Here is a 144179-nt window from a genome sequence, read left to right as displayed (position 1 = left end):
GACAGGAACCTCATGAAGTTCAGCAAACGGAAGTACAAAGTCCTGCACCTGGGTAGTATCAGCCCCACGCACAAGCATATGCTGGGGGCCACCCAGCTGGAAATCAGCTTGGCAGAAAAAAGGACCTCGGGGTCCTGGTGGGCAACAAGTTGAACACCAGCCAGCAGTGCGTCCTTGGGGCCAAGAAAGCTAATGGTATTCTGAACTGCATTAGGAGGAGTGTTGTCAGCAGGTCAAGGGAGGTGATCCTTCCCCTCTACATGGTACCTTGTGAAGCCACACCTGGACTGCTGGCTCCAATTCTGGGCTCCCCAGTACAAGAGAGACATGGAGCCAGTACTGGAGCCAGTCCAGTGAATGGCCACAAAGATGGTTAAGGGTCTGGAATATCTCTTCAGCAAGGAAAGGCTGAGAGAGGTGGGACTGGTCAGCCTGGAGAAGTCTCAGGGGGATCTTACCAATGTGTACAAGTACCTGAAGGGAGGATGCAAAAAGGACAGAGCCAGGCTCTTCTCACTGGTGCCCAGTGACAGGACAAGAGGCACAAGGAAAACAAACTGAAACACAAGAGATTTCATGTGAACTTCAGGAAGTGCTTTTTTACTGTGAGGGTGACCAAACACTGGCATAGGTTACCCAGAAAGGTTGTGGAAACCCCATCATTGAAGGTATTCAAAAGCTGTCTGGACATAGTCCTGGGCAACCAGCTCTAGGTGACCCTGCCTGAGCAGGGAGTTGGACCAGATAAACTTCAAGGTCCCTTCAAACCTCAACCCTTTTGAGATTCTGTGATTCTGTAGCTCATGCTAGGCTGGAATGTTCTCTGCTGTGATAATGTAGTCTGGGAGCACGCCTGAACCCTGAAGATATCAATAAAAAGTACTCCTGCTCTCTGCATGTCTGTATTAATATTTTTGAGATGCTTCTTACAGACCAAACCCCTTTGACAGACTTGTAACTTGAGATAGTTCTCACTATATGCCTTTTTAAAAAAGTATTTTCCTGTAAAATTGGAATACCATTGAATTTTGCAGTTAAAAATCAGATTGTGTACAGCTGAAGTTGGTAGTACAGCTACCCAGGAACTTGATTTTTGTCTGTTTTCTAATGCAGTGAATACATTGCATTGCAGATGTATCTTTGGTTATTCATAAAACACATTATTATGGGTGAGTTGGGTGGTATTATTCAATGTAGCATACTTGCTTTAAGTATTGATTTCTTCTTCTTATGTTTACACTGGGTGTAAATCTCAAACTGTTTCTTAAGAACCAAAAGCCTTCAAGAAGCTGAAAGGATTTGCTGCTTTAAATTTCCACAGACATCAGTGAAAGTCTCTTGCACCTTCCAGAGTATAACCCTTAGCAGGTCTTCATGTTCCTTTCTGCTAATCCCTCTAACAAAGGCATTGAATCCTAAAATATGCATGCAAAAATCCATTGCAAAACAGGTTTTGAACAACTCTTTCACACAAAATGTTAACAGATGTGAGTGATTGAATAACAATTTTCACCCAGCAGAAGAAGTATCAGAGCTGCAACTGAACTTGTGACCTCTGAAAAAGTCTCCACAGTTTAGCTATCACCAAATGATTAGCCAAACATTTCCCCCTTTCCTTCCATAACATCTGATGGAATAATTGTGGTAGCAGCAGCTGTGACAATTACAGAAAATGAAGGCCACACCACATCACTGCTAATTCCATGCAGTGCCTGTGCTCTCAGCCAAAGGTTTCCCTTCATTTTGGAAGCTAAGAATCACCCAATAGCTAATGAATAATTACAGCGTTACTAGTATCCCCTAAATGGTGAAATAATTTAAACTGAAATCCCTGTTATCATTGTTTCATTTAAGGCTTTTGACCAAATGTCATCTGAAAGGGCTAGGCAAAATGCCATGTTACTAAAGGTAGTGTTTGAATGTAGTAGTATGTCATTGTGTATACAGAGAAGTTCATTCAGATTGTCAATTAAATATGTTTTGAATAATGCTCTCAGAGCACTTAGAGTCAAGCTGGTTTTTTGTGGGTTGTTTTTTTTTTCCCTTTGCCATTCTACCAAATGAATTTTATATTTTGGAAATGAGTCAGATTTCTATTTATCTGGAAATAATGTGGCAGAGGCCAATATACTTGAATTAATGCACGAGATTTCCACTTACTGACTCTGACCTCTAAAGCCCATTTCAGTTCCTTTTGGTGCACCTGCCCAATCAGATTTTTTTCAGTCACTGAAATGTTTTTTTGTCCAAACATCAGCCTGGCTGGGTTTGGGCTGGCCCTGCAGGTATCTCTGTGGGCTTCTGGAAAGGCTCAGGCCACTTGTTTTTTCACAGCAGCACAGGTTAATGCAAACCATGTGCCTCTGGCTCATATAGCCTGTTGTAACAACTTTTCAACTGTGCTCTTTATCTCTGAGATTTCTGCCGAGAAATACACGCTCCTTGTCTTTAGTGGTGAATAGAACAAGTTTTAGGTCACAACAGAGGAAACAGAGAACATATACCAAACGCATGTATGAAAGCATCCCTCTGTGGTGCGAGCACAAAGGAAAAAACAAGAAGGCACTAAAAAATGTGAACAAAGGCAGAACAGTAAGGAACAACTTCAGTACTGTTGTCCTTGTTAAGAACTCGATCAGTGCCGCTACTTACCTGCAGCCAGACTCCCTTGCCTTCAAGTAGAGTCAATGTTGCAGTTTAAATTGCCACTCACCATGTTTTGTACTATATGTTGGCAATTTATATGTGAAGTTATATTTTTACTCTACACTTGGGTTAAGTAAATTAGAATATTAAATCAAATTTAATTCTAAAGTACTCTTCAGATAACAGCAAGCTTTACTAAGAGTAACACCCATTTACAAACACAACAATCTAAAAATAATCCTTATTAAGTTTACATGTACTTAAAACAGCTGTAGGCCCTCAGTCTGTAGGAGAGATTTGTCTCTGCAAAGAGGAAATCAATGCATTTGTCTCACATAATACCTTCCTAGTGGCCATGCCCACACTCCACTGAAACCAACAGCCTGAGGGCTACTGAGTGTGGTGGTCTCTGGACTGAGCCTCTAGCTACCGAAGTCTGATTAATCTGTTGGAAGAACATCTGAGCCCCCTGAAAGCTGCTTTGATAAAATCTTTTTCAAAATCAAACCATCATATATACCACTTTCTAGTTTACATTTGACTTCTGCACATCTCATCACCATGACAACATAGTGATGTGACCCATCATAGATTCTTATAAAAATTCATAGCAAAGTATTTTATCAGCTTGTTAATTCTGACCTAAACCTTTCTGAACAAAGAGAACAGCAAGGCTTCTGTTTGCTAAACTGAAGTGCAAATGCGCAGGGTTTCCAAGGTTCACGGTAACCAGAAGTCTTAACAACACTTTCAGGAAAAAAATGATTATCAGTTTGAACTACTTTCGTGTTCAGAGAGAGGAGTGATGAGATGGTTTTACTATTTCTTTTTTTTTTCTTTCATTCTAAATTCATTGGGTTTAGTACTTAAGCTTTCTTCTATCAAAAATATAAAAAAGTACTACATGACAACATGTTGGAAAATGTCCATCAGTTTAAAAGACAAACATGCAATTAGATGATTAATGGATTTTAAATGTGATTCAATTAGAATTGCGCAAGTTTTAAAGACTCTGAGATAGATTATTATTTTCTACCCTAAAAGCCCTATGTGTATTGTGGTATAAGAATAATATTCTGTTTACTTATCTGCAGATTTATATAATAGAGGGCACATTCCAAACAAGGAGATCAACTTCACAGATAGATTTACCTACCTCCTTGTCCCCAAAATGTATATGCTCTTAAAATCCTTCATCACTGCAACTTTCAAAGTACTTCACATTCCTAGGTTTTGGTGCTCCCTCTAACAAGCTTCTCAGGTTCCTGCTTGCAGCCTTGAAGCCCCACAAAATCCTTTTCTCAGGCAGGTCACTTCCTTCCTTGCTTCTGCTCTGGATCCTGCTGGAGTTGGTACAGAGTGCCCATCACACTGTCACATCTGGTGAACAAAAGCAATGGCACAGCTGCGATCCTGTTCTATTTATAATACCTCAGCCACTGATTAGAAGTCTCACCTGAGACAGGAAGACCAGAGTTATTCTCTTTGTTGTTTGCCTGGTGTTAGACCTACATGTCCAATGGATAACACAGCTGCGTGATACTCTGGGGTAAAGCTCCTCAAGCCTTCTGGTTTGAACTGTACAATTTTGCACTAGATAAGGAACAATAAGTATGACTCATCAGCTCTTCTAGATACCTCCCTTCTTATTTGCTGTATTTTATTGAACTAGGCCTTAGATATTTAATTATCCCTGTGAATTTAATAAGGAATTACATGTCCTAGAGAGAAACATGACTGAAAATTAGGTGTTGCAATGTCCTGTTGCTCAGGAATACTTGTAAAGTGCCCACCTGTGCTGACTTGGATTCTTACACAGAGCTGCTCTTAAAAGTATGATACTGCTTCTTTCCTAAAGGCTCATGAAAGCCACATGAATCTGAATGTTGGATCAGACGTGAAAGCCTCAAGAATTTCAGGAGGGGTTTGGCCTAAAACATTCCTCCAACATCCTTGAATCATCAGCCCTTGCAAAGATGAGTTACAGAAAACCTCAGCTAGAGGGCAGGGAAAAACCTCAAAATTTAGTCTGGTAAAATTTACACAGATTTACAGAAAAAAATAGGTTGGAGGTCATCTAGTCCAATCTCCTGCACAAAGCCTAGCTATTTGTCATGTAATTGCAACACCAGCACCAGGAAAAAGATCCTAAGGCATACCTATCCTTCACAGTGAAGTCTGGAGGTCCCTCAGTTGCTGCTGTACTCACATGGACCAGCCATCCGATTTACCTGTGTTGGCCTAGTCCTAAAGCACTGAAATGATGCTTGGATTCTGTGTCATTCTGGCATCAGCAATAGCACTTTAGGGCCCCACCTGGGTAGTCTGCATGAATCCTACTTGCCATGTTACTCTACTACTTTTTATAACCAAGCCCACAGGCCCTAAAAAGAGCTCTGCCTGGACTCACCCGCAAATCACCTTGAAGTTGGTATTAAAGTATTAAAATGGAATACAATATTGAGTAAAAATGGATTTATGTTAAAGATTGGTGAGGAAATAGTTGGGCTATCCGACTGGCTCCAGCTGTTGTTTAGTAAAGAGAATGAAAAATAAATAGCCTCCAGCTATTCGTTGTTCTTCCTATTTTTCTCTCATTTTTGTTTTGTGTTGTATCCTCAAAAATATTGTAATACATCCTAGTGCTGAGATTTCAACACATGTGAATTTACATAGCATGGTAGCTAATAAGCAGGAATTTTGAGATTTTACCCAAAGCATTCCCATTTCTGGCTGCTAAAATGCACGTCCCAATACTGAGCAGAACAGGACAGCCCATAACAAGCTGTAGCCACAAAAAGGCCAAAATCCTAAATCACACCTTATATTCAGGCAAATCCCCATATCTAATATTTGTCTTGAGAGTGCAGCGTTTTCCTATTAGAAACACTTGACTGGGGATTTACATGGACCTGAGGCTTCTTAAATCTGTACCTGAAGTGCTGGATTCAAATCCCACCTTGGTTCACAGGAATCTTTCTGCAGAGGTTAACCCCAGGTGCACAGGAGTGGACCACCATCACAGGAGTGGACGCCAGGGAATATAGGATGAGAAGAACGGATACAGCTTTCCTGTGCCTGTCTTACTTGCTGCTATGCTTTCCTGTGGGTAGAGGGAGGTATATCAGAAACTACATTAAAAGTCATGATTCCCTTAAAATAGTATTTCTAAAAGAGACAGGGTATCTGGTACAAACAGAGGAGAAAAGTGGGTAGAAATGAGTAATGTCACAGTCTGGCTACCCACAACCAGGATTGCTGCCTGATATTAAGCAGCAGTGCAGAGCCTGAATCTGTAGGTGCTGAATGCACTGTACCTCTCTTCAAAAGCCTATGAAAAGGGGAAGGCTCAACAGAGATGCTGTGGCTGTCTGCAGCTGCCTGGTCAGAGGATCTGAGAAGACAGAAGACATGAGAAATTCCTGTCAGGTATTAGTAAAACCATTTTTGTCATGAGGGTAGTCCTACAGTAGAGTAGGTCCCAAGGATGTTGGGGAACCTCCATCCCTGGAGACCTGATTGGACACAGCTGTGAGAAAGGTGATCTGACTAGACCTGCTCTAGCAGATGGTCAGAGTAGATGGAACCTCAGGAGACCCCACCTAAATTATTCTGTGATTTTCTGAATTTGTGATTGAAGATGCAGAATCTGGCAGGGATGAGCCTTCAGTCTTTGTTCACTCATTGTTATGATCCCTCTCTGAGTATGTTGAACACGCAAGTAATTTTCAATGTCCACACGTATAAACAGACAATCTAGACAAGGTCATACTTTATTTCTTTTAAATATGGTAAGTGGAATTAACCAGGAAAAACCTGTATTTATGAACTTTTGTACAGTGCTCCTGCAGAGAACCTTAGGATGTCAATCCAGACTTTTTTTTTTTTTTTTTTGAGGGGGAAAAGAAAATAAATCCCTTTGCCAGACCCAGACCTGGAGCCTGATACATATCTCATTAATCACAATACGTTGGGTTTCTCCTTAATTTCAGTGGCTTTTTGTCTTAGGACTTTCTGGAGGTAATTTCAACACACGTACTCAAAATGGTGATGGGAGATGGTTACATTATGAAAAAATTCCTGGTTATACTCCAGTATCCATTCCCATTTACATGCAGTGGTATAGGATTTCGCCTCTTTTGCATGTTACTTGTAGGTTGTTGTTAGGAGCCTACAGAAAATAAACTATACTCAACATGATAAAGCTGTCAGACTTTTGAGGTCTGCTTATTGTCCATATAGGCATGCTGCAAAAAACTGATATGGAAGTAGGCATCAATACAGAGAAGGCTTGTACTCATTTCTCCCACAGCCTGTACCATGAAGGACTCTCTGCCTCTGAAAGTGGCTGTGGTTACTTGTGCTTCACTGAGGTCTCTCTTCATGGTTATGAGCCGCAGCCAAGATGATGCAGATGAAACACAAAGCTTCATGCTCTCATCTGTTCCCATTCTAAATTAATAAAACCTTAGTTATAGGAGCAGGGGAGCTGTAACTATTTTTGAACAAATTAAAATACTCCATCATGTGCTTTGTGCTTTTTTCTAAGCAATTGGCTTTTTTTGCCTCCTCATTAATGCTTTTCTCTGAGGATGCTAATGACTCATTCAGTAATGATGCTATTGCTTTTAGTTAATCAGTGTGTTAGCAGCCACTGCTGGTGTCAAAATGAAACCAACCTCCTTGTCTCCTGTCGAGTATAAATCATACAATGAATGTTAAGCAGTGAAAGCATTCACAACAGAAGGTGTGTTGTAAGGTAGCTTTTACCCAGATACCTTCCTGTTGCAACCATCGTACCAAATCCATCATGTACTATTAATGTATGTTCTCCATAAATAATAAATTCTGCTGCATTTTCTTCTCATCTGCAGAGGGGAACAGTTACACAATTAGAAAGGAGTCTAACCCTCTATGAAATGAAAATATAAAGTTCTCAGTTGAATAATGTATCTAAAGATTATATGGGGCAAGCAAGGAAATAAGCTACAGGAGAAACTTTGGAGGAATTACCCACTTACATATCAGTATTGCCAAACTTTAATGACTGGAACTAGGTATCCCAATCTTGATATTCTTGGGGTTTTACTACAATATAGGTATAAATTTTTGCAATAATCTTATCTTTTATAAAAAGGAGAAGAGTATTGGTTTCAGATTGCAAGAGGCCCAGATAATCCTCCTCTCAATTTTGAAGTTTTCTTACTTCAGGCTGTGGTGAGTACAACTGACAGGTGCTGGCACCTTGTCTTACTGTCAAGGCAGACGGTGGATGTGAAACAAAACCACATATCAGTGTAGAGCTGACTAACTTTTACCATTTGGTTTGCTTGTTATTAGTTCTATAGGTAGATTGGCAAGAAATCATTGATAGCAGGGTGCAAAAGGAGTCTCACATTAAACACTGAAAGTACAGAGACACTCAGTGTCAAGGCAAAAACGAATATAAGTGGTAGCCATAGCACCGCTCTGGTGTTCCCCAAGCTCTGTGCTACATACACCCTTCAAGGGAAAGGAGTAGTTTGAGGAGAAGGAAGAGGGATGTGTGGGAGTTTCAGGGAAGGAACCATTGCATTTGCAACCACAGATCTGATATGTGCCTAGAAGGAAGGACTGCAAGTTGCTGTTGCTCTGGAAGGAGGGTATACACACAACAATTTGAGAAACACATTCAGCATCTCTTTGTAAAGCGTGCACAAGAATTTCAGAGAAGTGCATTTCCAGTCTACTCACAAAGCACACCAGGTATAAATGCTGACTGCTTTCCATTTCTTGTGTTTTCCAACTCATTTAAAATTGAACCTTAAAGTAAGAAAAGCAAATCTAGCCTGAAAAGTAAATCCTGCATTTTATAACAGGTTGGATTAATTTCAGACTCTGTATATGTTGCCCCCATCAATTTGCCATTCTGAGTACTGCTCATTACCAGTTACTTATTTCAGATTGTATTTTTGGTTTTACCCTCTGCTGCTATATTTTGGACACTGTGCTAGACTTCTCATACATGTCTTCTCCCATTGAAATCTCCTTATTTTGACCCCAAGCTGAGACAGCAAGACAGGTTGCCCATGACTAAGGTTATTGAGCTGGAGGATACAGAAACCTTTTAACATGTTTTTAATTTCAAACACTATCTCTTATCAGAGTCAGTAGAAAGACTCCTATGAACTTCATTAGTTATCAGATTGTGTCTTTACTGAGCACCTGTAGAGGAATGAAGCTGGGTTAATTATCATTGATAATATACAGCTGTGGGCTGGCTTTGGGGGTGGTGGGTTGGCCGATGTAGACAAGGTGCAGCTGTGGCTGGTTCTGTGAAGAGCTTGGGCAGCCAAGGAAGAGGGAGCAGCCAAGGAAGAGAGGAGGAAGGAGCAGAGAGAGGGAGAGGGGAGAGCGGAGAGCGGGCTCTGGATGAGGAGAGAGTAGGAGAAGGCAGTGGAGGGACTGGCATGAAGCGTATGTTGGTATGAGATGGTAAAAGACCTTGTTGCAGCTGGCTAGTTTGGAGAGTGCTGTGACAAGCACCTACCTTGAAAATGATGAAGACAGAAGCTCTCTATTTAGCTAACATAAGTATAAAAGAAATGTAGTGGAAATAGGTCAGGATCGACACTGCTGAATGTTTCTCCTGCAAGAAATGAAAAAAGTAGTTTAGCCTCTCAGTTTTGGAAGAATATCAGCACATAAATTAGAATTCCTCTGTCTTCATTATTTTTGGTTGGCCTGGAGTAGAAGGTGCAATGAAAGATTATAGGAAGATCCCCTTGAATTTCCTAAGACAATTAGCTGAAGTTACAATTTTTACTCAGTTTAACTCATAGTCCTTACACAGTATTTGATCAAACATGCAAAGCATCCCTTTGACAACACCCTTGTAGAACAGGGGTGTATGAGACAAGATCACAGCTTCAGAGAAAGAGTAAACACTGTAAGCTATCTCTTCTGAGTTTTGATCTAGTGCCTTAATGCAAGATGATCCACCTCCTCCAATCTGTAGCACAAAAGCTTTCACAGTGAAGCTACTGTCTTCCTATTAGACTTGATGCCATTTAGATGCACACCACTGGCAAAGCATGAAATAGTCTTACCACCCAGATATTGAAGGAGATCCTTAGCATTTTCTGCATGTAAGGTTAATGCAATAAAAATTCCCGACTTACGTGATGCTTTCAACTGAAGGCACTAGAGAATTAAAGCCCTTTGGGGAAGAAGGCAAGCAAAAAGTGAGAACCTGATCTCACTGATCTCAAGGTACTGAGTAAACAAATATATATATATATGTATAGGGGGTTTACTGTAAGAAAGGGTAAATCACTTTTTATCACTCAATTCTGTCTGAACTTCCATAGAAAAATCTCTTTTCATAACTAGCCTTTGGTCTTATTGAATCTTTGAAAACTAAAAAAACCCTAACACTGTGTATCTTGTTGACAGAGCAGCCTCTTAAACAAGCAGAGCCTTTTGAACGGCCTTTAAAAATACATATATATGCTCCCTGCAAAAAAGCAAGTCTTACACATTATTGGGTCCCTTTAGAACAGTTAAAAATATTTATTTAGAAAGAAGAGCTGTTATGAGGATCGTGTGGGGGACATTCCTCATCAATTCCTTTTTCTTTATTCAGATACAGTATTTATAGAGGCACTTGGGTCACTAAAGCTTTGCTTCCCTAGCATGTTACATGTTTTCACACTCACAGCTCCAATGTCATCTGCCTTTGCTGGACCTTATGAATAAATAGGTGGAATTCTGCCCCTCTGTACCTGTGTGCATGAAGTGATGGGGTTTTCCAGCACAAACAGGGATGACACCATCAGAACATTTGCTGTCAACTCCCAAGCAGCGAAAAAAGCCTCACAGCTTTTCCTCACCACCAGATTGTGGTGCAGTCAGTCAGTCAATCAATCTCTTTCTCTCATTTGAGGTGAAAGCTGTGAGTATTAGGACAATAACATAAAAGATTGATTCCCATCTTTGGCTTATGGTGATATGATTCCTGATGAATTCAAACTAGAAAATTTACAGCTAATTAACTTACTAGGTAGCTGCTTGTTGACATAATTTGCTCTGATTGTGATCTAAATTATTCAAGGATAAAAATAAAGCAGTTTCCTACTTACATTTTCTTAAAACTGATCTGGTAGCAGTGCTTTTTTGTCCTACTCCTCCTTACCAAAAGCCAAAGGCTTCTACTGAAAAAATGTTGCATCACAAAGAACGTTGCATGGCAAAATGATCTCCCCAGGCAGGTTTAAGAGGGGTTGACCTTGCTCAGATGAGGGAAATGCACAGAAATCATTGTTAAAGAATGAGTTTCGTGTAAACAAACTTGTTAAACTCTTCAGCTTGTTCTCAAACCACATAGATAGTAACCATTAATTAGTCCAAGGACACTTGCCATGTTTGTAATTGCCCATTAGCCAAAGGCAAGGGCTGTGGGAAACATGCTGGTAAGGTTCAAGACTCATGGGACATGTGGCAGAATCAAAGCAAAGGAAGGGATCACAGGGAGGTATTGGAATCCAGAGGCTCAGGAGGCCAAAACCAGGCTTTTTGGAAGGGTTTCAGAAAGGGCACAGAGTGAGAGTGGACCAGGTGTACAAATGCAGGGATTTAGGTCTACAGGTGAACAGTTAGGAGCTACCTGTCCTCCCCTACTCGTGGAAACAAACAGCTTTAATTAAGCCAGAACAAATATCCTCTCAGATGAAAACAACCTAAACAATTTGATGATTCGTTCAACTAAAACAAAACATGTTGTGCATAATTAAACTCCTAAAAAATTCATTTTCTACTTTTGCTTCCTTTCTATACCAAACCCTATTATTTTTAATGAAACATCAAACTATTCTAGTCCAACAGCATTAACATGAAGCACACTGATATTTTCAAACCAAGGATTTGTTTCCATGTTCCTTTTTTTACTGTGGAGGCATTTTACAGATCTGTATTGCGAGTGGAGAGAGTATGAGCAGAACCAATCCATTTATATATCAGTCTTCTGAGGTTCATCTGGGGTTGTTTCTGAAGGTGCTACTATGCTATAGCACTGAGTGCTATATAGATGTGTATATATGCCATCCAAACAGATTTGGAAAGGAACTAGACAAGATTCATTAATCATTAGTATATAGGACCCTATGAACACAGCTTTCAACCGCAAATTCATAACGTGTAGATGATGAACGCTGAGAGGATATAGCAAGGAAAAGAGCATGATTTGTTTTATTGTTTCTTAAAGTCTGGTTCTAAGTTTCTGTTTCTGTGATGAGCCAGCAGCAGTCCTGGACAAGACAACACAGGTAAATACCCTCACAAGTCCAGTACTAATATATTTAAAAATATATAAAAAATGTAAACATGTATTTATCTATTCATACTGTCCTTCTGCACAACACTGTGGAATATACAGATTTTAAGGATCTTGTATTTATATATTAAATTATTGACACTTATCAAATTATTAAATGCTGTTGTTATTATTATTATGATTACTACATTATTTAAATACAACTATGAAATATTTAAATAGGATTTCAGTTCTACTAAGTTTATGATTTGTTTCCCCCTGTTAGAAGCCTACATTAAAACCTCAGACTTTGGTCCATCTGTTAGTGGGGAAAAAAGCCACCCTTCCAGAGATTGCTTTCGCTGTTTTGGCACCATCTTGTGGCATGCTATATTACCACAAGATCTTCAAAATCCAGAAATTTCTCTTGCCTTCCAAAATCTTTAATCTGCCTCCCACAGCTTTTCTGTTGACCAGGAACTGAAGTGTTTGCAGAAGTGGGAAATGCAGCTGTAGCGGAAAAGGCTCTTGACAAAGCCATATTGCATTTGTCAGAGCAAAAGGTAAAAGGTCTTAGTTCACATAGGGGATATCACAGGAAAGAGGTGCTAGGCTGAACTTGGATAATATAGGCTGAGTGCAGCACCATGGCTGTGCTGCTCTGCAGGATTAGGCAATGACCGACCCTAAGCATACAGTGACTGACCCTAAGTGTAGCAGATGACGGGGACATGAGCAGACACTGCCTCTGCATTTGCTGCCGCACACTTTTGCCTGTCCTGTACTACCATGGTGACACGGAGTTTCAGCCTGCCCCTCAGGGTTAGATCTGTGAGGAACAGCAGTGGGTGGGCAGCCAGCACCAAACCTGGCTCTTTTTAAGCCTCCCTGAGGTGGGCTGTCACACCAGATCCCCTGGTGCCATCTCACCGGGCTTGTCTTAGGTTGGGGAGACTGGTAGGCACTGCCTATCCCTCTGCGTGTGTCACTTATAGACGTGTTTCTGCCTGATAACAGCCCGTTGGGCCTGAGAAATTATTTAGGCTACGAAGACTAAACATTGTTCAGGTAGCTGCAGACTGACCCACAGCATCTCCAGTGCACTGCAAGGTCTGCTGTACTCACATTGCTGTCCTGACCCCCAGCCACCACAGGGAAGGTCTCTGCACAGCAAGAAAACACCAGAGTGCATCTTACCTTCCTGTCTCTTTCATTTTAAACCACACTTACAAAAAGCTATCTTCTGCTTTTTATTTTTCTTTTTTTTTAATTTCATTGTGATTTTATGTCCTAATCAAAGTACTTGTGAATCCCTCCCAGTGCTATTGCAGAATTTTAGGAGCTGGAAAAATTATGATAGTCTTTCCCTAGCTGACAAGTAATGAAGGAACATCACTGATCTTTATTGCTAAATAAAACCAAGAAAACCAACTGATTAGTATAAAATCTTGCATGTGGTACACTTTATCTTTAATGTAGAATTTGCATCTGTGTCACAATTTCAGTGCTGTTCAATACATGTGTCTGAATTTCTTCCTTTGTAATTGGGTTGTCTGAACAAACTCCAGGTTTGCATTTGTTACTTTCATGTTTGGTTTTTTTTTTTTTTTAATTATTTAATTAATTCTCTCTAGAGTATGATTTACTCTAATACACAAAATTACAATTCTGCATATTACTGAATACCTTGCAACACTTCTGCTTTGCTAGAATCAATTCCTCGGCTACAGCACTACTTGGTGTAAAAGGTGAATGCTCAAGCCTGAATGAGTGATCTTTGGAACGTATAAAATGAAAACATGACTAAATAACCATATATAGTCTGCTGGGAGTTTATATGAGTGGTACAGCACTTGGAAAGAGCATGCATTCTGAAATGGAGCCTGTACCCAGTTGCATTATTTTAAAATACTCGTTAGTGAGGCAAAATCCAGTTCACCTGGAAGCCAGGAATTTTTATTGAAGTAGCAGCATCATAATTATGATGAAGGTTGTAATACTAGTACAAGTAACTACATTTATATTCCCCCTTCTCAGGAAGTTACAAATCAGTCTTCTACAATTGCTATTCATTGATTTGGTTTCAAGGATTTTAGCCAAAAGTGTGAACAGCTGCGGACTATTTTACAGCATTCCCAGCAGCACAAGCAAAGGTCTTGAGAGGTGCTGTGTAGACATCTCAAGGAAAAGTAAATGTCATAATCTGCAGATTTCTGTATCTTTGAAGATCTGCGGCTTCAGAGCACCTAGTGCAGCGGTATTGTTGTGCCTAAAAGCCCTGCTGAGGGGAATTAAAGCTCTGTTTTATAAGTTACTGAGAACAGATACATTAAGCAAGATAGTTTCTGTCCCAGAGAACTTTAGGCCTCTTATGTGATGAAGCACAATAGAAAAACAAACACACTAAACACGCAGGGAATTTGGCCAATGTAAAATGATCACATTTAGTATGAGCATCAGCTGAAGCTGAAAGATAGTTTAATATCTCACTTGAAAACTGAGGGGAATAGCAAAGCTGAGTGTAATTTTTTCTGTGTGACTACTGGGACTTCTAAAGCATCAGTACGTTATCTGTCTTCCTTCATACACTCCTGAACCTCCACGCAAAGTTTGCGTGACACCACTCAAACCTTTTTCCCCTTCACTGCCTGCTGATAAAAGCAGCTGCTGGTTTGAAAGCAGTAACTTCGGCAAGACTCTGCTGCACTCAGCAAATGAGCTCTTCTTCTGAATATTCAGAAGAAAAATGGAAATGTCTTTGTTATGAAAGGGAGAGGAGGAAAGGAGGAAAAGGAGTGCTAACATGACAGAAGAGAAAATTTCTCTGCATCAGTTTCTGGTAACAAATTCCCATCAATACCTGTTTCTGAACAACTGGTAACAGTGAGATGAGAAGGCAATTTGCAAACACTGGGAAAATCAAGTCCTACCTCTTCATGCAATCAGAAGAGAAGTTTATCAGGTCACTGTGGTCTTGCATATTTGCATGTGGGAAAAACACAGGCTCTAGCGGCCTGAAGGATTTGATGTTTGCTGTTACTGACACAACTGTCGCTTCTGATTCTCGGTTACGGCTGCATAAACTCAATCTGTTAATCTGAAGTGTTGATGAGATTAGCTGTAGTATATTAAGTTAAGCACACTACTGCAAGCTTAGAATCTGTATGTATAAACCTATGGTAATTGGATTTACACACACTTCTAAGTGAAAGCCTGGGTTCCCCACATCTCAGCAGGGTGCTGCTTTCAGCACCCTTGGGACCTAGCAGGGCTGGAGGAACATCTCAGCTTTCAATTTATTCCACAAAAACCTTCTTGTAACCACAAAAGTAAAGGCTGTATTCCTGCTGTCACCTATTTGTCTGGATTGTTGTGTCCTCAGAGCATCAGGCTCCTGAAAGAAGAGCTCAGGGCACCACTGTTGCAGGGGATGCTGGGCATGGGCACCCTGTCCTAGCCTCCGCGTCACACCCTTTCCAGACCTGCATGAGGCCTGTTGGACTGGCAAGGGTCATGATGGTGACACGGAGTGGCATCCCAATATTCAGTGCATGGAGTGCAAGCAGTACTGCAGCAGCTGTCTGTGGCTGCCTGGGGACCAGGATGGAGCCATCAGTGTTCAGCCCAGGGACTGACACACCTCATGGGGCAGTGGAGAGGGGGAAGGAGAAAGAGAAGGGAAAGGGAAGGGGAAAGGGAAGGGCAAGGGGAAAGGGAAGGGCAAGGGGAAAGGGATGGGGAAGAGCCCTCATCCCACCTTTCACTTGAAGGAGTAACTGCATAAGTTTGCCTTCTCTTTCTCTAGGGCTCAGCTGGCAAATACTTGCTCAGAAAAAATGCTGTCTTAAGAAACAGTGACAGTGCAACCTAACAAGTTACCCCTGCTACGTCTTATGTTCAGGTGGAGTAATCCTCCCCTGCATAGCTTCTTCCGCAACATATGTTTACAATGAGAAATCAAGAAGGACTATTATTATCCATAAAAGTGTATTTTCATGTTGAAAGAAAACTACATGTCCATGTGCCTGGTTTGGTGGCAGCAGGAGCTGTCACACCACGTCCCTATGCTTGATACCAGGCAGGGATTACAGCGACGTGTTAAGTCACAGCATACCTGTGCTTATAGTCATACCTGATCACTTGTCTGTCCTAGTCACTGGACTCCTGGTAATATCACATGAGTACAGTTTACAAGACAAACAGCTTGATATACAGCTGAGTAAATGACAAGAGTCCATTTTTTCCTCATTTACAGCTGTGATGTTGCTTCACTACTTTGTAAACAAGGAGGTGGCAGAAGTTTAAAAACACCTTGGCACAAGACGTGGAAGGACAAGCGCAGAAAACTCGCTGCGAGGTGGAAGAGCTTAATGAGGGGCACCACGTATCAGCCACTGTATAAGCTATGGAGTTGCACCACTCTAACGCACACACCTGGCTGAACAATACAAGCTCTGCTATAAACAAGTTCTTAGTTCTCTTGTGGACTAATATCTCCTGACAGTTTCAAATTGAGGAGCTTGACTAATTTACTATAGGGATGAATTTAATTGTTCGGCTGTAGGGAGATTGTCAATAGTCTTCCCATGCCTTTGTTAATGTTTTGGGGTTTTTTTGTCCTCCCTGTGTCACCTGGCTACAGGATGAACTCCAGAGTAAAAGAGCCATCATGCTGCTCTTCTTGCTGAGGGAGGCTCCTTGTCATGTCATAGCCCACGTCCAGGGAAGGTGGCACATGTCATGGGGTGATAACATCAGAAACATGACCCACTCTGAGAAACAAGGGGTGTGTGGAATAGCTCTTAAAAACCTATATATATCTGAAGGATGAATATGATCCTGTCCCTTGAATGCTTATGTTTCTATCTGAAACTTCCTTTTCTATCCTCTTTTCTCTGGGGAAAACAAAACCCACCTCCACCTTAACAATCATTCTATATTCTGACCCGGGATTCCTGAATTGTGGCAGATTTGGTATGAGGCACATGAAGTATTATTTCAGATCTTACAGCTGCTGACCAAACAACTGAGACTTTTCTGTAACACACAGAAACCAGGGCACTGATGACAGTGACAAAAGTGACGGCACAGCAACACAAGTTTGGGAACCACTGCAGAAGACAACATGGACAGTGTCAGGCTCAAGGGAAAGGATGCTTTTAGTAGTTTAGTTCATGATTTTTCCTATTATTTCCCTATGGCCGTCACATGGTTTTACTTGTTGCTGTGTGTAAGTGCATACTTCACAGCCTCCGTACCCCAGCCAGGAGGTAGGAAAGCCTTATTTGCCACATTTTACTGATGGACAATAAAACCACAGTGAATCTCAGAGCTTTGTCTAAGGTCACTTGGGAAGACTGTGTCAGAGAAGAAGAATGAATCTAGGTTCTTGCAGTCCCTTCTTGTACCTCAGCCATGAGCCCATCATTCTTTGGTAGTTTTGTCAGCATTTTATATTATAATTTCTTAAATACTCCTACTCTGTGATGTTTCATCCTAATGCTTTCTTAATGCTGTCCTACTTTTCCGTCTTTTAGCTTGTCTAATTTCAGAGAGAAAGACAATTTATGGCAAGGAAACCTATAAATCACTTTATATAACTCGTAACAGTACTGAAAAATCTGTTTGGGATTTATGTCACTGCAAATGAAATATGCCATTTCAAGCTGCCTTTTATGATTTATTAAGTAAGTTCAAAATGTTCTTTAAAACAAGCTTTGTCAGCTTGTCATCTACTGGAGCGTAAGAAATAATTTGCTGACAGATCACAGAAGTTGGATTTTTATGGTGTCCCATCCATTTCAAAGGGTTTTCTTTTCTCTGCCAGGGTTGACATAGGATACCACTTCAAGAAGCATCACATGCTCCTAAAGACCATCTCTGTTTTTAATTCATGCAACTATCCATCCTGTACTTTCCTGAAGATAGCTGAAAACCATATGCTCCAAACACTTAATCTGAAAAAAATAGGTATATACACAAACATAAGTTAAATGTTAAGGGGTGATGTGATGCACATTTGAAAAGTTTAAAAAGTTACATTTGTGTCACGCAACCTGCTTTGGGCATTTGCTTACCTGCAGCTGGCTATTGAAAAACATGGTGGCAGGGGTGCACGAGCCAATGCCAGAAGGCAGCCAAATCCTAAATCCATATTTTACTGAAGTGTGGAGGAGCCCATGCAGGAGGCTGGCAAGAGCTGCTGCAGCCCACCAACACTCCTTGAGGGCCAGTGATGCCCTCACTCAACACCCTCAGCATCCCCTACCCCTAAGCTGCTCACACCAGGCAGAGGAGGCAGAGGCCAAGGGCGCATTGCCATGTTGCCATGAACACCATGGCTTGTCCCTCGGGTGGGCTAGGGCCAGGCGATTCACCAAGACTCTGGCACCCCTGGGATGCCACCGTGTTGCTGCAGGAGGACCAGCAGGCAGGGTGGTGGCTGGAGAGATAGGGCAGAGAAAGCAGGGGAGGGGAGGGGAAGGGCAGTGTGTGGGGCACACAAAAAGTGGGAAACCACTGAGGCAGCTGGTGGCTTCTGGGAAGCAGCTATGGGGCATCACCATGAGCAGAGTGGAGCTGAGCCATGGGCTGCTGTGTTTGGGTCTGGCATGTACCTGCTGTGAGGCCTGTGCCCTCTCCACACATCTCTGCCACATGATCAGCCAGGCCCCGCGGTCAAGACAGTTCCTCAGCGGGAACCCCTGTACAGTATCGGTCCAGTAGCCAAAGGATGTTCCCCAGTTCCTCAGCATGACTGCTCTGTAATAACTGAAGCTTCCTTCATGCAGTAGAAGCCAGGAAACCCTTTGTAGAACCACAGAATAATTTAGGTTGGAAAAGACCGTTGAGATCATCTAGGTCAACCATCAACCCAGGACTGCACAGTCCACCACTAAACCATGTCCCTAAGCACCACATCTACGCGTCTTTCAAACACCTCCAGGAACGGTGATTCCACCGCCTCCCTGGGCAGCCTGTTCCAACGCTTGACCACCCTTTCCGTGAAGAAATGTTCCTAATATCCAATCTAAACCTCCTGGTGCAACTAGAGGCCGTTTCCTCTTGTCCTGGCGCTAGTTATCTGGGAGATGAGACCCACCCCCACCTGCCTACAACCTCCTTACAGGCAGCTGTAGAGAGCAATAAGGTCCCCCCTGAGCCTCCTCCTCTCCAGGCTGAAGAACCCCAGCGCCCTCAGCCGCTCCTCAGAAGACTTGTGCTCCAGACCCTTCGGCAGCTTCGTTGTTCTTCTGCGGACACACTCGGGCACCTCTGCGTCCTCTTGCAGTGAGGACCCCAAAACTGAACACAGGATTTGAGGTGCGGCCTCACCAGTGCTGAATACAGGGGGACAATCGCTTGCCTTGTCCTGCTGGCCACACTATTTCAGATACAAGCCAGGATGCTGTTGGCATCTGTCCTCAAACTTCTGTAATGCAAAATGAATTCTGAAGACAGGAAAAAAAACAAAATGAAAGCATGACTCAGAATTCAGAAGGCACAGAGAAAAAAACAAGAACAGAGCTTCAGAAAAAGTACATCCTCATCTACTCAGTACTTTGCTTATTTGCTTTTTGATCTTCTGCCCCCTAATTTGTCCCTGTCAAGACAAGGCAGTTTTCATCTTTCTTCTCTCAGCGGTGTGTTTCTCCAGTCATTGACTTGCCATTAAAACTCTGGTTTACCTGAAAGAAACAAGGCGGCATTCTCAGCAGGAGAGACTTGCACGAGCCTCTCAACTGCTGACCATTCACCTCTACCAATGCTCACAGTCATCTAACACACCTGCGCTTCCCATCCTTCTGCGAGGGAAAGATTCTGCAAGAGTCTAGGAAGGAGCAGGCAGGGTAGGGAAGACAGAAACCTCCCCTTGCTAGCCACCCCCTTGAACGCCTGGGAGGCTGTCTTGTGGAGGAAAGAAACACCCAAAGCACCACGAGGGAAGCATAGAGCAGAGGCGCCATTTGCCCTCAGAAACTACTGTACACGGGCTAGCTACACTCAGCCGAGAGAGATGTTTCATCAGTCCCTGGGGGTCTTTGGCAACAGTGCTGCAGGACAAACTTCGACCCAGAGGCAGGAGGATTCCCCAGAAGTCAGTCCAGGCTGTGGGCTGAGGCGAGCGCCCAGGCAGCAGGGACATTTCCTCACCAAGCACCACCGAGTCTGCCACGAAAACTGCGAGGACAAAAACCAGACAGTGTCTCAGGCACAACCCAAGTGGGAAAAAAGGAATGCAAAACCCAGTCTTGGAGAATTCAGGACCAAATAGAAACCTGAACCGCCAAGAAGCCCGTCTACAATACTAGCTGGTTGACACTGCTGAGAGAGAGTAGAGGCTTCGCAGGCTGCCTCCTTCAGTGCCTGCTTTGCGAGTGTCCTCAGCCATCCTCTTCTACCAGCCACCTTCCAAGCCAAACTCTGGTGCTCAGGGTTTCCTTCTCACCAGGTTTTCTGAGGTTTTGCTCGGCCTTCTGACACCAGGCCATTACAGAGCTCTGTTAGCTAGATGCCAACAGAGGTGAATGGTGCCAGGGAACAAGGAGCTTGGTTCACAGCGGGGTGTTGCACGACCACAGCTCTTTGGCCAGCTCCATGCATGCTCCGTTGCTCGGGAGTGCCTCAGAGCTTACATCGCAATCCCCCTGCAGAGCACTACCAGTTCTGGCCATGTCCAGACCTCATGTCTTCCCGGTCACAGCAGCCAAGGATAGAAGGACAAAGTGCGGCCACTGAGTTCTCTTTTGGACCCTCTATACTTCCTTCCCTTCCTCATGACCTCTTTAGTTGGCAGAAGCACCCATCAGGTCTCCCAGGTTCCTCTGCCTTCCTCAGAGAGGACAGTTGCTCCCTGCTTTAATGAATCAAATGTCATGCCTGTGGTGGTTTGACCCTGGCTGAAAGCCAGGCGCCCACCAAAACCACTCTGTCACTCCCCTCCTGTTACCGAAATCACGGAATGAAGAACTTATCAACACCAATGTGATGTAGATAAGCAGACACTTCTTTATTAACGGCCGGGTGCGTGAGCGAGTCCTCTCACGATCAACGCACGCCAGGTCTCAAAATCAGACACCATATATAGAACTTATTCATACATATTCATTAAGTATTCATGCATAACCATGATATTTCCCATAAATCATTAACATATTCTCCTCCTATATCCGATTCTGCGCAGTAGAGCTTAGAAAGGTCCAGAAATGGGTCTGGGGTACGATTTGGGTAGGTGGTATATGAGTCGGTGGTCGCGATCTCCCCCTGCCGGAATTACCTTTTACTAAAGTTCACGGTTTCTTGGCAGGTAACTACAAGCTGTTCCAGTCGACTCTCCCCAGTTTCCATTAATCTCATATTCTGACATTTCAATACACGTCTACATACAGAAGACTGGTCAAATACAAGGAAACCTTTCAAACCCTAAAGTTATTACCTAAGTTTTGACAATGGTTCCAGCCCCTTCTTCTAGCCTTGGTACAGGATGTACAGAAGATCTCATAGCAGCTTTTACTGTGCAACTATAAGTTTCATTAAAAATATTTCTTATCCTTCTATTTTTCTATTCTATAAAATAATTTTATAAAATCAATTAATCAATCAAATAAAGTCAATCAATCTTAACTTATTAACAAATCGATAACACTCCTCAACTGCACAGAGGAGAGAAAATGTAACGAAAGGCTCATGGGTTGAGATAAGGACAGGGAGATCACACAGCAGTTACCGTCACGGGCAAAACAGACTTGACTTGAGGAAATTAGTTTAATGGATTACCGGTCAAATCAGAAAAACACTTCCCTCCCACCCCTCCCTTCTTCCTGGGCTTCACTTAATTCCTAATTTCTCTGTCTCTTTCCCCAAGCAGCACAGGTGGGTGGGGAAGGGGGTTGTGGTCGGTTGGTTCATCACACGTCATCGTTTCTGCTGCTCCTTCCTCTTCGCACTCTTCCCCTGCTCCAGTGTGGGGTCCTTCCCATGGGATATATCTCTCCATGAACTTCTCCAGCATGAGTCCTTCCCATGGGCTGCACTTCTTCACACACTGCTCCAGCGTGGGTCCCTTCTATGGGGCGCAGTCCTTCAGGAAGAGACTGCTCTGGCATGGGGTCCTCCATGGGCTGCAGGCCGCTATCTGCTCCACCATTAACCTCCATGTGCTGAGGGCGACAGCATGCCTCACCATGGCCTTCACCACAGACTGCAAGGGGAATCTCTGCTCCGGTGCCTGGAGCACCTCCTCCCTTTCTGTTTTCACATACCTCGGTGTCTGCAAAGCTGTTGCTCTCACAGATTCTCACTCCTCTCTTCTGCTGGCACAGATATTTTTTTTTCCCTTCTTAATATTTTATCCCAGATGTGCTACCACAATCATTAACGGAATTGGCCTTTGCTGGCAGCAGGTCTGTTTCAGAGCCGGCTGGCTTTGGCCCTGCTGGACGTGGGGGAACACTCTGGTATCTTCTCACAGAAGCTACTCCTGTACCAATTTCATCTACTGAAACCTTGCCAGGCAAACCAAATACATGCAATGATGGCAAAGTTTCCCTGGTCTTCACTATGATTTGACAGAGGACAGAAAGGTACATGTCTGAGTAACCATTCTGTTTTAAGATTTTCTTACACGAGCCAAAATGTTGGGAAGGTGCATAGAGCAGGGTCTCTTCTAAGGGCTATACCAATATTTTGGGATAAAACAGTAGCAGTTCCTCCTGTGCATGACAGCTTGAATACACTTCATACAATCTCTAATGTAAATAATGTCCAGATGAGAATATGTGTATAAAAACCTGTTTCACAGCTTGCAGTACTACAGATTCTGCTTGCACACTGGCTGGGAATATTATCAAGCCAACATCTTCTTGAGTGTTGTTTTCATGCACCAAGAGAAAAAGAGAATATAATTATAGCACCCTGCTATTTTTATTTTGGCTAGAGTACTCATTTTGAAAAGAAGAAATTGATGGCCCAAACTGCCTCTGAAAGAGGTGAGAGCACCATCAGCAAGCACAATAAAACTCTTTGCAGGCTGGGAGGTTGGGCTGTTGCCACAGCTGATGTGAAAGCCCATCTCTCAGAAAGCTATGGAAAATAAAATTACATGGTGACATTCCTTTGCAGGTGGCAAATATCCTTATCACACTTACCTGTTAGGGTGACTGAGGAAAAAAAAAAACCCACCTAAATTTCTATCCAAGCTATGGGGCAAATATGGTTCATTGCATTTTCCAGCATTCTCAAGGGTTTTTTTAGATTTCCTCTAAAAATAACAATGAGATATTATAGTGAATGTGCTTATTATTTTCTTGATTATTGTAATTTCTCTTGTTCTCTTTTAAAGACAAAAAGTCCCATGTCTTCATTGAATGGTTACTTCTATTTGCAATAAGCATGCTCAGCTCTTGGCTGCCTCACATGCTTTCAGGGATGAGTAGCTCACAACAGGGGGAGGCTGAATCTGGTAGAAGTCATGGCCAGTGGCCACTGAGGTTATGCAGATGAGAGCTGTGATGACATCAGTGGAAGTGGGAGCATGGAAAAGTGACAGAAATGGGATAATGCCAGCATGGAGACTGTGGAAGATAAAGAAACTACATTGCACCAGTTCACAACAGGGCAACTCATCATGGGCTGGTCTGAAATCTCTGAGTTTCCTCTCTGGGTGAGAGAGGAGAAACTTCAGAGGTGCAGCAGCCAAATGCAGTGGAGCTCAGGAAGGCAGGCATGGAAAGGTGCTCTCTGTGTTCCCCCTCTGCATCGCCCTCCCCCCATGGGCTTGTTCAGTTGTGCTCTGCACCTGGGGTGGAGCTTCCCATAAACACTGAGGCACAGGAATTTTTCTCTGAAATATGGCAATGCAGTGTGGGGAAAAATGAAAATCCTCTGGTCTTGATTTGTCTGTGTCATGGTTTAACCCTGGCCAGCAACCAAGTACCACGCATCCACTCGCTCACTCCCCCTCACCCAGAGGGATGGGGAGGAGGATCAGAAAGAAATGTAAAACTCAAGGGTTGAGATAAGAACAATTTAATAGGTAAAGCAAAAGCCACGCACACAAGCAAAGCAAAGCAAGGAATTCATTCACTACTCCCATGGGCAGGCAGGTGTTCAGCCATCCTCAGGGAAGCAGGGCTCCATCATGTGTAACGGTTACTCGGGAAGACAAGCACCATAATGCCAAATGTCCCCCCCTTCCTTCTTCTTCCCCCAGTTTATACAGTCAGCATGATGTCATATGGTATGGAACATCCCTTTGACTTAGCTTGGGTCACCTGTCCTGGCCATGTCCCCTCCCAATTTCCCGTGCCCCTCCAGCTTTCTTGCTGGTAGGGCCCAAGAAACTGAAAAGTCCTTAATTTAGTATAAATATCACCCAGCAACAACTAAAAACATAAGCACATTATCACCATTTTTCTCATGTCATAGCCAAAACACAGCACTGTACTAACTACTAAGAAGAAAATTAACTATATCCCAGCTAAAACCAGGACAGTCTGTCTTTTCCTTCAGAAAATGCTAAGTGAAAAAAAAAAAGATGATAGAAAAATCCCCAAGGAAATCTCGAAAAGAATTTGAAGTAGTTGAAGAGCGCAGACGTGACAGAGTTTTTATCAGTCAAGGGTTATCCATCCTTTTAAAGCAAATGCCTTTGTCTACAGTAAAATGAAGCGGGGGGGGGGGGGGGGGGGTAGGCGGGAAAGAATTGACCTAAATTATAAATAGCAACATGAGATAGGATGCATTCTGTAAGTTTTGTCCTTCAATGATACTCAGCTGCCCCCAGCATTGTACATAATGGAAACACGTATTTCTTAAATACTGCTGAAGTATCATTTTGGTCATATGAAAGACTGTGAATTAACAGTCTAAGAAAACAGTAAAACAATTACTGCCTTGCAAGAGGCTCAAGGGCAAGAAAGCAGTAACTGCTGCTGCTGCATTTCTGCATTTGTTTTTTTCCTGTGGGTGGAAAGAAAAATAAATTCCTCCTTACAGTAACTTCATCCTGTTTCAGGTGTCATAATGAGCATCAAGTTGAAGCTGTGAGCTGGAATAATTTGAGCTCCTCTTTCAAAGGGAGAGGTAACCATCATCTCTGGATTTTGTCAGATCAATCTAGAAACACTTTTGTTCAGACTGTGCAAGGTTATAAATGATGGAAGTTGCCACTGACTGTGACCTTTCTTTACAGCTGTTCATTCTTTTCATGCGAAAAAAGGAGCTTCATGGAAAATATGAAAAACTCTTAGCCACATTTTTTCTAATTGGGAGGAAAAGGACTTTCCATAAATGTTGCTTTAAGGATTGACATTTGTTGCCTTGGTTTTGAACTTAACACAGAAGGTGTTTTTGGAAGTTAATTTTGTCCAGTGTTTGGAGCGATTGTGCCCCGCAGTAGTGTCTTAGCTCACCCCCCTCCTTTGGCCTATTTCTCCAAACTGCAAATTTTGCAAAGCTCAAAACCAGCTGTTAAAATGTGTAAAACTGAGTCTAAATATTAAAATCTGACTTTTTATTATGAAAAAAGGGGGGAGTTAAGTGAAATTACTACAGTGGTTGTTCTCTTGCATCTGTAGCATGGGAGCTTTACCCATCCTAATGCTATCTTGAAATGTGGAGACTGGCACACAGCTGACAACATAACGAAATAAAATTATTTGAGGTTCCTTCTTTAACTAGATACAGCACATACAGTGCTTCTGTCATGTTAAATTTGAGGCCCTCAGGACTCCAGACCATAATGTCAATGTCTAGGTGCTGTTCAGACTTCCTCATTTGTTCTTTTAATTATAGAGCTGGAAGGCTCAGAAAGCCTTTATTGTGCATGTTGATTCGCACACTGTCAGAATTCAGATTGACCTGCAACATGTGAGACCTCAGCACCCTCCTGCCTGCACCAAGAGCGAGGGGCCTCTGGGACAAGCAGGGGACAAGCCAACAGCCAGGAAGTAGCAGGAGAGGTGAAATCCTCCATCCTGTCCTCAAGAGGGCCAGGACACTTCCAGGCGTCACAGGCCTTAATCTGAGACCACAGGTAGGAAACACTGTAAGGACTCTGTTTTCAGCTGCTCTAAGCATTTGCACTCAACATCTCTGAAAAAGGCATTTCTGTAGAAAAATGTGCTTGTCCAGCCAAGTTCTCATTAGGAAAGTAGGTACAAAGCCATCAAAGAGGAGATGACATGGCTGCTGTGTGACCTGCAGTTCCACAGCGTGGGTGCATCCAGACCTAGAGACTCATTACCAGCATGGGCTTGGTCCTTTGCAACTCAACCAGCAACACCAGTCTGTGCCAGGGCTTAGTTAGATGACAACTGCACCTTAAATCTTTCTTTTTAACATCACAGAGTTTTCCCCATCACTGATCTAGTTCTAAAGCTACTAAGTAGCCCAAATGCAGCCATTCAACACTTCATTTCGTGCTGATAGCCCTACACTAGCATGTTCAACACAAGCTGCATCAGCTGCCTGCAGCGTGGAGGCTGGGCGACGCTCACAATGCTGATCCTCCACCAGGCCCTGGTGCCTGCCTAGACTCTCCCATGCGGGGTCCCAGTTGGGATCTGCTCCCATAGGGGAAAAGGTTTTTTAATCTTCATGAGGTATTTCTGCAATTAGGGAGCAGGGGACTCAGTGGGGGCACGAACAAGTAGAAAAGGTGGGAAGGGAGAAGTGGAAGACAGTATTGCTGCTGAACTCTTTTGTGATGTATTTTAATGTGGCTTTTGCTCCCAAAGCAATGCTAATTCTGCAGTGGTAGAGGGGATACATTCTCTCTCTTTCCCCTTTTTATCCACAGTGAGAGCACTAAGGCAGATGACAATCTGCGTCTACTGCCATGCGTGGAGTCAATCTGCACTCCTTTAATCATTTCATCTAGCCTTTTAAAGAAAGCAAGTAAAAAAAAGAGGGAATTTAGTCCTGTAAGGGTCCTTAAAGGTTGGTTCACTGGGGCTTGATAATACAAATAAAGCAACAGAAAAGATACTGACGTGATAAGCTATGGCCAGGTCTCCTTTCCGCTAAATTATGTCTTAGCAGAAATAGCGTCAAGGAAGGAAGGAGCCTACAGGGATTTTCTTAAGAGAATTCAACCTCTCAACCCTTCTGAGAACATCAACAGTTTCCGTTCCCATCTGTTTATCTCATTCTCACCCCTTAAGGTCCTCCTCCATTTGCCAAACACCACCATAAGTGGTACTATCATTCAAAGATAGTACACATGCATCCTGCTTTTGCAGCACTTACAGGAAAATTGATATGCTAATAAGAAAACCCAACAAATCATCATTATTTTTTTTTTCTCAGCTATACTATTTTTCTCTTTCTGCATACCTTCATTTATAGGTTGTAAGTTCTTCAGGGACTGGCTCATTCAGGAGCGCATTTTGTGCTCTTTACTTAGATGGTATTTAATAAATAATGGCATGCCTATGTTATAGCTGCAGTGGGAATCAACTGAATTTCTCAACTCCATTGCAATCATACAGTTATTGCTGTGCTGTCATTTCACGTTGAACATGCTAATTGTATTTTATACAACTTTTGGTAGAACTTTACTATTTTGAATATACCTGCCACTGCTTTCAAGAGCAGCATTGGGAAAATGTGCTTAAAAAAAAAAAAAAAGGCAGAGATGTCACAACAGTTACATTCTTCACATTAGTGTGGAATAGGCCTCTGCAAGTCTTGCATCTCAGTACAAGTATTATACAGAAGGACTATCAAACTGTTCTGTCAGCTCATTTGTCACTGTTTGTAGCCATCTATATGTAATGATGTGAATCATGGAACTCACTGACATTTGTATGTCCTCTCCTTGCTTGTTTTGCTGTATTTAACATGTCCTAGAGATCACTGGGTATTACATCCCATCTGCACTAGACTGGATGGTATTCATACAATCCAGCATCCAGCACCTAGTGTGGCCAGCCAGTCTCCCTTGCCTTGATAAGCAGTAAATGGAAAGTGGCAGGCTCTTTCCCAGAGGCCAGTTGAGAGCAAGAACCAAACCACAGAGGCTTGCAACCAACATTACTCGCCTTCCTGGCTGCCTCCAATAGAATACCAACCAACTAACCAATTCATTCTCATTTGTCTGTCTTGCCCCTTATGTCCAGTACTGGAGAGGATGAACGGATGCTGTAATGGCTAATCCGAGAGTGAGGTCACCTGCAGCCTTGTTTTATCACGTATTTTCCGGGGAATGCAATGCAAGCCCTAACCTATCCTGCCACAGATAGAACAAAGTACTCCCCAGTCCCCCTCCACATTACAGAGACATGCATGAAGGAGGTGGAGGGGGGACCACAAAAATATAAAGCACATGAATCTTGGTTCAAACGTATGATGAAGAAAGTGCCTCTGAGAGACAGTAACTGTGAGAATGGCTCTTTGTTGACGTGCAGGCTGATTTGCCTTGGCTCAGCCTGCAGTGAAAGAGGATCACCTTGCATTTGTGGGCTTACAGCACAGCAGCTGTGTTTAAGTCCACAGGCAGGGCTTACTGCAATTTAATATTTTTACAGATGCAAGCCTAACAAAAACCAGTAGCTTTACTACCGTGACAGGATTCTTTCGTTTTTAAATTTCTTTCTTGAAACCTAATGTCACCCAAGTGCAATTTGCTATCACATCAGTATTTCTGCTTTCACTTTCCAAACATAAATCTCATCCCCTTAAGCCTTCACCACAATAAACAATTCTGACACAAAGCTTTACGTTCCTGTACATAGCTCTTCTCGTGAGCAAAAGTCATTAAAGGAGTAGCACCTTAAATCTGGAACATCAAACTTCCAATTTATTTAAGAACAATGATATGAAATGATCAGAGACCTGCACAATGTGGATGAAATTATATACCTAGGAAGTATTAAATAAGGTTGAGTTTTTTCCCTGTGCCTGCATGGCCTCCCTCAGTCTCTCCTTCTTCATGCAGCTCAGCTTTAAAAATGTCCCATGCAGCACTGATGGGGGGAGTAATTAGATGCGGAGACATTTCAGCCTTTTAATTATAATTAAAAGTTAAACTATAAGGCAGCCTGGGCCCACCCAGTGCTCTAACAGAGTTAGGGGAGAACTACAGATCCTCTGCCTTTGCTGATAGGAACCCACCATGCTCCTCTTAGCAGAACAGACAGGATTCCCTCACATTGCAGGAGAAAAACATTAGAAGTGCCCTCTTACCTTTAAAACAACTCACTCCTATTAAATCTGACATCAGATGCACACCAGTGAGTCACAAAGCAGTCTGTGTGGAACACTAATGAGATGAAGGACCAGACCTACACAGCACCACAGTTCACAAGCTCTTATACAGAACAGATATACAAGGGAGGGAAGGAAAAAGGTGCTGGGGGGGGTGGAGCACAGACCAAAAAGAAAAAGACCTTTGCTTCAATTCAAATTATTAGAAGAAAAGATGAAAAGCACACTGCTGTCTCTCTGACCATGGCTCACAGCAGTATAAGTGAAGAAACAGGGGGTTTGAATGGGAACCCTTCCATGTTAGGTTTCTGGATCCTAAACCAGAAAAAGAAGTTTGTGCCTTACTGCACATAGATTTGCTGAAGGAACAAAGGCACAGTGGAAGCCAAAAAACATTCACCAGCTTTTGGAGTTAGAGAAGGCACTGTAAATTAAGTATTGCATGATTATTTTACTTTGCTGTTCATTCATTGTTGTAAGATTATTTTCAGCAGTAGGCATGGTGGAGGTACACTTGTCTTGCAGAGTCACAGGAATAAGTGAATTCAGCAGTCAAAGCAGCCATTCACAATGATATCCTTGTTTGGTGCACCTTCAAAAAGGCTGCATGATTTTATGTATAGCCTGCCAAGCCGCAAGTACCCATTTGTGTCCTAAAATGTCTTAGTACTAAAAATCAAAGTAAAATACGCTGTTCTTATCTATTGCTTATTTTCTGAGGTGATCAAGTACAAAAATCTCTCATCAACTGTGTTACATGCATCAAGTGATTGGCTTTTTTTTTTTTAAAAAAAAGAAATCTATGACAATTTTGAAGGATTTAAAATCTTTGTATTTGTTTGGAAGATTTTGCAAATCCCTAGCTCTAGGGAGTCCTCCAGTAAACTTATTTATGAGGAAGAGAAATAACAAAGCATATTTTAAACATTAAGTCAACGTGTAGTATAGCTTCTAAGCTGTTAAATCTTGGATCAAAGTGTTGGTAGATCCAAGGAAGATCGGAGTGTTCAGGATCTTCCATTATACACAGAATCAGCTGAAGATCAGATTAATTTTTTTTAAGAAATCTCCCTCTGGTGTTGAAGAGGGAATTCAAATTTCTTGCTAATCATCTGTTGAATCAGCCAGCCGTATTATAGAATCATAGTAATTTAGGCTGGAAAACACTTTTGAGATCGTCAAGTCCAACTGTTAACCCAGGACTGTTAACAGGACAATAGCAGTACAGGAAACTGAAGGGTTCATCATGAACAAAAGAAAACATCTGAGCATAGTTCTGTTAGAAACACGGACAACAACAGCAACCAGTATGTTTTGCTCCAAAGTTAGCTGTTGTCCAGAAATTTGGCTTGCTATGCTAATCTCTTGCTATGCCCAGGTAGAATATTCAATTATTTTTAGCTTAATAGGCTGTTCAAGTCTTAATAAATATTCTCTGTAAAAGTCCGATGAGGTGGAGGAAGCCTGTTATATTGTGTCTATTCTGGCTACCTGCAATTTGGAATACAAAAAACCCCAAACCACCAATGACCACAAAACAAAACAAAAGTCAAAACCAAAACCCCTCACTATTCACGGTGCTGCAAGTTCCAGCAGAGTGCCAAATGCAGTACTTTAAATTGTAAAAACCAGCCATATGACAGTCATAACCAATTACAAACACATCTGAAATTACACTGGAATTTTGTCTTACTGTGCTAGTACTTTAGAAAGTGAATTTGGTTAAGTGAATTTTAAAGGGCATATTATTTCACTCAAAGCATTGTTAAGAATTAATTTTTAGACCAGTACTGCTGAAGATGCAAGCATAGATTTTAGCAGAAGAAATACCTTGTTCCAAGGTAACCTCCTCCAAATCAGGGTTAAGCAGCTCCAGAAACGAGGTGAGTTTTGCAGAGAACAAGCATGCATGCTCAGAGGAAGAGACAGACTTCCCTTTGCATTCTGTAATACATAAACCACGTAAATCACTAACTCTACCAGCTACGCAAGGGCTCCGTCCTGATTCACAGCACTGTTGGTGGGATATAGAGCCTTAGAGCTCTGAGTCAAAAGTTCAAATGTAGTCCAGTACTGATGGAACAAGTTTTTCAATGATTTACTATTGCCAGCCCAGCTGTGGCAAATCAACTCCACATAATGCAAGGCCAGTGTATTGCAATCAACTTAACTGCATGAGTGGTAAAGACACAAAGCTGAATGAGACAGCTGTTTCTGTACAACACTGTTGCCTGCCATTGCACTAAAGAAGTTAATTTCCCAGACCTACTAAAGAAAAGAAAAAAACAAACCAACACTAAAACCACCCAAAGCTTTAAAGAAGTCCAGTAACTTTCACGATTTGCTTCTCAAGACAGGTATCTAACTTCCTCAATACTATCAATGAACTTCCAGCGACTAAAACCAGGTACTAGATTATTAAAAGGGATGCTCTGGGTCCCACATCAACACCAAAACTACTTAAATATGAAATAAAACAATTTAGAAAAATAGCTGTGGTGTTAGGATGAGCTCAGAACATAGAGGCAGACCGGCTACGAAACATGCTGTTTCTACAGGCTTTTCTATTCGTGTACTCCAAAACTATTTAAGAAGTAGTCTTAACAGAGTTTCACTGCTGACAGAAGTCGGCAAAGCCATAACCAGACTTCTGCTTCTCAGGTCTGCCCCAGAAAGCCTATGGGAAGGCCTATACAGAAAGGTCACTGGATCTTTGGGGACCAACTATGTTCATCAAGCCAATGTATTCGAGTCACATGACTCTGGAATGGAATACAAGACCTTTTAAAGCAAACATACAGCATATGACATGCAAACATGTTTTTCTGTCAGACTACACTCATTGAAAAGCACTCAGTTTTCCGTTACTCAGATCACATTTGGTGGAGTTTAGGATCCAAGTACAATACAAATGACAGCAGTTTCTAGCAATCCAGGTTTGCTGTCCTTCAAAAAGAAACAGAGAAAAAAATTTCCACCCATTGAATCAACAACTCCTTTTCATAACTTAAATTTTTTAGAGATGTAAATCAGACCTGACCCTTACTAATCTGGACTCTATTTGTAACAGGTTAAAATTGGCATTATTGTAAATCTGATGGAGAACTTGGGACATGGAAGTATACTTGCTATGGTCAATCCTTATTCTTAAGGTAATGGGCGTAGAAAACAAATAAGCTTAACAATACTAACGCAGTCTTTTAAAGTGGTTTTTTTTAATTTAAAAATTTTGTCAAACAAGGTAAGTATTTACAAAACATTGAGCCTTTCAATTCTGTTATCAAAACCTGCTGAACATAGAACACATAAAACTTAAAGTAGAATATTCTACAAATCTAAAATAAGATATCAATAAAATTCATGTGATTGACTTAAAAATGACCCCATTTCCCAAACAGGAAAGATAAAATACGAACCAGCAGAGCCTGAACGGGATATGCAAACTTCCAATAGATTCATTAGAGACAGTCTCTGAGTAGTAATCTAACAGACTAGTAATTGATGCTAGATCAAACCCATTGGTCATCTGTTGAACGTAAACTGTATATACAAAATTTACAAATATTTTCAAAAGCTCATTCTTAGTCTTTGGAAATATGTTATAATTAATTCAATACAGTTGATGCAATCTCTCTGTCTAGGAGCTTTTCTGTATAAGGGTGTAACTTGTCTGTCCAAAAGAGAAAAAGAATTCAAATTCTTCTGCAGGACAAAAAGATCAGAAATTTTTAATAAGGCTGAACCCAAATTTAAAAAGGCCATACATGGAGTGTCCTTTCATATCACAAACAGGAAGAATCCAGATGACTCAAATCAGGACAGGGAGCAGGACATTGTAAAATCTTCAGAAATCCACGTATTTTGCTTGCAGAGAACCTTTACTCAGTGCTTTCAGAGAAAGGCAATATATACCTCATCTAGTCTAAGAAGACTGGCGTAGGTATAGAGTTAGCTTCATTACACAACAGAAAATGAAGCAGAGATTTGTATGTGGTTCTCCTTCCTTTTATACAGCATATGAGATTTCAGATCAGATGCTGTTTCACCTTGATCAGCAACAGAAGGGAGCCTTCACATCAAGGCCAGCCGAACACTTCATTTCACTGTGTTACTGGCAAAGCAACATTAACAGGCACTTGGCTAGGCTGTTGTGCTGGTGACCCGTTACTGAGAGGTTGTTGTGGAACAGCAGCTGGTTCCATTTTGCTGATGTGTGTTATGAAGCGTAACCGAAGCTTCAAGGCTGGTCTTAAATTACAAATTATTTTCTCAACCTGATTAAAAAAATGCATAAAGAAATAAAGAAATGCACTTGGTAAAACAGAAGTATTTTGACTTACGTCACTACTGTACACAAACATCACATTAGCACAGTGAAAAAAAGAAAATACATAGCAAATAGTAATATTTATGTCAATAATTTATTTAGCATGTTAACCTTTGGACCTCTTCTGATAACTAACCTTAAAAAAACACCTCTCTGGTGTTACATTTATATACCAAAGCTTTGCAAAACAATTCACAAAACTGACACTTTGAAAAGCACATACTGTTATAAACTTAAATTGGGTGAATGATTTTTCACTGAGCATGGATGCATTCTTACTTTTGTCATATGTCAAGTTATATTAATGGATCAGATATGAGGTAAAGCTTAAATTATGTAGATTGAAATGAGGAAAAGTTATGAAACATACCATAGCTTTATTTCTAGCGATTACTTTAATAATAGTACTTAAAGCATCCTCAAGCTACATTTTAAATTTCAGACTACAGAAATTAATCTTGAAATCTGAGATACCTACTAGTCTACTGAATCTGAAGTTTTTAAACGTGTAGAAGTGCACCAACTTCCTAATTTGCATATAATGACTAGTCAACCGTTAAGCATTTTGTTGGACTGCTACCTACGAGAATAGTTCATAAAAAGATTAAACTGCTACGTGGGAGGAAAGATATTAAAGTATCAATATCTACTGTTTACTTACTTGGTCTTTCACACTGTCACCTGTAAACATATACTTCATATGATACAAGAAGTCACATATAGGATTCATGTAGTTCAGGTGTGAGCTGTACTGATCTGCATTCAGGAGCATCTCATAAAATGCCACTCCGATCTGTTTGCACAGACACAAAAAGCACCCCAAATGAAAACAGGTTTTAAAATTCTTTAGCGCAGAAATACAGTTAAACAGTGCAACAAATACTGCTTTTTAAGTATCTGTGATTCCTAACTATTTTCTTACAAGGACAAATAGGCAGGTCTAACTCATCCCATTATGCCCAATTAAATGACCCCATTTTCCCAAGTTAACTTCCGGTGAGTGCAATGATGGTATTTTGGTACATGCTACGTAATTAGTGCTTAAATGTCATTGACTGCAATATGGTTTAAGCAAGTGCCTACCAATTTCACAAAAGTGCATCTTAGTAAATAACTAGAAGAAAGTTTAGCACAAGATTTGAGTCTTTTAGAGAGCAGACATTACAGTTTACTGCATTCAGCTTGTATCTAGACTCCAGCAAGGTCTTCTACAAATGCATACAATGCACTCTCTACAAAGAGCTTACCACTAGAGTATTCAAACATACTTAAGGAAGTGTTGTGTGCAAACATATGTATGCCTATGACCATTTAAAGATGGCACTGTGAAAACCTGAATTTTGTGGCTGGTCACTTAAGTCACAGGATAGCTGCTGTCTACTCTGAAGGTAGCAACTTCTTGTGATTTCCTCACACCAAAATCAATTCCTTGCAAAGAAAAAGGAGTGGTATGGGAATGTTAAGAAGCATGGAAAGCTGACAGCTTTTTAACTTTTTTTGTATTTTGGTTCAATGCAGGCACAGAAAAAAATCATTTCTGACAGAGGAAGGAAGAAACCAGTCAAAGCAATAGTTACTAGCAATTTATAGTACTATAGAGGAATCTATAAAGCTCCAACAGTACTTTCTGTTGCTTACCAATACTTTTACTCAAGCACTGCTTTAAGAAAAAAACCTTTTTGCAGTTACTTTTATTGTAGCTTTAAGACCAAAAAACCCAGACAAAACCCATAGAAAAAAACCACCACAGAAAACAAGATTTCTAAACAATTAGATACATATTTTCTGTTTCCTACTTCCAAAGTATACTTACAAAGAACTAGAAAAGGCTGTAACTTGGACAAAACTGGAGGAAATATGTAAACAAGTAAACAGAAACACTGCCATAAGATTACTTAACTAGCTGATCAGTTTCATACAGTATCCTGCGTTCATGATATATCCAAAAACACGGGAACAAAGACTTCTCCCACTGTGTATGCATCCCTACACTTTTTTACTTCTTCAAAAAACAATGTATTCAAATCAAGTATTTTAGAAAGAACTGGAGGGTGGGGAGAGTTGCAGGACAGGAACTCATGGGGACCCTAGAAAATTAATAGCGAAGTCCCCTGTACAGACGTTGGTAACTGGGAATGAAAGAGTAATCAGTAGTGGCAATAGACCTGTATGTTATGTTGGTCAGAATCTGGAGGGAGACAAGTTGCATACTTGACAAGCATGCTTTATGTATATTTACCAACAGCATAGATATTTAAAGACAGAATCCCAAGTTAAGCTCTTTTTTCCAGAAGGGTCTCTGCTACATGCCGTTCTTCAGCTCATCTGCCTACTGGCCATCTCCATCTCGCTTCTTCTCTCCTAACCTTATCCACATTGATAGGTATGTAAGAAACAGCCTGTGGTCCTCCACCCTCACAATTCACCTCTTGCATACTTCCTTCCTCTGCAGAGAAGCTTTTAAAACAGAAAGTCTGATGCATGCAGTCTGACAGCCAAAGAAAGCATGCATTGCTTGCTATTTTTGAGGCTGTATTTCTTTTTTGGTAAAAAAAGAAATCTATTTTATCCTTGAACCAAGCTGACAAGATAGCAGTTAACTGGGTAGCTGGATACCAACGCAGCAATTCAGACCCTTGAAAATACTGTTTAATTTCTATAGAATTTAATTCTGAATGTTTATCAAAGACCTCTATCAGATTCTGCTTTGTAATATAATTGCAAAGCTAAAATAATATATACTGTATAAAGTATGCCAAGAGCTACACTTTACCTCTATCATGCATCGTGTCCTCTCCTGCTGAAACCGTTGTAGAAAAGGACCAACAAGGTGGTAAACGTAGAGTAACTGGAACTCTGTTTTCACTATGGGTATCAACACTTCTGTGAGGAACCTGCAGTATTTCAAGACACTTAATACTTCAAATGGACTTTTTCCCCTACCCCAAATTCTAGCCAAAACATCACATTCTCTTTCACAGATTTGGGCCTTCATTTTAGAAAATACCATGTAGCTCTGCAAATATCAGTTATTTCAAATATTATTTATTTCAGTGAAGCTCCAGAACATTTCCAGGCAATGATTCTGAGCTCAGTATAACACTACGCACAGTTAAAAAGCTGTCCTCTGACATTTTAACACTACCCTTAAATCAAGGTTCAGGATTAATTGAGGAATACAGCAAACCACCTTCATTTTTGTTCAGTTATTTTAAAACTTAGTAACTGAAGTCTGTAAGTTCTGTCATTAACACAGCCCTGGCAAAAGTCTAATCTTCTAATGTAGTGGTATTTTTTGCTTGCTTTAATGATTAAGTGGACCACTACCACATCCTTCAGTCAGCAAAGCATCTCAACTTGCAGTACAGGGTACTTGCTAGAATTAAGGATACGTTTACTGATTATAGTTGATGCTTTAGAAATATGCTACGGTCAACCGTTTAAGAAAATTTTAAATTAATAAAAGCATAAAAGCTAATAAAGATTAAAAAGGCTCATTAAAGTTAGTCACACTCTAGATAAAAGCCCCAAACTTTACAGGTAACAAGAATTATGTCAGTGGAAGGGCAAGCTGGAAAAGAACTTGTGAATCTATCTGGTGAGTTCTGGAGCTCCCCTGTACATATTTGCTGGTCTAATGCTACAGATACAGCTTTGTTATCTATAATATGCATGGAATTTAAAAGAAAAAGTAAATCATCAAATACCATTACACCTACTTAGGAATGAGAGAAAGCTGTCCAATGCTAGAATGATGCCAGACAGCATGTGCCAAAGCCAAGGTGTAGCTACAACTCATCTCAGAATAAGACTGGTGACATGCTGTGAAGTCAAACAGCTGGAATGGGTAACCAACCCACTCTGTCTCTGACGTCAAGCTGGGACTGTTGATAACGCTCACAATGCGATCATGAAGAACAATCCAGTATGGCTCCTGGAAAAAACAGAAAGTTGGAAATGCTTCTGAAAAGAACACCACCTAAGACAATGCTTCCTCAACTCTTTTTTTACTATTTTTTTCCACTTTTTTTACTATCTTTTTTCAATACTACTATTTAATTTTTAAAATGTTTTAAACTACATGGTGGCTTATACCCCTGTCTGACAAACATAAAAATTAAGAAGCACAATACAGAAAGCATCCGTGGTAGTGGATGTAGCACACTCAAACGTGTGGCACTATCAAGACATGTTTCACTAATTTAGTTATTTAGGTAGCTAACATACAGGTAGTTAACATAAAGGTCTCCAAAAGAAGCAGAGCAGAGGCAAAAAACCTTAATGAAAGGAGACTGATAATTTTCTGAGTGAAGGCACAAACAGATGTGATGGAAAAAGGTAGATGGAAAATCCAACATGGAAAAAGCAAACAACAAAAAGATACAAAAGCCAAAAGAACAGAGATGAAGATGCAAAGAAACAAGAATGATAGTCAGCAGTATTATGAAAATAATAAGGATTAAATCCTTATTGTTTTTTTTTTCCATGTTGGGTTTCTTCCAAGAAAAGAAATCATTTTGTTGTGGAAGAGAAGTCATGAAGAAAGGATAACTGTTGCACATAAAAGCAACAGGTAACAGGATCAAAATTACTCAGGCAGTCCTAGTCCGGTACCAAGTGATACACAAACTCTAATACTGCACACATTTGCTTTTGAACTCTTAAGCACATCTCACTGATGTGATTTAAGAGATACACGATGTGCAAGTGCAAGCATTAATAGAAAATTAGCTTTGCAACAGAACCCTTACAGATCTCTTTTTACTTCATAGATCCAGTTCTCAATACTACAAACTTGGCATTTAACTGTGTTTTTAAATAGGAGTGATTTACCTCTTTTGATTCTAGCCTCAAAACGTAAAAATCTGGTCAATTTTTCTATGCTGGAGGAGAAGTTTCTCAGACATGCAAGCAGCCTTCTGATATATAGCTCTATGCAGATTCTACAGACGTTGGCTATAAGTTTTTACAATATACTGTATAAAGATGATAGACCTTACATGGAAGAGGAGATATTTTTTTTTTAGTGTTAAAATATAACATATTGACTCACTGGTAGGGCTGTGATAATTAGTCCAATTGCATTCATCCAAGCTGTGATATTCTCTCTTGGCACCAGGGGCTGACTAGAGACAGAGAAAAAGAAAAGAAATGCTCTGAAATTCACAATTGCACTTTGTGCTTCTGGTGCACCTAAAGACCCAATGCAAAGAATACTTCTCAAGTTGAGATAACCATAAAACCACATACAGGTACTTAGGAGAGCAAACAGACAGTATAAATGCCACTCTGATGTTGCTTTCAAAACTTTGTTCAGGCATGATTTTCTGTTAGTAGCATGTTTTCTTCAAAAGCTGTTATCACATTGTTCTTCCTGCCAAACAGGCTTCAGTGCTTGAGGGTGGCTTGTCCCTTTATTGACTTCCTCCCTCCATGTGCTCCAAATAGAGCTAGCAATAATACATTACTAAGCTGAATGAAGCCAAAATCAAATAATTTCAGTTTGTCATTGCTCAAAGATGGCATTTGTTCACTGCAAGAATATTAGGTCCTTTCATTTCAGCTCTTTTCACAGTGGCTGAGCAAGAAACAGGTCAAATAAATGCATCATGACAAAAGGCTAGCCTTGGCACACCACTCTGTTTCAAAGTACCTCTCATTTTACATTAGCATCAGGAGGATTCAGAGTCCTGCCAATGCTTCCTGCCCCTTCCTTTGCATTCAAAGATGCTGTGATATTAACTGATGAAATGTCCTCCTCCCAGCACAGCTGAAAGGACAACACACTATTTCCAGCCTCTCTGCCACTGAACCCACTGGGTAAGTTCTTAGTGTATGTGAGGTCTTCCCTCTATCTTTTAAGGTGATCAAGCCAAATCAACTGCTCCTGAAGCACACAATCCACTACAGCACTGAAATCCAACACAATTTTTCTGCTTGATCCCTATAGCCTTGTTTGTCCTTAAAAACCACTTTTCTCTATAAACTTAAAAGTTTTTATACTTAATTAAAACCTTAAAAAAACCCTAAGAAAATTAGTATCACAGAGTACCTTAGCAATCTCTAATTATGTATCATATATTGTAGAAAACAATTTCAGAGCACCACATACCTCTTCAGCACAACATTCAGTAGTGCATTGCCTACATCCTTCCCTGGAACAGCCAGAGCCATAAGCTCAACACACGTAACATGGAGAGCATGGGCAGCTGGGTTAGGAAACTCGTTGAACCTCCAGTCACAATTTGGAAACGGACCGGGTGATTTGCCTGCCATAGGTGACTGATTAAGGAAAAAAAAAGCTGCCCCAACATAGACTAGTGTAAGCAGCACGCTGCTTAAAAATATATGTATACATATCACTCATACTAAGTAAAATTGAAAGGTAAGTTACCAAGAGCAAATAAAACAACCGCATTTCATACAACTAGAGACATATGGACAAAAGGATGAATACAAGGCAACGTATATATAAAATACAAGACACTGAATCACTGAAGGATTGCATGCATACATAGCTATAAATATACTACACACACAAGGTCATGCAGAGGATAAATTTTGCCAGTTAAGAGGTGGAACAAAACAACACCAACCACCTCACTCACCATCTGCTTCCAAGACAAGAAAATAAAAATAACAAGAAATTTCTATTTTGCATAATCTGAAACAATTAATTTGCTTTAGTATAAGATCATCTAGCAGACTTCTAGGGTGACAGTTCAAGCAAAATGAGCACCTGCTTTGTCTCTGAAAATATTCCACTTTGCCAACCAAGACTAATTCATGTGAGCTACAGATAGAAGTGATCTCAAAACACAGTTAACATTTGCATAAGCAACCCTGCAACCCCACAAAAGCAGGGATTTATATAATTTTAGCTTTCTTTAGAGAGACCTAAAAAACTTCTTTGAAGTTACAAATAAAAGGCAAATTCAGGAAGTGGAGTGAAGAAAGACGTATCGAGAAAGTTGGTCAACTCCCATAACACTGACCCAGAAAGAAGACAACATCCAGGGAGATTCCACTAGTGCTGTTCTCTAGAATATAGCTGCATGGGTTCACCAGCTATTTACACAGGAAATGACATCAGCTGTAGTCATAACTGTAAAAACTAAAAGGAAGGCAGCAATTAAGAAAATGTAAGTTTGTGTTAGAAATATAACTTCTAGTTTCTCCCTCCTAAAAACTAGAATCTCAGCAGCTGCTAACAGCACATATACCGATCTTCAACTAGACACAGCTAGTTATATACCATCTTAAACATGGCACTGCTTACAATATTTTTTTTCTTAGTAATATTGATAATGGCATTAGAAAAAAGTAACCTAATTTTCTACATGTTTTTAATAATCATACTTTGTATCAAGCTGATTTTATGTGGCAATTAGAATTCAATTCAGAATGCATAAACATCAGTATTTGTACTTGTAAGTGATGCATTAAAAGTGAAATATTTATACAGCTGTACTGTACTTTGCTTTTGCAATATCTTTTAAGATGTTTTTACTAGGGCTGCACAGTCCTTGTGTAGAAAATAAAGTACACTGAAGTCATCTAATATGAACTTAGACTGATATATGCAGCTAAAGATGGACTCCAAGCTTTATTTCACATCTGAACAGACAGAAATTGAGAGCTTTGTATTTTGATGAAATGAAGCTATATGGCATTGGCACAGCTTAACATGAACTTGAAGAAGGATATTGTCTACTAGTCTTCCAATGAGCTTGCAATAGTAAGTGTCATCAGGAATCCACGGATTGTCTTCTCGGGCATTCATAGCACATTTGAGGTAAGTATCACTTAGACACCAGCCTAATGGGCGATTATCTTTGAGAGAGCCAATTATGGCATGAACAAGTTTTCTCTTGAGGTTTGTGCGCTCTCTGAGATGCCTCTCATAATAGTGAAGAGTGTTGTACAGGTAAGTCACTGGACGGTCTGCCAAGAAAAGGAAAACAACAAAAAACAGAAATAACTTCTAGCAGCACTGTTTATGGTGGCAATTAAAATAAGAGCTCTACAGGATTACACTGCATGTATTTAAAAACTGCACATGGAGTTGATTCATGCTCATTATTTCACTATACAACACTAATTTTCCTTTGTCTTGTACATACACTTTAATGTGTATGCAGAAGGGCAGAAGTCAAGCAAAGAAAGTCATTATTACTAACAGATCATATCCTAATGATAATACTAATATATCTGTAAATTAAACAGTCTAAATCTTCTCTTCATATAAAAGTTAGTAAATGGGAAGAATCCAGGAATGAATTCACAATAAGGAAAGAACATCGTAAATTGTCTGGGCGTAACAAAGCAATGACATCTATACAAAAACTTACTATAATAAGTGCAGTTACAGAAGTGTTAAAAAAAACAGGTTATTTGAATCTTAAACAAGAATAGATGAAGGAACAGCTTTTTAGATGTTTCAGTCTTGGTATCAGAAAGATTGTTAGGACACAGGTCCACATGCTTACTACTAGAAGGAAATGAAAGGGAAATTTGTGAAGGAAGCATGAATTAGTAAAAGCTACCTGAATAAAAGCAAATTCACTGTTGGTAGGCTGAAATTCATTATTGTGAAGCGAATGTACTTCTCTATATGCAGGGCTTAGAAAATAGGAAAGGATTAAAAACTGCTGAGCTAGTAGATGATTATCATGAAGAAGAGAATGATCACAACAGGAATAAAAGTATACATTCACAAATAACTTACCATGGAATTTGTATAAACCTCCCAGATGATCCAATAAAGTTTCTAGTGATTTGGACACTGGAAGCAATTCCAGGAATCTATGGATTACGATGTCAAACACTGGCAGAAAGCGCAGGCATACATTTCCAAAATAAATTGGTAGGTACTGGGGCTGGATCTGAACTGGGGGATTGACTTGCTCTGCCAAACCTTCAAAATACAGCTTTTCAGGATATTTCTGGAGGGAAAGAAATCCAAGAAAATCAAAAGCTCTCTCCTTAAAAGCAGTGCATTAAACATTCAGCATCTACATTACTTTAAAAAGACACTTCATAACCCTCATTATCATATATGAACGAGTGAGACCATTTCACTTAGACTAGTAGATAACTTTTTCAGAAAAAAAGAAAAACAAAGTTTCACCACCACTCAAAGCAGGTGTAAGAGAACATTAAGCATCCCAAAGCAAAGCTGAAAGCAGCCAGTGCTTAAGTGTCCTTGTCAACAACTTTAAGAGAAAACTTAGGGGAAATCAGCACTACTGAAAGTTCATCATTCATCATATACTGAATCAGAACACTGAGAAATAATATGCATGTAATAACTCCCTGGGAATGAATTGCAGTGCACGCAAATGCCAGATGATTACAGCTGAAGGCTGAACTTACAGTGTTTTACCTGTGACTGAAATTTCTATATGCCACAGTGTCTCTAGTAACTGTGCAGCCATGTCAGAGCACTTCCCAGCCTAATATAATCTGCCTCCCTGCTACCCTTACACTTCGAGACACTGTACAGCTACAGCAGAGGGCTAATACAGACCGAAGAGCTTCTGGATCAGAACTAGATTGTATGTGTTCAGCTACATGAGAGTTTGCTTCTACCTGTTTCATCTCAGTGATTATTTATCTTTTTACAGAACACTCCATTGGTAGGTACATCCTTTTCCAGGCAGCAGAAGCCACCATGTTTACAGCAGCATTAAAATCTCAGCACTTCACTTCCCTAACATAACAGAGTATCATGTTCTTGCCACACAGGACATGGAAGAAGCTTTAATAATTACAAGAAAATGTCAGTTTAACTATTGTTACAGCCATAAAACAACAGAAGGAAATACCCTCTCCCTGATGCACAAAAACTGTTCTAAATGAATTTCAGCAAACCTAAGAAATTTCAGAAAGATGAGATTTAGATGAGGAAGAATGAATCTCCAGACAACTTTTCAGCTGCTTCTGTCTTTGAATATCACTGCATTATAATTTTAACATTATTACATAATCAGTGATTATTTTTTTAATAGATATCAGCCCAAGTAAATTACAACTTACTAAGTAACTTCAAAAATTGACAGAGCTGTCTTGTCATTTACAAGATAAAAGACTCTGTGGCTGATCTCAACACCACAGAAAGTATTAGAGTAAAGGAATTTTCTTAGCTTTGTTACCTTGTGATAACTCATATGCTTCGTATGCCAGTCATTCTGCAGCCAGTGCTCCGGAGAATTCTCCTTCACAAAATCACTCACTCTGTTTCGAAAATCATTAGGCTTCAGTAACAGTAATTGAATTATGAAGTAACAGACTTGAGCTTCATTTCCTTCATGACTACGCATAGCCTTAAACAAAATGGATCAGAAAACATGGAATTACAGTTGATGCTGCTGTCAACTTTATAACCTTTTTGGCTAGCAAACTCAGCTGCGCATCTGGTACAGCCACACGCAAATTCACACTGAACATTCAGTCTTTCAACTCTATGTTTCAAGTGAAGTCACAGAACAGAGGCAGGTTCAATCATCTATGAAAAGTATCCATAATCATATTTTTTTACTCCATAGGCAGAAAGTCTTACAAACTCCCCAGCGATAGCACATTCTTCAAGAATTCAGGCTTTTAGCTGTCAGATCTTTTACTGAAAATAACTGATTAATGATAATTAAGTTAAGGTTGCTTCAAAATTCTGGCCATCTGACATGTTTAGACTTCAGTTTGAAAACCAAACTAAAATTCAACCAAAAAGCCATGTATTTTAAAATCTCATTTTAATGTATGTAAAGTATAATTACTGAAGGAAACCTTAATTCTCTCTAGGTAAACTCTGCTTTATATTGTAGGATAACCTGGAAAGACAAAGAATACCATTTCTCTCCTATTTTTCTGATGCAACAGGCTGAATGCTAAGCAAAGGATGCATACTCTAATGGATACAAGATTTTCCATTTGCTTTTGAATCATGGTCAGAAATTGTAAAATCACAGAATCGTTTCGGTTGGAAAAGACCTTTAAGATCACAGAGTCCATCTGTTAACACAGCACTGCCAAGTCCACCACTAAACCCTGGCCCTAAGTGCCACATCTACACCTCCAGGGATGGTGATTCTACCACCTCCCTGGGCAGCCTGTTCCAACGCTTGACCACCCTTTCCGTGAAAAAATGTTCCTAATATCCAATCTAAACCTCCTGGTGCAACTAGAGGCCGTTTCCTCTTGTCCTGGCGCTAGTTATCTGGGAGATGAGACCCACCCCCACCTGCCTACAACCTCCTTACAGGCAGCTGTAGAGAGCAATAAGGTCCCCCCTGAGCCTCCTCCTCTCCAGGCTGAAGAACCCCAGCGCCCTCAGCCGCTCCTCAGAAGACTTGTGCTCCAGACCCTTCGGCAGCTTCGTTGTTCTTCTGTGGACACACTCGGGTACCTCTGCGTCCTCTTGCAGTGAGGACCCCAAAACTGAACACAGGATTTGAGGTGCGGCCTCACCAGTGCCGAGTACAGGGGGACAATCATTTCCCTAGTCCTGCTGGTCACAGGATTTCTGATACAGGCCAGGATGCTGTTGGCCTTCTTGGCCACCTGGGCACACTGCTGGCTCATTTTCAGCCGGCTGTTGACCAACAGCCCCAGGTCCTTTTCTGCTGGGCAGCTTTCCAGCCACTCTTCCCCAAGCCTGTAGCATTGCATGGGATTGTTGTGACCCAAGTGCAGGACCCTTCACTCAGCCTTGTTGAACCTCATACAACTGGCCTTGGCCCATCGGTCCAGATCCCTCTCTAGAGCCTAAATAATTGCATAGCTCTGAGGTCAGAGACCGAAAGCACTAATAACGACATTTAATGACACCAGTTCAATGGCTGTCATTAAATAACCAAAAAGCTTCCGCTGAAGGACTGAGAGAACTGTAAGTCTTCAAGTTTTATGTTGCTTACAGAAAACTATTATTTTACTTCATTATTCGGTTAGTAAAGAGTCACTATTTAAAACTAACGCATTTTTAAAAAAGATTGCTCCTACAAAAGTGACTCAGCAGACTCTGTGTGAAAAACTGGCATCTTATCTTCTAAGGCGATACTTACCAAACACAGTATCAACCTATCCAGTGTCACAATGTTGTATTTCCACACCATGTCATTGAGAATCTCAATACATTTATTGAGCTGCTGGCCTCCTGCAGAGGTAGAGAATTCATACACCAAGAAATCTGCAAATGTCCTGACATGTGCCACCAGAGCTCTGGCCCCAATTCTTTCTAACACTCTAACAAGGAAGAAAAAAAAAAGCAACAAGCAATTGTTACTGTTCTTACTACATTTTTAGCTGGTCTATTTTTAGTTAGTGGGTTTTAATACAATTGTCTTTTTAAAAAAAACAACAAACAAACGAAAAAAAACCCCCACAACCCCCCTCCCTTTATTAAATGAACTGAAGAAAATTCCAAAGCAAAGCAAGAAGTCCTTAGAGCAACAGAATTCCAGTCTGGTTACTAATCAAAAGAAATGCTTCAAGCACACCAATTCTTATGTATCATATTCTGCCCAGAACCCATGCTTTAGTTATGCGTTTTTAATTATACACCTCTTAGGACAATCTTCTGCAACTCAACTTTCCATAGCATTAAAATAATGGTATTTCCTTATTGCACAGAGAAGTAACACATGTTATCATAAATAAAAGACCTAAGAAGGACTGAAAACAAAGCATCTATCACGGCTGGAGGTGATGCTGTTACTACTGAGAACAAGTAAAAATACTGTAGGACTACTAATCCTATAGTAAGTTTTCATCTTAATCCAACATTTGTTTTAAAAAAACAATTATTTGGCCTTTATTCATCTACAAGGTGAAATAAAGAAACACTTTATATTTTCTGTTTACTATTTCACATTGCCTGAAACACTGCCATTACAAGTAACATGCTTAAATCACACCTCATAGCCTTGTCTTTTACCAGGAAGAATATACACTGCAGATCACTGTGTGGTGCAACCAGTCTTCAACACTGCACAATTATGATGATATGCTTGCTAATACCTAGCTCCCCTCCTTTTTCCCATGTTTTGCATTAATAAAAAAATGTACAAATCAAGCTGTTAATGTACAAAGCGTAAGTCTCAGAACACGGCATGTTGCTGTAGTAACTTTGAAACGGCACATCTTTTAAGCTCACCTGTAGCCAATTTGATTAATGTGATCAGTGTCTAACAACATCTTCCACAGAAGACAAAGGAAAAGTGGGGGTGAACCTTGCATAGAAAAGTGTGTGATTATATCATTCTCATTGGTCATAGACTTCCACTTTCGGTATTCTTCTTCCACATTCTTCTTCAAGTTAAAACGGCTTTCCTGAGGTACATTATTCTGCTTGAAGAATACCTGAAATAAAGTAGGCTTTTCTGTGACTGAGTGCCTAGAAAAAAACATTCGCACAAGCAAACTTTTGCCTTATGAGTTCCTACTTCCCTGTTACAATACAACCTACTAGACAGTGCTGTTGCTTCACCATGACACCACAGTGATTTGTCGCTAACAAAGCTACATGACAAACTGCCACAAGAAAAAAGGCTCCTCTGACTTTTGTAGTTTTTTTAAAAGATCCGATTTACCTTCCACCAGAATTATCAGTTGGCCAAACCTGGCCTTAGAATACTCAAAGTTAATACATTTCTGAAGAAATAGCAATGTTACAATCATGCTGCATTTTTTTAGGGACTTGAGATTAATGTAGTCTGGACAGGACAAGAATCTCATCAACTACCAAAAGGCAAAGGATCTCATTAAGAGAATATATTCTTTGTATTTCCAATTATAAAATCATCAGTTTGAAACTATTACCTGCAGAGGAGCTGGAAAACAGCTTAGTGTATGTGATGCCCAGTTATGGGGAGTAAAACTCATGATAGTCTGCAATATATCCTTGCACCAAGTTCCCTGAATTGAATCAGAGCCTGTAAAAAAGTCTAGAAAATGGATTAACGATATTACAATTTCACATTTAAAAAACATTTCTTATTGGTATTCCTTTTTATGCTATTAACAATAAAAAATATTTTTAGGTTCTGAGCTAGAAATAAAGCAATCATGATTTAAAATTTTATATTTAATTTCCTGTCATGACAGTAAGACAAGCTTTTGCTGATTAACTGATCAGACTTTAAAAAAAAATCCTCAGGAAGATAATGATGATGAAATTGCCAGATGCCATTTTATATTGCTTTAAAAAGTCTGCTCAGCAGTACCTTTCCCAATTAAGCTGTGGAAATAAAACAGAAGCCTCATCCCCCTAACCCCAGTGTCAACAATGTTAAAGGTTGAGCAAAGGTTAACAAATAAAAAAAATCTAAAACAAAGAAGCCCTTTCCCTTTCAAACCACCTCCACCAGTTTTCAGTTGTTTTAACCCTCCAGCAAGGCTCCAGACTAGAACCATAAAAAAGGAGAGAAAACATCCCCCTCAAAGCTAATAAAAACCTGACCCATGTCATTGCACATTGTTAAAACATTTGAACACCCACCAAAAGCTTCCCCCTCTCCCTTCCCCAAGAAAGCAAACCAACAATCACACAAATTTTTCTTAAAGGTATTCTCTATAGGGGGTGGATTCCACATGAGCAACATAACTTGCTGTGAACATTCCTTTTTTTTTTTAAGGCATTTTTTTTAACGGCATGTATCAGTAATCAATCCAAACATTTAAATTTAAAATAATGAAACAAACTACAACAGTAATAAAAAAAACCTAGTCACACTGTATCTTTGTATAAAAATAAATTTCTAAACAACATCTGATTTCACTATTGCTATAATAATAGCTTTTTGCCTAAAAATAAGTAATTGGAAATTAAATTTACACTTTTTTTCAAAACCAGAAGAATAAGGCATGTGGTTTATGACTTGGTCATTTCCATGATATTCTCTTAAACAGTATTTTAGAGAAATGGCTTGACCACAGATTTCACTTAGACATTATCTCACAGTACTGCCATTACCTGTCACATGTGTTGCCCTTGCTAGAGTTAAGATCAAAGCCCTGTTGAGTTCCTCTGATTCTGCTGAAAGAACTGTTTTGGGATCACTGAGGAATCGTGTAAACTGTGGTTGGACTTCTGAGCTGCCCAACGCTGTGATTAGCCTTAGAGCAGTACTCTCCACACTGAAAGAAGGAAACAGTCCAGTTAGCAAATAATGCTCATATTGCTGCTTTTAAGATTAAAAAAAATACCTATTTTTCCTTTATCTTCTGCTTTAAATAATACAAAAATATTTTTTTTTGAAAGCGATGCTCTTAACTGTTTTGAAAAGTTTACTTTTTCCGCTGTTAAATAGTTGATAAAAAATTATTAAAAGTACTTTATTTTCAAATAAACCTCTCAAAAGTTGATTTAGTGAAAATTCCAGGTGCAGGGCCCCTGAAAAAGGGTCTTGAGTCTCTCCAATTTAGAGCCCCCCACCTTTTTGCTATCTTTTGAACATCGCCATCTAAACAAGGATACACAGGTATGTATGCAACAGATTAAAAAGGCACAAATAATGCATGGGAAGTGTCAAAGCTAACTATCACCTTGAAGCAGACAGCGCTAAATTGTCCTCATTGAAGAAGTGAGAAAGTACTGCTTTTGATTAAAAGCAGTTTATTTTCTAGTGCTCTAGTTGGAAGTGCTTTTTACACCAGGTAGTTTGAAGTAATTTCAAAGACTTTCATAATATTGTGGTTTTGAAATGCCAGAGCCATAGGTTAAATTTACTCCAATCTAGCTGCATGCGGTGCTTACCAAAAGTCACTGCTTAACATCCATATTTCACAGACTAAGATGACAGAAAAAGACTTAGGTGAACAAAAAGAGCAAGACGTTGAATTCAAGGAGAACCTTGTCTTTACTTGTTCTCTCTACTCTTGATAAAGGATAACCAGCTGAGCAATTTGAATTTGGACTAAAAAATTACTATGTAATTAGACTTCCTTGACATGAACTGATAATAATGAGGTTGCTCTATCTCCAACACATACCCTCACAAGAAGTATTCTGCTCTTGTGAGTGACTGGATGCACTTACCCTCAACTTTTCTACAACCAGCCACAGATTCTACATACAAACTGAATCTCATACCCTTCAACTTTGTTAATACTAAGCTAAAGTCAAAGCTCTTCCCTACAATTTTCTGCATATCAACTCTAGATCTTCTTTAATCAGCTTTTCTGTCTTTCTTGTATCCAAATTAGTCATGGTTTTATGCATGGTTTACACTGATCTAAGACCATACGATGGAAGCAGTAATACTTTTTTCTCCATTCAGGTACACGTATAGCGACCACAGGTTTGCTCCAACTCCTTTAAAGCTACAGGATAAATCAGATTATTTCTCTGATCTTACTGAAATTTGACTTCACTAAAGAATTAAGTGGAACCAGCTTAACTCTTGAAATTGAATTAAACATCCTCTACAGGAGTAAGCAAGTGCAGTCTGACTGGCAGACAAGCCAATCACTGTGACTACAAGTAGCAGACATTCCCTTTATCTCCAGTGCAAGAAGCTCAACAATTTTCTGACACTTCCTGACATGACTGTTCTGGTGTGCATTCCTGTGTTTTGACCCATGACACTGCTGCCATGTCTGTGGAAGAGGCTGCCTCATGCAATTCTGGGGAGTACTACCACTACTATCTGAAATGTGACCTGCTGAGATACAATTTAGCCAAAAAACAATTGAGCCACAGAACTGAGAAGTATTTAGGTCCCATTTAAACATAGTTCTCACACAGCTTTCCACATATGAGGAAGAAGGAATCTGATAATACAGTTAAATATAGCAATCATCACTCACCACAGATGAAGCTGGTTCTGATTAGTTTGTGGCACAGCAGCCAAGGAATGAAGATGGCTGAGCAGCTGAACTCTGTAATGAGGCTGGATGTGGTGCATCCGATAGCTAAACATTTCCAGCAGAGTATGCAAAATACCCCATGCATGAGACTTGAACACTGTTGGCAGGAGCTGACCTTATGAAAATGAGTTTGTAAAGTAAGTTTTCCAAGTGATTACACTTTAAAATACAAAGTTTTTTAAATAAAGTTTTGTACAGAATACACTGTGGATAGACAGTTATATTAGGCTGCAACATAGATATTTGATTTGAAAACTGTGTTAACTCCAAAAAGGGTGTGTGCAAGTGCTGTCTGAAGATGCTGTGAACATGTAGAGCTCAGTAACTTCTTACATGAACATATACAGCAGCCATGCAAATTATTTTAACAAGTGCAATTAAGCATCGTTTGCATCTCATTAAGTAACTTCGCTTATGATTTTCCTTTAAAAGCACATTTTTGCACAACACAGCATAACTAGGAAGGTCCTGACAATAGAAGTGAAGGCATAAAGGGACAGCAGCACACTCATCTGAAAATTATTGTAGCATTATGATAATTATTACAATTTCTTTTATATTAAAATAATTTATACATGTATTCAACATGTTGCATCATTAGATCTTAATTTTTACTATGGACTCTAGTTGCCAATGAAAGAAAATGCTACTGAACAAAAGGAAGTGGGAAAAAAAGAGAAGAAAAAACCAAGGTTTTCTTCCTTACTGATAAAGCCTTTGATGCCCAAGGACTCTATTTCCATATAAACCAAGAGGCGACTATAGGTTTCCACAAGAGCAGGAGCCAAGGCCACACTAGATTTTGCATGTGCCAACTTGATTACCCTTGTAGCTATGCTATGAATCAGGCTGAGGAGAGAAAGTATTTTTCAATTAAAAACAATAACTTGAAAGTTAAGAAATTTATTAAGTACAATAGATCTATACATGACATGTCCAGAGACAGAAAAGGTTTCCTGATGATAATTATCTACACACAGATTCACAGGTTAAATAAAAAAACTAGCTGCATACTGTACCTCATTTTGGCATGAACAGTGAGTGAGTCCAATAGGTTCATTGGCAAGGGGGTAATAGACCCTGATGCCATACAATTAGTCCCTGGAAGAGGTATTCTCATGTTGCCATTTCCATAAATAGTCTCTACGAGTACACCCATTGGCAAAGTGAAACACTCTGAATTGGTTGAGTAAGCATTGCACAACAAGGCAATCTTGTAGTCATTCATCTGTAAGCTTTTATTTCTTAAACTCTGTTGCAAAAACCTGAGTGACAAAGAGATTAAACATTAGGTAGAAAGAAACAAGAAAAAGAACACACATGCATTCCAGGAGTACAGCCACAGTAACCCCACTCAAAATTCCATTGTAATATAGTAGAAAACCCCAAATATTTATTAATTGCACCACATCAAAATGACTATGCCACAGTTTCACTATGTTACAATTTTCCTATATCAGAGAAACGCCTCAGCAGAAAAATGTACTTTAAAAATCACCCTTCCAGACAAAATTTTACCCAATGTGCTGCTTACCCACATTTCCATACAGCAGCATCATAAAACAAAACTGTCAAATTACTTTCAGGTGCTCCCTCAGTAAAAAAGACTTATTAGTCTGAGATGTAATATATTACTTCCATTATCTGTACGATAACAGCATTTCACTTTTTATGAAATATTTTGACTTTGAGCTTTCTTTTTGAATTACTTTATTCCTTTGATAACCCTTAGACAGTTTGTGATCACACAATACATTCTGAATACAGACAGACTTGGAGCTTTCTATTCCATTATGTCTTGAGACAAATAAAACCACAACGAAACCCCCAAAACTCACTCATGATGAAGTTTAAGAGAATGAGGAATGGGAATCTGTAACTTGGAGTTGTCACTATGGGCCTTCCGATTCAGATGAATCCAAATACAGGTCATTGCAAAAGCATGAGTTGACTGGGGTTTGTTAATATCAGGTACAGGAATACACTAAAGAAAGAACACATGAATGTGACATATTGCATATATTAATGAACAAAACCCCAACTTAGATAGCCAGAATTCACAAAGTCAAGTTTCCTTTTTTCTGACTTGGAACACCATAAGCAAAGTATTTAAAGAACAGATTCTACCCTCAGCTGTGTGTGCAACTCTAAATCAAGAGCTCTGGAAGACACCTGGAACTCAGTAATTTGGAAAAAAACCCAAAGCAAAAAAATTAAGACCTCAGAAAATGGAAGCTCACCCTTAGAGTATCCAAATTCAAGACATACATAGTTGCGAAGCATATACTTTTACTCTCAGCCTCACACTTACACATTATTCCAAAATCAGTTATGGTATGTGCGTCTATAGTAGGTAGTCAGTGGTTCGCCAGTATTTTCTGAAAAATCTAACTTGTCTAGCATCACCATCATACTTAAAAGATTAATACACTTCCTATGAAAAGGAACAGATACACCCCAAAACTCAAAAGGTTTTGGCTACAGAGTCAGATATGTTACTGCCACCGGAAAAGGTACACTGGCTCTCTCCTTTGGCCAGCATCCACATTTCTTTCCCTTTGGTACAGTTACTACTGCACAGGCACCACTGGCAGCACAAGTAAGACAGCAGCAACACATAATCAAGGGAACAGCAAGACAGATCCTCTTAAGAACAAGAGCCATAGATAACATTTAAACTGCTTATTTAATTGAATCCTCAGAAATGCCCTAGTCCTACAGACATTTTAAACAAGTGTAACTTAGAGCCCACCACTACAGTTAAATAGTCCTGTCACTCTTCCCATATTTTGTGCTGAGAAAAGGAATTACAAGCTCATGAAACTAACTGTACTGAAGAATTTCTGTGGGTCAAAACTAACTTAAGAGGCGGAACAAATTGCTACATGTCAGTTTGGTACACCAAACATTTGTGTTTATACATCTACTGACCCAAAAGAGAAGGCAATATGACAACAGCAAGCAACCAGGACTTCATGCTGACAATGCTGTCACAATGGAAGTTTAAGAACTTCCTCTAACTCCCTCTTCCTCAGGAACCTGTGTTCTAGAGGAATGTACAAAGCACAACTAGCATTTGATTTGCTACCACAGAATGAATTTTAAGGAACCATGAATACAACACCGATTTAAAGTGTCTTGGTCAGTTCTTTGCACCTTAAAGCGTGTCACAGTGTATTATTCTGTTACAGTTACAGATTTAACAATACAATTCTGTACTATTCTTTAATAGTATCCTCAGTGCTTTAACAAGCTCTTCCAAACCTTAGTCACACCAAAATCAAGGAAAAGATGTTAACAGAAGTCTTTTTTGCCCCTAAAACCATTGCACAAATGCGGTTACTGGAAAAACACAGCTAGAAAATCCTGAAAGTCTTCATTTAATTATGAAGTCTCTGTCCAACTATGCAGCAACTGCTATTGGCATATGGGTCTCAAGTTGCATTAAAAATAAAACTTTTAATTTCAGAGAGAAAACTTACTTCTTTCTCAGGATACAGGAGGTCAAAAAGCTTCATAACTGGGAGGAAATCTGCCAGTGCATTCTTCTGAATGCTGCCAGAGATGAACTGGAGTAGCACCCACATCAGATGGTCTCTTCCTTTAATGAGACCACGGCCTGCCAACTGTCAAAAACACTCAGTAACAGACAAATATTGCATGAAGAAAAATCGCTGCAAAGATTCCTATGAAAGTAGAAGGGCAGACTAAAACAGTTCCAGACAAGACTACCGGGAATTGTGTAACAGGGCTTAGGCAGAAATGCATGTTGTATTTTCAGAAAGATGGCAAACAGGTGCATTAGTTGAAACAGAGAAACAGACTCCAGGAGGGCCACAACAATTACAGGTAAGATTTAAAATGTGTTTACCTCTTGAGGATCACCATTTTGAAAAAGTACCAACTCTTAAATATCGGACTTAAATTGTCACCTTGTAGCCCAGTACAGTATTGTCATTGCTAGCAGGCAGCCAGGGTCTATATTAGCTCTATAAAGAAAGTCTCAATCAGAACAACTTGGGCTTGCTTCATCTGGGCCCACCTGGGTTTATTTTTTTGTAGTTAACCTCTTTATCTGTAACAATTCTCTATTAACCAGTACTCTAATCTTATCTATCTTGCTTTAGGTTTAGATCATATTTATGCAACTGTGTTGTATAGCATCTATTGGTTCAATGGTTCATTAACAGTAATTAAAGGAATGCAACCCTGGTAAAACTAATTTCAGGGATAACTAAACAAGCAGAGAATTAGAATGCCTCACAAGTGAAACGTAACATATATAGTAAATTCTGATGTAACATGGAACTGTGGACAAATGAAGATGGAACAATGTGTAGTCCATGTTAGAAATTGTATCTAAATAGCTACAAGCTGATCCTATAGTGAAGAGAAAGAACACCCCTTTCCTACCATCGATGCCATACTTTCAGTGAAGGGCTCAGGATGTTCCTGACTTACTGTAGCCCCTCCTCGCCTTTCTTATGGAGGACTGGCACCACCACCCTTAGAAGTCAAAAACACTGAACACCAGAGAAAAGGGTAAATGCTAGGAAGTGTATAGTTTTAATGGAATTATTATTAGGAAGTAATAATAACTTTGGACTGTGACTGCCAGTATGACTGTAATTGGACACATGATCTTTGAGTAAACTGATTAGAGAAGCAAGTTCTTGCATCCATTTACATGGCATGTTTCATTAGCTCATAAACTGAACAGGGCATTTGGTCTGTTTGAAGCTTGGCTGTAAACTGAATGCAACAGCACAGTACCCTGATCTTCTGAATTATGCCAGTTTATCTCCTTATTCTAGTTACTAGCACATTTTGAATCAACATGTAATGTAACATCCTGTAACTGAATATACTAGAAACAGACCTAGCTCACCAGCAATGCAACTTGAGAATTTGACTTACTTCTACAAAGCACAACAATCAAAAATTTAATTCTTACGTATAAGGTACTTATCGCAGGTGTAAGTGCCTTTTTTAAAAACGTCTTTTGTTTTGTTTTTAAAATCTCTCTTACCACCTGGGAGTGATACAAACAATTTACCTTTTGATGGAGTGACAGGACCATATGAGGAAAACTTGCAAACTGAAAGAGCACAAAGAAAATGAGCTGGCTGGAGAGATGCTGCCACAGAAGCTGACTGGTTCCACCATCATCAAACTTCTCTTCAGTCTCAGACCGTTCCATGGCATACACCACAAGATCCACCAGCTGGTCCTCCAGCACAGGGCAGCGCTGCTTGTGCTGTAAGGCAGAGATCAGATACAGTATTCCAAAAGCCTTGCCACTAACTTCAGAATTTCTACAGTTGCAGTTACAGTACAGTATTTTGACAGAAGGCTGGGAAGCATGAAATGAAGTCTGAACTTAAGTTAAGGATAAGCCAGTGTATTAAAGCTGCACTATGTTACAGGTCACAATGATTTTTACATTTTATCACACACTACATAATTCTCTATTCAGTTCCAAAACACAGATCGTCAACGTGCAAATAAAATCTGAGGATTTTGCTTTTGTTTTTTTAATAAATTCACGCAGAATGTTATTTCTCTGATCTTACATTCATGGAAAACAAAGTCCATTCTTTTAACGCACTGGTGGGGGTTCTTTCATTTGTTTTGGGGTTTATTTGTTGGGTTTTTTTCCTCCTTCCTTCTTTTCTCCTTTAAGTCAATTTCAAAAGTAGGGATCACCATACAGAAGATGTATCAATTACACCACCAAACCCAGAGGCAACATCCCAATACATGATAGAGGTGTTCAATGACTATTCTCTTTTTCACTCTCATTTTGGGCTCCCCTACAACCAGCAGCAGAATCAAGATTTGGTTAATACCCCTACAGTTAGGTGCTGTCCTCCTGACACAGTGCCACCTGGTACAAGATCACAGACTTCAAAATTAATCTGATAGAAGTGGTATGTTCTACAGCCTGTGAATAGAACAAAAACTACATATCATAGTGACGAGCTCTTCAGAGGTTAGATTTAGACTGCCACAATCTCCACAGAGAGATATGGAAACACAGGCATCATTTAAAATACACGCCTTCCATGATGACTTTTAATAACGGTCAAGTAAGGAATGCATTCTATATTCAGATACGTAAGTTAGTACAGATGTATGTAAAGCAGGCCTGCTACCAGTGATTTGAAACTCAGATTATAAATCTTTAATTTAAGACCACGAGGTACGTCACATATCACAAGTTCTTTAGTGTGAGGTTGGTGTATTTTATTTTGGTTTGGTTTTTTACACCTGATGCCTGTAACATAACGCAACCTTAAAGAAAACATTATTACTTTAATGATACAAAAGAAAAGGAACTGAGCTGCTCAAACACTAATCATGAAAATGCAGTATCCCTTTCTAGAGGCAAAAAGTTGCATGTAAAAAGGTTTAAAAAGATTGCCCAAATGCTCATATAACATTTTAGGGATGCCTTAGATGAGTTCTTTGACTTACTAGCCAGGCAGCCTAAAAAAACCCTTTTAATTAATAAAGAAAGAAATAATAGAAGAAAGAGATGCTGAAAGGAGATGCTTGTTCTACCTTCATCGATGGTAGTCTTTTGCTATGAAAAAAAAGAGATTCTCTTCAATTAAAAATAAAACGCAAGAATGGGAAGAGTTGACAAAATATAGTGAACAGCATCCCCTGTTGCATGCTGTTTGCCAGCTCAAAACTGCAGAAAGCTACAATTCCAGCTGTGCTTTCTTGACACATGCTTAACACAAACCTCTAACTAAACCAGAAAGCATTGATTACATTACAGTCTCACCTTCTCTTCCAGTACACAACGCCATTATCACAGATCAACCACATTACAGGCTTACAGAGAGCAGTATTAACAACACCAGTTGAGAATACTTTGGGTTTTTTGTGGTTCGTTTTTTTCCCCCTCCCAAAGCAATTAATTATGAAGCAGAGCAGGGTGCAACAGACAACACTACAGACTAGTTTATAATCCAGCATGCAAAACTACTACGTACAGGGCTTGAAATTTAGGTTTGCTAAGCGATGGGTTAATGTCCAAAAGCCTAATCATGTTAGGCTATATTAATTTAGAATAAAGTTATTCAAAGAATACAACAGGAAAATATTACTGTTAAAAAGAAAGCCAGAATTTCCAGTAGGAATTTTCACTATTCTGAGTAATTCTAAGATTGAAAAATGTTTAGGAGCCAGGAAATGAAAAAAAAAAATATTCATCTTTAATTCTGAAAATCAGCCTTTTATTGCTATAAAAACAATTTTCAAAAGGAAATATAGCAGTACTTCACATTCCATCTCCATTAATTTAATTTTCTGGCAATTTTTTTTTCTGTATTTTCAGTGAATATACATTTTTGCATAAATTTTGTAGCTATAGTTTTGGAGCAGAAATAGAATACTGTGCTGCATAAGAATTTGCAGGATTGGGGCCTTGTTTTATTAACTGCTCATAACTGAAAGAACATCTCAGCGTATACCGAGATTAATAAAAATTAGGTGAGAGCTGATTCCCCTCACAAACAAGCAGGAGCTCATGTTTTGGTATTTTTTAAACAAAACAAAAACAAACAACAAAAAAAACCCAAACACTGTTTTGGATTATATATTAAAACATATAGCATTCAAAACCACTACTCTTTTTTTCCTAAAGAGAACATTATTCAAATTTTTGTAATTTGATTATATAAATACATATTCTCCATTTTGCCCTGAAAATAATATTTAAACATCTGACAAATACATAATCTCACTGAAAACATTTTTAATCCATACAGTAATAAAGGGGCATGGGGTAGGGAAGGGGAAGTGCTACCATGAAAACTTGAAACTAAAATTTTTTGAGACCAGCCCTCTGATGGACTAGTGGTACTTTTTTAAGTGGATCAACGCTTCAATTGGGTTTGGAGTGGGATTTTTTTGGTTGGTTGAGGTATTTTGGGGGAAGTATTTAACACGTTAAAAGTGTTCCCTGAAAGAAAAGTATCTTAAGAAGTCAGTAAGGCTAGCTGCAAGCTATTATAGTTTTTGAATATTTTAAGTAAACAACATTTAGCTCAAAAATATTTAATCAATATCTAACTTAAGAAATGGATTCATAAGACCAAACTGCAGAGCCCAAGATCCCTGCAAGAATAAACAGTCTCAAAAAGTCCAATTCAAAATGTGTAAGTTAAATGCTTGAAGTAGTTAATACAAGACAGAACTATACCTGCTCCCTCACTTCCATTTTCCAAAACTGTATGCTACCAAGACACAAAACATTAAAGCTTGCTGTTTATATTATGCCTGATTCTATTCCTACCAAATTCAGTGGGCACTCTCAAGCTTTCTTCACTAAAAAAAAAAAAATACGGAGTAAGTTTCAACAAGGAGATTGCACTCAAGTGTTCTCAACACACACTCTTACTATCAGAAGTATATAAAAAATAACCACAGCCCTTTAATTAAAGTGCATTGTTGTGTTAACACTAGTAATACTGGATGGTAAGTTTCCAGCATCAACTTAAGATATTTTAAAAATCAAAGGGAAAGTCAGTTTTTGAATATTGCACTATGTCATTCCTCTCACTTAATGATTCTGCTTACACCACACATGGACAGACATGAAATAACATCTTCCCCAAGGAAACTATCCTGGTTTGTAACTAGGAGGGAATACAACTACACATCCACCTGAACAGAGTATGGCATAAATAATTTCCTACTCAAACTGCAGATCACCACTGCTGGTTTAAAAGGTGATCAGCCAAATATTGTATTAATCATTTTTTTCTTTAAATACTATCGCTGCTAATTAAAAGTTTTTATACCTTATAGAAACCAGACAACTGAAAATTACCTCCTCTTTCAAATATTTCCCAACCCAAAGAAATCAAAGTTTAACAAAGTTTTTCATCGTTTAGAGGACTGCAATACAATCCTGACTGCAATTATGCAAGCAAAAATGGCATTTTATCTTCATGTAAGTCTGTACATACAGCAAAGGTAAAGATATAAACCAAAATGTTCAAAGGGACTTTGTGTCCTTAAGACATTACTAAAGCTCAATTTTAAGAACCAACTGTAGGATTCCTAAATTGAATCGTACTTTGGCATCAGTGCATTGAGACACTTTGAAGTGTTTATCACTTTCCAAAAAAACCAGACTGTCACATATCTTAACAAATTATTTAAAAGATAATTAAGTATTGGGACTATCACCCCAGATCTAACAGGAGAATATAAATGGACACAGAATCTTTTAGGTTGGAAAAGACCCTTAAGATAAGAGTCCAACCATAAACTGTAATAACATACACGATAGAATACAATTTAAATCTCTGCTTCCCACAGACCAGTTCAAAAAGGTATACAAGAGAAGGTACTGTCCCACACAGAAGTTAACAGCAGCAAAAAATAAAAATCCCCAGACTCCAACAGAAGAAACGTTTTCAAGTCCATATTGCTACATTTGGACTTACAGCTATAAGTTTGATGAAGGTGTAAGAAAACTCCATCCCACAACAAAATCCCACAGTAAAACTTAGAAACCTGAAAGGAACATAGGAATCTATAAACTTATCAGATTTTACTCTCTTAATTTTTCTCTCTGCAAAGTTCACAGGACAGCTGGATTTGTACTCTTTTTTTTATTATTTTTTTTTATTTACACAACTCATGAGATGGCTTAAGTGAAGAGTTTTCTAACAGATCTGCTTAGTTAAGATTGAACCAGAAGATTTCATTGTTCATCTTCAAGAATATTTGAGAACTAGGACAAATTTGGCTGAACCATACCTAGTTTGTGATGCCAAAAGATTCAAATGAAGGCTCCAATCCTGCAACTGGATCTGTGTAAATAGTTGACAGGGCATACAAGCAGCTTCACATAAATCATTAATGATCATAAATATATAATGATCATTGCTTTGAGGTGTTTCTGTATTTATTTTGAAAGAAACCTGGCACTATTTGCATTTCTAAGTGTCTTCTATTATACTGACAATTCATTTCTGCAGGTTAGTTCAGTTCTAATAATAAAAATACAGAATAATCAGCCATTTTACTGAAAGCATCGATATAGTTACACAACTTGTGAAAAGCATGCTACTACTTTTTGTCAGGTGGCTACAATAACAAATTAATTTATAGCATGAAGTTAATTTGTACCTAAAAGTGAGTAAAATTTTAATGTTTTACACAGATTTAAACAGAGTATATTAATGTTTAAATGGAACATTAACTTCCTGTTCTATACCACTACACCACCCTACTCTGTATTTGTATTTTTAACTAACAAATTTTCAACAGCCCAAACATCTTTATGCTGGTGTAACTGTAGTAACACAGCTATAGTTCATGTTCTGTCAGCATTTCCTTTATAAGCTACATTCTTCAAGTTTGTTCCTTGGCCATAAAAATTCATGCCAGGTTGAAACTTTGTGTAGGAATTGCTATACTAGTAAACAAATTTTAAGAAGTATAGTTTAATATATTTCATTATTTCATTTAGATTTTCTTGTTACTTTTAGAGAACAGTAGAGTTAGAAACCAGCATTTTTAATATCAATGTTTTTTGACCTGAAGGCACAGACCATACATATGTAGTTAGAAGACTAAAATGGGTTCAATATATTTTTTTTCTAGATCTTGTATAATTTACCAGCTACAAGATGCATAGATACAAGATGCAGTAGTTAATTAACTGAATGTAGACACAGAAATAGACACAGAATACAAATACTACTCATTTCAACACTAACCCTAGCAGCTCGTTTCCAAGGTTTAACATTCCAGCTGCTTTAAGTCTCAAATACAAAAGACTGTCATATACAACACGGAGTACTGTTTGCCAAGATGTAGGAATCTGCGCATTCAAAAACATTGTCCCAATCCAGAAAGAGCACTGGTGTATTTCACTTACAATGGGAAATATACACAAGGTTTCAGGATCATGTAAATTTTATAGTCAAGTTACAAATCTGAAAAAAGTTTCTTGAATGGAAACACTGACACAACCTTCACTATAGTATTGCAAACAGCAACGCTATTTTATAAATCTTGAACATGTTTTTTTTAAAGTAGGTGTGGAATTGATTATTGTAACAAGGGATCAACTGTAAATGTAATACCCATATTTCAAATTTCAAGTGGAAATCCACTTGGTTGATTTGCTCAGGTGTTTATTAATTTGTTTACACAAGTAGTCAAATTTTAAGGTACTACTTTTCACATGGTATTCTGCACTACATTTCTTTCACCTAGCCTGGAGAATATTAGAATTGCCTGTTGGGAAGTTTGTTTACAGAGGCTTCCTGCTGATAAGAAAATTCCACTAGTAAAGTTTTTTGGATTTTTCACGTAAACATGTATTTGCAGCTTAATTTTACAATCACGTGCAGTGGATGTTTTTCCACCTGCATAAGGAAAGAAATTTTGAACTAAGAATCTCTCCTGATCTGAAAATTCCAGCAGATAAGGTAAAAGTTCTTATGACTGGTAAGGTAAATGGCAGCAGTCCATTCTAACAAAAATTTTAGGACCAAAGGACCACTGACTGTCAGCTTTATACTACATCTCTCATATCTCTAGAGATTTGTAGTAAGAATTTGTCCTTGACTAATGGTCCTGCCAATTTCAAGCCCTGACTGTACATGTATTCTCTAACTAGAATCAGTGGCTACAAAGCGGCCAGCGTATCGTTAGTCACAATACAACAGTAAGGTTGTGAACATACCTGAGCAATGTTCAAGGTCTAGAGCATTGGAGGATGGGCAGGACAAGACAGGACAGAACAAAAATAAAGGAAGAAAAAAAGAAAAGACAAAACAGTGACTATGAGGCCAGCCTCAAGGTTCCCCAAGTCAGACTAAGCCCTCCCATTCTAAGGTATAAAAAGAAAAAACAAACAAACAAAACACCAAAACCCAGCTTCTCACTGTTTTAATACTACAACATGCCAATATAACAGAGTACAACAATGCTTTAAAAACTGATGAACAATAACCATTTTTATTGTTTGAGCTAGCAGTCTCCTACTGTCTGTCAAAGGTGTACTTGAGGCTGGCCTTATAGGAAAAAAAAGCAATGCCAAAAAAAAATCATATTTTAAATCTCCACTTTTCAATTTAACATTCGTAAAGCAATATACAAATGATAGGAACAACAGTGTCCAATTAACCTAATGTGATCTCATAAAAAAATAAAATAACATAAAAAAAAATAAATCACTCTCTGGACCTAAACTGTTTTGCTTAGTTAGCTATAGCAAAGAAAAGAGAAAAAGAATAGTGCAGATTCTGTGCAGAATTAAATCATGTGTTACAGCATAGTACAGTACCTGCTTATTCAGACCTAGCATATTGCAGACCATATCCCTTGAATACGGTTGTTCCAGCACATATCGCAACAAAGCAGTCTGTGGCTCAAACAGATCCTTGAAAAAAAAAAAGCAATCACACACAAACATATATTGCCTCTAGATTACGTTTAATATTGAGTTTACGTTTAACTGAGTTAAACAATGCAAGAATGAATGTTTAATTTATGCTGATAGGTATTATCTGGCAGATCTTTTTGGTCTCTGATACCCAAAAGTATGGAGGAAATAATCACAGCTCTTAAGAAGTGACAGATTTTATGGAGACCAAGCAGAAGAACATTCTTCATCCAATAAAAGAACGGCACATGTTTTGAAACAGACTTGAAATACTAGAAGACCGTCGAGAACTCAAAGGAAGCCAGGAAAGACAACTGGGAAGCACATGACCAAGAAGCATAAAAATCATGAGTAGCATGAAGACAGCAGATACGGAACAACTGCTCACTGTATCTTCCAATAGCTGAATAAGTTTAAAGAAAAATGCTATCTGAAGCTAGGTTCAAAATAAACAGAAGGAGCCGATTCCTTATGCAACATAAAAGTTGAAATGCGGAACTCCTTGTCAAAGGGATGTGGAGGATGCTAAAAGCTTACACGGGCTGAAGAGGAGACTGAACAAATATTTGCAAGAGGAAGGTTTAGTAAATATACAGAAAGCAAATCTGCTGCAGGGAACACCCAAAATGATAATGGCTATACAGTGTGAACACTATATATGTCATTAGATATACTATCTATATTCTTCCTTAGATACCTAGCATACCAGAATATGTGATGCTGGACAACGTGGACTTTTGTCCTGATCCTTTACAATTTTTAAATTCTTTTGGTACAGCACTATTTCACATTCAAAGTTTTGAGTTTAAATAAGATAACTTAAATATTTAAGTTTGAATTGTGAAATTCGTTTCCTATAGAATAACAAAGTTCACAGAAAAGAAGAAATTACCTTCCCATTCTCTTACATCTTCCCATTGCTAAACTAATTTTCCAGTCAACTCTTTGCTCTCACTTGCTCTTTCACATGCACACACCCGCAAAGCACATTAAAAATCTCATGTTCTTCCGCATTCTGGGCACGGGTTATACCACACACTACTTCAAAGGTCCTTTGCATATAGCTTGCAATCACTGAAGTATTTAATACAGTGAAAACATCTATGGCTTCAATGTCAGCCTAGCTGGAACAACTAGATATTAACAGTTTAAATTATTTTTTTCCCTCTAATGACATAAAATTTTTGTATTTATTGAATATAACATGCTTAAGAAACTTAATAAGGCATACCTTATCATATGGTAAGAGACCTTTCAAAGGAAAGCGAAGGGTTGTAGGATCCAGCTTCCATGAGTTGCACATGGCACCTGAGTTATTTACCACAGGAAGAAGACTACAGCGACCTACATGCAATGAAACATAAATCCTAAAACAGTGAAACTGGCCTATTATTTAATCATTCTGATACAAAAACTAGCCTCAGTCACTTTTATGCTCTCCTTAAATTTCCAGTTTAAAGCTTTTTACCATAGGAATGCTTCAGGCTGACTTTATTTTCCTAATTTTCAACTAATGAAATATCTAAGGAGTAAAATCCCCATTTATTCAGATTGGGTATCCAAAACCAAAAGTATTTGCAAATATTCACCTAACAGTGCCCTTTTAGGTTACCAAAAGACTGTTCCATTGCCATCGCTTGACCTAGTGATTTAATTTTGCTTCACTGACCCTTCCTGCAATGAAAATGGTATTACTAACCTAAGTATATAATCAACTCTTTTGATTTTCCTTCATCCACCACGGAAGATAAACTGTGGGCAGGAAACAGTTCAGCAAACTAGTCAAATACAAGTGTCTGTACCCCAGTTAGTCAGTGGAGATCTAGTCAATTCAGTCAATGTAGGCCAATGTGATTCAGCTGATTACACATGACAAGTTTTTTGCAGGGTAAACTTAAGACTTGTTGGTCAGTGTAGATTAGGCACCTGGGATTTATTTCAGCTGCTTAAACCTAAACATTTGATATGAGCCCTTAGCACACCTGCATACCAGCATCTAAATTTAGGAGCATACAGGTCATTTACACATGCAAGACGTGTAAAAATTTGTGCATGACCCCTGTGACTCATACGCATTAGAGCTATGCCACCCTTTCAATAGAAGAATAACCAAGGCTTCCGAAAGACAAAATTCTTTGGAGCTCTACAGATGAATTTACACTCTTAACGTCTGCACTGAAGAAGCTCAGTTGCAATAATCCTTGCTCAGACCCAAGAAATACTGCAGCTGTTTAATCTCAAAGAAAACAGAAGACATTTTTGAAGAAAAATGCAATGGACATCATATTAGAACAGTCAAATTTGATTCTTCAGTTTTCTAGCAATAAATAAAGGAGTACTCCTTTCACAGAAAAGGAGAACCAGTACTCTCTAGAGCTAGGAAATGTTCACACAGAAGCCTGCGACAACAGGGATAAGACTGAGCAGCTACAAAAGCTCCAATGGAAACTGAAGTCAGAAAACACTCTGTGACTAACACACTAGTGGATCCGTATTAACTCAAAATCCTTGAGCAAAGAAAACCTACAATTTCCTTAATGTCTACTGTAGTTAGAAACTACATGGCCATGTAACAAGCAGTACACTCCCACTACCAACTTGTAGTAAAAAATTATTTTGATCTCATCACAATGAATTAATCTCTTCAAAGCAAAAAAAAAAATAAGAGAAGCAAGTCTGAGAACAAACCGACACGAGTAAAGATACTACGTGAAACATAAACTCTGAATCATTTTGCTTAGGCAAATATATGCCCCAAAGGGTATAAGAACCAAAATAGTCCAAATAATTTATTTTGAAGAAATTAATGAAGTCATTCTCTTACCACAAATGGAATTTATTCTTGCTGTAGGTCTGAAGGTATCCACAAAATCCGATACTAAATTACCTAGTAACTGGGTGAGGAGAGAGGAAAAAATAAGTTAAAGGTTTAAGTTCCAGATACTGATAAGGACTATTTAAGACTTAAAACCAGTTTATACATTTTAATAAAACATACAGGAATCTACTACAATAACTAGCTTCCTACACATTTCAATATGCTGGAAAAAATCATCCAGAACCTAAAACCACAAAAGGAAAAATGTGACTCTGTAAAGAAGGGACAGGAAGCACTCTTAGTTTGCACCTGAGTAAAAGTTTATATAATAACTGTTTCTCCCATACATACTGTATTATTTCAGTGCACACCATTTAGTAACAGATGATTTAAGAAAAAATTTAGAATTTCTGTTCACAACAAATCTCTGTTTGCGTCTGAATAACAATTCCACAAAAACAAAGGACCCAGATTAGCACACTCTGGATGGCTCAAGAAGCCGGTAACAGTCTCCCCATTAATTCCAGGGAGTCGAAATTTTATCCTTTTGCCAACACCTAGTTATTTCAACAGAATACAAAACTAATAACTGTATCAACATTACATTCTTTCTGGAAACAATGATCATTTTCATTGCACCAGAGCCCCAAGTATTTTTGCTAACTGAATTTAACAAAAAGAAAACACTGGTCAGCTATTTAAAGCGACAGAGAAAGCACAAACTTATAGGTAAGCATGACCTGCATTTCCAAATATATTCAACAAAACCAACTGAGTGCTTCAAGAGTTTCAATCAGGCCATAAGTCAAAACTATGTCATCAATTTCATGCAAGAACACAGGGAGCTACTGCTGCAATCACATCAAGTCTGTATCTTAATTTACATGCCTAAACACAACGCTTACTGTTGCATAGGAGAACTAAAATCTTCATTTAAACTTTGTTTTTAAAAATGAAAGTAATTTTGTTTTGTGTGGAACAAAACTCAGATTACATGATCTGATATCATTACCCAATGGGGAAGTTTTCCTTCAGGATACAGTTTTCTGATTTCTGTTACTGCAAAGTAGGCAGGTAACAAACATGCATTTCTTTCCAAAATGTAGGCTACCACCTATAAATAAAAAAATACATCAGTGTAAAAGACTTTGGATAAAGTAAACAAAGGTGTAGCCTGTCTACCAGTCTGTAGCAGCCCATGAAAAAGAGTTAAAATACTCTTAAGTTGTATTCTGATAATACTACATTAGTTTCAAACCTGTTTTCCATTGTACAGGTGTAAATTATATTGTTTAAGCCTAAGTAAAACTATGCCTTACGTCTGCCTACAAAGTATTGAAAACAATTACTATTTTTAGTCTCTAAGGACAAAAATAAAGAAATTAATCTCGATACTGTACCTCATACATCTTAACTTAGGTCAGTCAAACACTGGGCCTGACTCTCCTGTTAAGAGATTTTAGTGCTTATCTACAATATCCCCAAAAATCTCTGTTTACTGTATAAAATAGAACTACAGAAAAGAATTAAAGAGCACAAACAGTAAGTCTTTGCATTGAACTGTACCAACTCTGAAAGACAGCCATCCCAGCTACTAGAAATTCACCAATAACAAAAGAATGAGGCCTATCTTCCTCTGCAGGGATAATATTCAAAGTTCAGATAGTTACCTCTCTTGCTGCTAAAAGTTGCTGTACAACAGCTGAGCTCACAGTGTTTGGAATTGTTAAGATTTTCTCTAGGATCACTTTCAACAGATCACGCACACCCTAAAAGAAAGCACTCAAAATTAATGTTCCCAGATCCTCTTTATTTCTGGCAGAAACGTTACACAAGAAATAGTCAGACAATATTTTGACAGACAAATTAGTTGCTTGTTGCTTAGTGTCAGAAGACAGGCTTCCACTGAGAATGTAAATGCTAATGACTTTAAACTCCTTACAGAACTTCTCCATTTTAGGATACCACAGATGAGAAAGGAACTGTCAAAATTTTGGTGTGCATCCAGAGACATCCAACCTACAATCCAGCCTACTTGTGCTGACCAACGTACAATGCTGTAGTTTACGTTTTTCGCTCTAACACGCTCACCAATGCTGGTGAGATGATTCTCTGCAAGACATACCCGCTTTCATACTCTTTCTGTTAAGAGCTGTAGCCTGCCAAAGACTGGGCTTTCAGGACCTTTTTCCTATGTAGCAAGAGGGGTCAGAGCAGATGACAGAACTTCAGCCTTAACGCTTCATAGTAGTACTTTCCCATGTGTGCTACTTCTGCAACTGCATTAGGGTTACTTAGCTTGTAACTGAAATGAGGGATGAAAGATGACTGTGTAATACAAAAAGAGTAGGAAGAATTACATTGTTCATACAGAATTACCCATCAAGGTAAAGCTCAACTATGAAAAAGCATTAAAAGTGGTCTCAGCGAATTATTTTTCTTTCATAATCAAAGCAGACTTTGAAACACTCACTGTGTCTGACAAAATCATAAAAACAAAGCCAGAAAATACCATGTCTTAGCACAAAGAAAGGAATGGGTGGAAGATACCTTGTAGTCTACACCACCAATAATCTTCCGGACCAATTTAAATGTTAGTGCCCACAACTGTGTCCTTTCCCACTCAAGTGTATCAGAGTTTATCAGAGATTCACAAACCATCCTAGCAAAAGGAGACAACGCAAGAATGAATGACAGATAATAAACACATATTATCCAGCAATAATTTTACAATGCCTTCGTAAAATACCATCCAATATTACAATTTGTATGCATCCCATCGATTCACTCTGACGCAGCTTACCTGGGTGGCAAAAGTCCAGTTTCTACTGCCATAGCTAAACAGTCATAAAGAAAAGAGATTCTTTTAGGACTATGCTGGCTATGAATGAATCTTACAATCCACTGGACACACTGTTCATGGGATTCCTGAAAAAGCAGTAGAGGGAAGAATACAGGTAGTGAAACAAACTGCATAATTTGTACAGTATCCTACCATGAAAAAATGAAACAAATACAAGAACAAGATTATAATGACAGAAGTTGTCCAGTTGTCCCACATACAGTTATTTCTACAAGTCTTTTGGTCTGATTTTTAACAAGTCCAGCCATCCAGTACTGGTAACACCTCCTAGTGAAACATCGATTTCTATAGTCAACTTTGGTGTTCACATATAAGTAAGCACAGAATAGAACAAAATAGAACTTTTCTACATTATTCTTTCCTTTTCACAGTTACAATCAAATTCAATGAAAACCAAGATGACCAGGTCTCCAATTACAGAACAGTGCCTAGAGATACCTAACTTTTAGAAGGTAATTTTTGAACATAAACAATGATTTTTTTCCCTACCTACTCAGTTCTACCAGAAATCTTGAAACAACTACTTTTTTTTCTTTATTTCTTTACTATTATACTTCCATTTGCTTATATTTATTTGCACTGTACACCAACCTCTGATGAACAATTATATAATTTTGTAAATGTCAAAACCAATCCTTTTTCTTGCAAAGTCTTCCTATATTCTTTACTCCACCACATCTGAAACTAGATTCTGAATGACTGGACACAGACCTCAGCTTGAGTGTTTGTCTACTGGACAAGGTATCGCTATATTAAAAGAAGTACCTAAAGTACACATAAGCAACAAATTAAATGCTAACCTGGGAAAGACTGCTCCAGAACTGTCTAAAAGCACCCAGGCAGCTGATCAGTTTGGTTCTCTCATCTTCAGGAGTGTCCATAAACATACTAATGTAAAAAGAACATTAGTTATTAGCAGTACCTAATGAAAAAGCACAAGCGGAAAAATTCACTTACACAGAAATTCTTGCACAAATAAACCAGTATTAAACTCACCCAGGAAAAGCTTCTTCAATTACTTCTGTTTTCTGTAAGACAAAAACCCCAAGTGAGCTATTGTAAAAAGGTTTTCTTTGAGTATCACACCACTAGGATGAAGCGCAACAGAATAAGTTGCACTGTTACAGGACTGTATCAGAGAAAGATGTATTTCTTCTGCTACGCTAGACTCTTTCAAAGCTGAGGTTGCTTTGTTTTCATATAAACAATATACCTTGTGCATCCAGATTAAGGCTCTTTGTTTTGTGGTTTGTTTCTTTTTCTTCTAAACACCAAGAGATTAATTTACTTTGTAAAATTGGATAAATTGTTAGATTCTGTTATTGCAGCTCTTTTTTCATACTTTGAAAAAATTAATGTTTTTGAATATCATTGTTTTTATTCTAGTTATGTTCCATGACACTCACACAAATCAATCACATACTTTCTTATCTGAGTTAGAAGCATTGCTTTTTAAATTCCATTGAGTGATTAGACAGTCTTGTACTAGGTGAAAGATTATATATGAATATCCAATTTCCCCCTTATAAAACATTCCTTTTTTTAAACTGCAATTTGGTCAAAGGCTTCTACATCATTATTCTAATACATCAGCAAACAGGTTCTGGAAAATACTACCCTACATCTTTTTCTACCTTCTGTAAGTATTTCTTATTATACTCAGATGTGATCTATAACTTACCACTATGTATTTCCATTTTTATATTGTAGATAACATCTACAATATTGTAGATAATAATATATATTATAACAATGGACCACTATGTATTTTCATTTTTATATTGTAGAAATATCAGCATGTTAACAAAATAATCTTTCTGGTATCCTTTTCAATCATACATCCTAGAACTGCCTGTCACTGCTATGCACAGCTTTCTCACAAAGCAAAAGAGAAATCGTCAACTGTTTGTCAAAAGTTAGCTGCTGTCCACCAAGTTGGTAACAGCAGCAGTGAAACTAAGTACTCACTATTTCCTCAGTTCTGGCTTCAAAAATTCAATGAAATTTTGTAAGGATTTGTTTTATTTTTTTTTGGGGGGGGGGGGGGGGCGGGGATTGTTACATAAAAATTCTAAGCAAATAACATTGCTTAAATACAGGCAATGTGACAGCACACTCAAATCACAATGTTAAACACATGAAAACATAATCCAAATGACAGTGCCAAAACAAGAAACCAATCTGGTATGGGCAATTAATATGCTACAAGCAACTTAACACCATTCACAGAAAAGTACATCATGCATTTTTTAATACAAACATAAAACAGAAAGAAAAAAACAACCTTCCCTCTACTGAAATTCATCATATGGACATCTTTTTCAATTACACTTCTCTACAAGACCTACATATTCTTTAGAGTTCAGATAATTTGATTGGCCTCTTCTATCTGAAGTGTCAGTCAGGACTTTATCAGCTACTGTCACCCCACTGTTTCTGACCATGAAGTGCTCAAATCTACCAATAAGTTCACTCGTTTGTGCTCTATAAAACAATGATCTAATTGCCCAATGACTCAGGTTCACAAGGGGAAAGTCCTGCTTAACTAATCTGATATCCTATGATAAGGTCACCTGCCTTGAGGATAAAGGGGAAACAGTGGATATGTTTTTTTCTGGATTTTAGTAAGGCTTTTGATACTGTCCCTCACAGCACCCTTCTAGACAAGCTGTCCAGCCATGGGATGACCACTGTGTGCACTGTGTGAAGAACTGCCTGAAGGGCAAAGCTCAAAGAATTGTAGTGAATGGGGCTGCATCTGGCTGGCAACCAGTCACCACTGGTGTTCCTCTGGGCTCAATTCTAGGGCCAGTCCTGTTCAACATCTTTATTGATGATCTGGATGAAGAGGTTGAATGAACCATTAGCAAGTTTGCTGATGATACTAAACTGGGAGGTGCTGTTGACTTTCTCAAAGGACAAGATGCCTTGCAAAGGGATCTAGACAGACTGAAGCACTAAGCAATCATCAGTGGCATGAAATTTAATAAGAACAAGTGCTGGATCCTGCTCCTAGGACAGAGTAACGCCAGGTAAAAGTACAAAGCAGGAGAGGAACGGAGTAGCTGGAGAGCAGCCCTGCAGAAAGCGAACTGGGGGTGCTGGTCAACAGCAGGCTCAGTGTGAGTCAGCAGTGTGCCCTGGCACCCAAGAGGACAAACCACATCCTGGGGTGCATCAAATACAGTATAACCAGCAGATCAAGAGAAGTGATTATCCTGCTGCATTCAGCACTGGTGCAGCCTCTCACTGAGTACTGTGTGCAGTTCTGGGCCCCACCATTTAAGATGGATGTGAAGGTCCCCGAGTGAAGCCAGAGGAAGGCAACAAAGTTGTTGACAGGGCTGCAAGGAATGTACTGTGAGGTGCAGATGAGGTCTCTGGGTTTGTCTAGTTTAGAGAGAAGGAGGCTGAAGGGCGATCTCATTGCTCTCTGCTGCTTCCCAAGGAAGGGAAGTGGAGAGGGCGATGCTGATCTCTTCTCCCTGGCATCCAGTGACAGGACACATGGGAACAGTTCAAAGCTGCGACAGGGGAGGTTTAGACTGGACATCAGGAAGCATTTCTTTACTGAGAGAGTGGTCAAACACTGGAGAAGGCTTCCTAGAGGTGGTCGATGCCCTCATCAGTGTTTGGACTTAATAACAGGCTTTAATTTTTGGTCAGCCCTGAACTGGTCAGGCAGTTGGACTGATGATTGTTGTAGGTCCATTCCAACTGAAGTACTCTAATAACCTACTGAACTATGCTTCATTTTGCAGATAGCATGGTATGGGTGTATTTCCATGACCTGCTCATTATGCTGCCTCCTCAAGGCATTCATCTTCTCATAGCCTCCCTCGAAGCACCTCCTTAAACTGCTTATTCTACAGAATAAGCCAGCACACTATAATTTGGCTTTGGGTAAGCAATCTGCCTCTCACTGTTTTACTCCCAGTTCTACTCTGCGTCAGCTTCTTCATAGAAACTAAGCCGAGCGAGGATTTCGGCTCTGACAAACCACCTCCCCCACGCATCCCCCGGGCACACGTCGCGACGGGCCCGCCGACGGTACAGCACGGGAGGGCGCCAGGCCCACACCGCTCCCCCTCGTCCCCGCGGCGGCGCTCCGGGGACAGACTCACCACCACCTCCTCGAAGATGCTCTGTAACTGCGTCTCCATAGGCACCATGGGGATCGCCATAATGCCAGGCCGCGCCGCGCCCCGCCACCGAGCGCCGGCCCCCGCCGGGCCCTTTGTCAGGCGGAGGCGGGGAGACGGCGGCGCCGCGTTCCCTCCCCCGCCGGAAGCTCCGTCCCCGGTGCCCCTCCCCGGGAAGCGGCTGCTCAGCCCGGCCGTTCCGGCGGCGGAAGCGTTCCGGGCGGCAACACCCGCCCCTGCCCGCCCGGCGCGGGGCTCGGCAGCCGCCGGCACGGCCGCTCCGCCTGCGCCTGGCCGCCCCTAGGCGCTGCCGGCGGCGGGGCGAAGAGGGAGCTGAATCCGAAGGGCAAAAGCGGCAGCCCTGTTAAATTTGGGAGGGATTATTTACTTGCTTAGGCTTCTTTGGGTTTTGAATAATCTGTTCTTAGAATAATTTGATAAAATAAATGTTCTAGTTCTTACAGTAAGGATCCCTTACTTATTATGGGACTATAGTTTGCTGTAATTACTATAGAGTCAGTATTATTCCCATAAAAAGTCATAAAGGTGGAGTAAACTGAAAAGGCATTTGTCTGAAAACATCTGAGGGTACTTCACGCATGTGCAGTAGTTTTTAAGTGATAAGTAAATGTAAAATGTAAACTCAAAAGAGTTTTACAGTTTTGTGGCTCTTTTGATGCTGGCACTGTAGTTTCTGAGCTGTCTGTGGCTGTTTGGCCGTGAACCGAAGTTCAGTGAGTGCTGGCAACTAGGTACAAACTTAGGTGTACAGCAGAAAAACAAAGCTGATCATCCCAAATTCTAGTTGATAGATGAAAGCCTCCGAGCATCAGGAAATTAACACTTCCAGTCTTGGAGCCAAGTGGAAAATGACCGGGTGTATCCACAGGGGAAAAGCTCAGGTGAAATTGGATAGAGATTATTTGTTGTAAACAAACAGCTTTTGTGTAAACAAGCCTAGAAGAATACATAACAAACAATGAGAAATGTTATCAATAAATTTAAAAAGTACTCCAGGAAATTGTGGTATGTGGAGTGCCAGCACCTGCACAGGCAGTGGGGGTACATGCTGTAGCCAACAGGCAGCCCTATACATCACCGAAGTCAGTGTATTCTTGTCAGTAATGGGAAATACCTGGCTGGGAAACAAATAATGGCTACCTATATCTTATTTACATACATATACATGTCTGAATGATCATTGGAAATAGAGAGGATATAGCTGGAGGTCTGTTTGTACATGCTTGTGTTGCTCTTAGAACTGGGTTGCCGTCAGTCTTAGTGCAAAGCTATTTATTCTGTAAGAAATGTTCATTATACTCCTCCCTATGTGCTTATTTAAAGTGTGTTGCAGTATGATCGAACATGCCCTTGGATGTCCCGTCAACATGTAGTGTCAGTATTTGCCCACCCTGGGTGGACCACCTCATATTTTATCAAAATGGCAATGCTCAGGATAGGTATCTACTCTAATTCTATGCCAAGCTCCTAATCCATTACCATAGTGACCCATAATGGGACTGGAAAATGAGCCTGAAAGAGGTTGTTTTAGTCATCATTATGTTTTATCCTTATTTTCAGGTCCAGTCTACTATTCTTTCTTTTTCCTGCCTTACTGCTCTGTCACACTCACAGGCTAAGAGCCATTCCTAACTGTGCCTTGGGCTCCAGATCTTGATCCAGCCTCAGTACGTACCAAACCACAATCTGTCCACAGCTCCATGCCTAATACAACTTTATATTGTTTTTAGGTCATTAACCAACATTCATTCAAAACTGTACTTACCATGCCAGGCCAAATATAACTGGTTACCTTTATTAGACAGAGTTGGTCTAACCGTAACTTGAGTCCTGGTTGACAGCTTGGCCCAAATACTATGCCCAGTTTTGAGTTTTAAAACTGGACCATGTGATAGCCTTGAACTCCCTAAGACGTCCCAACGGTGATTTATCTCCTAAATTAACCCCTCATCTACGCAAAGTGAACAACCTATGATCATACCTTGGGCAGTGAATCTGGTCACTGGTGTGGAGCTGAGGGCCAGGGGTGCCAGAGCAGGCCAGGCCTAAGTCATGGTCACCCTGCTTTCCCTAAGGGAACCAAGTGTCCAAGAGGAGGAACAATACAGATCTTACACACAAGGACTGAACCCAGGTGTCTCTGCCAAGGCACGAAGCCATGTCAGACTCCGTGTATTAAGTAACACAAAATTGCAAGACAAACAAGGAAGAAAAGCAGCATTTGCATGAGAAAGAAATGAAAATTTATTCCAGAAAATTTCTAGATAAAGAAATGCCTCTTCATCTAGAGACAGAAAAGGAAATGCATTTTTCAAAATAACTGTAAACATCATGTTACTCTGGAAAAAACCTTCATCAAAATGACCATTTGTTTAGGGATGATAAACATTTCTGAGAAAAATGGTTAAGCTTTGGGATTTTTTTCCCTAAATGAGTGCCATTCATTTTAGAAGATAGATGGTAAATGAGTATAAAGGTGTCTTTTAACAGGTGATATGTAAGGCCTGTCTAGTTCTTGTTGGCCTTAGAGGACTTTCAGCTGCTATAATACACTGCTATGCAGAAATGTTCTCTCCCAGTTTTCCCAAGGTGCTTGTTAACATTATGTCAGAGATGTCCGTCTTGCCCATGTTCTTCAAAAATGTCTTTCCATTTCTGGAAGTTCCAGGTTAACTGAGGACTGCAATTTGAGTATAGGGGAATGGCTTTGTCTGTACCTTAGCCCTGCGTTTGTACAGTGTCAGACTGTATGCAAAGTGATCACTTATATTTACAATTCAGTAACTGAGAACAGAAAGGATAATTTGTAATTATTTCCTTCTTCCCTGTTGTTTTCTTTACCCTTAAGGACTGATCATATGGATTGCTTTTTTTTTTTTTTTTTTTTTTTTAATGTGAGCTGTCTTTTGGTAGGGATGAAAAGTATTTAAAACATGTTAAATCTTTAAACAGATCTTTAAACAGAAAGGTCTGGGTTCTTGGTCAGTGTTCATGAAGTTTAATATTCTTATTTCATCAGTGAGAAATTTCACAGGAATTCATCATGTGGGCAGTAATGTTTGTGAAATTATAGCAATGATTAGGTAAAATTATCAAAATCAAATATATGAGTTCACATGCTGTTCCACTTGCTAAATTATTTTTTTTAATATCCATGAGAGCAGAAATTCATCCTGGGTGCCTACACTGATGATTCACTCTCCCAAAGGTCATATTTGCTATTTCTATAAATTTATGTATTTGTTTTGGCTTAGATGGAGTTAACTGTCTTCATAGTAGCTTGTATGGTGATATATTTTGGATTTGTTCTGAAAACAGCGTTGATAACTTCCACACCACCCCACGAAGAGCAGAGCTTACACAGCCTCAAGGCTTTCTCTGAGAATAAGCTGTGAGTGCACAAAAGGTTGAGAGGACACAGCTGACCCAAACTGACCAAAGAGATGTCCCACACCATATGACATTGTGCTCACCAGTAAAATCTTGGCAGGGGAAAAGGAGAAAGTGGGGGACAGTCAGAGTGGTAGTGTCTGTCTTCCCAAGTAACCATTATGTATGGTGGAGTCCTGCTTTCCTGCAAATGGTTGAACACCTGCCTGCTGATGGAAAGTGGTGATGAATTCCTGATTTTGTTTTGCTTGCATGAACACCTTTGCTCTGCCTATAAAACTGTCTTTATCTCAACTCACAAGTTTTCTCACTTTTAGCTTTCTGATTCTCCCCAGCACCCCACTGCAGCAGCTGCCTACTAGGGTTAACCCACAAGAGTGGTTTTTGGCACCCAGTGTGGGGCCAGAGGAGTTTGAGATGACAGATTTGATCAGAATGTACTAGACTGGATTTATAGCTGGTCCAGCTGATTACTTCCTGTGCTTCCTATGGCAATTGCTTCTAGTGATTGTTAGTGGCTGCTATTTGCTAGTGCCTACCATCTTACTCTGCTGTGCCAGGGAACATTTCAATACCAGCACTGACCATGTGCCTAGGCTGGCATATGGCCAGGGCATTGCTGCTGTTCCTGTACTGCTGTAGTAGGCATGCTGTAACTACAGTCTGCACTCCAATTGAAAAGGACTGTGACCTTTAAGTTACACATGAGCATGTGTGAGTGTGTACAGGTGCACAGTGAAGCAGGTACACCCCTGAATCACAGAATCATTTAGGCCAGAAAAAAGCTTTAAGATCATAGAGTACAACCAGAAACCTAGCACTGCCAAGTCCACCACTAAACCACAGCCCTAAGTGCCACACCTATATATCTTTTAAATACCTCCAGGGATAGTGACTCAACCACTCCCCTGGACAGCCTGTTCCAAGGCTTGACAGCCCTTTTGATGAAGAAAGTTTTCCTAAAATCTAATGTAAACCTCCCCCAGCTATCAGTTGTTACTTAGCAGAAGAGACCAACACCCACCTCGCTCCATCCTCCTTTCAGGTAGTTGTAGAGAGTGATAAGGTTCCCCCGAGCTGTTGCAGTCAGAGTCCAACTCAGTCAGCCTTACACGTAGCACCAATTGTTGCAGCACAAACTAGTAGGCTGCAACAAAGCTTTATCATTGGTCAGGTTCTACCATCTGTACTGTATCACCTTCCTCCAGAAGTCAAACCACACTGCTCCTCCTCCATCCAACACCCCTCCCCCAGTCCTCAGGGCTATTTAACCACTTACTAGGAACGAGCTACTGCTGCCCATCATCCATGTCAATCAACCCACTGCCTCTGAGGCAAGGCCACAGCTGCATGTTATCAATGCTGATCAACCCACTGCCTTCGTTCCTCTACACCAGGGGTCCTCAAACTACGGCCCACGGGCTGGATACGGCCCCCCAGGGTTCTCAATCTGGCCCCCGGTATTTACAGACCCCCCCACCCCCCCACCCCCTCCGGGGGTTGGGGGGGGGGAAACCAAGCAGCCACAGATGGCTGCCTGCCACTGCATCCGCGCGCCGGCCCCCTGGTTAAACAGTTTGAGGAGCCCTGATCTACCCCGAGCCTCCTCCTCTTGAGGCTAAAGAGCCCCAGTTTCCTCAGATGCTTCTCAGAAGACTTGTGCTCTAGACCCTTCATCAGCTTCATTGCCCTTCTTTGGACACGCTCCAGCACCTCTGCATCCCTCTTGCAGTGAGGGGCCCAAAACTGAACCCAGTACTTGAGGTGCGGCCTCACCAGTGCTGAGTACAGGGGACAATACCTTCTCTTGTTCTGCTGGCCACACTATTTCAGATATAAGTCAGGATGCTGTTGGCCTTCTTGGCCACCTGGGTACACTGCAGGCTTATATTTAGCCTGTGGCCCCAGGTCTTGGCTGGTTAGCTTTCCAGCCAAGGGTAGGGACTGGAGCCCGTGGATAAGTCTATACTTATGGGCAGGGTGAATCGTTCATTGTACTATTAAACCTTATAGCCTGGTTCAAAGGGACCAGGCATGGAATTTGTAACGGATATAACCTTAAAATGTTGTAACAAGTCGAGTTGTGCATTATAGTAAACGATACAACAGAAGCTTCCTGAACAGAAGACAAGGCTCACAAGAAGCCCTGTGAGGGTGACCCGATCTGAACAGGTTTTGGCAGCCAGTAACTCCACACCAAATACTGCCTCTCCTGTCCTGAGGAACCACCATAACAGATGGAACCCTGGTGAATTCAGTGGACATTTTTTGGACATTTTACAGAGGTAAATAGACCAAGGCAATTATATTTCTCTATATAGCAAGGGTGGGTGGAGTGCGGGGAGGGTGGACAGGGGGGTTATTGATGTGGATGTATTGAATAATACAGGACCTAAGCATGACACAATGTTATAGAATAGAAGGTAGAGATTGTAATGGTTTGGGCTGCAATGGAGTTAATTTTCTTCATACCAGCTCATATAGTAGCATGGTTTGGATTTTTTTAATAATTATAAATATTATTATTTTATTTATCATAAATTACATCTCACATGGTACTCAATTTTAGAATCAGGTCAATATTTGAGTAGTTACACTTGCATAGCTCTAGTAGGCTATGAAGGTACATTTTCATAACAATTGTTCAATTAACCACCAAACTGAAAAACAAACAGATTTAAATTCTACGTACAAAAAAAAAATATTGAATTTGATTTGGCTGTATACCATTTGTTTTTAATGAGTACATCTATCACTAGTGAAAAAAACATGTAACAAGCTGAAAGAAATAGGTGACAAATATGGATTGAAAATAAACAGGAGGAATCCTCTGATGCTAAATAAGGGAAGGGACCTAAAAACACAGACATGACACAGAGCAGGAGTTAAGAAACTGTCTACTTTCATATTGGTTTTTGTTTAATATATTTAGCGCTTTCTTTGAAGATAACAAATACTTTGGATGACAAGCTTTTAACCAAATAGTTGAGTACCTGAATTTGTGTCATTTTTGCATTTTATTGTGTGGCAATGTATTACATAATCTCAGTTAAGAGTTTAACTAATGCAGTCCTTATCTTGAAACATGACAAGTTTCTCTCTACACAGATAATGCTTTCTAGCCTTTGACCTTTCTGAGTAATTTTCCTGATTACTTTGGCTTCCTGCAAACCTATCACTGATGCAAAAGCTAGGATCTCATAAAAAGTGCATGAACAAAGTACATACATATTTGAAGCAGGAGCAGCAGCTTAGTCACAGCTAACCCAGCAGGGGAGGCTGAGGAACGCAGCGTACATGCAGCTGAGAGGCAGATCTTGGCAAAATGGAGCTTCAGGATGATATTACTAAGTATCAAAGCAGATGTTTGAATGAAGTGCCTTTAAAACAAACAGAGTATGTGAAGAAAAAAACCCTGCTGAAATACAAAGCTACCTGTGCTGTAAGTAGATGCTGTTCTTCAGGGCTGCTAGTTTAACAATTCTCAAATCTGCAAGACTTTTAGAAGTTTCATTGTATTAATATGATCATTCATGGTAGCTTAGTAATTGGTGCTCAGAGTTTTACTGCATGAATGTACTACCCTCACTGGCAGTTTTCTAAAGTTCTTCTGGTACTTATCAAGCAAATATGTTTGTTTCTGGCAGTTAACTGCTTTTTGTTTTACTATAACAACCTGACAGTTCTTTTGCACAGCAAAGACATTGCTTCAATCTTTTATTTTATACATTTGTTTTAAATTGATGTACTTGTGGCCAAAGCAGCCATGATTCCTTTTTGATTACTATTTATCTTTGGATTAATCATTAACAAAACAGACATGTAGGAAAGGTGTTGGTGAAGAACGTTTGGGAAGCAAGGCATGGGAAAAGACTAATGAACCATTTCGTACAGTATTGTCAGTCCACAAGTCAAATAATCATGGTTAACTCTTTCCTTCTTCCCCAGGGCTTTAAGAGTCCCTGTAAATAATAATGTGTAGGGGTTTTGTTATGTTTTTTAAATCTTTTGTTGTAGCAAATAACACAGTTTTAGGCTTCTGTTTGTGACTACGAAAGAAACAAATTACATATAATATATGTATGTGTATATGTTTGCATGAGATACTGCATCTGTAATTTGGAATTTAAAGAAAATGACAGGTACTGGTTTTAGAAAGACTCAAAACTTAATTTTCAGAACAGCCCTATGAAAAAGCGAGTTAGATTATGACACTCTTCAGCTTTAGGTCATCAGAACAATTTCACATAGTAGAACTTCCTATTTAATGCTGCATTGTGCAAGGATTCATAAAATATGAGGGAAATGCTGGAAGCTGAGAACAAGAGAAGATAAATTAACAGACATTTTTCCTTAAGTCTTCAGTAAAAATAAATTAATCATGAGAAACAATGTGGGAAAAAGGCCTAACTAGGAAGGAAAGTAAATTGTAGTTTCAAGAGGCACTTTGAAGAATAAAGTGAGAAACATAAGTATCCTAAAACATATTAATTCTTTCTGTCTATATGAAAAAACAAAATCTAAACATTGTAGGTGTAAACTTAGTATTTTACACCATTTTTGATAAACAATATGCATGAAGTACTTCCTTGGCAACTTTTTTCCTGAAAGCTTAGGCAGAGAATTATGTACAAGTACAAATAGTAATCACACTGTCTAGTAAATCCTCTAGAGAAGAATTTTTTAATGAATAAGTATCCATAGTCCTGAATTGATACATAGAAGTTAGCTGTGGAAAGTCTTAGGATTTGAGTAGGTGCTACCAATGTTATTTCACCTCAAGGATGTATGTCCCAAATTCCAGAGTCTTTCTGTAAATGCTATAATAAAGGCAGCATCTCATCTGTATACCTGTTATAAGTTTTTGGGTTTTACTTCATCTCCCTCTTTGCTTGCAGTGGTAGAAATGTTTCCTGCTGTAATAGCTGTACTTTCAATTTAGTATTTTCTGTTTATTTTAATTTACAAATGTGAATTTTAATGAAAATGAAGGGTAAAGCCATAGTGAACTTCCAGGTGAAGAGTGCATGCCATGGTGATTTGGCTTATCTGTACTCAGTGACAAGACCTGTTAGGTCACCATGGCAGTGTTATCCTCCCTGCCCAGAAAGAATGGCCACTGTTCTAGTCCAAATGCACCTCCTGATTCTGTCCTTGCTGACTGGACATAGGATTAAACTGCTGCCATCACATCTGGGGTCTTTCTTCAGGGGTCTTCAGCATTTCTGCCACTTTGGACAATCTTTCCCTACGTACTTATTCCATCTGTCTCTTACCCACTTCTTTCAGCAGTTCCATTTCCATTCCTACTTTTGGGGTATTTCTCCAGCACAAAAATCAGGGAATGAGCAGCTGGAAGAAAGTAAAACTGAGAGAGAGAAGGTGCGAAGGAAGTAACTTTGGCATTGCTGGTGTTTGGTGTTGCTTGGGGAAAAATCAGTGACAGAGCTGGAGAGGGTGGGAAGCAAGGGGGAGACAGGAAATTCTTGAGCACAGTCGCAAGGAGGATAGCAGCAGGAGGAGAAAGTGGGGGGTCTGGAAGGAGCCCCTCTGACTGTATCTGTCCGGAGGAAGAGGTATGTGCAACGCCAGGCCCACAGTTAGGTCTCTTGGTTGTCCCTGTTAGAGGGCTAGGTGGGAGTGTGCCACATTCCTGACTTTCTGGCTCGTATGCTTTCTGGCTTCCTGGCCTATGGGAAGGAATACTGTGCACTCGGACTGTCCCAGTGTGGAGCTGCTCCATGGCTAAGCTGTACACCCGTACCTCAGAACTGAGCAGGCCCCCCCGTTCTGCTACACTTCTGCCCAGCACCTGCAAGACAGGCTGGGTGGTAGCAAGGAGAATAGGGTGTTTTTGTGAACAAGGACGGGCAAAAAGTAACAGGACAGTGTATGTACACTTGTTTATATCCTACTCACACATGCAGTTTTTCTTAGCTCCTTGTAATTGCTGTAGTCTCAGTTACGAGGCTCCAATACAGTAATACTGAGCATGAGAGTAAGCCTCTCTTATTTCTACTTTATTTTGAATCTTAGTATTTGCTAGTGCCTGGTGGTTCCTGGAAATGGCAGGAGACGAAGGCTCTGAGGGAAAAATGGGAAGTAAACTGGGGTGGTTTATGGTGGTTTTCTGTGATAAGCATTTTCTGTCCCGTTGTTGCCTTAGTGAAAAGTACATACACTGTGAAATACTCTGAGAGGGTTGTCACTTTTCACTGCACCTTTCAGCCAGCATACATCGCCATTCATCTTGAGTGTCTGTTAAGCTGATAGAGGCCTCCTCAGCTCTTCCCCAGTCTCCCAAAGGTTATGTTACTTTCTGTTACGAGGTTTCCTTGGGTTATTTGTCTCTTTCCAGTTTCCTTTAACGTTGCTAATGGGGTGACTTATGAGAAACTGGCATGTGGATGGAAATGTGACACTTGCAGCCTCAGTCCAGCTGAGTCTCTTAAGAAATCCCTGTGAGCATTTCAGGGAAAGCTAAGTAAAATGAATTACCATCTCTTTACACAGATAAAGAATTTGCAAAACAGGTAAATATTGACTGCTTCCTACTGTGTTTTCCCGAGCAAAGACTTCCCTGATTACAACACGGGACTGGCCACAGGTTAAAAGTGCAATATTGAGGTGTTGGCTTGTAAGGAGTTCACAAGATTATCATTCTTGTGCCTCCTCTATCTTCAGGCACAGAATGTCTCCAATTTTTTGATGAACAAGTTCAGAGAAATTATTAGTTCATAAGAAATCATACGTTCATAGAAATGATAATCACACAGTTAATTTCCAATAGACATAATAGTTTATCACAGTTGTGAACTTTAATTTTCCTGTGTCTATGTGACAGGTTCTGCTGTGTGCTTTGGTGGTTGTGTCCCTGGGACTAGGTTTAGGACTAGGACTGAACCGTGGAGACCAGGAGCAAGGTATGTTTATGATACTTTCAGCATAATTATCACCGAAGCTAGATCTGGTAAACGTCTTCAGCAGCTATTTCACAGAGCATGTAAATGCTCTGTGAAAACTTACCAGCCTTGAAAATAAATTTCTTGCATTCTTGAAGTTGGATTGGATAGAAACTGTACACTCACAATGTATACTTGGAAAAACCTGTCCTAAAGTACTGAATGCCTTGCGTCTCCTTCTAGAAGTGTCAAACTTAGTCCACAACAGGTATGGAAATCTTGTTTTGTTTTGGTGTGTTTTTTTTTTTTTTTTTAGGAAACTTTTAGGAAAATTTGAGATAGGAGTTATCTTATTACATATAATATCCTGCAATTATTTAACCAGTATGTTTTGTAGAAGAAATACCATCGGGCTAGCTTCGGGACTCATGCTGTGGGTACATTTGGCATAGTTCCGGTGGCTACTGTTAAAACTGATTATGAATTTTCTCTGAAAACTTCAGTTCAATAAAGCTATGATATAAAGGGGATAACGGTTTGATTTGGTGGAATGTTATTTTTTAGTTAGAGAAACAAAGTAGCATTTTGATGTTAGGGAGTCAAGTCAAATGAGAACAAACACACGACATGATGAATTAAATAAAACACTCCCTTTAGAAGCAAAACAATAGTAATGTCATAGTGGAGAAGTTCAAGGAAACAGTCTCTTTCTTATTCCTAATCAACACATATATCAACACATTGAACTTATTCACCTACTTATTCATCAAGTCTTAGTTCCTGAGATTTTTCAATACTATGGGCCTAGCAAATAAAGTGAGATAGAATTGTAGTTGATTTTTGATTACATATGTTTTATTACGACTTCCTGTGTAAAATATGTAGATACCCACAACTTCGAGTCTTCACTGACATTTACCTGAGGAACTTGGTCATAGTTGTAGTAAGTGAAAGATGGAAACAAATCAGTGTGTTAGCATTTTGGTGCCGCTGCAGAGCAACCCTAAATAGGGACTGACTAACATTATTTGCTGCTTTCATAACCAGACCTACTTGGGAAAGATGAATTAGCCAAACATACACTGCAGAGTGGGAAGTGAAGCGTCAGCCCTTAGCAGCGTGCACCTTTGTGCAGTTGCATTTGCTGCGAGGGCAGTGGGAAAGAGTGGTGGTGTTCAGGAGCAAAAGGAGTTGCGGTCAAGACAGGTGCTGGAGGCTTGTGGTCTCAGGAGAAGGGGCCTGGATAGGAGTCAGGAGGGCCTGGCATATAGTACAATTGATTCTGTTTATATACTCAATGTGAATTTCCTTATAGCTCCTGTAGTGGTACTAACTACTCCAAATAAAAGTTAATGTAATACTAAATTCCTGACCTTGCACAGTTATATAAATATTGTAAAGAAATTAAAAGTATGGGTTGCAAATTATGAAGGGTGTGAACAGTTCCAATACAGTCAGAGGAAAAGGTTAATATTTTTATATTTTTTCTGACTTAAACTCACCATTCTGTATCATTTAATATCAGGTAGACCATCTTAACAACTCTGAGTTGTTCAAACGCCAATGGATAGAGGAAAAATTTAATTAAATACTCTAAACTTCAGCCACAGAAGCACAGAAAAGCTCTTTGCCTATGTTTAGGTACATTTCTGAAAAATTGTAGCTCTTTCTTGACAGAACAGACTCCAGTCATAAAACCTGTAGCCCTCAATTAGTTCTCTTCATCTCTACTTTTGACAGATCCATTTATGCTCATTACGTATATTGTTTGTTATTCTAATTATTTGCAAAACTTTCTTGCATTGAACAATAGTTGCTGTAAGCACTTAAGAGCACAAAGTTCAACATGAGAACTTTCTACCTGTGAAACAAACTGGCTTTCTTGAAAAAACTAATTTTAGCTCTACATGGTTTCTACACAGTGGATATTAAAGCCCAAATTTTGTAGCCAGTACAGCCTACAAAAGCATGAACCTTTTGGCAACTATAATAAATTGCACCAGCAAACACGAGTAGTTATACCTATCCTTGTCTAATGGTGTGAGTGGACAAGAAAACCGGAAATGTAGGTGCTCAGGGTGGTTCAAACAGTATTTCTGCAGTACAGAGAATGCAGACACAAGGCTCATCCTGGTGGAGGCTGGTGTGGAGCTGTGCGTGATCTTTGGAGATTTGGCATTTTCCTAAGGTGTCCTCAGCTGTCCTCAGGAGAGCCAGAGCTCTCCCTTTGCCTTGCATGAATGTGTCAGAACTGTGGTGAGGAAACACGTCTCCATTTCCAGCACAAGGCCCCTCATTTGGAGCCTTTTCTTTCTTTTGATCAAAACAACCAAACCTGCAGATTTCTAATGGACCTTGTAATGATTAAGAGGGAGAGATATGGTCAGAATCCGAAGTGGACTAGTAAGGCATATTATGGGCCTTGCCCAACCCCCCAGGGCTGCCCCATGGCCCAGGACCCTGTTTCAGCCCCCTGGGGCCACCAGTCCCTGCCCCAGAAATGCTGCAGCAGGGCGGGTCTCCAGGTCCGCACAGCCATGCCCTGCATGGCCATGGGTCCCACTAAGCCAGGCCCACCCACAGGCCAACAGTCTGGCCTTGGCCTGTCCCTGTCCCCAGGGTAGTGCCCAGTGCCTGGGGTGGGCTGCCCTGGTCCCCCCAGCTGGCTGCCCCACTGCGGTGGGATGTGCCCTGGCTCCCAGGCTATGCCCAGCCACCCCTGGGGAGCCCCCATGGCTCTGGGTGCCCAGCCCTGAGGGAACCCCCATCCCACACAGCTCCCTGCCATGTATATTAGGGAGCATCCAAAGTGGGAGGTATTCTTCCTCTTGCATCCTGGACCCAGAAATGAGCAGGGGACATGCCAGCTTCCTGCTCCTCATGCTTGGAGGGGGAGACACCTAGGCATTGTCTCCTGTGCCACTGGTCCTAGGGAGACCTGCTACAGGAACAGCCCTGCCACAGGCTCTGGGCAAGTGTGGCCCAAACAGCCACCAGGACCTTCAATGTCCAGAGGACTTCCTACAGCTTTCATTTCACCTTGCTGACCCGTGTGCTAGTGGGCATTGGAAAATGACTTAGGAAACAGATTTGGGAAATGTTTCAGCACATTTCTTGCTGCAGCCTTGTCTGTGATCCATTTAGTTGACCTCTCTGGGACAGAGCTATCCAACCACGCAGAATCATTGCCTTCTCCTTACAGTCAGCTGCAGGCACAAGTGCAATGAGCCACACAGGAGAGAGGTACCTGGCTGCCAGTGTGACAGCGGCTGCAAGGAGCGTGGGGACTGCTGCTGGGACTATGAAGACACCTGCGTGGAGCCAAGTATGTTCCCCTACTGGCAGTGCTCTCTAGTTTCCATTTTATTTTGAGTTTGTTTTTTTTCATGTGATATTAATACGAAAAGGATACATTCTTGTATTTATGCAGACGTACGGAAGCTATGTCACATTCCCTCAGGGAGAGAAGGATGTGGTGGTGGTGACCTGGCAGGACACAAAATCTTCCTATGTATTTCTCAAATCAGATCCCTGTACATTTTTCCCTCATGGATAACCAAAGCATTTGCCATACATATTTCCTGGCCCAGATAAAGCTGTGGATAAGCGTGAGCAGAAATCACAGGCTACCTTTGACCAGGGCCCTGAAACAATGCTGCTGTGCCAGCACCTCTTCCCTCTCAAAAACAAATGGGTGTTTCCTGGTCAGGTGCACTCTCCAGCCTCATGCAGTGCTTGGTGGGTGCCCCGGGGCTGGAGTAGTGCACTCATCTTCCAGGGGAGCAGCCTGGCTCTGCATCAAGGCCAGACACCTCTCCAGTTACTCTGCTTTCCCAGCAGCTGCTTGGATGTTTCTTCACCTTTATCGCTTTTTCTGCCTGCTTCAGCCCTTACATCTCTTTTTTTGCTGTCTGCTGGGAATCACGTGCAAGAGCAGGAAAAAGATCTGCTTCCTTCTCTTTCTCTTCTTTAGGAAAAATATGGGTTTGATGGTTTGATTTTTTTTTTTTTTTTTTAATCTTCCTGGAAAGGTGGAAGGCATTGAAGATTGAAGGGGAGTAAAGTTATTCTATGACTCTGCATTACCATTCCATGGCCACAGAAATAGACTTCATGTGTTAAAGAAAATCTTGAGCTTTCCTTTCAGACAAAACTGCTAAAGCAACTCAAGCAGGACATATAAAATTATAGTTCAACAAAAACTCTTGGGTTTTGTTTTGGTTTTTTGTTTGGGTTTTTTTTTTTTTCTTTACTTGTTTGGGAGATTTCCACACAAAGGAGTTTACATGAGGTTCTATGAGCCAAATCATAACCCTTTCCTTCCAATTTTCAGCCCAGTCTTGGAGGTGCACTAATTTCCGTTGTGGTGAGACACGGATACCTGGAAGTTACTGTTCTTGTTCGGATGATTGCTTGCAGAAAAAAGACTGCTGTGTAAACTACAACAGTGTTTGCAAAGGTAAATCAAAAGACAAAAAGATTTATATATATAAACTTTCCTGTGAAATAAATAGATGTGTAAACATGGCAAATATAAAGGTAGATGCATTTGTTTCTCAAGATTAGAGTTTTACAGTGACATTTTTGAGAATGAAGATATTTTAAGGTGAAGCTTTTTGGTACTTTTGACTGGGAAAAAATAGTTTCTGGAGAACAATGTGAATGTGTCATTCCTAAGAAACACAGAAAGTTTGAATATTGCAGCAGTATACTAAATGTGGGGCTTTTGGATTGTTTCCTTTTTTCCTTTTTTTTTTTTTTTAATAGATGGAGACATGTTTTCTGCTTCAAAGTTCATGGGATCCAAAGTACATATCGTAGTAATCATTCCTAATTTAAAATATCCCATCCTTTTTATTAGAAATTAATTTTCAGACGGTGTTTCTTATATCTTATGTATGTGTGAATATCTTTGTGTTTCATACAGACTCTGGCTAAACACTCAAAGACTAGCACTAGTAAAATCAGATTACAGGAATGACACACGAGGAGCATACCAGTGGCATAAAACATGGTCTCTGTTATCAGAATTCCTTTATCTGGTGAGGTGGCAGAAATTTAAGGCAGCTCCTGCAAAATTGTGTTTGTCACCTAAATGCAAATTAAAAAGCATTCGAGTTTGATTAGGTGCTAAGCTGATTGAATTTACCTGTAGTCTAGGTCACTGTACATCCCTGCCTTTGGCTGCTTCCTGGGAGAGAAGCTTTCTGTGTGAGCTAAGAACTTCAACAGCCACTGCTTCTCTTTGTATTTTTTCCTTTTCAGATGTTTTTCTTCTTTCTTCTCTTATTGACCTCCTTTGTTTCTTCCAAAGAGATGGGCAAACAACATAAATGAGTATAGCTGTGAAGCAGATGGAGAATATTCAAAGGAGAACAGAAAGAATTACTTGAAATTTGAAAGCCATGGTCAACAAGGAAAGATTGAAGGAGTTTGGGCTCTTTACAGAAAAAAAAAAAAAAAAGGCTAAAAAGAGCGCTGGCAATCATCTTTACATGCATAAGTGGTATCTGCAAATAAAGAAGGCAGTAATCCAGTGTGGACAGAATACAGTTTAAATGTTTTCCATTTAAAACCAGCTAAAAATTAGGCTAAGGTTTCATAGTGATTCCTTCTTTCATTTGTTTGCTTGTCTGTCTGGTATATGTGCTTTATTTTTAACTTAATATTGTAAGCATTAGCCATTTCCAGGTTTGATTAACTAATAGGTTACACTAAATGATTTCTAAAGGGATCTTTAGCCCTGTGTTTCTATAATTCTGTATTGAAGCAGAAAATGTACCAAGAACAACTCTAAAAAGATCAACTAGAAAACTTTGTTGTTTGTTTGGGTTTTTTTAATGCTGACTCAGTATTTTCTTTTGTTCTTTTAGATGAAATACCTTGGGCAGAAGAACCATGTATATCACTTGAAACTCCTCAGTGTCCAGCTGGGTAGGATAAAATAATTTTGTCTTCTTAGCAAATAAAATCATTGTGATGGTCAGAAATACTCCAGTGGCTTTAAGCAGGTCTTCATGAGGTGTTTATATTTACTGAGAATAAGGTTCCTGCCCTGAGGAATATTCTATAGTAGCAGTTTGTGGCTAGCAATGTTTTTTGTTTCTAAAACCTTTTTCATTTCGTTGCACATTAATTTATCACTTACTGTTTAGAGTACAAATCCAGACTGAAAGTCGGCCTGCAAAGACCTGGAAAAATTGTGGGAGTGATCTCAAGGTTCATGTATCACAAAATGTTCATAGTCCATTTTATGTTACTATATTGTATCTGTGACAATTCGGATAAATCACCTTATGCAAACTTTAATAACTGTTAGAATCTGTGATTGCAGTCCTTTATCTAACTAACAGGTTGGGTTTTTTTTACTTGAATTATCTGCCAAAAGAAAGGTGTGGAAGAAGGAAGCTATGAAATTAGCCGTATGTCTACAAACACTGTAACATGGTAATTCTGACATCTACCTATAGATATTTTGCTATTTGTGCAGTATTGCAGAAACATAGTTTAAAAGTTGTTCTCAAAAAAAAAAATTATTTTCTGGTTCAGTTATGGTATTTGTGATGTTATCCATTATTCTATCTATTTTACTGCAAATTTAGTTTCATTATAACAATAGTAGCTGTAGTATTGTGGCCTCTTCATGGGTTCCTGCATAAGCCTCTCAACATAGCTATAGAAATACACTTTTTAAGTTAACAAATAACTTGCTGAGTTAACACAGTTTCATAGGCTACAACTTGGAAATTAGTGGAGGAGACCTTCTTTAAGGACTGTAAACATAATTGCTATATAAAGCTCCATTTGATTTCAGATTCAAATCAGGAAGTTGTTTTATACAAACTGTTTTTATACAAACATTAATGCCAGTGTACTTCCATGTTTCGGAAAGACCACTGTGAAAGAAACAAACTGGGATGGTGATTATTGTCTGATGTGAATATATAACTTCTTTTTTCATAGTTAACACTTGAAGTATTACTTGAAAAAATGGAGTCAGTTATTAGTAATTGCATTTTATCAACCATTTTCTCCCCCAGTATTTTCCAGGCTTATAATTCCTATAAATTACAAACAGATGGGGGGTTTTTTTTGGTACTACATGTAGCGAAACCTACTTCAAACTACATTTAAAATTTAATTTTAGGTTTACCATTTTTATGTTTCTTTGTATGTTTCTGAGGAGATTATGAAATATATAACGATGGTTAACTAAAAGACTGAATTTGAAAAATCACGTTACTTGATCCCACTGAATTTGTCACTTGGTGTTATGAAAAAAAGGTGCTATAGCACCAGCACTTCATAACTGCTGATGCATTTTTCTTTAAGAGTCCTTTTAGGTTGCTTAAGAGAAAGTATGTTTAATAACTTTGAAGTTTATTTGCACAGCTGGCACCTCCTAGTTATAATTTTTATAACAAGAATTTAAATACTGTTCTAGAGATCAGCTGCAGCTTGTGCCTATTTTATCATATCTACTATATGAAGTCAGATCTGAAGCTTTTATCCTTATATACATGAAGTCTTACCGTAAGCAAACTAGCAGTTGCTGCATTCTTTTCGTAGCTTTGAGTTCAGTTTGTCAGGGTCCTTGAGGAAAAGAAGTGTTCTCCAGCTCAATGAGAGCTGGGTGACATGAGAGGTATAATCTGCAAAGAACATGGACTGCTTAGTGATGTCTTCACAGAGGAAATGTGGTAAAGTAAGGGATTAGCCGAAACCTGGCATTGCAAATAGATTGTTTCTCAGCTGAGGCTAATTGGCCCTAACTGCTTGCTGGGTGACTGCTGTACTTTTACAGTCATTGTGCAGCTGCCCTGAAAGACTTTTTAAGATGAACTAAGGAATAAGAGACAGAATTCAACCCATCGCTATGTACAGAGGCACTTTGGCTGCCCTGAACTCTGGGTCTGTATTTGGATACTAGTCAGCAGCATTTGTATTTGTTTGTATTTTTATTAAAAGATTAACAAATCCAATTTCTTTTGTAGGTTCTGGATATACTGACTAGCTTGTATTCTATTCCTCCAGTATTTTTTTTTCCAGGAGTATTGTGTATTTGCTCTCAAAATTGAACTATTTGTTTATCTCACACTGTGATATTAATTCTGGGAAGTACATTAAATGTCTGGATCCTGCTTTTAAAAATAGAATTTATATTGTTAAATATCTTAACAAGTCACCAACTGTCTAAACTCCTTTACAATGACAAACTCATATTTTCTTGTAGGTTTGATCTGCCACCACTTATCCTTTTTTCAATGGATGGGTTTAGAGCAGAATACTTGCAAACCTGGAGCTCTTTGCTGCCAAATATTCAAAAACTCAGTAAGTTACCAAGAGTGCTTTGACTATTTTCTTTAAAAGTCTGCATGCAACCTCTCCAGTCCCTTTTGTGTGTTCATGCATATGTGTTGCTCAGCAATAAGAAAAATCACAAATCATGTCTCCCTCATCAGTTGTGTATTTTCATTATTATATGTTGACATTAATTCTTGTATTTAAGTGCACAGCAAACATGACTTTTTTAAAAAAGACCTCTAATACTGGTCATCAGCTTTTCATTAAATAAATAGTTTGAAATATGCATTCAAATACAATTTAAGACTGGAAAAAACTTCCAGAGAAGGATTTCCTGCATTCTCTGTACTCCATTGAAAAATTCTAGGTGATAAGGAGATCATCATTAAAGTATAATACAAAGAAAAAATACATTGGGTTATTGGGAAATTTTCCTCAAAGATGCACTTTGTCAAAGTCAAATATTTTAAGAACATAGAGTCATAGAATCACAGAATGGTTTGGGTTGGAAGGGATCATCTAGTTCCAACCCCTCTGCCATGGGCAGGGACACCTTCCACTAGACCAGGTTGCTCGAAGCCCCATCCAGCCTGGCCTGGAACACTGCCAGGGATGGGGCATCCACAGTTTCTCTGGGCAACCTGTTCCAGTGTCTCACCACCCTCACAGTAAATAATTTCTTCCTAATATCTATATTAGATATCAAATAATACATATTAATAAGATATTAAAGAGAAGCTACAGTTTTATCTGTGAATATTATTATATTAGACTTCAATGCAATGTAATTTACATATTGGTGGAATTTAATATATTGTTATGATTGCAGTAAGGTACAAGTAACTGTTTCTAAGTATTTCTGAATCTTGGGAGAAACAGTAAGTTGAAGATCTTTAGCTTGTATTGTAAAGGACTCTAAAAAGTGAGACCAATTATTGCACACTGTTAAAATATCCTGAATACTTTAGAGCTCAGCTCTCAAGATACTTTGTACCTGGACAAAATGTCTGCATATTTATTTTTTTCTTCTCAGCAGTAATAGTCTAAATTGACAGTGTTTGTATTTGTTCTGAATATATCATATCGTGTTTCTATTGTGCTCATTTGAAAACTTCACATGATTGTTACGAAGTACTACATTTTACTGAATAACTAACAATCTTGTTTGTGGATAATGAGAGTGTCCATAAGCCTGAACTTGAAGCAGTGTGCAAACCTGACTTCTTGCGCAAAGATTTTATTCTTTGATGTCATTCTGACTTTGGAAGAAACTTGAGTCAGTGAAGAAATCATGTTCACAGAAGTCAGTGTTAAGTTCCAGTCTTTTGAAACAACTTAAAAGGAAGTGCCAAATTGACAAAAGGCATGAAAATCATGCTATGTTTATTTATCCAGGAAATCCTTTCAAACACAAAGAAGTGTAATTCAGCATTACTTATATTTGTAGTCAATTTTAACAGTTGATTATACATATTCATGCTAATTATTCTCAGAAATTGATAGTGGAAAGGAAAGGGAAATTCCTCTGTTTGCAAAAGAAAAAAAAAGTGACATTGATTTGTAGCATAAAATATTTTCTCTCTATTAAGTCCATTAACCTAGGATTTTCAGTAGAGCTAATCAAGCTAGTTGTTCTAGAATATGTACATTATGAATGCAGCTCCTTTACCCTGTAAGAGAAATCCATCAAAAATTATGTTGATTTTCTCATTTATTTGTCCATTTTCCAGCCCGTCTTTAAACACTCTTTAAGCCTTTTTTTCTATACTACACCAGAACAGTTTTGTTGAACAAAATTTTGGCCTTTCATTGTGTAGTTGAGCTTCCTTAGTTAAAATCAGTTTCTGTTCTTTGACTGAAATGCTGTACATCAAAGTATAAAGTGTGTTTGAGCGTAGTCATCTGACTCAGCTTAATACAGAACTGTTTTTCCACGCAAGTTAGATTAAAAATGGCATTAAGACATCTTCCAGTCTTCACACCTTGGTTTTGTGGTTGAGTAAGTTGGATATTACACTGGATTTAGATGTTACAGGTGTTTGGGCATGGTAAGTGCCTTGGATTGCTGAAAAGTGGTACAGTGTTTAGAGATAAAGGTAGGACACCTGGGGTGGGATTCACTCCAGAGCAGGCCACCTACATTTAGATACATTCTTGGAGGTGACTGCATGTGAGATGTGTTCACGTTCATTGTAGTCAGTGTGTTTATGGTTAGTACAGTCTGTGCAGTGCAGTGCATGAGCTCAGAGAACAAGCCAGCTCAACCGACAGACAGAGGGTGCTACAGGACAGATTGTTGCATTAACCTATGTTGTAGAAGAATGGCTGCAGAAGCATGGCCTTAGAATCTCTGAAGATCTGCACAATCCAGGCGTGGTATTAGCATAGGCCTGTAATCAGAATTGTACTGAAGTTGCTGTGCTGAAGTTAACAAGAAAGGTAGCCTTGAGCTATTCTTGAATCCTGAGACCAAGTAATTATGCTGTGCCAACAGGCCGTGGCTGTAACAAGCTACAGCTGCTGGGAAAGCAGGTGCAGGGCCAAGAAAGATAGGGACCGGTATGGGAAAATAGGGAGTAACAAACTACAAGGCTGAAGCACAGCAACACAATTAGCTACATGGATAAAATGCTTATTTTAGTCATGATAATTAGGGGTGTGAGAACCGCGCACGTTTTAGAGACTACTAACCAATTATATTTCTGCTTTACGAATATGCAAGTGTATCGGTTCTATATAAGTAGTGTTAGAAACTAATAAAGTTGAGCAAGATGCATAACTCATATTGAGCATCCTCTTGACTCCGGCAAACCCTTCTTCCAACACTATGTTTCTAACACTTCAGACTGCTATGGCGTCCTAGGTGGCCTTCAGCAGCTGTCAGGAGGACACAGATCTCTCAGTGATCTTGCATCAAAACCGCCAACTTTCATGCAGATGTCTTGGATATCTGACAGTATCTTAAGTGGCACTGGACTTGGTGCTTGAGCAACTGACTCCTTCCCATGCCTCTGGTCATTGCACAGCTCTGCAGAATATCTTGCCTGGGGTGACCTGAGGCTTCCGTCTTATTGCATAAACATATATGTCTAGTGCCATTTTGGATCTCAGAAATATCTGAGACACTCATTTGCGTTGGCAGACAGGATTTAGGAGCAGCATCTGAAGGCCACGCAAGGTCATTAAAAATGTCACAAATGTCCCTAAGCATCTAGGCTTTAGGCAGCTGAATTGAGTGTCCAGGGTCCACTGACTGCAGTGGGATGGTAGGTCTGGGTCACAGACACCAGAATGTACGTGTCTTCATTTGGAGTCACACTTCTCCTCTAATACCACAGCAACTAACTGTGGTGATTTGTTTGTTTGTTTGTTTTTAAGACTGTTAGTTCTAAATTTAAAAAAAAAAAAGCAAATTTATATTAATTCCATGATTTGTTGCAGAAACATGTGGCACGCATTCAAAATATATGAGAGCTGTTTACCCCACCAAAACCTTCCCAAACCACTATACTATTGTAACAGTAAGTGAGAATTTTCTATTTTTTCTTTTCATTACCTGGATGACAGAAATAATTTTGTGGTGCCAATCTTTTTGTGGGACATGGGAATTTAAGCTATAGGAGTAAAAAACAAAAGGAATATGCTGAGATAGTACATACAGGTGTGATCTATGTGGCTATATATGTATGCTATCTGATTCCGGCCTGTGAAACAGTTATTCCTGATCTTTGACAGTTCAATTGGATATAAGTAAGCACGTGTGAGGACACAGCCATTTGATAGAAGTGTGGCTTAGGATGGGTTTGGGAGCTGATATATAGCCACATGACACATATGGTACTTAATCTATAGCACATCAGGTTTTAATTGGGCTGGGGAGCAAATGGAGAAAATCAAGGGATCTTGACAGGAATCTGATGATCTGTGTGAGTTAGGAAAGCATGTTCAGTTTCTGTGATAAAACAGCCCTAAAAATAGTTACAACACTGCAATAGTGTGTTTTGCAACATAGTTTAGGCTCCATTTGATTTCAAGACTCAGCAGGTTTTTTTTGTTCATTTTCATTTTGCAGGGACTGTATCCAGAATCTCATGGCATTATTGATAACAACATGTATGATGTACACTTGAACGAGCATTTCTCACTTTCGGGAACAGAAAAATTCAAACCTTCATGGTGGAAGGGGCAGCCAGTAGGTTTATTTCTCATCATGGTATTGCTTTATGTCTAGAGTGGCTCATGTACTGTTATTAAAAAAAACAAAAATAGAATAAAATGCAAAGTTGTGTGATATATTTGCAGTATGTGCTAAATATCCTGTAGGTTTTGTATTATAGGCTGCCTACAAAAACAGTTTGCTTTTTATCAAAGTAAAAGAACTCTTAAAATGATAATTCCAAGACTTAAAAATGTCACTTAATGTTGCAGTTAGTAAAAAAGGCTTAGATATTCTGCCTAGTATCGGGATGGATCTCTTGCCGCAGGAAGCCACAGTAAATTTTTGACAGGCTTTTATTGTGTGGTAATTTTTTGCTTCTCTTTTGACAACTAGCTACAAAACTAAATCTGAAAATCTACTTCCAGATTATATCCATTTACAAATACACTTACAAAGTCCAGGCATATAAAAGCAATGAAAAGAATAGCAAAGATCTTAATTTCCAGCAGAATTAACACTTATAGATAATGTATGGCACATTTCATAAAAAAACAACCTACCCTGATTGTACCTATAATTATGATTAATATTATTTATTTACTAGAAATATCAAGCTGTGATAACAGTACAAAATATAAAAAATACACATGTAGTATATAGTGTATTTACTTAGTTTACATTTATATATTTATTTACATGTGTCTGTATGTGTATATATCTCTGTGTGTCCATGTAGTCATGTTTACAGTATACTCAAGTACCCAGGTTTTGGTGCTATTGTTTCATGAAGGATTTCATCAGGTTTGTAAGAGAACCACAGCTGCACTCTTTAAAATGAATAGAAATATTCCCTCTTATAATAAAGTCATATAACTAGAATCCATATCTTTAGAATAGAATAGAATAATTTCAGTTGGAAGGGACCTATAATGATCATCTAGTCCAATTGCCTGACCAATTCAGGGCTGACCAAAAGTTAATGCATGTCATTAAGGGCATTGTCCAAATGCTTCTTAAAAATTGACAAGCTTGGGACATTGGCCACCTCTCTAGGAAGCTGGTTCCTTTACCCTCTTCATAAAGAAATATTTCCTAATGTCAAGCCTGAACATCCCTGACACGGCTTTGAACCATTTTTCCATCTTCGTGATCCATTTCACTGGCATTTACTACAGGAAGAAAGATTACTACTCCTTGCCAATTACGGAAATACCTATATGATTTTTTCCTAGGCTGAGAATACCCAAGAAATGGCAACATACTGGCTTCGTTGCTACTGATTTTTCTTCAGAATGTGTGTGTAGAAAACAAACCGCTAATGACATATGGTCATTAAGCAACTGTGTGATGTGTGAAAGAAAGAGAAATGCACGCCTGCAGCCCATATTTCTGATGCAATTATGTATTTTTACTTTGGTGATCTGAGGCCCTCCAGCAGTGTAAATGCCATAAAATCATTTGTTTATATCTTTACTCTAGATCTGGCTGACAGCAATGTACCAAAATTTGAAAGCAGGCACCTTCTTTTGGCCAGGCTCTGATGTTCCAATTAATGAAACATACCCCAACTTGTACAGGGTATTCAACAGGTAAGTTTTTACAGGGCTTGTAGTAGATTCCTGAAAATTACTCCTAAAATCCAAATTGCTGTACGACAGTTGAAGGAAATGAAATTTAAGGTTTTTAAACAACAGTCTGAGAGATACGTGCCATGTCACATCATCCTGGTTTTGCCACAGAACTACCAATATTAGTTGAATTTTTCAAAACCATTTAGGGGATTCACAATGAAAAAGTCAAAGGGTACTGTATATTCTGCTCTCCTAGACAGTTCTGAAAGTTTCAGCCAACTGCAAACCTCTCATCTCCCACTAGGAAAGCATCCTATAACTGATTAGTAGCCACTGCTAAGCTGTACCAAGGATTACCATATTTCCACACATAAAATCTACACTTACTATATAGCCCTTTAAAAATACTTGTACCTGAGAATAAGATTTCAGATAACATATACCCTAAGATAATGAACACAAACTTGGAAGCCATGGCAAGAGGATATAAGAGGCAGAAACTAATGGCAAAGAGGATGCAGGACAGGGAAGCCTCTGAAGACTGAAGGAAGATAGGCTCTAGATCAATTCCCTCTGGTCTTGGTTGGGTGTGTGATAATGTGCACACTGCTGCTGAATCATAGTTCTGTATGTTTTCTCTAGTTAATTCACAGGTCACACATGAAAATATAGCAATTACCTTCATAGTATTTTTTTTCTTATGGACAGCATTGATATTAGTAAATTATTTCTACATTTTCATGATGATTTTAGTAAAGGTCCATGATTCTTCACATTTACAAAAATAATCTAAAGCAATTGTATAACTGTAAGTCTTTGTAGTTAACAAAGGATTTGCACTGATGTGTGGGATTGGTACTCAGAAAACATGTGAGTAGTGTAGGTTATTAACATAAAGCTTATGCATGACTTGGGGGGAAGCAAAGTTATTAATGGGTGAATTCCTTCATAGGAGACAAAGCATGGTGTCACAAAGATTTTGCTGAAGACATTACTTGCTTTTAAACTATAAAAGTCCAAGGTTTATACTTGCTGGAAAGAATAAAAATTATTTGAACTTGTACTTCAGGTTTATGTCCAGAACTTGAAATCTTTTTTGCATGCATTTCATTATAAATACATGAGTATGCCACCAACATCACGTTTGTGTTTGCAAAATAAGGATCTGTCTAATCTAACATTAAAAGTGAGTTACATTTGATAAAAAATGAGAGTAATAAAATTGATTGCTGGTACCTTTTTTAGATGGACCATTCTTGAAATCCCAGTCTGTGACTTTACTATGTGACTACAGTGGACACTTTCTATGTATCTTGGAATTAGAAGGGCTTATCAGAAAAGCCTTGTTAACATTGTTATCTTTTTCCCCCCCCCAGTTCGGTTACATATGAAGAGAGAATTTCAGAAATATTGAAATGGCTTGATTATACCAAATCTGAGAGGTAACACTGGTTGTAAGACTATCACTTAGAAAGGTTTTAATGCTTAGCCACTGAAATTTCTATTGGTGTTTGTGAAATATGGAATCTTCCTCACGATCTCAAATGGTAATTTGCTGAACTTAAGCCTGTTGTATAAGTATTAGCTAACCAGTTGTAAGATAGGATTGTAGATACAAAAGATGAAAAAGTGAGCACGTATCTGAATGGGATGTACTGTTGTATAAGTTTTATTGGTGTGTCTTTTTTCATGGTGCATGGTCTAGAGGAACAGAACGTTCAGTTTCTTGTTTAAATGTATGAATGAGAGACTTTATATGAAAGATTTGGCACAAGAAAGGTTAAATATCTGAAAGTAATTGCAGGCAGTAATTCAGGATGAAAGGTAGATGTCACCACTGACTGTGGTGCTCAAATTTGTGATGTTATCAAGTGAAATCTTTTATATGGTGATTTGTTAACAATTTCCTAATGTATTTACAATTAGGAGATGCTCTTTAGAATCTCACTGCTTAATCAGGAAGAGATCCTTTAGGTGGTAGTTCTGCTTACATCTCAGAAAGGAACAGCTTGCTCTGCTGAGGTCTTGAAGTTTTTCAGTGATTTCTGAATACCAAATAAAGTCACTGGATACTGTTTCTGAAAATTGTTTCTGAAATTGTAGCTTCAAATAGTCCATGTTGATTACTTACAAAACACAGAGGAAACTGAATTATTATATTTTCTGTAGGGGCTTTTCTTAAGTTTTAAAGAAGTTATTCATAATTCCCTTTTAAGTCTCTTTTTTTTTTTTTTCTAATGAAAGTATTCTTTTGAAATGTTATCTCCAAATTCTCGTAATATCCCATTCTTAATTATTTCTAACTTCAGGCCTGATTTCTATACTTTATATATTGATGAACCAGATTCTTCTGGACATTCATTTGGACCAGTTAGTGGTGGTGTAAGTAGGTTTTGTGTTTTTCTTAGCCTAAATTGCCCTAAAAATGGTGCTGTACTGTGAACTTAACCAACTTAAACATTTGGAGAGTAGATTAAAAATTACTGTGACTGTTTTTTGAAGTTTTATTAAGAACTCTTGCTTGTGGTTGAGCCCATTTTTATGATTCCAACACTGTGTGTGAATCAAAAGAGGTGTAAACCAAACAGACCGGCAGAGAATAATTTCAGATGATATGATTAGCAATAATATTAATGATTATATTTAGACTGAACTTCAAGGTTATTGCCAAGAGGTATTTGGAAACATGTGGCCTGGCAAATCCTTAAAACTCTCTTTTATTTATTCCTAACACTGTACTTCAATGTTTGTTAATTTGTAACTCAAAAATAGTACATTTTTTTCTTGCATGTAGGAAAAAATTCAGTCTTTAAGGAGCTTAGGACTCCTCATATCACCTCACCTCCTTCCTGGAATGATCTTGTTTAATATATTTGAAAATGGTCTTCAGCAAAAGACCTTGTTGCAGTGGACAAGGACAGAAAAACTGATCTTTATTGGATAGCTTTAGGCTCCCTGATTGGAAAGGGAACTCTATGTCTCTTGGTACATAAAGGACTTAAAACCCCATTACTGTATATGCAATTGTATTATTTGCACACAAAACATTCAAGAGAATGCAGCAGAGTTAGGGGGACAAGAAGGGTGCAGGTGCTCAGACATGGAGTCCTCAGATTCAATCAGCTGTCGTTCTGGCTGTAGGACTTACAGCTGTGCCATCTTAGGGAATAGCCATCCTCTGTGAGTGGCTGTAGGGTGGGTTGTGCTGAATTTCTCCTGTATTACTTAAGTGGTGGTTAATGGTTTTCTGTAGGAAGGAGAATGTATACATGAGAGAAGGGCACCATGCTTTCTTGGATGCCCCCCCTGGTCTTACAGGCAATACATGCCTGTAAATATTTTTGAAGCACTGCTTATTGTTCATAAAATGACTTGCTCATACTATAATAAAAATTGTATTGAATGTTATAAATCTGATATTTTATATAAATTTTGGAGTGAGGAACAAATTTGATCTGAATGTGTTGATTTTTTTTTTGTTTCAATAAACATTTTTTGAAGCTCAATTTTTCTAAGGTAATAGAAAAAAAACTATTTGTCACTTTTTAAGTCACATATTCTGTGGTAGAGTAGTGGAATTCCGTGCATCTATATTCTAGTAGTGATGGAAAAAGAAAAGAAGAAACAATATTAAGAAACTGAAAACTGACAGAAAAGCTCACTTTTTTTAGACTTCTATGATTGTATTTAAGCAAGAACTTGAAATAAGAAAAATTCTAATGAAACTGGTTTATTTCACAGGTAATCAAAGCCTTACAGATAGCAGATCAAGCACTGGGGATGCTAATGGATGGACTTAAACAAAGAAACCTGCACAAATGTGTAAACCTCATTGTTGTAGCTGATCATGGTATATAGTTATTTTTTCAATCTAATTTTACTGAGTCATTATTTTCTTCCTCTGTGTAATATGTGTGCTTACTAGTTTTAATCTATTTTGTAATTCACTGCATCTTCCTTGCCATATATTGTATATAAAAAATAACTGTTTCTATGTTGTCCTTTAGGGATGGAGATGACCTACTGCAGACAGTTAGAATATATGACTAATTACTTCAAACAGATTGATTTCTACATATATGCTGGGCCTGCAGCTCGCATTCGAGCAAGAAATGTTCCAAAGGACTATTTTACCTGTAAGTGTGGACCAATTCTGGGATTGCAAACTCAGTATAACAGGAAATAAATAAATAGGGAAAATGGATAATCAGTAATAATCAACAGAGTGAACAGCTTTCCATTTCCCTTAACCTGGCTTAAACATCCATGGAAGCTGGGAGTTTTTTTGCAAGAATGACCTCTTTAGATGACATTGAAGATTAGAAAAACTTGTTGCAGATGCTGACATTTTCTTGGCATGTGGAAAGTTTTACTTAAGGAGCTTAGGACGTAAGTAAAGCTAGTTTTATTGTTTTGAACTGGAACTTCAGGTCTTTTGTAAGTGCATTGCTCTTCATAAATTCCTTGTGCAACATTGACAGAATCAGTCTTTTTGAAGCAATGACTATTTCTAACTCTGTACAAAGTTACAAAATCTGAATCTTAGCACAGTGGAATCCAAGAGTTAGTTGAGCCCTTTGGCTGGTATCTCAAAAGAACAGAAAATTGAAACCATGTGAGCTGACTCTGACTCAGAACAGATACTGTGGTACCAGACTGAGGAAAAAAAAAAAACCAAAACCAAAACATCCCCAAACTTCCTGTATCAAGGAAGTAAATGGAAAGAGGTAAAGCATGGAAGCTCTCTGTTTAGTGAGCATATATATAATTCATAAAGTATTCTAAAAGGTATAATTTCTGCAAATCTCAAATAAGAGATAGGATCCCATTGTATGTTTTACTTAGCTTTTCTAATTGTATTTATATTTGTAGGCACAATATTTATAAAGCATAAAGCAGACTTTCCTTGTTTTACATAGAAGACAGTCTAAGTCAGACAGGAGCAGAGTAATAAGCAGTGGAAAGAATAATGATATTTTGTATATGTCTTAATATAATTGTTGCCTCATTTCTTCTAACAGTCTTACTTTTTCTGAAGGATTTTTCCTTCTGTAAAGTGCTCAGATTTGTTTTTTAAAAAGCTAATGTCAAAAGGTTAAAGTCACTCTTTGAAAATGTAGAAGGTGAAAGTACTAAGACAGACTGGATTTGTCTCTGTGACTGCCACTGGAAGTGGAATACAGGACAAGTGCTCCAGGTCCAGTTTAATGTAAAAAAGCTTATACTTCCAACAGAGGTTAGGTGGGAGAAGAAAATTTGGTTCTGATCATGTGTCAGCTTTAGGTGTAGGCAGTCAGTACCATGACAGCTTTCTACAGTCTGTCTTGATGTACCCAAAGTACTAGGTATTTCCACAGGGTATCACACTGACAGACAGTTACCCTTGGAAACATACCATTCCTACCCCTGGAAGGTTATGGTTACCATAATCTTCACAGGATAATAAAGAAATTCAATTTTACAGACAAAAAACATGTTGAAATTTTTCTCATGAGCCTTTGGACCTTCTGCTGTTTAAATGTATGTAAATTTCTCTTTTCTTTTTAACAGTTGACTCGGAAGGAACTGTTAAAAACCTCACAGTGAGTAATATTTTCATAGTTTTTCCATGTAGTTCCTCTTAATATGAATCTGATCAGAAAGCACAATTTGTGAAAAACTGAGGCTACAGTGCCAGTTTAAATAGTGTCTTGATTCCAGTGTACAATTGCAAGCAGTTCTGGAAGTTATTCAAAGATGGTGCACAAAAGTTTGCCATGGGGAATCTCTGTTCAGAGAAAAAGAGTCTTCTGTACTTCACTTTGAAAAAAGTGGCTGACTTCACGTGGAGAAAGAAGAGTGTATCTTTATTATAGAACAGAATACAACACAGAGATGCTTTAGGTAATAGGTATCTGTTAGCTCTGGACCACAAGTGTTGCACCCACACTACGTTAAAGCAACTTTACCACAAAACAGATAATGACACTGTAGAGCACATTGCCACAGGGTGTTGTAGAGGCTAGAAATATAAATAGGAAGGAAGTATTTTAGACAAATTAATGGGGGACAGGCCTGTAAGGGCTATTAAATGTGATCCACAAGCAACCTCTGACTTAAGAAGCCTAGAGAAAACTGAGCAGGTACAAGAAAGAAGGTTCATTCAATACTTCAGTTGTTCTTACAAACTTTAAGTATCTGATTCTAGAAATTCTGGAGATCTGAATGGAAACAGAGTACTAGGCAAGATTAACCTTTGGCATGAGGCAGTATGGCTATTTGAGGATCTTTTATGACATTTCACTTAGGTAACCACAGAACTTTCAGGTATGCTGTACTACCACTGGGCCTCATACCAGTAGTTCTGCTTGGATCTCTGCCATGCTGTATGGATGTAGACTTCAGGGCAGGTGCAAGCTTGTTGGTGTCTCCCGTGTAGACCATTGCTCCTTGTGGGTACACTCCGTGACATCTGAGCTCTGAAGGGTGCAAACAAGAGAGTACAGAACAGAGGGCAAAACATGGAAGACCAAGCCTATTTCTATTAAGGAAAGGTGATAATGCATTTTTTTCTTATACTTTTTTAGATAGATAATTCGCTGGCTCTTTTTTTCTTTTTTTTTTTTCTTTTTTAGTGTTCAAGATATACATTATTACTTGTAGGATGAATGTGGTGGGCAAACTAAAATGCTTGTAGGAAAGCTGTCTTTTTTTTATTTATTTGCATTTATGATTTACAGTGAGTTAAACATTTAAACTGCTTGCTCTCTGTGTATTGTCATAGTTTTCCCTTCTTTCCTTCATTGCCAGTTTTTTTTCTATTCTGTGACTAGTCCTAGTTCAAGCAGTGGACAGATGTTCTGATAGTTTTAGAATAAATTCTATCAGCTTGGAAAAATTCTGAGCTGTTTCAGCTGCGTATATTTCTGATAAACCACCACTAGAGGTCTTCCTTTAAACTGTTGAACAGCTCAGTTGTGCAATATTGCAGGTAGCTTTTGCCTGCCACTGAAGTCCAAAAGGCAGTGATTTTTTACTTTTTTTTTTTTTTTTCTTGATTATGAATACCTAAGAACACGTCCCTTATTCCCCAGCATCCAAAGCAGAGGTGAGAGTAGTATATCCGTGGTTGGGAATAGCAGAAGGAGCTTTTTCAGTGTTACATCCCCTACGCCATCGTGTGATGTGGAGCCTGTCATATTCAAGAGTGTATGTGAGGGGAACAGCACAATTTGCATGTTCTCAACTCTAGTTGAAACTGCAACTGCTAATAGTTACAGAGATGTAACAGTAACATCTGTGTCTTACAGGAATAGCCTAGTATCAGGATACTTCCGCTTCCCCTTTCTGTTCATAAATAGTGTATTTTGTCCCTTTCATGTTCTTAGAACAAGAGTTTTGGGCAGAGAAGGGAGTTGTATATTGTATATTAATTGCTAATCAATGGACATAAAGTCATAATGTACGTTGATTTCCTTAATTTTCCTTTTAATTAGATTATCCTTTGTAGAATGACCTCTCCTGAGCTAGCAAGCCCATTGAATCCTTATTTTTCATGTTCCTGGATTCCACTGTGCTTCTTTGGTGACTGTTCAGGCACATTTACTCTCATTTCACATTAATGTCATTCTGTATAGAATATACAATTCTAGTACTTAGAGGTGAAAATGTCAGATCAGACTCCAAGTATGCTATAGTTTGGACAGTTGGTGTGGTAAAACTTTTTTTTTGGGGGGGTGGTTTACCCAGCTTCATAGCAGCTCTTCCCTCAGCGTTTTAGATGTTCTGTGTTGTCCCAGTGCTGGATTCCTGATCAGGAGCAACACTTCTGAAACATTGCCATGATGCTTGCAGCCAGCTGGAATGGCTACTGATGGCCACATGTAGTTAATCTTTGCAGTATCTCATATGGTTGTCATTAGGCTCTCAATGCCAAACTCATTCATGGCATGCCTGCTAACACAATAGTTACAATAACACATTAAATGTGGATGTGAAATCTAAGGCTTTTAGCTAACAGCTGAGCACTGGACATTTACATGGCATAAGAGTACATGTTCAGCCTTGAAACGAAAACCCTAGACTGTGCTATGTTACGTGTACTTTGTTTTCTTTGTTATTTTGTGAATGGTAAAGTATAGAAGGTGACAGAAATAAGCTGCTCAGGAAATTTCTCTTGTAAAGTGTAATCTTATATACTAGATGCCAGTGACCTTAGTATGGACATACAGACTAAATGCTACTACTAAATATCTTTCACCCTTAGGAGTATTTTACCACAGTATTTGTGAACTTGCTATACATGTTATAGCAGTATATTTTCAAACTGTTCCAAAAAAAGCTGCTTTTTTCCTCCATTGCTTCTTGGGCCAAAAATGAGATCTGCAGGTTATCCAAGAAGCTATCTGTGAATAATATGCTTTCTGCTTATATTCCTGTCACTAAGATGCTTGTGATAATGTTGAATGGTGGGTTTATTTTTATGCTGAGCAAAGCTCATGACTGAGCTCTTTCCTTTTGCACAGTGCAAAAGATCCCCTCAGCACTTCAAGCCTTATCTGACGCCTGACTTGCCAAAACGATTCCACTATGCTAACAATATTCGTATTGATAAAGTTCATCTTTTGGTGGATCGACAGTGGCTGGCTGTGAGGTAACTTAATTTATGTGACTGTTACCTTATCTTTTTCATCCCATTCTCATCCTTTTAATTTCCTTCAGATGCCTCATTTCATATTTTGTTTTAGACTTGTTACATTTCCATGTTCTTATGTTTAAAATCTTATTATATGTAAAAAGAATGCATTATTAGTGTGATTCAAATCTTAAGTCTAATAAAAAGAATAATCATCACTCCAGATCAAAGTTTTACAGGAAAAAAAAAAGGAAGAAAAAAGAAAATAAATGAATACTACACACAAAAAGTCTCAAAAATATTGCAATTAAAATTGTTATACAAAGCCTTCCCAGTATCTCGCCCTTTTCCTGGTGTTACAGTCACTCTTCCACCACTTCTGGGTCCTAAGGTTGATGGCTTCAATGTGGTGAATGTGTGGATATGGCAGTAATCATCATTATGAGTCCTTCATCGGGAGAATATTATGATGTTTCTTCTTCCTTGCTCTGTGATCTGAATGGAGTCCTTCCTATATGTATGCTAACACTACAACTTGCTTATTCTTCACTGGCCTGCAAGTTAGCATTACACCTCAGTTCACTAGATATGATGCATTCTGCACGTGTTAGATATTTGTTCTTTATTCTCTTTTTTACCTCTAAGTCTGGCTTTGCTCAGTTCCAGATCTGTATTTCCTTAATTGATCATCAGTGAGCTGTTTTTAGCCTTGGGGTCTCACAGAATAACTAGTCGTTACTGCTGCCTGTGCAACAACGATGTCTTTGCTGTGCAAAGATAAGCTGATAACAAGTTAGACATAACCACCTTGTCATTAAAAAAAATTGCTGTAAGAGCTAACCAATAAAAAAATAGCAGGTCAAGAGGAGTTCAGAGAAGTCTTAGTCCTCTGAGGCTTTGAAAACTCAATGCGAAGCCTGTGGTGTTAGTAGCAATACTGTATATACTGAGCTACAGCATTACAGTAGGAGGAGCATGGGCTGACTTGGAATTTCAAGACTATTCAAATAATAGAAAATGCCTGATCAGTATATGACTTGATTGTTTTGATGCAACCAAATAATTGTCCTGGACATATAAAAATAGATGCCCACTGAAAAATCTCATACTCACGCTTTTAAAAATTGTGCTTAGATGTTCTTGTGCCTCTGAAAACAGGATACATGTGCTTGACAGCTGTGCATTGGATCAGTATGGGATGACTATCTCTTTGTCTTTCCATGTATCTCAGCAATGGGTAAATTAAAACAAGTGTTAGTCATTATAAATCAGACTATTCTGGCATGTTTTTAGTTCTATAACACACACATCCACATCTCTCCTTCACCCTTTAGAACCCGTGATGAAAATGCACTGTCTTGTAAGGCAAAATCACTTGCAGTCTTATTTGTATTGTTCCACAGAGGCTAACAGCGGAGGTCTCCCATTAGAAGTTTTCTGTTAAAAAGCAGATGCCACAGAACATAACTGAGGAAATCTTCCTAAACAGATTACACATATTCTGCAAATTCTAGCTAGGTGAAAGCTTCAGTTCAAAAATCATGATTTTTTCAATTTATTTTTTAAACATTGATTCACTGTACACTCAGTAGCTACCTAGAACTATTTATTTCTGTCCATAGGTATCTGTTACAGGAGAAGAGGTCTTCATATATGTGAACACTGGATGAGCAAAAAGTACTACAGTATAATGCCAGAGTCAGTTCTTAAGACATGATCCCAAGTCCAGTGGGTCAGGATGACTATTATGAACTGGTTCTATTTGTGCCATTTTTATTTACACTATTTCATGGTTTTTCCTTAGGGATGGAAGTTACACATTTTGTGATAGGGGTAACCACGGCTATAACAATGAATTTAAAAGTATGGAGGTAAGATGATTTTGATTCAAGTCTTGCACCTTCTTATATAGAGAATCATGATGTGCTAGGTAAACCACCAGAATAGAATAGATGATACTTATTGCAGTGTAATATTTCTTCTGTGTCACCCAGACATAAACTGTGGACAAATACTGGGGCCACATATTCATATTTCCTTTCATTGATGTGTATGAGGCCTGCTTCCTTGAGATCCTGTAGTAAAACTTGTTTGGACTCACTTTAGCTCCATGGAGCCACATAGACCACAGTAAACAGGATCGTATGTTTAGCTATGAGACGCTGAATTATTTCATTCTTTCATTCTTCTACTGAAGCAATGAATGAAAAATCTCCGTAGGATCTGGGAGTTCAGTTTTGCACCTGAAAGCCTGTGTGCTCAAATAAACTCAATCTCACTGTCTCTGCTTCTCTTACAAGACTTATTCTTTTCATCAGAGAAAAGAAGTCATTAGTATAACCTGAATGTTAGTATAGCCTGTATTGCAGTTTCATCTCATTTTCACTTCTGGTTACAATGAGAGTATTATGAGGTCTTGAGCGTTTGGTTTTTCGTATACTTTATGTGATGTGAACCTGTAAGTAAGGTCAAGCATGCCACTACTAGTCCCCTATTCTGTGCCTGAGAATCAGATTCTTCTAGATCTTCACAAGTATATTAAAACCATATGTCAATATACTGATTAGAATGGTGCTGAATATTTGTATGCAAAGAAAAGGTAAATTTTGGTTACCATAGAAACCTTAATCATAAATAACTTTATGCTGGTGGCACAATGACTGAGGAAGATTTTTTTTTCTTTATAAAGGAGCAAAATATCTTAATGTTGTCCTTTTAAAATAAATTAAAAATTCCTTTTCTATTATGAGAATATAAGAATATTCTTTTAGAACAGATCATTGTCATGCTTTGTTGTGTTTCCTGTGTCTTACAGCAGCTCAGGAGGCTTATAAAGTAGTAGAAATAATGTAGGACTGTAAGTAGCTATCAGTGTTCTGCCACAGTGCTTGCAGACCCCAGCAAGGCCTGCCCAGCACTACATTGTACCATTGATGGTACTGATGCAGGTCTCTGCTGAGCTTGGGATGGGTCTCTGCAGTTCCCTGCTCCTTGCTTTAGCCATGGCTATAGGCTTTTCAGCGACCCAAAGACTTTTGAAAATGCAACATGTATTAAAACAAACTCCACCCACCACCACCATTGCTTATATTTCTGTCTCAATATTAGCCTTTAGATAGGATGTGCCTGTGTCATAACTCTTCACTTCTTGAAATGGCATTGCTACTAGCTGTTGCAATGAAAACATAAAAATGTGTGAATTTGAAACATAACAAACAATTTTTGTAAGTAGGCATCAAAGTATTAAAGAACATATCCCCTCCCTGATTCATTCCAATAGTTCAAAGTATCCTGAGAAATGACTTTGTTTTGCATTTTTCTTCAAATTATATGCAATGGCAAAATTTTCCTTCTTTACCAGAACAATCCTGTATTTTAGCTTTTATGACTGTGAAAATACTTTTTTGTACCAGGGTCCCTGTTTCTGTAAAGTGCAACTGAATTTTTTTTTTTGATTCCTTTAGATAACAACTTTTGTTTTATTACAATCTAGGCTATATTCTTAGCATATGGCCCAAGCTTTAAAGAGAAAACAGAAGTGGATGCTTTTGAAAACATTGAGGTTTACAACCTTATGTGTGGTGAGTAGAAACAATCCAGTACTTTAGATATTAAACCAATGGTGTTTTCAAATACCAGTGAGCTAAAAGAAGGGTAACAAAAAATTGAGTGAATTCATTCAGAAGCTAGGTTTTTCACACAGAACACTGAAGCTCTGTGCTTTTGTCTTCTGTACAGTGCTAAAAGTTTAACTGCCAAATATTATTCTGATTTGAAGGTTGTTTCTGATTGCAAAAGTATTCCACTAAAGAAACAGAGAAAAGTGCTCCTGCCCCATGGGCTTGCTGTTGAAATGATACCTGTGGGATAAGAATCTCGTAGAGAGTTATCATTCTTGTTCATAACTTAAGATGGACCATTGCAGTCCCAGCAGTGAGCATGTAGGAAGCATGCGCCTCAGAAAATATGGATTAAGGCATTGCACAAAAATGCAACAGGCTAATACGCTTCACAATGTGATGCATTTGTAGTCACATTTGTACTCTGCATTAAATCATCTAACCTTATGAATATTATGGCTTTGTATAAAAAAAAAATACTGTTGATATTCAAATACATAATTACCAAATCTTGATGCAGTGGAAGATAGCAATGAACTTTCATACCTAGAAAATTGCAAGTTGATGGTAGCAGTTACCATAATGGTTTAGATAATGGAATAAGCTATTTCTTCTATAGTTAGAATGAATGCATAGAATTGCAAAGATAATGACTTTTAAAAATGCCATTTTAGTCTTAAAATATGTTTTAAATTTCAAATGTTTAAACAGATTTGCTTCATATAACACCAGCACCAAACAATGGAACACATGGCAGCTTGAATCACCTCTTAAAAAAACCTTTTTACATTCCTTCACATGCAAAAGAAAACTCATCTCCTTCTTCATGTCCAGTTTCCCATCTGATTCCCGTACATGACCTGGGATGCACATGCCTGGGTGTAAGTAGGGGCTTCTGGGTTTTTTTAATCGTCTTTGTCAACTGTATTGTCTTTTCTTTGGTTTTCTAAACTATGATTTCATTCTGAATGATTGTCATGTTTTACAGATAGTAGATGAGTCAGTACTAAACGAGAGGTTAAATCTGACCACAGAAGAAAGTAAGTAGCAAGGAATTAAATGAACAGCAATATTTTAAAATCTATGCCCAGTTTAGATTTTACAGTATTGGTTTCAGTGGGATTTTTTGCAATGTTAATTACAATTTAAAGTGAAGTAGGAAAACCAAGTCAGAAGCATAACTTTTTTTCTTTTTTCTTTGCATTTCTTTAAAAATTGCTAACTGATACTGTTATAGCAACATTTATGCATAGGAATTGGATCTGATTCCCATTAAAATCTCAGAAAAAAACATACAGGTTTCAGTGGTCTTTGGAAAAAGCCTGAGCACTTACAGGCTATATAGAATAACACTTGTTCCCCACCTTGTAACCATAACTTTGCTTTGTGTGCTTTTTTATGGGCTTTCTGGAAATCTTAGCAAGTGTTATAATGCTTCCTAGCCAAATAAGATGTAAATTTCACTTTACTGGCACGATAAGTTAAAAAGATTTATATGGGTATTAAATTGCATAAAACCAAGAATTTGCAAGTCTGATACTTACATTGACTTTTTTACGTTAAACAACATAAAAACTATTTTCTACATTTTTTTATTTCACTCAAACTAAAATCTTAAAGAAACATACACCTGTGTTTACTGTAGGGTTTATTTGTATTTGTTAATGTTTTAATTTACATTTTTTCTCTACTCCCTTAAACCTTTGTGCCACCCAGGATGTTATAGAGGAATGAATTAATAATTATTGTTTAAATTCTAGTACAGAAGGCAAACTCATATCATTTGCCATATGGGAGACCCAAAGTTCTTCAGGAGAACAATATCTACTGCCTCCTTTCTCATCATCAGTATGTGAGCGGATACAGCTATGATATCTGGATGCCACTGTGGACTGCATACACTGTGAATAAGCCTGTAGGTTATCAAATACCCATACTATTCTTAAGTATGTAATATAATGAATTGAAAATGTGGTTCATTCATCAGGAATTCTGGTTAAGGACTGATTGATATCATGTGACTAAGGCCCTTATATCTGAAAAAGAAAAAATGTCTTTGATATGTTTTTAATTTCAACTACCTTAATATATTGTTTAAAAAATAGGAATGGCCACCTGTTACCGACACAAACAATATAGAAGAATAGAGCTACTTGCTGGTGAGCTGGTTCCATTAAGCCTGTAATAGTTCCATTAAGTTCTGTAAATGGGATAAGCTGTCAGGGCAGGACTCCAACTTGTCTGTCATTCCTGAGGAAAAGCAGGCTGTGATTTCCAAAATCAGCAACTTTTAAGCTTTTATATGTATATCATGATCTTTCTGCACTTAACAAACCTTTGTACAGCTCTCCAAGACAGTTTGTACTAATGCATATTTCTCTGTGTTCTGTTTATTTGCTCCCTATCATGCTATATAATTTCTGAAAAATATAATTATAGCTGAATGAACCTCTGAGAGTGCACAAGTATGTGGCTCTGAAACACACAGAATTTTCAGGGTCAGTAAACTAGTGGACATTCATGGGTTTGTTTCCTCCTATAATTTTGACCTTTTTTCTAAGTCGCCCTGAGGAAATAACTTTTACATTGATTTTTCTGTCTGAAAGGAACTGTTATTGATGTCTACATAATTTCTTATTTTATTACTATAAATATGGGGAAATTATTTTAATCACATATATGCTGCTAGAATGTCAATATTTCAGAAAGTTTTATTCCATCCTTTCTACTGATTTTTCACAATCTGAGTGAAAGATCATGAATCCAGCCCTAAGAAGGCTCCTAGTCATGTGAAACAAATGTCCATGTCAACAAAGATTTGTTTTACTTCGTCATGTTTGAAGATCTGTTCTTATAGCTTACTATGAAAGTGAATTACCATAATGAAAACCAGGTAATTGTAGGCAGATTTTTTTCTGATTTTGCTTTAAAAGGATTAAAAAGTCTTGCTAGAGTTGGAGCCTTTCTAATATTTCAGCACCAGCAGAAAAAATCTCAATAAAAGCAAGTAACTTTTCAGACATTTTCCTTTGTTGGAAACCAAATTCTTAATTGGAAAAGAAGTGTATAAAGAAAGTTCTTGCCCGATATAACATCTAAATCAACAGAAATACGTATTTGTGGGAGTTTCTTATAGTGGTTTATGCAACATTGTGGGAAGCAGCAAATGATTGAAACTAAAGTATTAGAGCGTATATTTCACAGCAGACTCTAACACAATGATGTATGTTTTCTATAGAAAGGATAGGAAAGAATAAATTTCCTCTGTAATACTCTCACAGTCACAATGGTGAAAGGCCGTCAGTGTCAGAGCTCACTCACTGACACCTCATACAGTCAGCTGACCTTATAGAGTAAGCTGACATAATGATTTTTTATTACAGCATGTACTAATCAGGAGAAAAAAGCTTTATAAATTATAACAGCAGTGGAAGTACGGAGGGATAGAGCTGGCTAAAATACTTGGGAATGACAGAAAATTGCAATTTCTACAGAATTTTTATTGCATCCTAGGTATTTATGATGTGAATAAAGTCGGTGCAGTGATTTACACAAGTTGTGAGGTGGGGCATTTATGGTCATTAGGTAGCTATAAAGAAAGGCTTAAACAATAAAATCGATCATGCAGGCTGGAGTTCTGCTGGTTTTGTGTGATTTCAAAGTTCTGAAACTGGGCTGGCCATTCAAGCCCACACAGACTTATTGTATCTGCATGTGATATCAGAATCAGGGTTATTATGAATAGTATATAGTTACAGTTCTTAAATAAATGATGTCAGATAGAGTTTTGGTTACTTAGTATTCTCAGTCAAAGAAAAATTTAAGATTGAAGGACATTTATTTTCTTGAGGTTCTATATTCGTCTGCCAGGGAGGAAGGCAGATTATCTTGCAAAAAGATAGTCCCTCCACCTGCCTGCAGACACTTGTAGAATTTAAACAGTTTTGCTGTGTAGAATCACTAAAGTTTACTGTAAAAATATATTAAAATGTGTAACAATCCAATCTATCCTGCAATGGGATGAAAACAGCAATGAGACTTGTATAAAACATTGGGATTTTTGGAACTAAAGCTCAGTGCACTGGAGATTATGGGAGTTTTGTTTTTTGCGGTTTAGTATTTTTTCTTCTTGACTACTGAAAAAAGATTCCTGGAGGTGGCTGAAGTTGACATGACAGACCACGGCAGGTGCTGAAAGTCTGTAATGCAGATAGTTCATGCTTCTTGACATTAATTACTAGCTCATCAAAAGACAATAACTTGCATCAGAAAAGGTCACGCATGATGTGATAGGCAAAGCCATTTTTTAGTTGTAACTGTTTCTTTCAAAAGACATAATGGTTCTTTGACCTGAAAGACAAGGAGACAAAGGGCTAAAACTGTTGAATTGGTGAGGAATGTTTTTTTTCTGACTGATGTTTTGAGGCAGTTGTTATCACTGTCAGGATCTCATTTCTTAATAAATGAGCACTTTCAACACCTTCTTTGAGAATCATTCTATTCTTGTTGACAAATGATCAAAAATATCTTATCCCTCTATTTTGAGGAAAAGAAACAAAGAGAGGTTGTAGCAGCGAGTGTTCACAGAGCATTAGCAATATGTCTTTCGATCTGGGGTTGCATTAACTGTTGATCTCATTGTATTGCAAGATGACACCGACAGCCATTCTCATCTCTCAACAGCTTTTGATATTGTTTACTTTCTGACTTGTAGATCCTTGAAAAAACAAGCTGAAATAGTCTTGAGTTGTTGCTTTTTCATTATTTTGAGAGTTCGTAGGTTCATTATGAATTCTTATTTCTTCACTTGGAGAATTTTTTCCTGTAATGTCCAATGGAAATAGCCGTGAGCAGCCTTCATTTCCTAAACATATGGGAGTGTTTGTGAAAATACAGGTTATATGATATATTACATATGTGATGGACAGCCAGCTCTAAAACACTGTCCCCTCTGGCCTTGACAGTTGGATTAGAGCTCATAGATCATGTACTTAGTTTCAGGAAACGTGATGTAATAAGACAGTTGAATGTTGTCCTCATCACTTCATATTGAAGAAAATGTGAATGCTATTAATAACCCAGATTCATTATATAAGCCAAAAATAGATTCCCTGCTGTATTTGGATAACATTAAGTGTGACTGTGGTATTTACTGAGAATAATGAAGCTTTCTTCAGGACAATTCTTGGCATATTTACTCAGACCTTTGTTACTTTGATTCAGGTTTCCCTTCAGAGACCATAAAGAAGTTGAAGCCATTCATTGTTGAATATCACAGCTCAATTACTAAGTTTAAAATATTGGTTTCTTCAGTGACCCTGATCCATTAATCTTGCCTTATTGATTTGGACACTAGAAAGGACAAATTGCTCAAATGAATTGGATGTCAGTTTTGTATTGGGATTTACATGTGGCTGACAATGACAGCTTATCTGCTTAGGTGGCAAAGGCAGTCTTTTGTCTTTTATATTTCATTCTATGTGGTGTATATATATTTTCCATTAATATACAACCTGACCATAATATGGGCATCTACAAGAATTTTTATAAAAGTAAGTAAAGAAATTAAATCAAGGGGTATAAAGATGCATGAGAAGAAAGTTCCAGTTCTTTATTTCTGCTCAATTTTAACCAATCAAAATAAACAATGTACCAAAAATCAATGTTTAACTATCATTTATAAAGGTATAAAGCAAATAAATACATTCCGTTCTTACCAAAATGAAAATAAATTACATGTAAATAAGTATGAAAAGGAAAATGCAGTTAAACATGGAAAAGCATATTCTGATGTTTCAGTTAACGTTATCGTAAAATTATGGTAAAGGTTACAGAAAATGTTATAGAGAAAAAAGTAAAGGTTATAGAAAAAATTATATGAATTAGAATCACTTTTGGCTTGATTTTAGCTAGTGTGCATGTTAACATGTTTCATTGAAGTTAGTGAAGCTGACCAGTAAAATGTACTGAATTTATTATGAATTTGTTTAACCTTCACTCTTTAGCAGCACACACTCTTATTATGGAGACAGCATCCTCAGATGCTAAGATGAGGTGATAGTGTCATCTTTATAGGCTAGCTGCTTTTCAGGAGGATGTGACATCAAGTTTGTGTTTCCAGAAATATGTAAAATTGGTGAATGAGCCAAACTTGTCACCTGTTTTTGCCTAAGGTATAACCTTATTTTGCTACTACAATTTTACATGCTGCATAAGGATTTCCCTGAATTACCTAAAAACAGAAGTAGAGGAAAAACACTAGGCAGAAAACATCAGTGTCTATTACTTGCATTGACCTGATTCACTATGAAAATAGAAGATTCAATGAAGTCTGTTCTAGAAAGTTATAACCGTACAAAGCATTGGGTTAGCCACAGCCGTGGGTGTAATATATTTTTTTTCCCTTTTCACAGGAAAACACATCTCTTCCTCCCACTGTTTCAGACTGTCTGCGGGCTGATGTTAGAATCCCTGTTGCTCAGAGCCAAAATTGTTCCGACTACCCAGCAGGGCTGACCTTCACCCGCAGTTTCCTCTATCCTCCCAGTGAGCATGGTTCTTTTTATAGCTAGAGCTTAGAAAGTCTTAATCAGCTGGATGTGGGTTTATGTTTAAGCATATACCCAAACACCAAAACAAACTTCTTTGGATCAGCGTGTTGGGCAGAAAAAGCTTTCCAGTGTTTGTAGACTGACCAAAAGCAGGGCAACTTGTATCTAAATATTTTCAGTTTAGAACATTCAAGTTTTTTGTTAAAAAATGGAATAACTTGACTGAGATGAAAACTAGTTGGAAAGATGTAAAGGGTTGGACTGAGTGGCTCTTTCTCTGTATGAATATTCATTTCCTATTGTCAATTTTGATAATTACTTTATTGAAGAGATTCTACAAACAAATGTGGAGATATGTTTGCAGTGGGAACATACACTCAAGCTCAAATGTAAAATGTAATTGAATTACATGTACCTGCAATGTATAGTGACATGAATCAAATTTGTCTTTGTATAGTATTTCATTAATTTACACTTTGTTCTTTTATACAGACTACAATTCATCTGCTCTTGAACAGTATGATGCCTTACTCACCAGCAATATTGTTCCCATGTATGGAGCTTTCAGAGGTAGGTTGCAAAGTTTTGATTAATTTTCTGTAATTATATTTCTGGATTTGATAAAGTTATGACAAAGACTTAGAAACATTAATGCATGGCCTGCAGTATATCCGGATCTTATGTAAATATATTTAAAACTTTTTAAAAGTAGATGTCTGAAATTTCAAAATGCATTTATGTAAGTTAATTAAATTTTTTTGTATAGTCCTGTCTGACCTCTGCTTAGGTGTACCTGTTCACATTTGAATTTTCTCTTCATCTCCTGTGTGCTGACCTAACATTAAAAGCTAGCTATGAACCTCTCATGAAAATATCCCCTTGGGGAAATGCTTAAAGTGAATGAAAATACATTTTTTCTTTCCTCTTGCAAGGTCTCAAGAGAAGACAAAAGGAAGTTTGTAAACAATGCTCTGATACAGTGGCTGTTTCATCAAACAAGAACTCAAACTAGAAAATATTAATCTTGGAATATTAATTTCAGGCAGGTGTTTCTATTAAGCTACTGCCATGGTTTAACCCTGGCCAGCAACCAAGCCCCACACAGCCACTCACTCATTCCCCTTCACCCAGAGGAACGGGGAGGAGAATTGGAGAGGAATGTAAAACTTGAGGGTTGAGATAAGAACAATTTAATAGGTAAAGCAAAACCCACTCATGCAAGCAAAGCAAAGCAAGAAATTAATTCACTACTTTCCATCAGCAGGCATGTGTTCGGCCATCCCCAGGAAAGCCAGGCTCCAGCATGCGTAACAGTTACTCAGGAAGACAAATGCCATAATGCCAGATGTCCCCCCTTCCTTCTTCTTCCCCCAGTTTATATACTCAGCATGACATCATATAGTATGGAATACCTCTTTGGCTAGTTCAGGTCATCTGTCCTGGCTGTGTCCCCTCCCAATTTCTTGTGCCCCTCCAGCCCTCTCGCTGGCAGGGCCTGAGAAACTGAAAAGTCCTTGACTTAGTATAAATATTACCCAGCAACAATTAAAACCATCAGTGTGCTATCAACATTGTTCTCTCACCAAATCCAAAACACAGCACTGCACCAGCTACTAAAGAAAATTAACTCTGTCACAGCTGAACCCAGGACAGCTTACCTTAACTCTTTTCATCCAGCCTGACACACATTCGTTTATAATCACTGATAAGAAAGAGGCAATGCGTAAAGAAAAAGCTGGAGGAAAAGCACTGGTGTAATTACCTTTCTAATGCATTCAGATCTCATTAATTCATTCACTCATGTTGTATAAAAACAGAGATCCAAAAAAGGCTAAGTGGCTTTAATCATCCAAGTATATCAGACATTATGAAAAATCCATTTTTTCAAGGAAAACTCTACAAGATAATTAAACTTACAAAAAGTTACTCTAGATCATAAGCAAGACGGAGATGCCCTCAATCCCCAAAACCCACCTGTTTTTTGGAGGGTTTTTTTTCCATAATGGCTGTAAATATCTGAATAGTCTCACTAGCTTATATCCTACAAACTGTATTTTCTCAAATATCATCTGTGAAATAAGCCAAATTGTCTAGTGACATTTGACAAGAGTTCTGTAGACTTAGACTGACTCTCAGGTAGTGAATATTCCTCTCACAAAGCCATTATCTCAGTTCCTACTAATTGGCACAGTTGCAAGTCCTAGCAGATAAGCCAGAAATGAATGACCTCTCAGTTCTATAATTGTAGTTTCAGCTTCAAATTGAATGCATTTTCTCCAGAAGTGCAGTGGGCCTTGCAGAGCTATAATAACATTTACCATGCCTCTTCAGTGGTGAGTGAGTATGTCCCTTCTGATGAAATTCAAATTTTGTGTAACAAAGAGCTAATTTTGCAGGTGGTTCAGTTTGAAACTTTTTATTATTCATCTATAGCAGAAAAGAAAATACGTTCTTTTTCTTTAGAGGTGAAATAACTTCAAATTTATGTAAAATATGCTTATATTTTCTTTTAATGACAGACATATGGGACTATTTCCATAATGTGCTTCTTCAGGTGTATGCTAGAGAAAGGAATGGAGTAAATGTTATCAGTGGACCGGTGTTTGATTACAATTATGATGGCCATTTTGATACTCTTGGTGAAATTAAGCAGTAAGTACATGGAAAAGCCAGAAGTCAAACTCCAGATTATTTCCCACTGCATTTCCACACAAAAAAACTTCTATGCAAAAAGAATAAGAAACCAGTATCATGGAGAATGAAGTATTCCCTTTATAATACTGCATCCACCGTTGCTCATACAACAGCAAATAATCTTGCAAACAGATACAGTACTGCAGAAGTGGAAGTTCCAGTAAAGAGGAAAAAGCTTTGCAGTTGCATGTGTATCTATCTGTATGCACAGATACAGACCAGTAATTTGTTTCCCAAAATGTATGCCTAGATTTCTGGGCCTCTGTAATAGAAATACTGGGAGAACATGTGACATCTAAATATGCAGATGTGCTTAAGCATAATTTTCTCACTTTCATGCTGTGCTCACTCACCTGTTTGTTGTTCCTCCCTGTTGTCTCAAATGAATGTGTTTTATCAAAGATCAGGTTTCTGTGTTTGCCTTCACTGAATCATATAACCAGGAAAGTAAAATGTAATGTTCCTGAGTGGTATCTTTGCATAGCTATGGCTTACACCAGCTACATTTAAGCAAGCTCTGGTAGCATAACAAAATACATTTAAAAATTCATCTGTGTGTAGAAACAGATGTATGAGGAGACTTACATTAAAAAAAAAAATCTATAAAATAGAAAAATAAAATATAAAGAACAATTATTTATGTTAGTGAATGAGGGCAGGAGGAGTTAAAAACAGAATAAGAACAAACAGATTGTTCCAAACATAGGGAAAATGCCTTGTGGCAGTAAGAACACTTATGTAGTAGAAAAGTGCTGGGAAATCTGCATAGCTGAATCTGTCACTGGAGATGTTTTATTCAAGGCTAGACTTAATACCACATCTGTCAAAAATGGTTTGAGAATAGGAAAATCAGCTCTGCCGCGAAGTAGGAGGGTGGAAGGGAGGAGAGACTAGAACTTCCTTCCAAGCAGAGTGCTGTAATAGCCAGTTGACCACAGAATGTTGTCTACAGTTTGGAATAAGCATGTTTTGTTCAACGTGGTTAGTCAGTCATACGAAGCAGTATAATGACTTCAGTGATGGTAGTTTTTGGATACTGAAGATGTACAGCAAATTTGGGGAGCATTAAGCTCCTCACAAGTTTACACACAAAAGTGACCATGTTTACAGAATAGACAGGAAAAGGAGGCAAAGATATTTTCAATTAGGTATCCTGAATTGGTTTCTATACCACATGGCCACAAGTAATCATTCTGGCATTTCTTGCTGGCAAGGAAACAGAAGCTAATTTTCTTGTCATTCTTCTCCAATTCAGTTTCATGTGATTGAAATTCTTAACGTAATGAGGGGCAAATATAGTGGTCTATTCTGCCTCTTCAGGATGTACAGATCTCTGGCTTTGGTAAAATAGTGTGTTGACTGTGTAGGTAATCCTCTTGGTTTCAGTGGGACTGCTTGTAGCAAAAGGACTAATCCATGTGTGTTTGGCTGTTTGTGAAACATAATGAGGCTGTATATCCCATCAAGAATTTATTTCAGTTATAAAATAAATCAAAGTCATATAGTAGTGAAAGATCTGTGCTGGCGCAAGTTCTGTAAGTTACTAGTGGTATCAGTAGTTTTAATACTTGGTATCTAGATACATCTTAATTAACGTTTGTTTTGCAGGCACGTAGGCAATACAGAAATCCCTGTCCCAACCCATTACTTTGTGGTTCTGACTAGCTGCAAGAACAAGACCTTTACTCCACTGAACTGTTTAGGCTCCTTGGATGCTTTGTCTTTTATCATTCCTCATCGACCTGACAACACTGAAAGCTGTGCTGTAAGTATAATTCTATGCTCCTGTGTGTCAGTGAACTTTCTGAACAAATTCCCAGTGTAATCCAGTCATCTGGACAATCTTTAGAAGTCCATGTGTTTAATGAATTCATTCCCCATGAGTTGAGAGTGACTTGAGAGCTTAAGTGTATGACTAGGAGACCAAGAAGCTCCAGGACAGGTAGCTGTAAACTAATGAGCTGATAGGAAGCAAGGAAGAAGAAGAAAGGAGGCTTTGACAAGAGGGCTTGGAAATGCTGTCACCTGAGAAGAGGTGAGAACAGCAGCACAGCCAACAAGGTGATGAGGTAGCTTTATGGAAGGGTGCATAGCTAGAAGTATAGCTAGAAGAATTCCTTCAATCCTTTTTTCCACATTTATCAAAAATTAGACATTTGGAAGATTCTGCAGTTGAAATTCATACTTGAATTAAATAAAATTAAATAAAATCTATACTTACCACTAACAGTATAAAGCTGGCGTTTTGTAGCAAACAAAATAAATTAGCTGAATGTAATACGTATGGCTGAGCCAGCTGAATGTCTAGTCCATAAAGTCTGGGATGCAAAGTTATTTAGCTCAGTGTGTGTATTAAAAGAGTGTCCACACACAGAGGTATAGCTGCACAGACTTGAACTGGCTTTCAAAGCAGTACAGTTGTGTTTATTTAGTTTATTTATAACTTTGAACTCATAACTGCAGGCAGGTGTGAGCTTACACTGCTTAGAAACAACTTGGGTGTCTCCTCATTTGTGGTGTGGAAAATCCGTAACTTCCCAGTGATCTTTTTGGTAGTTGAGAGCTGACTAAATATACAAAATAAATAATTAGAATTAGTTAGTCTTTATACTTTAGAAATTATCTGTTAGTTTAACAACAAATCACAATTATCATTGCACTATATTCATTGTGTCTTGCAGTGATGTAAATTTAATGAACCATTTGTGTCAGGAGAGGTTGTGAATAGAAATGCAAATTACTTTTTGCAAAAAAACTTTGTAGTAAAAAAATTGACCAATAACATTTTTGATTGATTAGTGCTTACATTTCCATTGTTTTCCCTGTCTATCTGGCAATTGTTATTGCTGTCCAACAATCAAGACTGAGTTGCTGTAAGGGCTTTGTTCAGGTTGTCAGATGCCTGTTGTTTGGCTAGCCTGAGCACTGCAGCTAATTGATATTGTAACTAAAACTATCCTTACGTGAGTGTTTAAAACACGACTCAACTGTACATTTGCCATTTCATTTTGCTTCTCTGATATTTTGAAGGTGGGGAGGAGAGGACATCCATTTGATTCTATTTAAATGAGATCCCTAAATGCAAGTCTGTAAAAGATGCGTAGGAAAACCTGAAAGTTTTACCAATTGGAAGCTGTTAGTCTGTCAAACCAGTTCAAACACTAGTTATTGTCTAATATCACCACCAAACAACAGAATGCCTTTCATGCGTTTAAACATTGTTCTTGTTTGTTTTGCCAGGAAAATAAGACACCTTCTGAATGGGTTGAAGAAAGAATTCATGCTCATTCTGCACGTGTTCGGGATGTGGAACTGCTAACTGGGCTTGACTTCTACCAGGAAATAAAGGAACCCATCTCCGATATCTTACAACTGAAGACATTTTTGCCAGTATTTGAGACTGAAATTAACTGAGTATCTGTTAAAAATGTGTCAGTGCTTGGAAGAAGGCAAATTTAAGTGATTTAAATTTTTTCGTTGCTGAAGTATGTAGGAAACATGACTACAGCTCTTCTATAGAAAAACACACTTAGAGGAGCTAATTTCTTTTCTCAAGTTCAGGTTCTTTGGTCAAGTGTTTTGTGCCAACTGAATAAAAATTATCTAAAAAAAATTAAACCATCATTGCTGAGCCAGGCTTTCAAAATAAAGAGTATTTTATTAGGAGTGGTTTGAAAAAACTTACAAAAGGAACATGTTTCGTAGCAGAGACTGCAGTGTTGTAAACTGTATAGAAAATATTTCTGTAATGGAGTTGGAAAGTGAGACAGTTTGTGAGGAGTGTGTGTGTTTTCTCCCTTGTGTTTATCAGAGAGGTTATGGTTATCTAATACTAGTAGTCCTGAAATGTTTTGAATTTCTCTTTCTCACCTATTAGTTCACATGGAAACTTCTATCTATTTAAAAAACTTACTTAGACTCACAAAAATATAGTATATAATGCAAGTGTCTTCTATGATCATGCCCTGTTGGGTTAATTTATTATGCTAGTAACAAATGAAGTGAAATTAGAGTAAATGAGGTCTGTTCTGTACCCTTCAGAAATTGTAAAGCATTCTGAACATGAAGAGGTAAAAGAAACACTCTAGCCAGAATAATCTTTTCTGGATATATACCTGTATTTGCAATTCCAAATGCCTGGCACTACCTAAATGTTTGTGTCTATTTTTAAGTAGTTAAACCTGAGATTAGAGCACAAAATTGGCAGTGAAATCAAAAAAATAGTCGGTGTTCCTTTCCATAGAGACTTTATACACAGAGACTCTTAAATCACAGTGTGCTGTACACTACTACTGAGGGCAGGTAAGCGGGGCAAGGCAGTGGAAATCCCCAGATCCGGCTATTACAGAAATGTGACGCGTTAATTGAGTGTTGAGCTGATTTTCTCCACTGAAAATGATGCTAAGCGCAGGTATGAATTACAGCAGACAATTGACCATTTGTCTGATTTATAGGTAGAGTGGGAGAGTTTTAAAGAGACAGAGTCTTATAGTCTAAGAGTATTTCAGTCTGTAACTAATTGTGGACTGAAGGACATATCTCTGTTTAAAAAAGGAAGCTATAAAAACCAAAATCACCCCAGGACATTTTTTTTCCTATGTCTTAGATGATCAGTGTATGCACATACACTCCCAATGTAGCTCAGCAATATTTATCTTAGATCAAGATGTGGAACCAAGCTGAATGCCAAGGTTTTTATCTTTGATAACCATTACACCACCTCCTTGAACATGGAATTGTACTTCATCTGGCAACACTGGGGCATCAAAGTCTGTTCATCTAAATCGGAGACTTCTGCTAAACTGCTTCAATTAAGAATGCAACTGATTTTCTGCATAGTAAATCATATTCTTAATTCTAGACGATGAATCTACATAACACATACTAGTTTAAGCATGTAAATTAACTAGTCTAGAATCATAAAATTAATTGCAGAGATAAGAAGAAACAGTTTCTGAAGAGTATATTTGGTATGTCTACATTAGCAATTTAAAGTAGAACTAGCTTGACTGCTGTGATGTTGTCATGACTTGATATTTTTAAATTTGAATTAACCCCTGTATCACCAACCATGGCAGCAATACAGGCTTCAGGCCAATACTCTAGTTCAATTATGAAAGCAAATTTCTGGTGTAGATATGCCTTTGTGAACAGTTACACTCATGTTTGAATTATGTGCATTTCTGAGTACCTGCATGATGAAATAATGTTTTTGAGGTTTGCCCAGACTTCTGAAAATTAATTTCATCCATGCTGTCACACATGACAGGTACCAGAGTTAAACAGCAGCAAAATTAATTCAATGTCCTCCTTCACAAGATTCTTTAATATTTATAAAAATTTGTAGCCTCCCTCTCCAAAAGCACCTCACCCTGCTGATGAAAGTTGGCCCCTTCTGTGTAAAGATCCCTGCCTATCAGGCTGACAAAAACTGTATTTCTCATTCAGCATTTGTATAGCATCCAACACAAGAGGATCTTGATCATATTTGGGTTTTACACAGACTTTTGTCTAACGGAGTCTGAAGTTTACTCTGAGAAAGCAAATATGAAAGTGGTTTTGCTATAGTCATGTTTATTTCCCCTGCTATTTGTTCAGCTATCATAATATCTAGTGTTCAAAAGTGTAGTGGGTCATTTACAGATAAAAGTATGCAGATTGCTCACTGAAAATTTTGTGTGAATAAAGAATTTGGTTCTTAGCCCTTTATTCTACCCTTGGTGCTGGTGCCTGGGTACTCCCTTCATGTTGCAGAATCTCCAGCTTTCTCATTGCTGATTCTCTGTGCAGGATCATACAGCATCTGTCATGTGCCATGACATAAACTTTGCTATAAATTGCTTCTGGCAGCACTGTGTTCCCTCTCCTTCACCCCAGAGGCTGTAATGTCCATCTGTTAGTTGATCTTGTGGTTTCACAGACATCCTTAAACCCGTTGCATTTTTTTGTTACTTACAGGAACAATCATGGGAAGTTTTTTCCCCATCACTACTAAGCTCAACCAGGGAGCCTAGTCATTGACTGCTTTAGAACACATCTGGATTTCTGACTGATTTGGTAGAAAACTGTGGGCCAAGTTTTCTTGCTTTCCCTTCCCTAGTTACATGAGCCGGTGCCTGCATTGGCAATTGGTAGAACTAGTAGTGAAGTTGATAGAATGATGATTAGGGGACAGATTTGGCTCTGTGTACCGCCCTTGTGTCACATAATCGGGAGGAAGTGCAGTTCTCAAACCCTGGAGATTTAAGCAAGGGAAAATGATTAGTGTTTGGCCTTTGGTGATCTTATATAAAATTTTTAATAGGTTCATTGGCTTGCGCAACCATTTTTGTTTAAATTTGGAAATAAATTTATCCATTTAGAGAAAAAAAGAAAAAAAAAAAAAAGAAAGGAAAAATCTTTCCAGTTCATGAGAATACACTCAATACTGTGTACATATGGTTGCATTACCAGTAGGGATATAGCCTGAAACTTACGCAGTTCCCTAAGACATTTATACAGACCTTTTCCTTGAAACAGAGTAACCTCTGCAGTTTGCATGGAGATGGAAATAAACAGCTTCAAAGAGAATTCATGTGCCACCAAGCTACAAACTGCAGCACAGTCATTCCAAGAATTTAAGAAATTTATTTAATTCCGATAACATTGATCTGGAACATTTCAGCCACTTACATTTCAAGACTCTCAACTGGTTGTCCTGGTTTGCATTTCAAGAGCAAAGAATACTTATTCTTCATTAAAGTTATCAAATATAGAAAAGTTCTGGTATGTAGAGGCGAGTAGGAGGGGAATAGGATCTAGCTTGCAGTTGAAAGGCAGTGAAACTCTATGTGACATTGTAAGAAGTCTACTTGGGATACATTCCTTACTATAGAAAAGCAGGATAAAGAACAGTTCACTGAATGTATAAAATGTATTATTTTTTTTACTCGGAAATGCTGAGAAATTCAGAAGTTAAAATGAAGAAACAGCATAAGTAACAACAAATAGACAATAACACATAGTAAACCCAGCATATGGAAAATATTTAATTTAAAAACATACTACTCCTTTGATCACCCCTCTGCTTTGTCCTGAGAACTAAGAAATGCTGTTTCTCAAAGTTTCAAATTTCTCCTGTTTCCTAGGACATGTGGGTATAACTTCCCATAAATGGCAAGTCCTTTTTTTTCTATGTTTTTCAGCCAGTTTTGGGATCCCTAAGTATAAAGCAGGAATGGAATAGGCATAAATCAATCTGCTCACTGTAAAAATAGATGTTGCTGAGTCCCAGCTCTCACAGCCACCTCATGTGTGAGAATTAAAAATGTAAATCTTGTAAAATGTGATTTTCCATAGACCTCTATTGAAGCTGAGAAACTGAGTACTCCTGTAGCCGTTGAAAATTTGGACTCAGGAGGACCTGGCTGTTTCCCTCTCTTACGCCTGGGTTTGGTTTGTGTTTTTTCTTTTTCTTCTTGAGTTTTAGAGTATTAGAACCAAACCTGTAAGCAAATACAAAAATTTGGCGCTACCTATAGCTAGTCTTGTCTCTGTAGCAAGGCATAGTAATAATGAAAGAGAGCAGGCAAGGGAAGCAGCCTACGCTTCTCCAGAAAATCCTACAGCCAGAGCAAGGAAAAGCTTCACTGGCTTTTAGCAAGTGTTACTGTTTCCCTAACACCACACCCTGGTTCTGCGACTTTTTTTTTTTCCCCTTAATATTTATTATAGAGACCACTGGCTTTTTGCCAATACCTCACTGAAGGCTACCCTCCAAGCTGAGCACAAACACTTAAATGGCACAGAATACCCTTGACTCCTACCTTGGGCATTGTTCCTTAAGGAAAATAGTATTAATAGATATGGAAAAGGCTGTTTTTTCAAATAGGATGTTGGGATTTTTCATATGCAAAATGTGCACTTGTGTAAGTACAATTTTTTTTCTACCCTAACTGTGCCATTTCTGTGCAGGGCAGAGTGTTCCTGCCCCCAGGTGAAGGGCTGTCAATCCAGAGGCAGGCAAATCTGTCATGCCTCTGGCCCTGATGTCTTGGCAAAAGCGGAGGTTCAGAAGTGTCCTCTTAATCAAGCAGCACCTCCCTGTCCCATCACATTTCCCCTGGGGAAGGGGAAGTGAAGACTACTGGAATTGCTTCCTTTCCCACAGTTTGGAAGTAGCAGGACATTTGAATCCTTCCCAGGCCCTAGAGCAGGAAACAAAGAACAGGAGTGTCCTCAGAAGGATGAAAAGTGGTGGGAGGAACATGTTTTAGCATCAGCCGGGGTCAGGGCTTAGGACAGCTTTGTGTTTGAGATCAACCAGACATGAAATGGGAGGAATCTTTTGCCAAGGACTCAAATTACTTATGAATGTATATTAAGGACACCCGGCAAAAGATGTGGCACATAAACCAGACTGCCCACTGTCCGTGAGGCTCAGCCACAGCCTGCTTTGCCTGATAGTTGTAATGGCTGAAAGTTGGAAGGAGACCAAGTGCTTCCCAAGACTAGCTGCAAGGAACGGCAGGTCTCCAGGTCTTACTCCGTGTGAAAGAAACATGGCTAGGGAGAAGAGGACTAGAGTTTTCCAGGGGCTCTCCAAGGAAAGGCAAACTTGCAGTTTTGTTTGTTGTCTAGCTTGCTTCTTATCGCTGCCTCTTATCGCTGAGTAAGATTGCTGCCTAATGGATGGAACAACTCACTGAAGGCATGTGTGGTTTTGCTCAAGATTAGGGACTGTAGAGGGTGGTGTCAGAAGCTAAGAGGCAGGGTGGTTTCATCTGGGCAGATGGTGGGTACATTTACCAAACAAGAGGCTCAACTAATCTGATATTTGGCAGTAAGGAAGCCATTTCTACAAAGATGATTAGGTGACTGGAGTATCTCCCTCACGAGGAAAGGCTGAGGGAGCTGGGCCTGTTTAGCTTGGAGAAGACTGAGAGGGGACCTTATCAATGCATACAAATATCTTAAGGGTGAGTATCAAGATGACAGGGCCGGGCTCTTTTCAGTGGTGCCCAGCAAGAGGACAAGGGGCAACGGGCACAAAGTGCAGCACAAGAAGTTCCACCTGAACAGGAGGAAAAACTTCTTTACCTTGAGGGTGACAGAGCCCTGGCACAGGCTGCCCAGAGAGGCTGTGGAGTCTCCTTCTCTGGAGACATCCAAAACCTGCCTGGGTGCAAACCTGTGCAACCTGCTGCAGGTGAAGCTGCTTTAGCAGCGCGCTGGAGTGCTTTTCAACCCTGACCATTCTGTGGTTCTGTGATTCTGTGATTTCTCTGGCTGGTTGTACCTCAACAAGAGATGTTATTCACAGATGTTCACAGTTACAATGACAGCAGGAGATGATTGAGAAGCCACTTTCTTTCGAAAGCCATGGCTGGACAAGTGAATTTTGACCACAGTGTGACTTCAGAGAGATCAACAGTTCACAAACATATATACCAACCATACCAACTTCCGATGCACTTACAAGGCATACAAAAAAGGCATCTGAGAGCTTTTTAATCATTTATATGACTGTCTGTAGTGCCGCGTAGCTGAAAGAGAAATGAACTGTTGGTTAGGCTCTACCCTTTGACAAAGGTGTAGTAAGACAAAGTTCTTTCATCCCCCTAAGAATGAAACCCCCACCTTTTTTTCTCTGTCATTTAGCAACCTGTGTTCTTCTAAGCAGGGTCCAGGCAGGATATCCACAGTAATTCAGGAGGATCTCTGAGTGCTTACAAGGACCACTTATAGAGCAAGATGGAAGAAAAACCTGAAAAGGCCTGTACCTTTAAGGTATTCTAGATGCATTTTCTAGGTAATTTAAAACACAGCGGATCTGAATACACCAAAGAAGATTTTTTCTTACATTTCAGTTGAATTTCCTGTGGTTTAGTTTGTGCCCTTTGCATCTTGTCCTGGCACTGAGCACCACTGAAAAGGGCCTGGCTTTGCCCTCTTTGCACCCTCCCTTCAGGTATTCGTACACATCAATAAGATCCCCCAAGACATCTCCAGACTGACCAGTCCCAGCTCTCTCAGCCTTTCCTTGCAGGAGAGATGCTCCAGTCCCTTATCACTGTAGTAGCCCTTCATTGGACTTTCTCCAGTATGTCCATGTCATTCCTGCAGTGAGCCCAGACCTTGACCCAGCAGTCCAGGTATGTCATCACAAGTGCTGAGTAGAAGGGAAGGATCACTTCCCTCAGCCTGCTGGCAACACTCCTCCTAATGCAGCCCAGGGTACCATTGTCTGCCTTTCTCACAAGGGCACACTGCTGGTTTGTGTTCATCTTGGTGTCCACCAGGACACCCAGGTTCTTTTCCGACAAGCTGCTTTCCATCTGGCTGGCCCCCAGCATATGCTGGTGCATGGGGTTGGTCCTAGCCAGGTGCAGGACTTTGCACTTCTCGCTGAACTTCATGAGGTTCAGCCCATTTCTCCAGCTTGTCGAGGTCTCTCTGAACAGCAGCACAATCCTCTGGTGTGCCACTCTTCCCAGTTTAGTGTCATCAACAAACTTGCTGACAGTACACTCAGCCTTATCATGTGGATGATGAATAAAGATGTTGAATACTATTAGGCCAGATATAGATCACTAGTGACTACTCAGCAATGGGAATGCCTCAAAAGTTGCAAGGCTAATTGTCATGCTTTATCAGGAATGCTTTTTGCAGCCAGTGGTTTTATTTATTGTTATGAAATTTTCTTAGTGGCAGAAAACATGCTTGTTATTCTGTAGGCAGGGTAAAATGTTTCTCAAAGTCCTGCGTTTCAGATATGCCAGACTTTTTTGTATGAGCAGCTTAATACTTATCAGCACAGATGGAAGCTGTATCAGTCAGCTGTAAACATAAACCACACAATCTGATCAACCAAAAAGCCTCTCCCCAGTAACTATGGAACTAAAAATCTTTCTGTCCTTCTCTTATTATCATATGCAGGACATGCCACATAATTCTTTCTCAAATCTCAGCAGTAACGAGGTCTCCAGGGGAAGAAAGAGGACTGACAGGGGATGGCTGAGAAAAAGCATTTTGGAAAGGAATGCTCCTTTTGCTTTGCAGGCAAGCCAGTGAATGTAATTTCCATCTATTCAGCTGTTCTGGTTTGGGGGTTTATCCCATTTCTATTTGTTTTCAGATGTAAGCTGACAGATTTGTGAATACCATTTCTATCATCTCTAGAACATTTGAAGATTATGCCCATCAGCCAAGAATGCAAAACATGCTTCAGAAATGATAGTTGGGTTTCATTTCTCCTTATGAATTTCTCTTCCATTTTGGCAAAAAGATGCCTTTTATCTGGGAGCACATACTCATGCAGCAGCAGATTCCAAACAGATTAGTTTGCAGCCCTCCTTTCCAGTCTTCCCTAAGGGGCATTGTCCACATTTTTTCATCTCACTGGTTTATATTCTAAATTTTTTGTTCAGATTACGGATGCTGAATATCTCCGTAGCACCATTAAGCATTTCAGATCAGTCTTCAGTTACAAGGAGGAAGAAAGGCAGAAAAAAAGCACTGTCTGAAGGCAGAAAACCCCAAAATATTCCTTTTTCTTCCTTGGCATTTTTAAAAGCTTAACTACAGACTTATGGGAAAGGTGAGTTCAAACTGTTGCTCACTCTAATTCTTTCCACAGAATGAGAAAACTTGCCTCATTTCCTTTCCTCAGTTATGAGTTAGATCACATTTTATGTGGTACGCAACTTAATCTTATGAGGAGTACATAGTTTTGGAAACAGTTTATATGCATAGACTTAGGAAACGCACATGATATGATCTTGTATATTTTTTTAGTAAAATTTTATTTATGAACATTGTTAATAATTTTGAGGCTCTCTTTGTCATTATAAAACATGCTTCTGGTGGTTTGGCAGCAAATAATTCCCTGTAATCCTGGTTCCTAAAGGCACAGTCAGATGGAGCGACAGCAAACAGGATGCTGTCTGGTGGGAAAGCAGAGGAATGAGAAAAGAGAAGGAGATGGCAGTGAAGCATGTTTCAAAAAGGACTGGTAACATTTCCCTAGGAGACTGTGGGCTGTGGAGAGCACAAGAACTGGCCGGTGACCCCTCTTTGTAGCTGACCCAAAACACTGGGTATAAGAAGCAACCACATCACTTTCTATTCTTTGTGCAGTGTGTCACGGGCTGTATCTGCTGAGCAGCATCTTCCTTTTGCCATGGCTCCTGCTTATCATTTGTCTTACTCCAATATGTGTCTTTTTGTCTTCCCAGTCGTGTTTCTCCCCCACACTTGTGGCTCAATTGATCTTTGGCTTCTCCAGCTGTTGCCACTGGCAATGAAAGGAGTCCCCGTTCCTTTGTCCAACTTGTCCCTTAGCATTTGGCGCAACTGTTCATGTGCCAACCTTACTCCCCAAACAATTAAACTGGTATAAAACCAGTATGTAAACTATTTCCCTACTCAGTCTTTGGGACTGTGATCACTGCCAACCACGCTTCCTCAGACCACAGATCATGCTGCTTCTACAACTCAGGACTTCCAGAAAGCTTAATGTAAAAGTGATGAATTTAGTCATACAATCACATGGCTTCTGCCAAAGGAATATGATGAGTTATGAGAAGTCCAGAAATAAGCATTTTCAGTAACAAAAGACTTCAACATTTTATGATAACATATGTCATTGTAACTGTCCTCTGAGGTACAGATTTAATTTAATGTACTGGTGTAAAGACCCCTAGATAGAAAATTTCTGTTGGTCTGAATGACTTGTGGGTAAGAACTTCTAAGTAAATATCATTGTATGAGAGATGCTATAAAGCTGTATGAATTGCAGAAGTATGTATAGTCTTCCATTCAGTATCTTCCTCACATGAAAAATGTTTAAGAGAAATAACTCAGCCGAAATTTTGTCAGTAGCACTGCCGAATGTTCTAGGCATTAAAAGCTATTATTAACCAAATGTTAAAAGATGTGCATAAAAGCAGTGTGAAAGAAATCTAGAAATAGAAATAAAATAGAATGAAATATTTTTGTATCTCACACAAGGACAAGCAGTGTATATTTCAAAGTAGCAGAAATTGTTATCTGCTGTTAATGCAGTTGTGGAAAGCTCCCTCTTTTCCAGTCATGAACAGCCTAATACAACCATGGACAGATGGCTGTAATATTTCTTGACAAATCTGTTGATTGGTTGCTGTGAAAAACAGGTCCTGGTGAAACACAATTAATGCATGACATGAAGACAAAAGGAAAGTTGTCTGATTTCTGGAGTATCTCAGGAACTTTATGAAACCTGCTGTAAGAAAGATTATATTCCTTCATAGGAATTGAATTTCTGTTTTCTATTATAAGCTTCTATACTGTGATTAAGGCAGAATAACTGCAGAGAAAAATAGCAATGACAAACTCTGGATGTCTGATTAAAGCTTCTGCTTCATGAATCCCTGGATCCACAGTCTACTTCTTGTCCAACAAAGCTGCATAGCATTCTGGACAGCTATAGCATGGGATAATGACATGTGGGACATCATGCACCAGTGTGTTGTTTATGCTCGGGGATTTTCCTGTCTGACATGTTGGATAGTTTACTGAGGTTTGAGGTTAAACTGAAGAAAACAATGATTTCCTCCTGGTCTCTGATAATCCGTCTGCTTTTTAACTACTTGGTGTCATTTGTGAACTGCTCTAACTTCTGCGTATCACTTTGAATGCAAATGAGGTATTACATGTGTATTGCTGTTTATATAGCCACATGGGCTTGGCTGGACTGAGTAACAACTGTAGTAATGTCCTAATGGCCAAGTAGAGAAGGAAACAAAGAATGGCACAATTTCTTCTTTAGATAGTAATTTTCGCATATAGCTACTTACAGGTTTGGCCAGCTCAGATTAGATAGCACAAGGATTCTGTTGTAGGCCTGGAATGATCGTCAGTGGCCGTGAAAATTCCAAGAAAGTGGCCTTAGTCATCCTGAAGCCTGTACAGAGTTCACCCAGAGCTGCAGCAGTCTCTTACCAACAAAAAGCTTGCTTCAAAGTGAAAAAGAATGTGAATGTCACTGGCAACACCTCCCTGTCTTGGTTTGCTAGTTGTCAGCAGCTAAGCAGCTTGTCAAATAGTTGTTCACATGGTCTCCAGAGGTAGTATTGGTGTAAGTAGAGACAGAGTAGATCTGATGTAAGTCTGGCTAATGCACATTGATGATACATTTTTGTTCCTGTTCAGTACGTGAAAGGGACTTCAAACTGTAAGGGAACACTGTAATTCCAGTTACTGAAGAGGTGATTTCAATCTGGAGCAGTAGCAGAGGAAGGCTTCTGCTATGACATGGAAAATTAAGTCCCTAAATTCTTAGACACTTGAATCTCTTCCCAAACAATAAGAGATGTTAAAAGGTTGCCTTGTTTACCGCAGCGAACCCAGAACCTGAAAGGAGATAAACCACTCTTTCTAGTTGTATTGCTAGGATTGATAGTAGTGACGAACAGCAGAGGAAGAAAAAAAAAGAGCTATCTATGGTATAGAAAAATGTTGGCACCAAATAGTTAGAATGATATATATATATTTGCTACCAGTAGACTCCAGCTGGAAAACGAAAGACAGATTCTCACAGTAAATTTCTGGAACAGCTACTCAATGGAAATTGCAGGGATAAACAAAAATACTTTTAAGAAAGAGCTTGGGCAACCTATGAATCAGCCTGAATTACAGTTACCCATGATAACAGGGAACTGCCTCAATGACTCATTTGGATCTGTGTTCTTTGCATCAATGAATGAAAATTAAATGAAAGAAAAAAATAAAGCATCTTTACTGTAAAAGATAATGCATGATCTGTTTTATTGAGACAGTGCTCAAGGATATTTAATGGAAATTAACACCAGAAGTCTTTATGGTTACCTGGGTTTGTTGCAATAAAAAGTATCTATGTTGCCAGGATTTGTATTAGCACTGCTTGTGCTGCCATTTCAGCAGTCCGAGCTCCCACTCCACTTTCACTGCTTTTGAATCATTTTCCTGAACACTTGGATAGGGAAACTGTTTCCTACCTCCTTTACTTCCAGCTGTGTTTGTGAGGATGGGAAGTATGTGTATGAACAACTGAAGGAAAAGGTGGTGGGGGCTTGGAGGGGTCTTTATTCCAAGGGTGGAGTTGTAATGCAACTCATCAATACCTCCCTCCTGTATTGACTTTGTTGACTGTTTTGCACAGCATCTGCAAGAATGTATGTGAGAGAGAGCCTCTATGAAAGGTAATAACAGAAGGCATCATGCTGAGCCAGAAAATGTTTGTATAAAGTGCCTTTTACTAATTAGGGAAAAAAAGGGCATGGATAGAGTTGGTCAGAAAAAGCTTAATAAAACTTAGTTGGGTTTTTTGGAATTTTTTTTGGTATGAATTAGTCAGCCCACTGAGATGAAATCATTTTGAAGAGTCTGAATTTGCTTTCAGACACAACTTCGTCAGCAAAACAGTTTTCAGAACCTGGGGGTGCTGGCTGACGAGAAGCTCAACATGGCCCAGCAATGTGCACTTGCAGCCCAGAAAGCCAAATGTATCCTGGGTTGCATGAAAAGAAGTGTGGACAGCAGGTCAAGCGAGGTGATTCTCTACCTCTACTCTTCTCTCATGAGACCCAACCTGAAGTACTGCATTCACCTGTGGGGCCCCCAACATAAAAAGGACATGGACCTGTTGGAGCGAGTCCAGAGGAGGGCCAAAAAAATGATCAGAGGGCTGGAGCACCTCCCCTATGAGCACAGTCTGAGAGAGTTGGGGTTGTTCAGCCTGAAGAAGAGAAGCATCCAGGGAGACCTTATAGCAGCCTTCCAGTACCTAAAGGGGGCCTACAGGAAAGCTGCAGAGGGACTTTTTACAAGGACATGTAGTGATAGGACAAGGGGGAATGGCTTTAAACTGAAAGTGGGTAGAGATAGATTAGATATTAGGAAGAAATTCTTTACTGTGAGGGTGGTAAGATATTGGAACAAGTTTCCTGGAGAAGCTGTGGATGCCCCATCCCTGGCAGTGTTCCAGGCCAGGCTGGATGGGGCTTTGAGCAACCTGCTCAAAGTGGAAGGTGTCCCTGCCCATGGCAGCAGGAGTGGAACTAGATGATTTTTAAGGTCTCTTCCAACCCAAACCATTCTATGATTCTATGGTTCCATGATTCCATGATTCTGATTCTATGATTCTATGATTCTATGATTCTATGATTCTATGATTCTATGATTCTATGATTCTATGATTCTATGATTCTATGATTCTATGAACAAGGTTAGATGCCAGCACATCATCCCCACGAGTTTCCATTTCAGACTTCTGAGCTGACAAACAACCTGAACTCACTGAGTTCTGGCTAACAGCCATATTGCTCCATGGCTGGCTGAGCAGTCAAAATCCATAATTGGAGCAGCTTGCACACATAAGTTTGATGCTGGATTTTGTACAACTTGACTGAGTGTCTTAACAGCTAACCTGCTACTTGTTTTGTTGCTTTTCTGTCTGACTGAAAGATGGCTCAGACATGGTGCAGAATGTGAGTTTCTGAAGCCCTAAAAATTCCCCGAGGACAGGAAACTTTTCCAGCACAGCATTTCTGCCATGACTCTCCTCTTCAGCACATCCAAAATGCATGCTGTTGTCCTTGCTTTCTTTGCCAAAATCCTATTCCAACTCCTCATAAGAAAAAGGTATGTGAATTTTAGTTGGAACATATACAGAGACTGGGGCAGGGCAGCCAGGCACAAAAAAGCCCAGACACATTGAAGGAGGATATGGTAGTTACTGGATCTGCTCAGAAGCTTTCACTGCAGAGAAGCTGCCTTGCAAGTCATTCCATTTATATCCATGGAGAGCACTCAGTCAGAAGATGGAGAAGAAATGCAGGAGGCCAAAGGCAATTAAATATATTAAATTATCTAGAAGTGAGAGCTCATTGACTGAGTGACTATTACATGGCTATCATAATAGCTGTATCCCTGCCTCTTTATTGTTTAGGATACAGGATGCAACTGTTGATCTCTATTCATCATTATCATTATTTCATTAGTGACAAAGGACTGCTCAGCTCTTACCCTAGGGTGCTGGACAGTGGAAAGTCCTGCCTGTCCTATTGTTTGCAGACTTCCAGAGTAGTTGGGAAAAAAAATTTCTACTTTTCTGTTCTCTGTTCAATTACCTAGGGGACACACAATGTATATGACAGACACCAATAGCTGAGAAATAACCTCAGAAAGAAAATCAGAAGGACATTGTTTGATATGCTTCAGCTGGCACATGAGCTAAAACTGATATGCTGGCGCTTTGGATTTTTGTACTGCAAAGGGGAAGAATAAACAGATTTACTGCCTTGTAGCTTTTATGAAAAGGTTATTCCAAATGTTTTTCATGTAAGCCTTGCAAGGATCCAGCATTTATGTAGTTCACACGGTACAATTAATGCTTACTTATCTCTGCTCTTCACATAAAACTTCTAAAAAGATAGATTACTGGCATGTACTTTGAAGCTTTAAGCTCACACAGAGAAAGGAGTACAGTTATATTTTCCTTGCATCCTCAAAACCCATTCCATTGGTATCTGACTTCCAATAAATGGTGGAGAAGTTAAACAATAATAATATTTGCTAATATGTAGGCTTTTGTTTATAGACAAAGTATAGATTGAATGGAGTACAAGGGCAGTGGCATTGCTGGGACTGGCCACCAGTGTTGGGGATTCATCCCACCTTATTCCCTGGTGCCAACTGACTAGCTCATTTTGGGGACTGCTGGTTGTGGTGAGAGACCAGACCACAGTGGGACCCCCATGCGCTGATCCTCTGTAAGTAGGCGTCCTTATCATGTCAGGCTTCCTGATTGATCTCAGAGTTGTTGAGTTGGATTTCCTCATGTGAGAGATGTGAGTCACGGAAAGAGACAGGCTTGGGGCTCCTGTGCTATAAATTGCTGCTAGTGAAGAGGTCTGTGACAAAAGCCGGAGGAAATGTCTCTGTGAGGTATCAGATGAAGAAGCTATGGCTTGCCTACATAGAGAAATAGTCAGTGTTGTTTCTGTGGAAAAGCTAATCTGTATTTACAGAATCTTCTTAGACACGCCCATTGCCCTCCAAGAATGCCAAGAACAAGGAGCTATGCCCAGAATTTTCCTTGTTCCGTAATTGTTTGTACATGCTCTGAAAGCCCGTGGGCATGGTGGATGGCTAAGCCAGAAGAATATAGGCAATGACCTCTGAGTGTCAATCAATTATTTAACCTTAAGGAATTGCTTGCCCTATCCCTCTCCTCCATGGAGAGCAATTAAAAGTAAACTCTGGACCTTTTTCTAAATAGGCTCAATGAAAAACATGATTTGAGATTCAAAATATAAGATCTTGTCTAGCTGTTTGATTAACAGTTCTAGCCATGTGTCATAGGGCAACAAAATGAGGCAACTTGCTGTCGATGAATGCTACCATGATTATTGATGCTGAACAAATCTACAGGAGTAACTAACAAAGAAGTACCTTAGCACAAATGCTTTGCCATCTTCAAAATGTCAGCTATGCTACTGTTCAGATGCTTTCTCTGTGAATTATGCTGCAATTCAGAAGGTAAGAGTAAGTACCAGGGTGACTAAAGTGCAACAACTCCATGGTGAGTTAATACCCTGAAAGTATAATAGGAGGATACCTTCCAAAGACAAGCAATTCTTCAGAAGCTTAAACAGCTAGGTTGAGACAAACTGATTTACCAATAACTTGTAAAGTATGTGGCCAAGATATCTGGTACATAGAACTCTTTGAACTTTACATGAAAAAGGAACCCCAGAAAAAAATAAATTTACTAAAAATACATCATGTTTCCTTCTGGGGTGAGAATAAAATGACTTTTAGACACCATTAACATCCTGGTTCAGTCAATTCAACCTCCCTTAAAATACACAGTTGGATTTGGTGGAACATACTCGTTTTTAAATGGTGACATTCTAAAGAAACATCCCTACAAGAGCCAGCAATAAAACTGGGGAATTTTTCCTTCTATCTTACAAAAATACAAATGGATTAAAAAAAATATAAAAAATGAGCTTTTAGGTTTCTCTCTAGGAGAGTGCTTTGTAATGTGAATTCCATACACTCATCTTTTCAGATAGTTTCCTTTATTCCAGCTTCTTAGTCCTGGCAGGAAGACCTCATATATGAGAAGGCAACACTAGCACAGAGTTTGCATTACATATCCTACAGTGAGTGATTCTTAGTCAAGATTTACTGAGTAATACAGACTTTCTCGTTAAGTGATGGACTACTGAGAAACTGGAGACAAACAAGTTTAAGCAAGGGAAGCAAATATGGAATATGCAGATCTGTCTGACATCTAAAGACAATCTGGTTGTGTCGTGTCCACAAAAGGGAATTCACAGAATCACAGAATGGTTTGGGTTGGAAGGGACCCTACAGATCATCTAGTTCCAAGCCCCTGCCATGGGCAGGGACACCTTCCACTAGACCAGGTTGCTTAAAGCCCCATCCAGCCTGGCCTTGAACACATCCAGGGATGGGGTGTCCACAACTTCTCCAGGAAACCTGTTCCAATATCTCACCACCCTCACAGTGAAGATTTTCTTCCTAATATCTAATCTATCTCTACCCTCTTTCAGTTTAAAGTCATTCCCCCTTGTCCTATCACTACATGTCCTTGTAAAAAGTCCCTCTCCAGTTTTCCTGTAGGCCTTTTTTTCTTGTAGGAATTTCTTGTAGGCATTGCTGATTAAGTTTATGTAGAAATCTGCAAAAAAAAAAAGTTTGCTAACAAATGACAAATGATATAGGAGATTTTTTTTAAAGGATATAAACTTCTCAGAAGATTCATTCACAAATTAAGCTGGAACATAGGGTGGATTGAGCAGTGAATGGGCTGACAGTTGGCTGGCTGTAATACTCAGTGCAGGCTTGGAGTCAGCAGAGGAGTGGCTGCTCTGTTTGTAAAAGACCTTCTTTTTGTTATTCCACTTCCTGAACAGATTCAAGAGTATTGCCTTCCACTTCATTTATGGGCTACAGGAAGGTATGAAAGGAAGGCAGTAGGAACTGGAAGACTTATTTTCACTATCTCTTTAAACTGATTGTGAAGCCAGTATTGACTATTAGTCAATAGTGCATTGCACTATGTGTCCCTTTAGGACTGGTTTAGCATGTTCCCTAGATGGGGTCTGTCAGCCTCACCTGCAGACTTCAGTTGTCTTTGTCCACCACCTCTTTTCCACCAACAATATTATGATTCATAACAACATACTTGAGTTCTGCTCTGAAAGTGGGGCAGTGGGTTGAGTTTGGGTGGCAAGATATCCCTTGTGATCTTCTGGGCTCCTGAAGATCATGCCTAGGTCACCTTGTATAGACCTTGAATCAAACTTGGAAGAATGCAATTCCTGGCGTTCCCCACAGCCTGAATTAGCTGTTGTTACCAACACTTATCTCTGGTGAATCTCTGAAGAGTATTTTGATGATACCTTGGTCAGATATAATATGTGCAGGTCCTAAAGTAGAAGAGATTCAGCCATGTCTGCTAAAGGCTTCTTGCTGGTTCTTGAAAAAAGGGGTAAATGCAGTGCCCTGCCCCAAAACACCTACTGCATCCTTGAGATGTCATCCTGTTTTGGTTTATTTTAAAACAATCATATAAACATGCATTGTTTCCCTTTCCCAATGGGCTTCCTGCCTGGGCCATGTCCTAGAAAATGATTTCATTTTATCACTCTGAAGCAGCTTTAACAGAAGCAATGTTTTGCATCCTCTTGTACTTTTATAAATACTTCTGGACACCGGTTTTCATAAATGCAGAGGAGGCAAACTATGAAGCCCAAAAGAATCATAACTAAAATGTTTTCCTGGAATTTCCCTGGGTAGTTTTTTGTTGTGGGATCTAAGAGGAAGTGGCACAGGTTAGGTGGGTGACAAGGCAGAGCTGAAGACTCTAGAGTTGAAGGAGGATTGGGGTGAGCTCAGGTACTGGTCACATCCACTCACACTGTTTGGAGATAAGAGTGTGAACATTTCCAACCAGGAGACAGGGTTTCCCTGCTTGGTGAATTTTTCTATATGTACATGCTCACATCAAGCCAAAAGCAGCACAGAAGTAAAACGGGTGAGCAGAGAGCTCTCAAACACTTGGTTGATAAAAAATATATATACAGATGTTCTTAAAAGATGTTTAAGCTTTCAAAAGTGTTTGTGCACAGACCTGTCAGGATTGCAGAACCAGATGTCTAGTGAAGGCTGTGAAGGTCAAGACCAGAAACATGGAGTATTTGTTGTGGTCATTACTCTGAAGCACAGAAATACCACAGCTATTCCATTTACTTGGAGGCTTTACAGATATCCTTTGACGGAGGGGGAATTTGATCTGAACAACTAAACGTTTTCATTAGGTGTTTGTTCTGTTGAATCTGATTGTCTCCTAAACTTACAATGCTTGCATATACAGCACTGAAATTCAGATGAATGAGAAACTGCATCTGCAGCATTAAAAACCAAAGACACAACTTGCCCTCTCTTTCCTCCTGTGTGCTCCTCTCCCTCCCTTCTGGAGATCTTTGAGTGTTATCTCTTGAGTTTTCCACTTGGTCTTAATGTTATACTTGCCAAGTATAACATTAATGTTAATAATGTTTAAACTCCTGTCTTATGCCTTCATTATTTTTTTTCTGAAAGGAATAACAAATGGTACTCATTATCCCTACACATAGTATTTTAATTTTGTGTGGATTTTATTGAGTAATATCATATTTTACAATACCAGATGTTTCCTTAAGTGTGCAACAAGTTCCTGGATCATTCATGGTCTGTTAGAACACTGGAAGAAATCACTTGCATTGTGAAAATCACAATTTTTCCCCCCTGTGATAATTCAGTGCAGTCAGTCTTAAACATCATTCTGGGTACTTTTCAAAAGAATTTTCCAGAATTTTGTTTTGATGACATTTTAGTATATTCATATGAAATAGACATTGTTCTAACAGTGAAGTAAAAGCTTGGCATACCATGCACTTGCTTCCAGTAAAAAGGCAGTGAATGCCAATGCCTGTAGCTGTTGAAATGGAGACATGCAGCATCTGGATGGTAGCGCTACTATACAGGGCACAGGACTTTCTCAGATTACGCTGACCTACATATTTTACATGATGACAATAAATACTAAAATTTAAAGAGGTATCTCTTCAGACACCAAGAATTAAACTGCAAAACTTCTTACTGCAGAATGGAGTAGATGCTAAAAGTATCCGTGTGTCCAAAAAGTGGTTAGACATGGTGAAAAATTACTTCAAACAGTGTTTTGCAGGAGACCTTCCCTCCGGCTTAAAAATGTTCTCAGTTGCAGATCTTTGACCGCTCTTTAACCTGATTTAACACTGCAGTTGTTGTACTCTTAAGCATGAAATAAAGGTGGATTACAAAACTGTGTGATTTAGGAATATAAATCTGTCTGGAGATGCAGGATGTACATTGCAAAATTCCTTACACATTTTTTTTAAATTTCTGCCCCTAGTTGACCATCTATTTTCAAAGCCTTTTTTTTTTCCCCTCCATCCCTGTTTGTGTTGAATCTTGTTCACTCTGAGTTGTCAAAAATCTATGAGATGTAAGAGGATTTCTCAATGTGATTTAGGATGGTGAGCCTGGGCCTTAGGAATTCATCTAACAGATTCAGAGGAGAGTTAGTCGATGTAATTTCACAGCAACCTTTCTATGTTACCCTCTGGACCACCAAGTTGTTATAGATGTCTTAGAAGAAATGGGTTTTAAGGCAGGAACTGAAAGAGGAGTTTGTTGTAGCATGTCTACATGATGCAGAGACTAAAATGGATGAGAACACAAACATACTTGCTATTTATATTTCTAGTTTAAATTGCAACACATCATTTAACTTGTGAAGGAAAGATTTATCTTCTTTAAATCACCAGCTAGCTGCAGTGGCTGTTACAGTACTACAGTATTGCATTGTTCTAGATGCCTCTCAGATTGATGAGCACTGCTTTTAATCTCACTGGAAGCAGCATTGAATTAACATTTCTGGTCTTCAAGAAACAACTGGACTAGTTACTCTACTACAGCATTTTTCTTTTTGTTTTTCTTCTTATTGGTGAACATCCTACAATTTTTCCACCATCCATAGGTACAGAAGTATTCTTCCTGGTAATAGACTTGCTTGTGCAGACCACTTAGATATGGTTTGTGGATTAGGTATTAAAATTGGTATTGCTGGAAAGATTATACTGATAACAGCATAATGTGTGTTTTCTTGGGTAGCATTAAAGTATTCAAACATCTTACAATGTGCTTCCAAGCAAATACTGCCGATACATTGTCATCATGTCAGGATTTTATAGTTTAAAGGTGTTTAGGCATTTTTTTTTTCTGAAATCAAATAAAGGTATTATTGTGTAGCTTGGAAAGACAATTACTGTCAAGCAAGTATTTCCTATTGCTAATGTAAAGGCTTTTCATCGTTTGCTTGTATTATTGCCAGCAATCTAACAGCTATTAAAGTAACAGTTTTTAAATTTGCAATAATATATGGCAAACTAAAACTGAAAGCAGGCAGGATTATGCCATTTTTCAATGACACAGGAAATATTAGGTGGTCAGTATATTATCACATTGTATTTTTCTTGAGAACGGCTATAACAGCCAAAAAACGGGTAATTTTTAAAAAATATATTTTTTTGTATTTATTAAAAGGGGTGCATGCTGGTGAGTAAAACTAACACATTCTGAAACAAGTAGTTGTAGAGGACCAAGTAATTTTTTTCCAAAGAGACATCGTGATGTACAGTTTAGAACCTGTCTTGCAATGGGTCTCCTGAAACTTCACATTGCCCTTGTGTCTTGGATCTTTGCTCAGCTATGTACCATCCCTTCATGCTGGTTTTACAGATAGAAATCTGAAAACCACAGTTCAGTCCACACAGTTTGATGTGCCCATAAATGTGATGATTTCTGCCTTCATCTTAGGCGTTACTGCCAGACACAATAGTCTCAGATATACCTCCAGTTTCATTTGTCCCTTTTATTAAGAATTTCTTCAGTTTTTATAAAGTTTCAGATATACTTTGAGCGATAAATAGAACTCTCTCTAAGGATATCTCAGAAACTAAGGTAATTCCTAATTTTTCATGGATGTTTAGAATAGTTTACAATGCAGCTCTCATGCAATAACACCAGAGAGGTCCTCACAGAAGCTGAGAAACAACTTCATTAGTTCCTGTAAGGTGCAGAGTCCAGTGTTACGCTGAACAGCAATGTTCTTCAACAAGCAGCTTCAGGATTTTAGTGTGGAGCTCCTGGTTTTTTTAATGGCTACGGAAATTTTGCTGAGGATTAGAGACAATGCAACACAAAATAATTGCCAAAACCACCAGGCACCAGGAGGTTTATGTTGTAATTTCACGGTCAAGACCCAGCCAGTCTGGAGTTGATTTATCATAGGCAGTCTCGTAGGAGGGGGTTAAATCATGACTATACTACTCTGCCTGCAAGCTGAGTCTGTCTCCCTACTCCCAGGTTAGCAAGGGTCTCCACATTGTGGCTGGAGTGAGTAGCTAGTCCGCTCATGCAACAAGGTGCAATGTACACCCCCTTTTGCTAGCCCATAGTTCCTATTTTTGCCATAGCCACCTTACAAACTGGCGGTCAGAGAAGGGTAGCTGGTGTTTGTTCTGGTCTTTCTAAGAAACAAGACATTTGGTGGAGATTTTATCAAGGAAAAAAAAAAAAAACCCAAACAAGTGAAAGCACTATGCGTGGAAAACACTATGTTTACCTTTCTCTGCTACTACATCACTTATGTTTGTTTGCCATCCTGCAGTCGCTAATGGCTGAATGACAAAATCTCTGGTGACTCCCTTTATGGATAAGGCTTGGAAACACGAAGCTGGTGTTGCTGCTGTTCTCCCTTGACATTTGGTGAGGCAGCTCAATTCAGACACAGCTGGAGCTGGCAGCTGCACTGGCAGCAGCCCTGGCTTCCTCAAAAGCTTCCTCAGCTTCTGTTGAAATGACTATAGCCAATTTTTTGGAATTTGGATTTGCAAACTCAGTAATCCCCGCAATTAATTCATTGCGCAATGACGTCTTTTGTCACAGATTTGTTAAAATGGTATTGACTGCTATTTAACAATCTCCTTCCAAAGAGATCAAGTAACTGTAGATTTCTAAAGGTTTAATATGGGAAATGTTTTGTCTCTTCCCCCAGTATTCAACAGAAAAGACTCTTCACCTGAGTTATTCAGCATCAAAACAATCCTTTCTGGTTTTCCACCCTCCTTCTGCCTAGAGTACCTTGACACCCTGTCAGTCAGTTGAAATGAGTGTTCCTCACTGGCAAGTTAATTATTTTCCATGCTTGTTAATTATCTTCTACACTTAGCCTGAAGCACCTTAACTGTTTGTATTTACACAGAAAGAAATTATAAAATTGAGGGTATTTTATGAATACTTGTACATAGGAAAGTAACTGTTACTAACAATTACTGAATGAACAACTAACAACATAAGTTAGCTCCAGCTGCAGAATATCCTTTCTTTCTGTGGAAAAAAGATACATTTTTGTCTGTAATGTAGTTATACACAGCTTCCACTAATCATCAGGACACAGCATGTGCTATTCAGACTTTTGAGTGGATGATTTACACAGGACAAGAAAAGAGATTTCCACCTGACTTATTATTAAAATTTATCAGAAAATATCCTTCTACATACAAAAACATGAAAATGAAAAATGAGATTTTCATTATTTGTAAAAAACAAGAACACCTGAAAGCTTCTAATTTTCCCTGATTATTATTTTTTTTT

General features: G+C 38.9%; 2 protein-coding genes across 5 annotated transcripts; one reads left to right on the top strand and one right to left on the bottom strand.

Annotated features, from left to right (window-relative positions):
- Positions 1-32338: 32338 nt before the first annotated feature.
- On the bottom strand, positions 32339-72720 carry MED23 (mediator complex subunit 23). Of its 2 annotated transcripts, XM_005432841.4 has the most exons (30): positions 72563-72720; positions 69435-69466; positions 69239-69326; positions 68379-68503; positions 68126-68237; positions 67246-67344; positions 66588-66689; positions 65582-65651; positions 63989-64101; positions 62659-62754; positions 62056-62073; positions 55390-55590; positions 53816-53959; positions 52172-52317; positions 51353-51598; positions 51040-51182; positions 50274-50448; positions 48439-48602; positions 47286-47410; positions 46621-46826; positions 45530-45710; positions 43625-43795; positions 42199-42415; positions 41178-41414; positions 39583-39748; positions 38524-38596; positions 37190-37404; positions 36244-36364; positions 34132-34263; positions 32339-33417 (listed from the first exon to the last, which is right to left on the bottom strand). In XM_005432841.4, exons 1-30 carry the CDS (start codon positions 72620-72622, stop codon positions 33244-33246), a joined length of 4152 nt encoding a protein of 1383 aa, XP_005432898.1. In that variant the 5' UTR covers positions 72623-72720; the 3' UTR covers positions 32339-33243. The 2 variants fall into 2 exon arrangements, with proteins under 2 accessions (XP_005432898.1, XP_005432899.1); XM_005432842.4 differs by lacking the exon at positions 62056-62073.
- Positions 72721-79223: 6503 nt separating this feature from the next.
- ENPP3 (ectonucleotide pyrophosphatase/phosphodiesterase 3) lies at positions 79224-122024 on the top strand. 3 transcript variants are annotated; one of them, XM_055713728.1, is made up of 25 exons: positions 79224-79433; positions 82836-82914; positions 86096-86218; positions 87227-87352; positions 88767-88827; positions 91127-91224; positions 94639-94718; positions 95270-95389; positions 96836-96945; positions 98304-98369; positions 99237-99309; positions 100669-100777; positions 100935-101063; positions 102478-102509; positions 105432-105559; positions 107346-107412; positions 109035-109122; positions 109873-110046; positions 110154-110201; positions 110922-111076; positions 115575-115707; positions 116205-116282; positions 118232-118364; positions 120015-120171; positions 121647-122024. In XM_055713728.1, the coding sequence occupies exons 1-25, from the start codon at positions 79317-79319 to the stop codon at positions 121818-121820; spliced, it is 2658 nt and encodes an 885-aa protein (XP_055569703.1). In that variant the 5' UTR covers positions 79224-79316; the 3' UTR covers positions 121821-122024. The 3 variants fall into 3 exon arrangements, with proteins under 3 accessions (XP_055569703.1, XP_055569704.1, XP_055569705.1); XM_055713729.1 differs by lacking the exon at positions 100935-101063; XM_055713730.1 differs by lacking the exons at positions 118232-118364; positions 121647-122024 and having other exon boundaries at positions 120015-120117.
- Positions 122025-144179: the final 22155 nt, after the last annotated feature.

The sequence above is a fragment of the Falco cherrug genome, chromosome 6 (assembly GCF_023634085.1).
Source record: "Falco cherrug isolate bFalChe1 chromosome 6, bFalChe1.pri, whole genome shotgun sequence".
Taxonomy (NCBI): domain Eukaryota; kingdom Metazoa; phylum Chordata; class Aves; order Falconiformes; family Falconidae; genus Falco; species Falco cherrug.
Note: the sequence above shows the minus strand (reverse complement) of the source record. Positions and strands in the feature narration are given on the sequence as shown.

Excerpts from the sequence above, each read along its gene's own strand:
- ENPP3 (XM_055713728.1), top strand. The coding sequence starts at position 79,317 with ATGGAGCTTCAGGATGATATTACTAAGTATCAAAGCAGATGTTTGAAT. Across the intron at positions 82,915-86,095 it reads CCGTGGAGACCAGGAGCAAG|TCAGCTGCAGGCACAAGTGC; the intron begins GTATGTTTATGA and ends TTCTCCTTACAG. Across the intron at positions 100,778-100,934 it reads CATTGTTGTAGCTGATCATG|GGATGGAGATGACCTACTGC; the intron begins GTATATAGTTAT and ends GTTGTCCTTTAG.
- MED23 (XM_005432841.4), bottom strand. The coding sequence starts at position 72,622 with ATGGCGATCCCCATGGTGCCTATGGAGACGCAGTTACAGAGCATCTTC. Across the intron at positions 67,345-68,125 it reads TTGGTGGTGTAGACTACAAG|GGTGTGCGTGATCTGTTGAA; the intron begins GTATCTTCCACC and ends GCTTTCTTTTAG. Across the intron at positions 36,365-37,189 it reads CAGCTTTCTCTCATTCCTAA|GTTCCTCACAGAAGTGTTGA; the intron begins GTAGGTGTAATG and ends GAAATACTGCAG.